The sequence below is a fragment of the Panthera tigris genome, chromosome F3, assembly GCF_018350195.1.
Source record: "Panthera tigris isolate Pti1 chromosome F3, P.tigris_Pti1_mat1.1, whole genome shotgun sequence".
NCBI classification, from domain to species: Eukaryota; Metazoa; Chordata; class Mammalia; order Carnivora; family Felidae; genus Panthera; species Panthera tigris.
The window spans coordinates 65841200-65976984 of NC_056678.1; the positions used below are offsets into that span (position 1 = coordinate 65841200).

At 44.3% G+C, this 135785-nt stretch overlaps 6 protein-coding genes across 6 annotated transcripts; 5 read left to right on the forward strand and 1 right to left on the reverse strand.

Moving 5' to 3' along the window:
* The first annotated feature begins 12740 nt into the window (after positions 1–12740).
* LOC102959585 (olfactory receptor 6K3-like) lies at positions 12741–13691 on the forward strand. The gene has a single exon (XM_007084293.2). It carries the CDS (start codon positions 12741–12743, stop codon positions 13689–13691), a length of 951 nt encoding a protein of 316 aa, XP_007084355.2.
* Positions 13692–17663: 3972 nt separating this feature from the next.
* Positions 17664–21400, forward strand: LOC102959300 (olfactory receptor 6K3-like). The gene is made up of 2 exons (XM_042975725.1): positions 17664–18642; positions 21381–21400. The coding sequence occupies exons 1-2, from the start codon at positions 17709–17711 to the stop codon at positions 21398–21400; spliced, it is 954 nt and encodes a 317-aa protein (XP_042831659.1). The 5' UTR covers positions 17664–17708.
* Positions 21401–25031: 3631 nt separating this feature from the next.
* Positions 25032–25979, forward strand: LOC102959028 (olfactory receptor 6K3-like). The gene has a single exon (XM_007084291.2). The coding sequence runs from the start codon at positions 25032–25034 to the stop codon at positions 25977–25979; it is 948 nt and encodes a 315-aa protein (XP_007084353.2).
* A 10259-nt stretch (positions 25980–36238) lies between these two features.
* On the forward strand, positions 36239–37201 carry LOC102951090 (olfactory receptor 6K2-like). The gene has a single exon (XM_015538461.2). The coding sequence runs from the start codon at positions 36239–36241 to the stop codon at positions 37199–37201; it is 963 nt and encodes a 320-aa protein (XP_015393947.2).
* A 10682-nt stretch (positions 37202–47883) lies between these two features.
* SPTA1 (spectrin alpha, erythrocytic 1) lies at positions 47884–118508 on the forward strand. Its single transcript, XM_042976326.1, has 52 exons — positions 47884–48061; positions 49048–49287; positions 50843–50968; positions 52876–53016; positions 53744–53890; positions 55942–56075; positions 56631–56775; positions 58928–59082; positions 60048–60183; positions 60284–60385; positions 61835–61972; positions 62565–62675; positions 64161–64238; positions 64386–64541; positions 66181–66385; positions 67841–68022; positions 69644–69887; positions 71380–71502; positions 74351–74568; positions 75345–75437; positions 77568–77705; positions 78474–78625; positions 78743–78929; positions 80499–80600; positions 81576–81667; positions 82449–82593; positions 83355–83536; positions 85470–85569; positions 85684–85881; positions 86676–86819; positions 93632–93735; positions 94343–94505; positions 94767–94898; positions 95399–95536; positions 95703–95807; positions 97091–97299; positions 98660–98780; positions 99285–99406; positions 100171–100303; positions 103449–103547; positions 104489–104651; positions 105300–105376; positions 108548–108757; positions 111218–111514; positions 112560–112672; positions 113841–113858; positions 114347–114398; positions 115376–115563; positions 116477–116530; positions 116915–117061; positions 117674–117818; positions 118338–118508. Exons 2-52 carry the CDS (start codon positions 49051–49053, stop codon positions 118461–118463), a joined length of 7227 nt encoding a protein of 2408 aa, XP_042832260.1. The 5' UTR covers positions 47884–48061; positions 49048–49050; the 3' UTR covers positions 118464–118508.
* Positions 118509–123917: 5409 nt separating this feature from the next.
* On the reverse strand, positions 123918–124859 carry LOC102958742 (olfactory receptor 10Z1). The gene has a single exon (XM_007084290.1). The coding sequence runs from the start codon at positions 124857–124859 to the stop codon at positions 123918–123920; it is 942 nt and encodes a 313-aa protein (XP_007084352.1).
* Between the last annotated feature and the right edge of the window lie 10926 nt (positions 124860–135785).

A 135785-nucleotide genomic window follows, 5' to 3' on the forward strand; every position in this document is an offset into this window, starting at 1 on the left:
AGAGCCTGGAGCCTGCTTCAGATCTGTGTCTCCCTTTCACTCTGCACTCCCCCCCCCCACTTGCTCTCTGTCTCTCTCTCTCAAAAATAAACATTAAAAAACATTTTTAAAAATCTTAGCATTCTATTTATAAATCTAATAGATTTTATCCCTCACTATTAAAGATGTTTGACACCTATTTCATCTGATTGATAAGCTTGGCGATTAAATCCTTTTAAACATTTCAAAGATATACATTATTTTGTTTTTAAGAACCTCAATATTCTAACTTAAATAACAAAGCCTCTACAGTTTCTAAAAATAACCTTTATAATAAAGAAATAAAAAATATGGCTACTGTGATATCCTTTTTTAAAAATGTTTATTTACTTTCGAGAGAGACACAGAGAGAAAGAGCATGAAGGGGGGATGGGGGGGATAGAGAAAGAGGAAGACACAGAATCCTAAGCAGACTCCAGGCTCTGAGCTGTCAGCACAGAGCCGGACGCGGGGCTCAAACCTGTGAACCAGGAGCTTAACCGACTGAACCACCCAGGCACCCCTAATCCTAAATTCTTTTGAGTGTTTCCATCCTGTGATCATCATGGTGAGATCCCAATTTTAAATAACAAGCGTAATATTTTGAATTTTATTAAGTATAAATTTTACCTCAATAGAGTTGATTTTTAAAAAGTATAAATTACTGGCTCTATTACAAATTTAAAATTCGAATTAGAAGTTCGATTTGGTATTCTAATAGGTCAAACTGTTAAATAATTAAATTATTAAATTAAATTAAATTAAATTATAAATTAAATTAAATAATGCAAATACACAAAATACTAAATGCATAGACTTTTCTTAGGGCAAAAGAGAAATGATAGGTTTTGATTCTATTACCTGTTTCTACAGTTGGCTCTAAAATCTTTCTGGGCTTAAAAGATGCTAACCCACTACAGAAATTATTATATGACCCATTTCTTTATTCCTGCAACAATTATTTACTGAGGCTACTATGCCAAGAACTGTTTCAGGTGCTTGGGATACAGTTGAGAACAATTTCCTGCCTTTACATAGCTAACACTGTGGTGAGGGGAGATGTTTTTTAAAATACATATTAAAGGGGCGCCTGGGTGGCGCAGTCGGTTAAGCGTCCGACTTCAGCCAGGTCACGATCTCGCGGTCCGTGAGTTCGAGCCCCGCGTCAGGCTCTGGGCTGATGGCTCGGAGCCTGGAGCCTGTTTCCGATTCTGTGTCTCCCTCTCTCTCTGCCCCTCCCCCGTTCATGCTCTGTCTCTCTCTCTCTGTCCCAAAAATAAATAAAAAACGTTGAAAAAAAAATTTAAAATACATATTAATAGTAAACCAGAAAATTGGCAAATTATATGAAACTATGTCCTGTAGGAAAAAGAAAAGAAAATGTTGCAGGACAAGAGGGTCTGGTATGGGTAAGGAGATCATAATTTTAAGCAGAGTGGTCACGTTGGACCTCATTTAGTAGGTCACATTTGGACAAGGATTTGGACAAGAAGTTAGTCGTATGGTTACGTGGAGGGAGAATAATCCAGGCAGCAGGTAAACCTGGTGAGAGAGCCCCAAGGTGGGCAAGCACTGGCCTGTTCAAGGATTCAAGGAGACCACTGTGGTTGGAATGGAGTAGAGGTGGAGGGAGACCACTGCAGGACGAGTGCAGGGAAATAAAAAAGATGGAACCTCGAGGGCCTCAAAGGCTATTGTATGTATTTATAGTTTCCTAATTTATTCTGAGAATGGGGGCCAGTGAGAGTTTGGAACACAGGAGAGTTATCCTGATTTAGAATTAAAAAAACAAAAACAAAAAACAAAAAACAAACATGGCTGCTTCCCGTTGAGAAGACAATGAAGGGAGACACGGAGAAAGCTGGAGTCCTGGGGAGGATACTGCTACAATCCTGTGAGAGATGATGGTGGCCTAGGTCAAGATGGCAGCAATGGAGGTGAAGAAATGTGGCTGAATTCTAGATATAATTTGACAACAGAGCTAACAGGTTTTCTGATGGATTGAAAATGAAGTGGGAAAGGGAAGAGTCAAGGATGACCAACTGGGATAGCAGAGATGCCATTAACTGAAACCAGAAGGGGATGTTGGGAGGAGAGAAATCATAAGTTTAGTTTAAGCATAAGTGGACTTTTGAAAATCTACTAAAAACACTGGATAGGTGGGCCTTCACACTTGGGAGTGAAGGCCAGGATGAAGACATATGTGGCAATCATTAGTGTATATCATGTATCTAACGCCGTGAGACTGAAGGAAACCACCCAGGGTATGAGTTTGGGGGCACTCCACTGTTACAGATTTGGGGGAATAGGGAGAATCAGAAAATGTGACTCAGAAAGAGTGCCCAATAGGAAGAAAAAAACAAGTGTTCCCAAAGCCAAATGAACAAAATAAAGGAGGAAGAAGTGATTGACTTTGCCAAATCCTGCAATAGTCAAGTAAAATGAAGACTGAAAATTGGCCATGGACGTAGTCACCTGGAGGCCACTCTTGAACTCAATGAGAGAAGCGTGCATGAAATGTTGCAGGGAAAAACCCGAATTGAGTAATGCCATAGAAAAGAATCAAAAACAAATTGGAAACTTCAAGTACAGATAATTCTTTCATGGAGTTTAACTGCTGATGAAAGCAGAGAAGTAAGGTATTAAGGAACAAGTGGGATCACTGAAATATTTTAACTGTGATTCACAATAAAGAACATATTTTAAATCACAATATAAGATCCACATACATACATATTCATTTCCATATTTGTAACAAAAACACTTTATAAAACAGTACTTACACTTACTCCATTCAGTGTTTCTTGTCTTTTGTATTCTTTTTTTTTCTCCTTATTCTATTCCATTAACATTGGAACTGATTTCACCACCTATTAACGGGTCGCAACCCTTAGTATGAAAACAAGAAGAACTTTAACGTAAGGAGTCTTTAACTCTAATTACACTTGTTTATGTGTGTGTTTCTGTTTATTTGTTTTAATTTTATTTGGTTAACATAGAGTGCAATACTGGTTTCAGGAGTAGAATTGAATGATTCATCACTTACATACAACACTCAGTGCTCATCACAAGTGCCCTCCTTCATGCCCACCACCCATCTAGCCCATCCCCCCTCTTTCCTCTATCAACCCTTCGTTTGTTCCCTATCGTTAAGAGTCTCTTGTGGTATGCTTCCTTCTCTCCTCTTCCCCCCCTTTCCCATATGTTCATCTGTTTTGTTTCTTAAATTCCATATATTGATGAAATCATATGGTATTTGTCTTTCTCTGATTTACTTATTTCACTTAGCATAATACATTCTAGCTCCATCCACATCATTGCAAATGGCAAGATTTCATTATTTTTGATGGTTTAGTAATATTCCTTTGTGTATACACCACATCTTTACTCATTCACCAGTGGATGGATATTTGGACTCTCTCCATAATTTGGCTACTGTTGATAATGCTGCTATACACACTGGGGTGCACCTGCCCCTTCAAATCTGTATTTTTGTATCCTTTGGGTAAATACCTAATAGTGCAATTGCTGGGTCGTAGGGTAGTTCTCTTTTTAGTTTTTTGAGGAACCTGCATACTGTTCTCCGGAGTGGCTGCACCAGTTTGCATTCCCACCAACAGTGCAAGAGGGTTCCCCTTTCTCTGCATTTTCATCAACACCTGCAAAGCACATTTAATCTACACAGGTAATGCAATCCCTATCAAAATACCACTGGCATTTCACAGAGCTAGAACGAACAATCCTAAAATTGATATAGAGCCACAAAAGACCCTGAATAGCCAAAATAATGTTGAAAAGGAAAACCAAATCTGGAGAGATCACAATCCCAGACTTTAACCTGTATTACAAAGCTGTAGTCATCAAAAAAGTATGGCATTGGCACAAAAACAGACACATAGATCAATGGAACAGAATAGAAAACCCAGCAATGGACCCACAACTATATGGTCAACTGATCTTTGAAAAATCAGGGAAGAGTATCTAATGGGAAAAAAAGATAGTCTTTTCAGCAAATGGTATTGGGCAAACTGGACAGCAACATGCAGAAGAATGGAATTGGACCACTTTCTTTCACCATAAACAAAAGTAAATTCAAAATGGATGAAAGACTAAATGTGAGACAGGAAACCATCAAAATCTGAGAGGAGAACTCAGGCAACTCTAATTACCTTTGTATACATATTTCACAGGTTGTTTCTATGTTCACTTTTGTATTTAATTATAGTTTCTAATCTATTTATAAGAGAGTATTGCATGTTATTAAAAGCCACGTTTTACCTTAAAAAATGATAGTTTAAATGTGATGAAGAAAATATACACTCTCCAACAGTACTGATGAGATGTCAAAATGGCACAATCTTTTCTAGAGTGATTTAACAAAATGTGTCGAAAGAATTAATAAACATCGACATCTATTCGGAAGTAATGCCAGAGAAGGCTTCTTTGATGAAGTACCATGTAAGTTGACACTTGAAGACTGAGAAGGAATCAGCCAGGAAAGTGCGTAAGGGAAATCATTTGTGCAAATGCCCTGAGGTGATTAAACAGCTGAGTGCACTATAGGAACCAAATGCAGATGTGCAGATGGGACAGAGGAAGAGTCACGAAGTGAAGGCTAGAGGCAAAATATGCAGAACCTTGGAGGTCATGTTGTAAGATACTGGAATGTATCTCAATTGCCAAGTGAGGACCCTGGAAGGATTTAAGTAAGCAATTACATTCTTAGAATCACATTTCTATTGTATCGATAGTCGATCAGAGTGGAGCCGAGGTACAGGTGGAAAGGTTGGTTTAAGAAACCGTATCCATTGTCTTTCACTACAGAAAGGAAACGTCCCCAAAATTAGTGACTTAAGACAGAAACTATTTGTCTGTTAATTTATGGGTTGACAATTTGGCCTGGAATCAAATAGGTGGTTCTTCTTGTCCTGGTTCACTCATGTAATCCAGGGTCAGCGGCTGGCCAGGAACCCTGGGCTGAACAGGCTGGCATTAGCTAAGACAGTTGTACTCTTTTCCCTGTGTTCTTTCACCTTCCACAGGCTAGTGTGTGTTGTTCACGCAGCGGCTGGTAAAAAACTTCTTATGACATTGCCTATCACATAGTCAACAATGCTATTGCCATGGAAATTGTGTGCTGGGGAAACGCAACAGACCTTGGAAAATGCTACTACTCTTTCAGAGAGTAAAGAGGGGGAAAAAATCCCCAATCCAGTTGAAAGCAATTCTTCATTAAAATGTGGCTTCAGGAGTGACATCACCAAGATGATGACAGAGGTTGTCCCTGACTTCACTCCTCTACACAAGAACAAATAACAACTATTCAAAAATAGGACACCCCTGAGAGAACCCTAGAGTTCAGGGGTGGGTCTGAAGCAGCCCTTCACCACAAAGACCGTGACAGACTGCGGTCGAAGGGGAAGAGAAGTGTCTATAAATTGACCCATCACCCTTCCTTGCAGGCCAGCACATGGAGCTGTTTCCCTGAGCCTTAGGTTCCTCTAGTGGGAAAGGAGAACCAGAAGGGGGTGGCACACAACCATCAAAAGAAGCCATCAACAAAGTGAAAAGACAACCTATAGAATGAGAAAAAAACATTCGCAAACCATGTATCTGTTAAGGTGTTAATATCCAAAATCTATAAAGAATTCATTCAACTAAAAAGCAAAAACCCAACCCAATTAAAAAATGGATAAAGGACCAAATAGATATTTCTCCAAAGAAGATAAATGGAAGGGCAACAGGTACATGAAAAGGGGCTCAACATCACTAGTCATTGGGAAAATGCAAACTAAAACCAATGAGATATCACCTCACACCTGGTAGAATGATCATCTCCAGAAAGACCAGAGATACCAAGTGCGGGTGAAGATGTGGAGAAGAGGGAACCCCCCGCACTGTTGAACCGTTGGTGGGAACGCAAACTGGTGCAGCCACCCTGGAAAACAATATGGAGGGTCCTCAAAAAATTAAAAATGCAACTACCATATGTTCCAGCAACTCCATTTCTGAGAATATACCCAAAGGAAATGAAAACACCAACTCGAAAAGATATTCGCACTCTCATGATCATGGAAGCATTGTTTACAGTAACCAAGACATGGAAACAACTTAAGTATTCATCAATGGATGAGTGGATAAAGAAAATGTGATATATATATATGTATATCACAACCTATGTCATATATATATATCACATTTATAATATATATACACACATATATATAAATATATATATAAGAAATGTGATATATATATGCACATATATAGTGGATTATTACTTAGTCATGAAAAAGAGGAAATCCTATCATTTGCCACACATGGATGTAACTTAAGGACATTATGCTAAATGATATAAGCCAAACCTAGAAAGACAAGTACCATATGATCTCACTTATATGTGGAATCTTAAAAAAAAAAAAAAAATCTCAGAAAAGAGATCAGACTCTGGTAGAGGGGGAGGGGAGGGGAGAGGTAACTGGAGGAAAGTGGTGAAAAGGTACAAACTTCCAGTTATGACATAGATAAGTCCTAGGCATATAATGTACAGAGTGATGACTAGAGCTAACACTGCTCTATGGTATATAGAAAAGTTCTTAAGAGAGGAAATTCTAAGACCTCTCATCACAAGGAGAAAATTTTCTTCCTTTTTTTCTTCTTTTCTTTGCATTGTATCTACATGGGAAGATGGATGTTAGCTGCACATTTCACAGCAGATGTAAATCAAACTGTCATGCTGTGCCTGAAACTTATACAGCAATGGATGTCAATTTTTCTCAATAAAACTGGAAAAAAATATGTATTTATATAATCTATTAATTCTGAGCAAATATATCAAAGAAGGCTCATATTTTAAAAAGACTCTTGGAGTTCCTCTTACTCAGGAGAACTGATGAGAAAAGATCAGAGGAGGAGGTCTCACTAATTAATCTGTGGAGAAATGGGGTGGATGTTTTTTCTCTGGTTATCGGGGGAAATCTCCGGTAGAGAAATCTTCCCAAGAGTATTTTAGAAACAGGTTACAACAGTCCACCTGATGAACTGAAGGGACTTCAGCCGCATAAACCCAGGAAAGGACCTCCTTCGTCTCTGCCAGGGGGTAAGAGAAAAAGGCATGCGGGTCCAAGGTGCGGGTTTGTCCTGAGTCAAGGAGAAAGTGAATTGCCTAGTGGGTAGAAGAAAAGGACACTTAGCCTGTGCTCCTTATGTTGACTTCACTAGCAAAATCTGGGGACATATCTGAGATTGCATGAATGGCAGAAAGCAATTGGGCTCAGGCAGGAGGAGATATATTTATAGGATTTAAAATTGGTGGTGATGGGGGTGCCAGGGTGTTTCAGTCAGTTAAACTTTGGACGTTGGATTCCACTCAGGTCATGATCTCATGATTTTTGAGTTTGAGCCCCACATCGGGCTCTGCACTTACAGTGTGGATCCTGATTGGGATTCTCTCGCTCTCCCTCTCTCTCTTCCCCTTCCCCCTCTCTGCCCCTCCCCTGCTCATATTTGCTCTCTCTCTTGCTCTCTGTCCCTCAAAAAAGAAAAAAATAGTGATGATGTCATACGTCTGGGGCATGATGGCTGAATAAGACTTTTCCCCTAATAATGATATTGTTCCTCTCTTAGCACACCCTCAGATTTTTTCAAAATTAATTCTGATCCAGGAGGACACCATTTTACATACTGGTCTCTGTTCCCAGTCAGAGGACTATAAACCAAATAAGGTCATGAATAAAGAGTGCAGACATACCTGAGTTTCAGATTCCTGAAAATCTTGTATCAGGGAAGTGAGTCAGACTGAACACAGTCTGGACCCCCCCACCCCCTGACTAATGTTTTCTACCCACCTTCCTTTCGCCTGGTAGGATTAGGTGAGCTCATTTTGTCTCCTTCCAGTCTCCAACAGATAAACTTTGAATTGGCACATTGATTTCTGTAGAGTAGAACATTGCTTTTGCCAAAACATAAGGACCCAGATTCTATTAAAGAGTGATCATCACTCACTTCGGAGAAATAAATTGAGATGCCAGAAACACAGTGAGACAATAACTGTGTCTGCTTGGGAGGGTCCAAGATGTCTCGGTTCGAAGACGGTGGTCGTGGTCACCTTTGTACTGATTTGCCAATGGAGAGAAGTATGAACCTTCTTTGCCTCTTCCCGGACAATCTACATGTGTGCCAGGGGTTCAGCTGAGCTAAGAGAGAGCAGCAGATTGAAACAACATTGAGGCCGGATGAAAGTAACCGCCAAGCTCTTGATCCCTTACCGTGTTAGTCACTTACTATGATAGCATGAGCAGAAGGCTGAAGACAAAGAAAGCACTTTCCTGCAGCCCATTTCTTATCCCCTGTGAAACTGAGCACTGATCAGGGGTCAGGAGCAGTGGCTCAAGCCCGAGGGTCATTTCAGTGTTGTGGGAGCCCCGAACAAAAGGATCCAGCAGTTTTAGGGACCCTGAGATGGAGAAGATACAGCGTGGACTAAGTCAGCTAAGTCCACTCCTCTCCCTTGTCCCCTGCAGAGGCATCAGTAGAGGTGCCTGAAGAGGACCTTGGTCCAAGGCTACAGATACAGACGTAAGAGTACGCTTGCTGGGCTGACTGGAAACACACAAAGGGCATGACCGGCCAGAGGAGCCACAGTCCTCGCTGCCATCCCCTTAGAGTCTGTGGTGCACAGGCCAGGACCAAGTCTGGTGTCAATGGGGCGGCTTGCCCTGGGCGTCCTGCCTGGGAAAGCCTTTGCAATCGCCTGCAGTTAGGGCTGGAAATCATACAGGTTTTCTGCCAGGGGCCAGACTCCTCAGTGCATATGTAATTTTGAGGCGGAGACGAGAGTGGGAGAGATCTGTTTCCTTATTCTTATCCCTATGCCTTGGACTTTTAAGCCCTTTATTTGAAACGTTTGCATAACTTAAATCTTTTCCCTTTCTCAGGCAAAGCTGATTCTATCCGCTTGGGTCTTGGGCCAGCCTAACCTTTCTGGGACTTTCAGTTCAGCCCTGTTCTTCCAACCTTTCTGGGTTTCTCCAAGCCCCTCCACTTACCTCTTTTAAGCTTCTCAGAGTCCAGAGGACCGAGAAGGGCAAGTCTGTTCCAATGGACTTCCCCAGGCTCATACCATTCTTCTTCTCTATTTGGCCTTGGCTTTATCAAGAGTGACGAGTCAAAGTTACTGCTGATGATTTCCCTACAGATGTGGGTCACTGCAACGGTCCATCCCCCCAGAACTGAGATTTTCTTAGGCAAAAAATACTTTCTTGTAAACTCTTCTGGCCTCTGCCTGTTGGCCAGCTCCCAGGCTAGTTCCATATTTTCAGGTATTCATTAGAGGACCATCCCTATTTCTCAGTATCAGTTTCTGTCTTAGTTCATCCAGCCTGCTGTGACAGACGTGTCACAGACTGGAAGGCTTAAACAACACACCTCTGCAGCCTGGAAGACTGAGGCCCAGGTCAGGAAGATCTGGGGTCTGGTTTGTAGATGACTGCTCCTCTCTGAATCTTCACATGGCAGCTGACAGAGAGAAGCTATTTTTCTCGAGACTCTTAGAAGGGTACTAATGCCTCTCGTGCTCATGACCTCATCTAATCCTTATTACGTCCCCAAAGTCCCTCTCCTAACACCATCACATTGGGAGGTAGTTCCAACGTGTGAATCTGAGCGGCCGAGAGCAAAAACATTCGTCCCACAATCGTCCTAGCAATGGAATCATACAACGTGTAGCCTTTGACCTCTTTCCTTTAACACAGTGCATTTGAGATGAATCCACATTGTGTGTCTGTCATTTATTTTCATGGCTGAATAGTATTATACGGGTGTACCAAGTTCGTTTATCCCTTTGCCAGTTGGAGATCATTTGGGTTGTTTACAGTTTTATAAATAAAACCACTATAAATATTTGTTTACAGGTTTTGGTGTGGCCATAGACTTTCTTTGGGTTAAATACTTAGGAGTGGGGATGCTAGGTGATAGACATCCGTGTCTGATTTTACAAGATACTGCTAAACTCTCTTCCACAGTGGCTGCAGCATTCTGTGTTCCCAGCAGCACCTGCAGGAAAGATAATTACTCCACACCCTCCCAGCACTTGGCATCACCAGCTGTTTTGTTAAAACAAAAAATAGGTTAATTGTTCTTATAAATGTGTGACGGTGATGTATCTCGTTGCGGTTTTAAGAGTTTTGAGTTTTCCTGTTTTCTGGAAATGTCTTTAGGCAGGTGCATGCCTCACAAATACTTTCTCCCAGGGTGGCTTTTTTTTTTTTTCATTCCTGAGGGCCATCAATTTTGATGAGGTTCAGTTTGTCAGTTTCTTCTTTTACATATTGAGCTTTTGATGTTAGAGCATCCACACTTTTGTTGTGCCAAAGGTCATAAGGATGTTCTCTTCCGTTTTCTGGGAGACACTTTATGGTTTTGGTTTTACATTTAGATCTGTGACCCATGTTGTGTTCATTCTTGGGTGTGATGCAAGATTTATTTTAGCACACGTATGCCCAGTTTTCCCAGTGCCATTTGCCAAAAATACCTTCTTTCCTCTGTTGAATTCTTGACCATATATGTGAGTGTCTATTTTTGTACTCTCCTTGGCTCCATTGATCTGGGTGTCTGTTCTCCTGACAATATTACAATTACATTGTCTTGATTTCTTTAGCATTACAGTGAGTCTGGAAATGTATATCAGCAGTTCTGGGTCCTCCAAATTTGTTCTCTTCTATCAAGATGTTTTGCTTTGTCCCTCGATTTTTCATTTATAGTTTAGAATCGGCTTCTTGATATCTATTTTAAAAACCCACCTGAGTTTTAACGGAGGTTACATTGAATGAATGTATACATTATATTACATATACAATCATTGTATGTGTGTATACATTCTATATGCATATTCATATGCCAGATGTCCTATAATGGCATATGTTCTATAAATGGCAGAAAAATGAATGGCAATTAATATCTTTAGAATATTTATAATCCTTATTTTATGAAAATGTGAGGGATTTGCATGTATAAGAATAATAAACATTTCTTAATTCTCTGTGGGCACTTGATTTTCCAGAAGTTGCCGAAGTGATATTTGTCAGATTTAGTCTATATAAATAACGCAGTTCTTAAAAGAACATTTTCAAGATATATACTTAGTTTTGTAATGAGATCTCTGAAAAATCTCAGAATGAGCCAAATATTTTCCATTGGCTCCATCTATGTTTCAAATGCTTCATTTTAATTTGGAATTTCAAATGGTATTTTTTAATAAAGTTGTAAGCTTTACATTGATTCTGCTTATAAGTAATTTTTCAAGTAGTGTTAATTCAGGGGAAATATCCCTGCCTTCCTAGGGAATATTGGCATACAGCATAATCAAGTGTCCTAATTTCATTGTATGAGGAGTTTGTTTGTTTAATTTATTATTTTTGTGTGAGAGAGAGCAGAGGAGAAGGGTAGGGGGAGAAAGAGATAGAATCTTAAAGACTCTCTATGCTCAGCACAGAGGCTGGATCGGGGTTTGATCTCAAAAGCCTGGGATAATGACCCAAGTTGAAATCAAGAGTCAGACGCTCAACTGACTGAGCCACTCAGGCACCCCGTGAGGAGTTCATTTTTAAAAGGTTCTACACGATCTCAAAAGAGAACTTATCTTCCAAATTCCTTTGTGTTCTCAATATTTCTCTTTGGCTCATTTTCGATTCAGGTTTCTGAATAGCTGGGGAATAGTACCCAGTACACTTGATGAGATTCCTTGAACTGCTTTTAGAGATCTCTTCATACTTCATGCAATTTCAAGGGACCCAAATTGTGCTGGAATGTCACATTTTGGCTCTCACCTTCTAATTCCTTGATGGTCTTTGTCAGACTATAAACAATCCATGCAGGGAGACTTAGCTAGCTCAGAAACACTCTCTGCTTCTTTTTAATATCTCTGGTGGACTGACATTTAGAAGTGTGATGGAAAGATTTCAAGAACAGGTTTCTCAAGAGAGAACTCCCTGTTCACAGACTGGGCCCTCTTTGTTCTTCCAGAACCCTCTAAAGCTCAGTTTCTGGAATTTCTCTTCCCTCTGTGCTGGCCAGTTTCCACTAGCTTTATCTCTTCTGCGGCTGGGAATAGGTTCCTACCATAGCTTCACCTTGAAATATTTCCCTAAAAACCTCACCCTTTCTCTAACTACACTCAGAATTCCTCTGTGGTCTGATAAAGGAACTGAATACCGAAAACTGGGGATTTTCCAGAAAATGCAGAATACAACTTGACAATAACTGTGTAGACAGGAAAATAACTAAAAGTCTTGATCGTCTAATCTATAGCCAAGAAACATTAGAGAATGTATCCGGTATGTGATTCAAAATGATTTTGGGAATTCGTATAAAAAGTGATTATTAGTAGTCCCCCTAATATCTTACTTTGCTTTAGTTAGCATAGCTTATAAAGATGACCTTATACAATCTTACTTATTTTTATTTGTCTCCTTCATTGGAATATAAGCTCCATGAAAATGGAGTGTTTTCTTCACTACTGAATTCAACAAGCCTACAGTTGTGTTTGGCACATAGTAGATACTAAATGGACATGTTTCATTAACCCAAGAATGATAGGGATAAATCATCTAACTAAAGCATTTCTTCCTTTGAATCTTATTTGAACCAAGAGATCTAACTCTTTATATTTCATCTAGGGAGTGAGCTGTGTCTTTCTACCCAAAACACTTAAGGCTGTTGAGCCCATGGTAAGAAATAACCGAACTTCTACAGTGACGGAGTTTCTCTTCTCTGGATTCCCCCGGTTTGAAGATGGCAGCCTCCTCTTCTTCATTCCTTTGTTCATCATCTACATCTTCATTGTGATTGGAAATCTCATTGTATTTTTTGCAGTCAGGATGGACACCCGTCTCCACAACCCCATGTACAATTTCATCAGCATCTTCTCCTTCCTGGAGATCTGGTACACGACAGCCACCATCCCCAAGATGCTCTCCAACCTCATCTGCGAGAAGAAGACCATCTCCATTACTGGCTGCCTCCTGCAGATGTACTTCTTCCATTCACTGGGAAATTCCGAGGGGCTTTTGTTGACCACCATGGCCATTGACAGGTACATTGCCATCTGCAACCCTCTCCGCTACCCGACAATTATGACCCCCCAGCTGTGTGCTCAGCTCTCTGCAGGCTCCTGCATCTTTGGCTTTCTTGTGTTGCTCCCAGAGATTGTTTGGATTTCCACACTGCCTTTCTGCGGGCCCAACCAAATCCATCAGATATTTTGTGACTTTGAACCTGTACTGCGCTTGGCTTGTACAGACACGTCCATGATCCTGCTTGAGGATGCGATCCATGCTGCGGCCATCATCTTCTCTGTCCTGGTTATCGCTGTCTCTTATGTCAGAATCATCACTGTGACCCTGAGGATCCCGTCTGCCGAAGGCCGCTGGAAGGCCTTCTCTACCTGCGCGTCTCATCTTGGTGTCTTTTTGATGTTCTATGGCAGCGTGTCCCTCATGTACCTGCGCTTCTCCACCACTTTCCCACCAACTTTGGACACAGTCATTGCACTGATGTTTGCCGTTCTTGCTCCCTTTTTCAACCCTATCATCTATAGCTTGAGAAACAAGGACATGAAGATTGCGATTAAGAAGCTTCTCCGCCTTCAGAAGGTGTTTAATGCACCTGCAAGTTGATGTTACCCCATAGGCACCTCTCACTTTGGATGTTACTCTAAGATACTAAACCACAAAACGAGCATATAGCTCATTCGTTGTCACACTGATAGTTTCTACTTATTCCATTTCTTCCCATGTTTGTTCTATTTATACATGTCTAATGTATCACAGACTACCTCTTCAGACATGCGTAGGTGGATAGATAATAGGGAGGAAATATGACGTTTAAGCCATTAAAATATATGCTGTAAACATTAATTTTATTTCTATTACGTAAGTATTATTCTTATTATTCCATAAACATTAGTAACAACTGCAGATTATAAGATACAGTGGTTAAGAGCATAAGATCTATAGAAGAGAGGCTCATATTTTACTGGACTACATACAAGCTTTGTGACCTTAAACATGAAGTAGGTCTGAGAGGTGTTGGATACATCTGTTGCCTTGACTGTGGTGCTTATATGTGGTATTTGCATACGTTCACACTCATCTATTGCACATGTTAAATATTTTCTTTGTATACAAAGTATACCTCAATAAAGTTGTTAAAAATAAAATAGACCATTTCATGCCACGGTAAACCATTAGAAAGGACATTTTTTCCCATTAACATTTTTTCCAGATCTTCTCATGTGATTTTTTTCTTTAGTTTGGGTATAGTTGACCCATAATGCTAATTAGTCCCAGGTATACAACATAGTGATTCAACACCTCTATACTGTACGTCATGCTCCCCACGACTGTAGTCACCATCTGTCATCATGCAGTGCTATGTTCCCTATGCTGGACCTTTTATTCCAATGGCTTGCTATTATTTTGGAATTTCAAGAAAAAATATTATAAGACGTTAGACAAGGAAACTACGTCCCTATGTCACAGGAAGAAATGTTAGACAAAACTCAAGAGAGAAAGAAAGCACATCTTCCCATCCAAAATTTGACACATAATTCCAAAGGGGATTACATGATAAAAGCAACTAGATTTGAAGAAGAAGAAGAAGAAGAAGAAGAAGAAGAAGAAGAAGAAGAAGAAGAAGAAGGGGCGCCTGGGTGGCTCAGTCGGTTGGGCACCCGACTTCAGCTCAGGTCACGATCTCGCGGTCCGTGAGTTCGAGCCCCGTGTCGGGCTCTGGGCTGACGGCTCAGAGCCTGGAGCCTGTTTCTGATTCTGTGTCTCCCTCTCTCTCTGTCCCTCCTCCGTTCATGCTCTGTCTCTCTCTGTCTCAAAAATAAATAAACGTTAAAAAAAATTAAATAAAAAAAAGAAGAAGAAGAAGAAGGAGGAGGAGGAAGAGGAGGAGAAGGGGAAGGAGGAGAAGGAGAAGGAGAAGGAGAAGGAAGAGAAGGAGAAGGAGAAGGAAGAGAAGGAGAAGGAGAGGAGGAGGAGGAAGAGGAAAATAACAACAACAACTCTGAGTTTTCAACAGAGCAGTGGATTGAGCACTTGGAATACAGAATAATCCTGTGAAAAGTGGTGAGACACTGACTGTCACTAGAGAGGTCAGCAGGACCCACGTGGATTGTTTAGGGGAAGAGAGGTTCACATGCATTTGTGGCATGAGAAAAAAAAAATAACATGGCCCCCTCACTTCACTATTGGCACAAAATCCCAATGACATGTCTGTTGGGAAATGGTCTTATTTTCTATTAACTATTTTTCAAGTTTTTCTTTCAAGTATGTTTCCTTCAAGACTTTCCACACATGTGTGTTCATGTAAGAAGAGGAGGACCAACACAAAGCGCTCTTTGCAGGGCACCGGGTAGACTTACGAACACCCGGGGCGATAACCACAGTGGTGGGGAAAGTAGTTTGCCATGTCCAGAGATATGAGTTCAATCAGGAAAAAATACTTCATGACGACTTTGATCCCGAAATCTAATGAGACGAGCGTACAATGGGGACCTTTCTGCTAGTTAACCCTGTGAGGGAAAGCGATGTTCTGCGCTGGGGGGCAGGGAGGGAATCCCCAATGGAGCCCGCTTACCCTTCTTGCTATTCCCTGGGATGCCTGTGAAAATAACTGTGAGATGCCTTTTGGAGGGGCCGGAGGAGTGTCAAGGATGCAGAGATCCACACAGACAGGGGAGCCCCCTGCAGTCTTGGGTAGAGGTGAGTGCAGGAGGCTAAGGCTTGAGAAAGAATTCACTCACCATGCACAAGAAAGTCATAGGGGTTCCTGGGTGGATCAGTGGGTTAGTGTCTAACTCTTGATTTCCTCTCAGATCATGATCTCATGGTTCGTGTGTCCAAGCCCCGTATCGGGCTCTTTGTTAACAGAGCGGAGCCTTCTTGGGATTCTCTCTCCCTCTCTCTCTAAATAAATAAATAAATAAACAAACATTAAAAAAAAAGCCTGAGGATTCAGAAACTTCAAATGTTGGTAGTGCATAAAGGCAAGTATAGCGGGAAACTTACTGGGCACAGGCATAAATAAAACAGGATACTCCATTATGATGCCATCCTTTGAGAGGCCAGTTTTTCCAGACTTGCTTAGGACTCTCATTAAAAGTGAATTGTCGGGGAAAAAAAAGTTAGAGGGGGAAGGAGCCAAACCATAAGAGAGTCTTAAAAACTGAGAACAAACTGAGGTTGATGGGGGGTGGGAGGGAGGGGAGGGTGGGTGATGGGCATTGAGGAGGGCACCTGTTGGGATGAGCATTGGGTGTTGTATGGAAACCAATTTGACAATAAACTTCATATATATATACATATATATATATACATATATATATATACACATGTGTGTGTGAATTGTCATACTTCCCTTTCCAAACAGTCTCCAATTTTCTTTTCTCACTTGTCCATGGCTGTCTTGTGGGTTTAATTCTAATTGCATCAAGAGTATGGCTTCCAAGTTAATTTATTTGACACCAACCATTTTTTTTTTACAGGCCAATCCTGTTCTAGGCTACTGCCCTGAAGGAAGAGCCCAGTCTAAAGAAGGAAAAACAGGGGCACCTGAGTGGCTCAGTTGGTTAAGAGTCCAACCCTTGGTTTGGGCTCAGGTCATGATCTCAAGGTCATGAGATTGAGCCCTGAGTTGGGCTCGGCGTTGACAGTGTGAACCCTGTTCAGGATTCTCTTTCTCTCTCTCTCTGTCTCTCTGTCTCTCTCTCTGACTCCCTCCCCACTCACTCTTGCTCTCTCTCTCCCAAAATAAACGAATAAACATTTAAAAAAATAAGGAAGGAAAAGCTAGTAGTGGATGATGAAACATGATAAATATAATCCAGAAACCCCAGTGTAACAGTGCCCAATATTCTGGAGTGTTGACTATCTTCCTGACGCTGCTCTAAGCCCTGAAAGTGTGTTTACACATACGGGCAGGGGCAGTGGGTTCGAGCGCGTCCTTAGAGATACAGTGCACGGATTTACATTCTGACTTCAGGCGAGAATCCCTCGGAAAAGGGTTTCACCTGTCTGTGTCTAAGTGTTCTCCTCTGTAAAAAGAGGATGATCTTGCCTCCCTAGAGCATCTGGAGCATTAGGGAAAAAAATACAGCCTGTGCTTGGGGCGGTGCTTGCCACAGTGACTGACTCCATACCCAGCACACTATGCAATGCGGTTCTTGCTATTGTAAAGTGTTTGGCCATTCTCAAAGCCTTCCATGCTAGTATTAATATTTCCTCCCGTCCACCTTCGGCTCGGGTCATGATCTCACTCACGGTTTCATGGGTCTGAGCCCATCGGGCTCTTCCCTGACAGCGCGGAGCCTGCTTGAGATTCTCCCTTTCTCTCTGCCCCGCCCCTGCTCCCACTCTCTCCGTCTTTCTCAAAAATAAATAATAAAGAAAACACTTAAAAACATTTGGGGACCGCTGTTTCTGTGATCATACCTCTGAAGGAGCGGGGAGAAAAAGTCAAATACTAGTCAATGTGCACAAGAGTGTGAAATTAGGAAAGAAGAAAACTTGCAAGTTATTTCCTGTTATTCATCCAAGTTACTTAGCTGTTCACCACCCGTTCTTCTCCGCCTCCTTGTGAGCTGGTGTGTGCCCTCTCCTTCATTCGCAGGGAGCTCTGCTGTGCATATGGAGAGGGGAAACCTGTCAGCGGTGACTGAATTCATCTTCACTGGCTTCCCGCAGCTCCAAGATGGCGGCCTCCTGTACTTCTTCCCCCTACTTTTCGTCTACACCTTTATTGTCATCGGGAACCTGATGGTCTTCTTTGCTGTCCAGCTGGACACCCATCCTCACAACCCCATGTACAATTTCATCAACATCTTCCCCTTCCTGGGGATCCGGTACATGACAGCCACCATCCCCAAGATGCTCTCCAACCTCATCTGCGAGAAGAAGACCATCTCCATTACTGGCTGCCTCCTGCAGATGTACTTCTTGCATTCACTGGGAAATCCCGAGGGGATGCTGTCGACCACCATGGCCATCGACAGGTCCGTGGCCATCTGCGACCCTCTCCACTGCCAGATGATCATGACCCCCCGGCTGTGTGCTCGGTTCTCTGCAGGCTCCTGCATCTTGGGTCTCCTCATCCTGCTTCCTGAGATTGTGATGATTTCCACACTGCCTCTCTGTGGGCCCGACCAAATCTGTCAAATCTTCTGTGACTCGGTCCTCGTGCTGAGCCTGGCCTGTACAGACACGTCCACGACTCTGGTTGGAGATGTGATCCATGCTGTGGCCATCACCGCTACCATCCTAATCATTGCCCTGTTCTCTATCAGGATGGTCACTGTGGTCCTGAGGATGCCCTCTGCTGAGGCTCGGCAAAAGGCCTTTTCTACCTGTGCAGGCCATCTCGCTGTGTCCCTGATTTTCTTCGGCCACGTGTCCCTCATGTACTCACGATTCAGTGCCACCTACCTCCCAGTCCTGGACACCACAACTGCACTGATGTTTACTATCCTTGCCCCCTTCTTCAATCCCGTCACCTATAGTCTGAGAAACAAGGACATGAAGAACGCGATTAGAACACTGTTCACCTTCGGAAAACGTTCGACACGTTTGGAGGTTAATTCTGAGCCACAAATCTCCTCCCCCCGTCTTACTGTTTTCTGTAACAGATTAAAAAAAAAAAATGAAACCACTCTATACATAGTTCTTTATCACACTGAACTTTCTGTCTGTTCTCCTCATTATTTTCCCTGATATCTAGGAAAACACATTTATACTCTAGGTCATAGCTATTAACAATGATGTACATACGGTCAAGAACCTTATTATGGGGTTGATTTGCTTGCTTTCTTCTGAACGGTTGTAATTAAAGGAAAGCTCGCTCATCACTCCAGAAGCTGGCCGTGTGCTTCAGGCAATAGATCTCGGGAAAGTTCTCTATTTCATTATGGATCATGGATTACCTGATTAGGTTTGTTGGGAGTAGCTATCTTGTTTTTTTTTAAGTTTTTGAAATTAATTTATGTATTTTGAGAGAGAAAGAGAGCACAAGCAGGGGGGAGGCACAGAGAGAGAGAGAGACTATATCCCAAGCACTCCCTGCACTGTTAGCACAGAGCTTGATATGGAGCTCAAACTCACGAATGGCGAGATCATGACCTGAGCCAAAACCAAGAGTCAGATGCTTAACTGAGTGAACCATCCGGGAGCCCCGGGAAGCAGATATCTTAAAATAATAATAATAATAATAATAATAATGATAATACTTAAGGAAGTCAAGTATACTTTCCTTTTTAGTAGTGTAATTAGCTCTTCATTAGAATAATAAGCGTATACATTTAATAAGACTAAATGATTCCTGTTGCCAAACATGTTCATAAGAAACCTACCGTGTAGGATACTGTTGACACATATACACTTCAGTACACACAGATACACACAGAGAGGAACGTTAGTTATTGCTGGTCTTCCCGGGGCTAAGCATCTTCATTTTCTTCAACACAAAAGTCTTCTTTGCATCTATGGAATGGCCGCTTCAAATAACATGATTCATTTGACTTTCTAACCGAACAGCTCTAAAGAAACTTTCCTCTCCTTGCCATATCCAGTGCTGTTGCCTGAAGTTTCCATCATAATTCATGCACAGCTCTTATAATTATCTTCACAAAACACACGTACAATAATTTTGGTATAAAAATAGCAATTTTATCCTGTGTACTGAAATTTCCTTCCCCGACAGTCCAATAAAACAGCCCAAACCACGTGGATATTAATTTCTTTAGAGACCCAAAAGGCGCACAAAACACGAAGCAACCCCACCTAGCTTACATCACAAGCATCCTTCCAGAGGGGGGGAAAGAAAAAAACCTCTGTAAGTCCTGAAAAACAAAGAAAGGTGAAGTCAATAGACAAAATGTAAATAATCTCTTAAAGTCATAGTATATACGACACAAAATTTAAGGGAATTCAGTACAGGCAAGAGAAGGTCCTATCTGGGAAATATTTTGCAGGAATCTTTTTTGATAAAAGTGTTGGAAATTCCAGGGGCGCCTGGGTGGCTCAGTTGGCTAAGCATCCAGCTTCAGCTCAGGTCACGATCTCGTGGTTTGTGAGTTCAAGCCCCGCGTCAGGCTCTGTGCTGACAGCTCAGGAACCTGGAGCCTGCTTCGGAATCTGTGTCTCCCTCTCTCTCTGCCCCTCCCCTGCTCACGTTCTGTCTCTCTCTGTCTCTCAAAAAATAAACATTAAAAAAATTTTTTTCAAGTGTTGAAAATTCCAAACAGAAGTTGGATTTTGATAGATAATGCATTGGGATGGGGGCTCATGAATGAGTATCTGGCATATTTCTGTTTATCAAGTGGGGACTTTACCTCTTCAACTCCTGGGTTTCCTTTGGTGGATGGCACATGAAGTGAAGTTGGGACATCTTTGCCTCAAAAGTCTGAGTTTAGGATTCCACAACCAACAGAGAAGAGGCACATTAGTGGCTGTGTGTCATCCACTTGGTTTGAGTCCCAGCAAGGAAACCATTTAAATTAAAGGGCCGCTGACAAAAGCAGCTGGAAATGGAGAGGAGGCCTGGGATGTAGTCACATACAAACTTCAGTCCTACTCAGCCTCCGAAGCCAAACCCCGTGATTTTGAACTTGGGCCACGCTAATCGTAAATAACGAACGCAAACAAAAGCAGATAAGGAAACAAGAAATTATCCAACAACACCTGTTCTCGACTTAGGATTGCACTTCACGGCTTCACCGTAGCCTCGCCAGAAAATTTGCATTCCTGTTCCGTGGGCAGCCAGAATTCAAACGGTCACATTCGCATTCCTGAGTTTGCAGGAACAGGCATTGGAAAGACAAATGCACCACGAGGGCAGGAGGACCCACAGAAGTGGAGGACGTGTGACGCATCCCAGCGGCACTCCCACATACAAAAGCTTGCTATTGTCAATTAAGTATCGGATAACTTTCCATCCTGAGGGAAAATAAATATAAAGGTTTAAAAATGCCTCTGCCAATCTAAAAGTGAACTTATTCCTCTAAGTGTCACAAAGGGCTTCATATACCCAACTGTTTATATTTTTCATGTGGTACATTTGAAAAAGAGCAGGGAGAAGAATTTTATTTATTTATTTATTTATTCAGAAAGCAACAAATCAGAGAATCAGAGAATAAAGAGACTGTGCAAGTGTGTTTCTGCACGTTGCTACCATCGGTGCCCGTTTGCCAACTAGACGTTCACTTGGGTTGCAGTGGGGCAACTCTTGACAATTCAAGTCCACGGTGAAGGCTGGTCTGTTAGGTTAAAAAGGGGGCACTATGGTCATTCAACTATTTCCATTTCCAGATTTCCTAACACCTGGATAAGGGCAAATACAGACAAATTAAACATTTCTTTTCTATTTATTTAGAAGTTTTATTTATTTATTCTGAGAGAGAGAGAGAGAGAGAGACAGAGAAAGAGAGATGGAGAGCATAAGAGGAGATAGGGAGAGAGAGAGAGAATCCCAAGCAGGCTCTGTGCTATCAGCACAGAGACCAACGCGGGGCTCAAACTCACAAACTGTGAGATCATGACCTGAGCTGAAACCGAGAGTAAGACTCTTAACCAATTGAGCCACCCAGGCATCCCAACATTTCTTTTTCTTAAAGTAAAGTGAGTCACTTTCCGTTCTTGTTAATTTATGCATTTTCTCATAGAAATAATTTTATTTCTAGAAACAGATGAACCACAGATTATATCTGTAAAGCAAACTTGCCAAATGTTGCTGATACTAAAAATCAGGTTAGTTTTCATGGGCGTGGGGGGGGGATAGACAATCTAGATAAAATTGCATATTCAAGGGAGCATATAAATATTTCTTAGCGATAAGGTTTTGGTATTACACTCGAGAGAAACATGAAGGGAAAAAAATCTTCCCTGATAATTTTCAGTGGTTAAAAATAAACATAGCTTACACAGTCGTCGTTAATATGAATTTATTTTTATAAAGTATTCTTTTTTTTTTTTAATTTTTTTCAACATTTTTTATTTATTTTTGGGACAGAGAGAGACAGAGCATGAACGGGGGAGGGGCAGAGAGAGAGGGAGACACAGAATCGGAAATAGGCTCCAGGCTCCGAGCCATCAGCCCAGAGCCTGACGCGGGGCTCGAACTCACAGACCGCGAGATCGTGACCTGGCTGAAGTCGGACGCTTAACCGACTGCGCCACCCAGGCGCCCCTTTATAAAGTATTCTAAGTCACCAAATTCCATGATTAGAGATGAGAAGTCCTTCTTCCTAACATTGTGTATTCTTGAGCCAGGCTCCGTAACCACATTCACACGAAAGACGTGACCCCATCGCTTTGCTACCATATCAGGAAACTTCTAAGATATTTTCCGTAAGAATGGTGAATAGAAAACGAATTAATATATGTGTCGTTGCATTTGGCGATGTTTGCAACACACTGTGAACGAAGTGGTATACAAGACCAATCTTTCATATATTTGTGGGGAAAAATAGAAAATTTAAGGAATTCATCAGACTCCATAGGAATAATTTGAAGGAGAGCCCCGTATATGTTGCTGGAAGGAAAAAGGTGGGGGGGTTTCCATCGTCTTCTTTAGTACTGGCTCACTTTTCCAAACGACATGTTTTCCCAGAAATTGTTTTCTTTTTTCTTCACTACTTTATCCATGATACTTAACATGCCAGTAAATCACCTTCAATGCTGTTCCTTTTTTAATTTTTTAAAAATGTTTTTATTTATTTTTGAGAGGGAGCGAGATGGAGCATGAGCAGGGAGGAGCAGAGAGAGAGGAAGACACAGAATCCAAAGCAGGCTCCAGGCTCTGAGCTGTCAGCACAGAGCCCGATGTGGGGCTCGAACTCGTGACCCACAAGATCATGACGTGAGCCAAATTTGGATGCTTAACTGACTGAGCCACCGAGGCACTCTAACACTGTTCTATTTCTTGTGTGTTTTGTGAGGGTAGAGTCCTATCAAAGCTGTTCTTTGTATGGAACCCTCTCAATTCCATACCGAGATGGGAAGTGACTGGTTAAATCGTAACCAGTAACAAGAAAATGGTGGTAACAATGGTCACCAGGATCTGTGAGTCTTCCTTGGGACACTGATTCTCCTCTGACCTGAAGATCTAATGAGAAGACAGGGCAGGGGTGTCTGATAATTGACCCCATGAGGGAATAGATTGCTTTCTACTTATTACCGAGGGATAAAACCTCAGTGGAGTTCATTTTCCCTTTGGTGTCTTTTGTAGGATGGCTATAACAACACTTCCAGAGACAGTGAAAGAACATTCGGCAATGCAGAGACCCAGGGAAAAGGAAGAGCCCTCTGGTATTTTGCAGAGGTGAGTTTAGGGTCACTGAGGGCTGGGGAGAAATTATCCATTTTCTTTGCTAAGGATGAAACACATTCTAAAGACTTAGTGAAGATCTGGGGAGGCTTGAATTTGGGCATTGGACTAGGGCTTCTGAGGAAGTTCCATCTTTGGAATTCTGGGCTCTGCATATTTTCAATCAGAAATTATATCCAGTTATTCAGACCATGTGATGGTCCAAGACATGAATGCTCATCCTCTCTTCTCTACCTGCCTTGCTTCTGGATTTTTCTGGCTTTAATGATGTTTGCAAGTCAGATCCAAACCTAGTCATTACAAAAGAAGCTACTTTCAAGTGCTTAATATATACTAGGGGTCGTGAAAGACAAAGGCTCATCCTGCCCAAATGGAAGCTCACAGTCTAGTGAAGTTAAACAGAGAACAAGAATTGCAGTGAAACTTAATCAAGTTAATGGTAGAGGCCCTGCTGAAGACACAGAGATGAGAATAAGGCGTATGTGTACGTGTGTGTGTGTGTATGTGAATGTGGGGAAGGACATGAGCGCACTTCTGACAGGAGGCAGAGGCTGAGCTGAAACCCAAAGGGAGCCAGAAGCATCCTGGTGAAGAAAAGCGAGTCTGAATGCCTTCCCAAAAGAGTGTTGGCCTTCACAAGGCAATGATCTCGGGGAATTGGAGGTAGACCCTGAAATCTGCCATCGCGCAGGAGGAGGGAGTGGCGGGTGGGGATATGCTGGGTGTGCGGATCTGAAGTCTGGAAACACACCTGTGCTGGAGACAGAGGCTTGATGCCTATGTATTGTTCATCCACAGACAGTGAGGAAAGACAGGACTTCAGGGGCCACAGCAGAAACATGCCATACACAGCCATGTACCGAGTGGGTAAAGAAGATGGGTCCATAACACATAGAAGGGAAATAATGATATAGCGAACACACGAGAAGAAGCCTCCATATAGGAACAGGGAGAACCTGGAGTGGGGTTGCATGAGAGCCAAGGGAGAAAAATCTTCAAGTAGTGGTAATCAGGAGTTTCTGGCGCAAAAGGGTAGTCATAATATAACTGAAACATTTATGTTGCTTTGCGGTTATCATGTCACTGACACATAGGACAAAATGTCTTCTGTAAGTGGCAGTAAAGAAAGAATTCACACAGCAAATGGTGGAGGAGTGAACAAGATCTGAATGAGATACTGTTAATATTACTGTTTCAGAAAGCCGATCTCGGAAAGAAATGAGAACAGATATTGATCATGAATGTCAGGGGCGTTGATACATTAACTCATGTAATACAACTCCGATTGGACAAATAGGTTTTCACCTACAGAAGAAGATGCTGAATCTCAGAGAGATTGTGGGACTTGCCCATTATCGCCCAACTAATAGGCAGCAGGATGAGAATTCAGGCTCAGTATGTTCGATATGTTCGATTTGAACCCTGGCTGTACTAATCATTAGCTATACTGTCTCCCAAATAAAGATTCCAGATACAGGCAAGCCACTGGTCATTTTGAACTGAGGAAGTGTCAAAACACACGCAAAAAAACGCCACGTAACCAAAATACTGTTTATGTTTACACTGCGTCAATTTCCTTCTCTGTTACTTGGGTATAACCTCTCCCTTATTCACAGGAAGCTCTTCTGGGGATAATGGAGAGTGAAAATCTATCAGCCGTGACTGAATTCATCTTCACTGGCTTCCCGCAGCTCCAAGATGGCGGCCTCCTGTACTTCTTCCCCCTACTTTTCGTCTACACCTTTATTGTCGTCGGGAACCTGATGGTCTTCTTTGCTGTCCGGCTGGACACCCGTCTCCACAACCCCATGTACAATTTCATCAGTATCTTCTCATTTCTGGAGATCTGGTACACCACGGCCACCATCCCCAAGATGCTCTCCAATCTGATCAGCAGCCAAAAGACCATCTCCTTTACTGGCTGCCTCTTGCAGATGTACTTCTTCCATTCACTCGGAAACACTGAAGGAGCCTTGCTGACCATCATGGCCATCGACAGGTACGTTGCCATCTGCAACCCTCTTCACTACCTGACCATCATGACCCCCCGACTATGCGCTCAGCTTTCTGCAGGCTCTTGTGTCTTTGGTTTCCTCATCCTTCTACCTGAGGTTGTGTGGATTTCTAACCTACCTTTCTGTGGCCCCAACCAAATCCATCAGATCTTCTGTGATTTCGGTCCATTATTAAATTTAGCCTGTACGGATGCCTCTGTGATCCTAGTGCAAGACGTGATTCATGCTTCGGCCATTCTGATAACGAGTCTGATTATTTCCCTTTCGTACATCAGAATTGTGGTTGTTATCCTGGGCATCCCTTCAGCGGAGGGTCGTAAAAAGGCCTTCTCCACCTGCGTCGCCCACATTGCCGTCTTCCTGATGTTTTTTGGCAGCGTGGCCCTGATGTACCTCAGATTCTCTGCCATGTATACGCCGTTCTGGGACACAGCCATTGCTCTAACATTCTCTGTCCTTTCTCCCCTTTTCAATCCCATGATATACAGCCTGAGAAATAATGATATGAAAGATGCTATTAAGAAGCTCCTTTGCCCTCAAAAGGTGTTTCATGTACGTGGTAGGTAACTTAGGAAGCAGCCTTCTATACGGATGGAACTTCTTCGCAAAATACCGACCCCACAGACACGAGAACTGAAAAGAATTATGCAATTAGCCCAAATTTCTTCTCCATGAGTTGGTGAGAAGACTGACAGAGAAAGTCCTATGAGGACTTACAGAGACGGCAAAAACACCGTTTTCTTTTCTGTATCTCTCATTTTGTGCATTTGATTTTAATTTGCTCTTTTACTTCAAGGCGGTTAATTGTATAAATATTAATAATACTCATAGGTATTACCTTTCTTTGGTATCGAATCTCTTTACAAAGCTCCCAGTGACCTGATGGAGCCCATGGAGCCCACTCCCCATGACACTAAGGTGACGGGTCCAAGTTCTTTCTGGAAGCTACTGGACATTAAGCAGAAGCAAGAACTTCTGGCACCCAGACCACAGACTGGATCCCCCATCTTTGCTTCCTTTCCAGTCAGCCTTGCTGGTATTTTTAAGATCTACATACTGGGGTGCTCTGTATGTGACGCTGTCGTGAACAGGGGCGTCACGGATGATGTGCAGTTATGTTAACCCCGTAACTGTGAAAAGCAACTGAGTAGATCAGATCCCTCCCCGTGGGAACTTAGCATCTCACGTAGGATCAGTGTGAGAAAATGTTGACATAATAAATGCATATGTTTACATCTATAGGCAATGAAATTTATTGATGATTTAATCCACCCCTCTAAGAAATTGTCTCTTTTCCGATATCAGTGCTAAAATATATATTTCGTGTAGCAGTTTTCCTCTAATACCTATGTGACTTGGTAATACAAAATGTTTAATTCAAAATTATATACTAAAACTTATTCATGTTTCTACAAAGTACTTAGGGCCATCAGTTTAATTATGGCAAAAATTGGATTGGATATGCAAATTATTTCTCTCTTTTGAACCTTTATATTGTTTCCTGGCTATCACCATTCTTTTTTTTTTTTAATATTTATTTTACTTTTTAAGAGAGAGAGAGAGAGACAGAATGCGAGCAGGGGAGGGGCAGAGAGAGAGAGGGAGACACAGAATCCGAAGCAGGCTCGAGGCTCCCAGCTGTCAGCACCGAGCCTGACGTGGGGCTCGAACCCACGCACCCTGAGATCATGACCTGAGCCAAAGTCGGATGCTCAACCGACTGAGCCACCCAGGTGCCCCTGGCTATCACCATTCTTATAAATATGGCAATTATCTTTTTTTTTTTTTTTTGCATAAAGTTCTTTCCATTTGCAAAAACTTCTGTCTCAAGATAAATTTCAAGAAGCTGACTCACTAAAGTAACATACGCTGATATGTTTATAGCTGTTGGTAAAAATATTGTTTTTGCAAATGGTTGCACTAGTGCGTCGGTGGGCCACTTTCGGTACAACTTTGATTACATGGATTAAGTAAGAAGTCGAGCTGCTCTGCGAAGCTGCCAATTCTATCACGGACAAGGCGAAATTGTAGCACAACTGTCATAAAGGGTAGTGATAAGTTGCAGTGATAAACTGAGTTATCGGTCCCGATTCTTCACATCCCCATAACGGAATTACAAGTTCACAAATCTTCAGGGTGGGTGGTGTATACTTTTCTGCCCCATAACTTTGGATTGGCTTTTTTCTTTTTCTTTTCTTTCTTTCTTTCTTTCTTTCTTTCTTTCTTTTTTTTTTCTTTCTTTTTCTTTTCTTTTCTTTTTTTTTTTTTTCTTTCTTTTTTTTTTTTTTGACTATTGGGATGTCAGTGGACATTACAGGGGTTGAATCCATGCCTTTGTGGTTGGGTTCGTTCTGGTGGCTGCTTTTCGGGCAGGATTGGACTCATGAGGCTGTGTGCCTGGGAGCCCCTGGTTCAGAGAATTAGAGACATCGGGGGGCTGATCTGCCCAAAGCCTGGTGCCTGGAGTCCAGAACCAGAACCCAAAGCCAGGAGTCCAGCCTAAGTCACCTTCTTGCAGCTGACGAGCAGACTCATCAGTAGGAGGCTAAATGATTATTGTTTTAATATCCACGTGTGAAACACTTCATAAGTTACTGCGTTCTGCTGTGCGTGGGCTTTGTCTGGCACCGTACCAGCCCGGAATTGTCGAAATTTAATAACTAGTCCTTACTGTCTGAATCTTAAGATTGTCTTTTGGGTTGTAAGTATTTTAGAATCATATTGTTAATTATTTCTTAATAATTCTATAATTTTCAGAAACATTATCTGCATCATATGTGTAATTATTTAACCATGCCACCTGGTTGTGTGTGTGCATATGTGTGTGTGTGTGTGTGTGTGTGTGTGTGTGCATGTGTGGGAAAGATATTTTACACATTAAATGGATTTTTGCGGGGGACGCCTGGGTGGCTCAGTCGGTTAAGCGCCAGACTTCAGCTCAGGTCATGGTCTCACGGTGCGTGGGTTCAAGCCCCACATCAGACTCTGTGCTGACAGCTCAGAGCCTGGAGCCTGCTTCGGATTCTGTCTCTCTCTCTCTCTCTCTCTCTCTCTCTCTCTGTCCCTCCCCTGCTTGCACTCTGTCTCTCTCTTTCTCTCTCAAAAATAAATAAACATTAAAAAAATTAATAGATTTTTTTTTTATCATTTAGAGACAGAGAAGGTGCTGGAGGCCTGCAGTGGGGTTTGGGGGGGTGGGGATATGCAGGTGGGCCATTCTTTGGAAAGACCATTCTTTTTTCTCTACCATTTTCCTCACCGTTTTTGTGGCTTTTAGTCATCTTGCACTTGATAAGTATTTGGAAATAATGTTACAGCATTAAAGATTTTTTAAGGTGGAATAATAGTTAAATACAAAAGCTTTTAAAACAATGTGAAAATAAAAAAAAACATATGCACGACATATTGAAGAATTGTACAGATTCTACTTTTGTATTCTTTTTTAAAAAAATATTTTAAACTTTATTTTTGAGGGATAGAGCATGAGCAGGAGAGGGGCAGAGAGAGAGAGGGAGACACAGAATCGGAAGCAGGCTGGAGGCTCCGAGCTGTCAGCACAGAGCCCGATGTGGGGCTTGAACTCATGAACCATGAGATCACGACCTGGGTTTCAGTTGGACGCTTAACCGACTGAGCCACCCAGGCACCCCCTACTTTTGTATTCTTACCACTTGTTAAACGTACATAAGCAAAATGTTTTGTGTTTGTCCAAACATAGCATAAAGTTCGTATGAATTCTCTATAGTAGTCTCTAATTAGAAACTGCTGTGTTAGGTAAATTGGTGAGCGTGTCTTTTTCTGAAACCATAATACCATTTCTTGTTGCATATTTGTTTAGTTTATTTGGGGTGAGAAAAAAATCATTTTCCTTAAAGTAAAAGATTTCTTTAAAAGAAGAACAAAGAAAAGAAACTTGGAAGAAAATCAGCAACAAATATAGACAAGTAATTTAAAATAAGATAAATGCAAGAGGCTCATAATCACATAAAGAGATGCTTAAACTCTGGGGCACCTGAAGCTCAGTCAGTTAAGTGCCCTAGTCTTTGATTTGGCTCGAGTCATTATGTCACAGTTCATGGGTTTGAGCCCCGCATCCGGCTCCATGCTGTCAGTGTGGATTCTCTCCCTCTTTCTGCCCCTCCCCTGCTCATGTGCGCGCTCTCTCTCTCTCTCTTTATCTCTCTCTCTCAAAAAAAAAAAAAAAGAAAGAAAGAAAGAAGAAAGAAAGAGAAAGAAAGAAAGAAGAGAAAGAAAGGAAGAATAGAAAGAAAGAAAGAAAGAAAGAAAGAAAGAAAGAAAGAAAGAGAAAGAAAGAAAGAAAGAAAGAAAGAAAGAAAGAAAGAAAGAAAGAAAAAGACATGCTTAAACTCTTTATTAAGGCTCAGTGTTGGAGGGGATGTAGAGACAAAGAAACACACATACCCAGCAGGTAATATAAACTAGTGTAGCCATTCTGGAGAAAATTCTGGTAGAACTTAAACTCGAGTGTATCCTCTCTCCTAGTAATCTTGCTCCTAGGAATGTGTCCCAAACATATTTTCACACGTGTTAATAAATCAACATGCGTGAAGATGTTAGTTGGGTGTGGGGAAGTTGGAAGCAATCTGTGACCTATGATGGGGAAGAGTTGCTTTAACTAAGATCAGTGAATATTTCAGGGGATCATATAGGTGCTAGATGGTGTGAACTCAATGAACACAAAGAAACCTAAATAACTAAAAAATAATGCTGAGTGAAAAAAAATCAACAATGCAACAAAATCAATCTGATACAATTGATGTGAACAAAAAGCACATGTACACAAAACACAAATGCTTGTTTCGCAAGGAAACATACCTGCGGAAGATATCTTATGATTACAGTTAAGTAATTTAAATAGCTGTCTATGGAGAAAATAGGAGGAAGTATGAAAATTAAGGAAAATAAATAAAAACATTTCCGTATAAATTTCTCTGTCTCTCTCTCTCTCTCTCTCTCTCTCTTTTTTTTTTTTTTTACAAAAGCAAATCATTGACGCACCTGGTTGGCTCAGTTCGTTAAGTGTCCGACTCTTGATTGTGGCTCAAGCCATGATCTCACAGTTCGTGAGATCAAGCCTTGCATCAGGCTCTGCGCTGATGGCACGGAGCCCACTTGGAATTTTCTCTCCCCTGTCTCTCCGCCCCTCCCCCACACTGTTTCACTCTCTAAATAAATAAATAAATAAACTCTAAAAACAAAAGCAGATCGATCGCATGCCATCAGAGTTAACAACACATTTGTTTATGTCTTTCCAAGTCACAGCACAGAGGTCTAGTATTTCCATATCAAACAATTGCAGCATAATATGTTGTATTACGGTTGTACCCCTTATCCCTATGGCTGCAGATTGAAGTTTATTTCAATCACATCTAAGCATAAACATGTCACAGTGAAATCATGTCACAGTGAAAAACGGCATGTACGTGTGTAGACTGCGATCTTGTCGCAAGATTAATTCCTAGAAATACAGCTGCAATATTCAATAATATTCAGGATTTAAAAATGAAATAGTGCCAAATCACGATTCCCAATATCCTAAAAATGTGTATAGTCAGCAACATTGAGAGTTTACATTTCAACCCATTACCTCGTGTAGCATGTATCCCTTGGCATATTCTTCGTCAATCTGAGACAAAACAAAAGGAATGCAAACACGTTTATTTGAGAATCACTGGTATAATATCGCATATATTTAATAACCAGTGCAGATCTTTTCTGTTTTCCCTTTTAACTCTTAATTGTTATGTGTTGACAATTTTTCTTTTTCTTCTTTTTAAATATGCTTTTTTTTTTTTAAGTTTGGTGATTTATTTTGATGGGGCGCCTAGGTGGCTCAGTCACTTAAGCATCCGACTTCACTCAGGTCATGATCTCACAGTTCATGAGTTTGAGTCCTATGTGAGGCTCTGTGCTGACAGCTCAGAGTCTGGAGGCTGCTTCGGATTCTGCGTCTCCCTCTCTTATCTGTTCCTCACCCACCCACCTGCGTTCACTCTCTCTCTCTCAAAATAAATAAGCATCTTAATTTAATTTTAAAGTTTATTTATTGGGGCGCCCGGGTGGCTCGGTCGGTTAAGCGTCCGACTTCAGCTCAGGTCACGATCTCGTGGTCCGTGAGTTCAAGCCCCGCATCAGGCTCTGGGCTGATGGCTCAGAGCCTGGAGCCTACTTCTGATTCTGTGTCTCCCTCTCTCTCTCTGTCCCTCCCCCGTTCATGCTCTGTCCCTCTGTCTCAAAAATAAATACACGTTAAAAAAAATAAATAAAGTTTATTTATATTTTTGAAAGAGAGAGAGAGGGACAGAGAGGGAGAGAGAGAGAGAGAGAGAGAGAGAATCCCAAGCAGGCTCTACACTGTCAGTGCAGAGTCTGACACAGGCCTCAAACTCATGAACCGTGAGACTATGACCTGAGTCATGATACAAAAGTCGGAAACCAAGGGTCGGTTACTTAACTGACTGAGCCCCCCAGATGCCTCTACATGTTGACGACTTTAATACTGAGTCTTTTGTTTCATAAAATTTCATTCATTGAATAAATGGATATGTATTTCATTGTTTTTATCATGCTTCAAAACGTTAAAAATAATTTATACTTTCATATTGTAATTTAATGTCATTTATGAAAATAGTGGATTGTTCCAATAAGTCTAAAATGGCTGCAACTATATAAATTTCTTAGACATGACTTCATGTACTACTTGAAGGGAACCATTGCCTGAGTTTGGAATCGATGATACAGAATTAAATGTCATCACGGGTTGTCAGGTAAATTTGTTTCCATGTAAATAACCAATACCTTTTATAGAGTCTCCTAAAGCAAACACGATGCTTAAAATTATACAGAATTTTAAAATTTGATTTAATTTCCAAATTAGTATTTTAAGGTGAACAGGGATATAGCAGATCCTGTTGGCTCGGTTGTCTAATCCAGGACCCATACCTAAACCTATTTTGCCCATGTCTCTGAAGGGGTTCCGAGTATGGAGATGTTGGCAACAATTTGCTAGGATTTCTGGGAGAGCTATTGCTGGTGGGGTCCCAGCTGCACAACTTTTTTGCCGTGAGTGTGGAAACGATGCCTGGCACTTAGAGATCTATTTTGCAACCTTAAGGAAAAGTCCAAGAGAGTGACTCATCTATTCGGGATCAAATAAGCAAGGAGCATTCCTAACTGATACAAGTATAAGGAGTAGTTTAATTATAGGGTAAGAATTAATAAGCAGTCATTTTTTGAAGTACCATGTTAGCATCCAGTTGAACTTGTCAATGAGAACACAAAATTTTGAGGAGAATGTGTTACTGACTGTCAATTCCCATGTCAAATATACTAAAAGAAAAATGTCATTTCCTAAAATTCAGATTTGGGTTCCTAACAGCTGTTTTTAATAACGGAACCAGAACTTTTTACAGAGGAGTTTAGCCCATAACACAGAGAAGGAGAAATTCAAAGAGAGAATGGAATGTCTTATAGCTTAAAAGCAAATTTGCTTTTTCCTAAATTTGGCTTCATGGCTGGAAATAAGTAATCAGGATGGAAGTCTGGATCTCGCTTTTCATTGTTCCACCAATCCGCTCCTCTCTGCTGAATCAACTTCCTTCAAATCCAAGTGTTGGATTTTCAGTAGTTTGATTCATTTAAAAGCCAAGCCAACCAAAAGTACCACAGAAAAGGAAGTTTTTAAAAATACATTCATTCTGGGGCTCCTGCGTGGCTCAGTTGGTTGGGTGTCCAACTCTTGATATCGGCACGGGCTGTTACCTCAGGGTTGTGGGATCGAGCCCCAGGTCAGGTTCTGCGCTGAGTGTGGAACCTACTTGGGATTCTCCCTCACCCTCTCTCTCTCCCTTCCCTATTCTCTCTCTAGAACAAACAAACAAACAAACAGACAGACAGACAAACTTAGAAAAGTACATTTATTCCAATGCTTCAGGCTTCCAGACTATCTCATTTGTCCTGGACTGGAGTTCTCTGGGAGTTCCCTGTGACTGGGTTCTCCTAATTACCAGGCTGAACTGTTTTTCTTAATTGGAGCTATTATAGGAATGATTGTTTTCTTAGTTATCTTCATTAGCCTATGTAAAATCCCCAGGAGAGTCTGTCTTCCCATGCTGGTTATGCTCAGAAAAAGATACACACATACATACATATGGGGCTGGGGCAGAGAGAGAGAGTTCTACAGGAAGCATCAGATCTATAAATCCCTACCTGGTGAAGGAAACGAAGGTCAGTTGGAAGACTCAGGGTAGAAACACAGCAGAAGGGCAAAGGCAGTTGATCTTAGTGACTCTATATGGCTGGCAACATCAGGGTAGAGAAAGATTGAGTCTTCTCAATGTTTGTCCAACTTTGGAGTCCAACAGCAGGAAGGTCAGTGACTTAACTAATTTGGGGGAATTGGAGCTACCTAGGAAAAGAATAACCCACCTGCATAAGAATAGATAACCTTAGAGTGCACGCAGATACTGTGAATATCTGTGAGATTATTTGGAGCAAGGAGAAATTAGGAGAAAACATTATAAGGCAAGTTCGTACAAAGCATAAAAGTTTCCCAGGATTAAATATCAAAATATTAAAATTTCCCAGGAAACGTGTGGGATGTAAATGGGGCCAAAGCTTACGTGATTTTTGCTTTAAAACAAGTGAGCATAGTGATTGATTTCTGAAATGTTTCAGGTATCAATGCTTCAGGAATCAAATGAGATTTCCAGTTAGCTGTTTGGCGTTACCATCATTAACATTTGCACTAGACTTAGGATTACTAACTTTTGGATGAAGATAGATGTGGGTTCAGTGGCTTCAACATCAGGAATTTATTTTCTTACAATTCTGAGAACTAGAAGTCTGAGATCCAGGTTTGGGCAGAGTTGCTTCCTCATGAGGTCTTTGTGGTTTGTAGATGGCTGTCTTCCCCCTGAGTCTTCCTGTGGTCCTCCCACTGAAACTGTCTGTGTCCACATCTACTCTTCTTGGATGTTCATCAGTCATATTGGATTAGGACCCACCCGAGTGACCTCATTTTGATTTAATTATCTCCTTAAAGACCCTTTCTCCAAATAGAGTCACATTCTGAGGTCCCAGGGGTTAGAACGTCAACATGTGAACTTTGGGATGACGGAATTCAACTTGTAACAGGTGGAGAGAGCAGGTTTGTGTCCAGGTGAGACCTCTAAGTGGGAGGGTTCTGAAGAAAATGTGGATCACTGGAGAGAGACCCACAAATAAGGAATTCTGGAGCCACTGTAGTGAATGAGAGTAGAAGGCCAAAAGAAGTTGATAAGCAATCTTGAATAAATAAAGTCTCTGTGTGAGAAAAAATATGGAGTAAGAAATAATAAACAAAGATAGAAAAAATAAACAAAGATAGAAATCTGGGAGGTGGAAGACAGAATAGCCAATGAGGGAAATCAGGATAGCATGATGTCAAAAAGGCAAAAAAGGAAAGACTTTCAACGATCAGGTGATTCACCTTTGGACGTTAGTGGCAATGAGGAGATGGGGGGGGCCACTGAATTTTTAATAGAAAGCCACTGATACACTTTAAGAAAAGAGATGTGGAGCATTGAGAGCAGATCATTGATTCAGAGGGTTTCAGGAGCGAATGAAGTCGATAAATACATATTGATGTATTAGGGAAAAATGATGTTGATACAAAGGAAATAAATAGTCTTTGTAGAGATAGCACTTTTTCCCAGGATAAGATTTGTGCCCATTTGATAGCCGAAAAGAGAGAATCAATGAAGAAAATAAAACAAATGTTTCCCAAAAGGGAATAAATTAATAGGACCATATCCTGCAATGCCTTGAGTTTAAATTGCATTTCACAGAGCCTCCAGCCCCCCTGTCCACCTCCGCTCCCCATACAATCCCCCTGGAGCAGCTCTGCATTTATGGCTTCAATTAGCCACTTTCCATGAACTACCTCATTTGACCAAAGCCTTATGTCACAAAACACACTTGAGATCCATTTTTCTAGAAGAGGGGGAAGGGAAGGAATGGGAGATTGTAGAATGACCCATCGTTTCTTAAAAAAAAAGATGAATGGTGGTTTTTCTTTTCTGAATATTCTCTGAATAGTTGTTAAATACATATTATGTATATTATGCATATATACATGGAGGGATGAAGGGAGAGAGAGAGAAAGAGAGAGACAGAGGATGTCTTATTTAGAGGCAGAAAGGGAAGGAAGAGGGTGAAATTCACCAGTGATGGTTTGTCTTTGGCATTAGAATATTCAATGAAATCATATGCCAAGAATTAGATGAGGAATTGGGAGTTTGAGGAAAGAATTTTGAAACCATTTTGGGGAGATCGTTGGGGAACCAGTAAGACTTGAATACAGAAGAAACATCACCTAGCTGTTCCCTCACTGCCTTGTCTAATTCTTTCTTTGTCTAAACACACCTGACCAGTAGGATTAGCATCACCTAGAAATGTTAGGCATGCAAATTCTTTGGCCTTATCCCATATCGATTGAGTTAGTAACCTTCAGGATATGGACCAGCAATCTGTGTTTTAACAAGCCCTCCATATGGCTCTGATGCATGCTAAAATTTGAGAATCACTGGTCTAAAATGTTGACTCTGCTTTCTGCCTGGATATTTTTCCATACTACAACCTTAGTTGTAAGCATATGGAATATGGACTATTTCTTTCTTCCTTTGTCTTCCTCTGCATCCCCAGTACAGGGATCTACACAGTGCTGGCATTCGGTAGGCATGTTTACTTCCTGGCCAATAATAGTAGGCACCTCCTACAAGGCTTGAGTGAACTGGGAGTTGGAAGTCCTTGTTTTCAACTAGAAAATGGAGAGCCCCAATCAAAGTGCCGCTCAGGAGTTCATCTTCTCTGCTTTCCCTTATTCCTGGGGAAGTTCTGTCACCTGTTTTATTCCACTGCTCTTCATTTACACCTTCATTGTCATTGGAAACCTTGTCATCATCACAGTGGTCCAGCTGAATGCTCCCCTCCACACACCCATGTACTTCTTCATCGGCACCCTTTCCTTTCTGGAGATCTGGTACACCACAGCGACCATTCCAAAGATGCTTGCCAGCCTGCTCGGTGAGAAGACCATTTCCTTAAATGGTTGCCTCCTGCAGATGTATTTCTTCCATTCCACTGGCATCAGCGAGGTTTGTCTCTTGACAGCCATGGCCTTTGACCGCTACCTGGCCATCTGCAGCCCTCTTCATTATCCCACTATCATGACCCCCAGGCTGTGTGCCCAACTGACTTTAGGTTGCTGTGTTTGTGGCTTTATCACACCCCTCCCTGAGATTGCCTGGATCTCGACACTGCCATTTTGTGGCTCTAATCGCCTGGAGCATATCTTCTGTGACTTCCTCCCCGTGCTACGCCTGGCCTGCACAGACACACAAGCCATCGTCATGATTTGGGTGGTGGATACTGTCCACGCAGTGGAGATTATCACAGCCGTAATGCTCATTTTCATGTCCTATGTTGGCATTGTGGCTGTAATTCTACGTATTCGGTCAGCTGAAGGCCGCCGCAAGGCCTTTTCCACGTGCGTCTCCCACATCACTGTCTTTTTGCTTTTCTTTGGCAGTGTGGCCCTCATGTACCTACGCTTCTCGGCCACCTACTCCTTATTCTGGGACACAGCCATTGCTCTGGCCTTTGCAGTCTTGTCCCCCTTCTTCAACCCCATAATCTACAGTCTGAGGAACAAAGAGATGAAGGAAGCTATAAAAAAACACTTGGGTCAAGCTAAAATCTTTTTTCATAAGACCGAGGACCTCAAGTAAGATCTAATTATTGGACGTCTATATGGCCACTGGTGCCTTTTCACTCTCAGCTCTGTGATCTGTCCTTTCCCATCAGCTGTTTACCGAGACTGGTCTTACAGAGGTCACCAAGAAACAGAATTCCCTAATAACTGAATTCAATAGTTTCTTTTGCTCTGTACCCAACTTGGCACATTTTTTTAGAGTACATAATTTATTTATTTAAATTAAAGTTAGGTAGCACACAGTGTAGTATTGGTCTCAGGGATAGAACCCAGCGATTCATCTCTTACATACAACACCAATCTCATCTCGACAAGTGCCCTCCTTAGTCAGATAAAAACAAATATGTCAAGTGCATTAAGGAGGGCGCCTGACATATCTTTGGATCTGACTATGGTAATTAAGCTTTCTGCCACTCACTTTAGTCAAGATAAGTTGATTTTCTGGAAATGATCTGGGTAAACATTTAATTTTAGCATTGTCAAAGTATTTGTTTGTAAGATATGGTAATGGAAAAATTATCTTCATTAGACTAAGTTCTCTCCATGGTACTACCAATGGATATAGTTGAAAAATAACCCTAATTCCTAACTTGAATATTTATTATTGATAAATAGCCATATAGACATACTTCAGCAGGTCCTATTATGACTCCCCTGCTCCTTTTGTACCTTAACAATGTTGTGCAAGGTGAGTTCCATTCTGGGTCAATAATGAGTCAAGGCCATCTTCGTGTGCTTGCGGCCAACTGTAATGTGTGAAGCTAGTGGAGGCCATTGTAGTCAACAGTAAATCAACTTCAGGTACATTGGTGACCATGAGAAACTAGGAGAATGGGTAGGCCTCTGTAGAATTGACAGGGGATGAGACCCAAAAAAGTAGTTGGCTGCAGTTGTGTGGTGGTTCAAGACGATGACAAAGAATCTTAGAGCAAGAAGATCACTAAATAATACTTTAAAAGCAAAAACAAAACGAAACAACACAAACAAACAAAACTTGGCCTTCAAAAAAGTGAACAAATATAACTAATCTATTCATTAATGAATCAGTATTTTTTTCATAGTAAATTGAAAAACTTAATCTTTGTTTTCAATGTCATAAAGGGTATTGTATTAATTAAGCAACAACATCGATAAATACTTATTGAATGGATAAACCAGTATGGCCATGCTGAATGATCCAGCCCACCGATCACTGGTATTGAGAAACTCTTCCCTTTTCAATCTCTTTTCCCCTGGCTTTGAGGATGGTGGGCTCTTCTTGTCCTCCTTTGTTTGAGGGCTCTGTCTTTCTGACTTTTCTTACACGTTTCATAAAGGGTGATTTTCTCCAAGGCTCACCCCTCAGTTAGAATGTGATGAAGTGCTGCTTGGGTGGCCCAGTTGGTTAAGCGTCTAACTCTTGGTTTCAGCTCAAGTCATGACCTCGCGGTTCATGAGTTCGAGCCTTGTGTCGGGCTCTATGGACAGGAGAAAGGGGAAAGGGCTTCTGAGAAAAGGCTAATACTATCTCATAAAGAGCTCAGACGGAGAAGAAAAGGTAAATGAGAGAAAAGCAAAAGCCATAGGTTGTGGGTGGAGATGTCTTGACAAGGGAAGTCTTCAGGGAATATTTGGCATAAAAAAAATGAGGGAAAAGAGAAAAAGGGAGATCATTAGCGTTGCTGGGTTCACGTAATGTATCTATGTCTCACATTCTTCCAGAGAAATCAGGAATGGAATTACTTCACTGACTGACTGACTACTTATTTTAACTGAATTTTCCCAAGTACAATATTGTTTGTTAGAGAATCGATCCACATAAATCTCCAACATGGGAAAGGTTTACACGATTTTCTTATCTGTTTTTTCCACTTTTCAATTTTACATTATATAAACCTTTCCTAGATATTATCAATGTCCCTAAATATTAATATAGCTTAAAACTCTCTCACTTACATCTATACTTTTCCACCCACAAGCTGCTCTCCAAAGTGAGGCTAAGTTATTTCTTAGAACTTAGATCTGACCACTTCATTACTTTGTTTGAAATCCTATGATTAGACCCACCCTACTCCAGATTGTGAGTGGAATTTTAGTAAGTAATGTCTGTGTGTGTGTGTGTGTGTGTGTGTGTGTGTGTGTGTGTGTTGAATAAAGAAAATTCCAAGAGGAGGGAAAAATAAAAGCAAAAGAAACAGGAAAAGAAGGCTCATGGGGTGTGTTGATATTCATGTGTTACTTTGTAACACTGCTCTTAGTAAATCTTGGGGTCAAGTGGCTTCTGACTTGGTCAGCACAGGAACAGCCAGCTCATTCTTGTTAATTTTAAATATATTTCTTTTCCCAACAAGTGTGCTGCATTTATTAACCTTACTTTCACTTCTAATAATAAAATAACATTTTATATCTTCACGGCTGTAATTATATCAATAATAACAATATTATATTAATAATAACAATAATACAATTTTCTACTTATTGGGCGTGCATTATATACAAGACATTGTAATAAATGTCTCCTGTATATATGTTACTTGATAACAATCCTAAGCGATGGGTATTAATTACTATCATTCTTAGTATATAAGTGAGAAAACTGTGGCTCATAGGGTTTAAGTGATTTGTCTAAGGACACACATTTAGTAAGAGGCCGGACTGTGATTTGCACCCCATTCTATTATTTCAAAAGCCTTGCTCTAGGGGTGCCTGGGTGGCTCAGTTGGTTAAGCCTCTGACTTCGGCTCAGGTCATGATCTCCCAGTTCATGAGTTCGAGCCCCGCATCAGGCTCTGTGCTGACAGCTCGGAGCCCGGAACCTGCTTCAGATTCTGTGTCTCCCTCTCTCTCTGTCCCTCACCCGCTCACACTCTGTCTCTCTCTGTCTCTCAAACATAAATAAACTTTAAAAAAAAATTTTTAAAGCCTTGCTCTTAACCACCATGTTATATTCCTAATATTGCGTCGATGTTCCTGAGAAAACAGTGACATGCAGAGGACTCGCTTCTCAGAAGCTACTCAGCAGAGACCATCCCTGAGGTTCCCGTAGGTGCTATTGAAATACTTCACCTATTTCTTCAAGAAACGTCTAAAAATTGTCTACCATATGCAGGGGAGAGTGATGTGTGTTGGAATAATGCCGGGACGAGGCACATTCTCTGATGTCTGGAAGCTCACGGTCCGGGATCCGAGTTGAACAAATGCAAGGAGCTGAAATATTTACTTTGCTTTTCCTCATCCAGTAAGCAACCATTAAACTTCGTCCACATTAAAAAAAAATCAGCATGCATAGGGTTAGCAAGGGTCTTCCGTAAGTGGTGGGATAGAATAAGTTACTGTTATTAATTTACTGTTATTAATTATTACTGTAATTAATAAATTACTGTTATTAAAATATGGAGCTGGCTTCACATTTGTTCTCATCGTTTGCATGGTGGAGTTCAGCTGTGGGACTACTCCTTAATCACAAAACAAGGTAAGAATAGAAACCCGTTTGTATTCAGGAGGATATTATTAAGGTGCCGGAGAATAGAACACAGGATGCTAATTCTCAGTAATTTTGGACTATTAGTCGCTACTGCAAATCTAACGACTTGCATCGTTTTGATACTTAACTTCTGCCTGCTCAGCCCGTGCACCTTTGACCCGGTGCTGTGTCACTCTTGGAAAGCTGCTACAAGAAATCAGAGCTGTTGTCCACACTGAAGCACAACAGAAACTGCTACAACCGGTGATGAAAAAGAACCACAGAGAGTTAGGGAAGCTCATCAAGAGGACGGGACCCATGAGCTGGATCCCGGGGATGGGAGGTCCAAACCCCCTCCCCTGTCCTTGGGATGTGGGTTCCGTTGGCCCTTCCCCCTCTTGGAGGCCGGCCAAGGACCCAGATGCTCACAGCTGCTGCCCAGTATATGCAGCTGAACCCTGTTAATGTCTCACTATAAACTCTTAAGACCCTGGCGAGTGGGTACAGGAACCTGTGGCCGCCCAAGACAAGCCCGGTATGTAAGTTCCCTTTGCTTATTATACCTGCCACCTACCGACCTGGAGTGGCCCACCTCTTTCTGGGTCTCTCCTTGTCCTCCACATATGGGGACTGGTCTCAGATTACACCTGCAGAACTCCCTGCGGTGGGGTGGGGGCTTGCAAACCAACACAGAGATGCTGTCGACTTTATCCTGAAAAGGTACTTGTCCTCCAACACTTGGAATCTCGGAAGAGGCTGCACTGAGCGCGAAGGCCACCTGTCACCTCCCCCATCCTGGGCTGCCCCCAAAGTTTCAAACCGCGGCTGCTACTTCTGGGAATTGATCATACATAATTGCTAACCAGCCTACCACCTTGTGGCCCGAGTTGAATGTTGGGATCGAATCCAAAGTATCTCCTGGGGCTTTGCTCCCATCTCGAGTCAGTGCTGGGGGCAAAGGGGAGGGTTACTTAGAGGGGACCTCCGTGCCTCCCTGCAGTGACCCTGCATCCACATTGCGAGGGTGAGCCACGAGCCCTCCTCCTGCTTCCCACCTCATCAGTGTGCTTATTAGAGTTTACTATGTTTATTATATATAAATACATACTGAAAAACCCTCATAAGTAATTCAGCATGTAATTTGAAGGTCATTATGTTCACTGTTAATGTTGTCCCGCATTTGTTTTTAATTAAAAAAATTTTTTAGGGGCGCCTGGGTGGCGCAGTCGGTTAAGCGTCCGACTTCAGCCAGGTCACGATCTCGCGGTCTGTGAGTTCGAGCCCCGCGTCAGGCTCTGGGCTGATGGCTCGGAGCCTGGAGCCTGTTTCGGATTCTGTGTCTCCCTCTCTCTCTGCCCCTCCCCCGTTCATGCTCTGTCTCTCTCTGTCCCAAAAATAAATAAAAAACGTTGAAAAAAAAATTTAAAAAAAAAAAAATTTTTTTAATGTTTATTTATTGAGACACAGACAGAGACAGAGCGTGGGCAGGGGAGGGGCAGAGAGAGAGGGAGACATAGAATCCGAAGCAGGCTCCAGGCTCTGAGCTGTCAGCACAGAGCCTGATGCGGGGCTTGAACTCACAAACCGTGAGATCATGACCTGAGCTGAAGTCGGACGCTCAACCGACTGAGCCACCCAGGAGCCCCCCTCATTTTTTTTTTAAATCTCAGACATCTCATCTGCATGGATTTACTGAACAATTCATTACTGACCAGTTCTTACACATGAGGCATTGATAGTTTCTGAACAAAAGAGTTTCCACTGAAGCCCTGGAGAGAGGCCTGTAAAGGCACAATAAAAAGAAGTAATAACAAAATTCATAGAATCATAGCAGAAGTAGTGACTAGGCGGGGTGCCTGGGTGGCTCAGTCGATTGAGCATCTGACTTTGACTCAGGTCATGACCGCACAGTCCATGAGTTCGAGTCCCGCTTCGGGCTCTGTGCTGACAGCTCAGAGCCTGGAGCCTGCTTCCGATTTTGTGTCTCCCTCTTTCTCTCTCTGCACCTCCCCAGCTCGTGCTTTGTCTCCCTCTGTCTCTCAAAAATAATAAACGAAAACGTTAAAAAAAAGGAAATAGAAACTATGCTTGCAAAATCAAGAAAAACTTCAAAGAGAAATCCTATTTCTTCTGAGACGTGCAGAACCTTTACTGTTTCTTTATGTTTGTTTATTTACCTTTAGATCTCCATCCGCATTTAATTTAGGAAAAGTTCTTGACGCAAACCAAGGACAGACAAGGGACTGCTTTTAGGGTATACCTTGCTCTATTTCATCCCCAATAATGGTGGCATAGAACTTTCTCTGGGAGGAATGGAAGCTGCTTTCTAGGCAGTGTCCTCTCTTATTCCAAGTAAAACCAAGAGCTGACACACCCCGAATGTATTTGGGGTAAATGTGTTTTAAACATTGGTTCCGATTGAACTTTTGACACTTAGATAAAGTTATCTTTACTTATTCATTCATTCATTCATTCATTCATTCTTTTAGAAAAAATTTATCAAGTGTCTATTGTCTTTTAAACAAGGATTGTTTCTTGCACCTCGAAGGTAGATATTTATCGCATGTCTTACCAGGGTGTTGTCCTCTTGGTGGGAACACATGGCAGTTCAAGAAATCAGAGACCGCTTCCTTTTCTTTTGGAGTCTCTGGCTATCATCACCTTTCTCTGAATGCCCCAGGTGGCTTACTCTCGCCTCCGTTCACATGACATTGGCAATGAGGAGGCTCATCTCTGGACCAGATTTTCGAAAGACCATAAAGCGGTACTAAGTTTTCTCCAAAGTCACCTCAAAAGTAGCTCTGACATTCTTTTCACTGAAATTCCTCTGAACCCTTCGACACCAACTGATCAGAGTGCCACGTTATCTTTTAATTTGTTTCAGAAACGGGGAAGAGAGGCCATAATGGAAAACTTTGGCGTAGACATGAAAACTTCCCTTTCAGTGACCGATTTACAAACGTCCCCGTTCAAGTGGCTTATATTTGCAATTACGAACTATGCTTACGTCTTTTTGTAGAAAATCCAGTGTTACTGACATCACTTTGCTGTAGCACATGTATTTTGCACGCAGACAGCTCTCAGTGCAGGACCATTAGCATAATCTTACACATGCAGTGTGAAAGTGCAGCCTCTGGTTTGTAAACTCCTCGAGAGCAGGCATCTTGCTTCGGTCACCTCTATGTTCCCTCTGCCTGTTAGAACTCGGTGTCCATGAAAAGGCTCAATAATAGTTTGCTGAAAGTGTAAAGGTTTTTTTTTTTATTTCTTTAAATGTTTATTCATTTTTGAGGGGAGGGGGCAGAGAGACAGAGGGAGACACTGAATCTAAAGCAGATTCCAAGCTCTGAGCTGTCAGCACAGAGCCCGACACGGGGCTCGAACCCATGAACTGTGAGATCGTGACCTGAGCCGGTCAGATGCTTAACCGACTGGGCCACCCAGGCACCCCTGAAAGTGTAAAGTTTTAGAAGAGAGATAGTCTATGCTTCTTGACAAATTAGACGTTATAAAAAAGTTAAGGTATAGAAAAAACTCAGACGGTTCCCACACTCTCCAGGGTACGGCAGGGGAGGGCAAGTAATGGGTGAAGGCAAGGTATGTGATATATACACATACAGCAGTTTTTAAAGAATGAAATGAAGCCATATCACAGATAGTCCACTAAAATTTCTATGACTGGCATATATTTAAATGCTAAATAGAACTTTCACTGATATCATGGGGGCTCTAGTCCGTTAAATATTAAGAACTAAACTTCATAGTTTAATCAGGGCTGTGAAGGAAATAATATGTTCAGTCTTGGCACTTGGCTCCTACTTCCCTTTATTTTAATGAGAAATAATATTTTTTAGTTGAGCTCTTCTTTGCCCCGAGTGGGGCCATGGCACTGATCCTGCTATCTTTACAAGGTTTATGAGGACTTAGGTTTATACAGTTTCCTTTAGTGCTGCTGTACTCAAAGAAAATTATTAGTGGCTGGGAACATCAACCAGTTTTATGTAAGACTTTTAAATGATGCATCGCAAATCATCCTTGAAAAGATAAGCCCTTAGCTTTATGGGGGATTATCCCACAGCCCATCCCTGCCCTTTATATTCTGATTTTCAGAATTAATGATTCAGAATAAAATGTATGACCTGTAACTGAAACATAAAGTGAGTCATATAACAACACCCTGAAATAGGTAGATTAGTCATGACTGTCCCCATTATATACTTAACAAAATTTAAGCGAATTTCCTATGCTCATCAGGTTATTAAGTGGAAGGATCAAGCTTTCAAGTTAGATGTTTCGGTTTGAGATCCAGGGGTCTTGCCATTATCCCCAAAGTTTCCTTCCTGCCTCAATCACATGGTTCATTGCAGAAAGCGCATGTCATGGGTTTTGTTTTTCCTTATTCCATGCAGGGATACCAAGTAAAACATAATAATAATAAAATACATAAGGGAGAGCGAGAGAAGACTGTAGTAGGGGGGAAAGAATTATTTTTCTTTTATTGTAGGATTGCAAACTTGAATAATATATATCCCAAATAACTTTAGAGGATAGGCAGTGATAACAATTAGCATGGGGACAGTTAACTGCAAAGAGATCGTTTTATGTTTTTGAATTATACTATCTCATATTCTAACCCCTAGAAGAGACAAAAAAAAAAAAAAGTAGAGATGTTTTAAAATGAGAACTAATTCTGGAGAAACAAAAAAATAATAATAAAAATGTTTAAAAAATAAACTAATAATGACCTTTATCCCATGGAAGAAAAGATTAGTCTGACACTAAAAGTAACATAGTTTTCCTTGTTGGCAGATGAGCTGAGAAAGTGGGACTCCAGAAAATCCACAGTCAACACGGTAGGGGTGTTTGTGCTGCGGCTTGGGGCTGCTTCAGACTTTGGGGTGTGGAGCACCTCTGGGAGTTCAGGGCCCAGGAAAAGATCTGATAGCCAAAAGGGGCCCCGGGGAAGCTGGGCAGGGCTGATTAACCGCCGTGTGGAGTACAGATCTGCCCAGAGCCGATACCCACGACCCATGCAAGGGCCCTGCCAATCACCCTGCCCTTGTACCACTGAACTTGAGACTCGTCTCTGATGAAGCTGTCGGGGACGCCCTCCACCTTCGTCTGCAGCCGCTCAGCCCTCGCTCACATACAGAGCAACACGCAATTTTAAAGACAGTACACGATTCTAAACCTCCACCCTATTCGCGTTCTTTACCTGAGTGTCTGGAATCAGAGTCTGTCTATCATCAGAGCCGATGAGCATTCTTGGAAAACTATGAAAGTGGCAAGAGGGCTCAGGGCTCCAAGGGTGAAGCCACCAGGATCTGAGATTTTCTTGTCATGACTCTCCATCCATCCCAAGGGCACCCAACAAGGGTGGCGCTCTGGGACAACAGTGGCTCCGTCAACCTGGAGGGCCTGAGAAGATGGGCTGGGGAGGGACGTAGCTGGTAGCTGCCACACGGGCAGCCAGACTGCTGACAGAGAAGCTTGCACTAGGAGCCCTCCTGGCTGCCATGGTGGAAAAGTCACGCAACGCTGGGTTTTGATGCATGAAACCTCTTTCCTGACTCTTGTGCGTTTGCACATCTCTACCTGCTCTCAAGGCTATTGTTCTCACCCACTTTTATTTCATTATTTCATGGTGACCAGTCGTGCTGATGGGGCCCTGTTGTTTCCTTGGTCCCAAGGTTATCACATGGTTGTCGCCGGGAAGATTCTGGAATGGGACAACCAGCAATGTTGATGGATTAAGAGGTGCTTGGCTACAACAGATGGAGGGCAGGGTGGCATAACGGTGTTCCTCATGGGGACTTGACTCTTTGTTTACATGCACCCAAACTGAAAGCCACGGGATGGGATCCCTCTCAGACACCACCTCTGTTCTCATATAAAAATGGGGATGATAATCCCTGCTTCCCAGAATCCTCTAAAGATTGGAAATCAATGTGAATTGATCATGCCAACATATAAATTATATGTACCTGAAGATAGGATAATTGATGGTGGTCCTTACATCTTAGATAAAAGTTTTTAAATGTCCTGTCCACCTCAACTCCAGTCACAGGTTCCTTGGTGCATGTGATATAACACATCCACTAAGATTTGTGTTGCTGCGTTGAGTACCCTCTTTGATTTGAATAGAATAAAACTGTACGGAAAAGTAAAGTAAGACTAGACGTTCAAGAAGAGAATTTGAAGCTCTCTCAGTTGTTTTGGGTGAAGAAGAGGGAAGAGGGAAATCAGAGGTATAGAACCTTGTTCTACCTTAATAGACTATGAACGCTTGGTTATTCAAGGTGGATCCAACCTGGAATGAAGTGTGGGTCACATACTTGGCTTGGGCAGTCCCCTGCTTTGTAGGAGGATCTGAAACCATCCCGGTATTTTCTCTTTGTTTGTTTCATTTTTGTAACGTGGCCAAAAAGAACTATGCCTTTGGAGAACTGTTTCTGCTTCCTTTACACTCCATTAAAAACAATTCATAAAACACGATGACTTTTATCCCACATTTTAGAACTCTGTCCCATTCTCAGATATTTTATTCGTTTGTCAAATGAGGTATGCTCATTTTTCCTTCATGAAATACGAATAAACACACACATGTCTTCCTTCCTCCATCCCTTCCCTTTAAATGGTTAAGGGAACGGCTGAATGAGATTTTTAAAAACCCAGCCTGGAAGACCAGGAATACAATTTTCTTCCTATTTTCACAAAGGCTCTACGGCAAGAATTAGCATATCTTACTGATTTCAGGGCTGTTAAAAATCTGCTTCTGTGTTTTCATGAAGTGGTTGAGTTGTATTTCCTAGAGATGGGTTGGAACAAGAACCTATGTGTGCCTTGTAATTCTGCAGAGTCTTGTAATTCTGCAGTTCTTGTAATTCTGCAGAGTCCAGAGAGCGGATGACCCAGAATTCCTTCATGATTTGCCATTCGCAGACATAGCATCTAAGACGAGTCAAAGATGAGTCAAAGAAACAACACAGAATTATAACACGGCTTCTTTATCTTACGTCTATCTGTAATGGTTTTTGCTTTCTAATTTTTCATTTAAAGAAAAAACCCTCCTTTTATTTCCTATGAAGTCCTCCTGGGAAACTTTTAGAGCTACATACAGTCTCTGAACCGCTGAGTCACCCAGCAACTGCACAAGTTAACAGCTGCCTCTGCTGAACGTGTCTCCTGCCTTCTGAAGATAACAGAGACTCTAGCTGGCGGGAGTCTGGGCCCAGGGCTTTTCTTTTCTTTCTTTTTTTTTTCTTTTTGACTCTTCCACATGTGTACCATTTCTTTCATCTTTATGGGAGGAAGCCTAAACAATTCCGTGTGAATTCTCCCTCTCTTTCTCTCTATTCCTCCCTCTTCTGGAAACATTTTGTCTTGCCAGGTTCTTGACCTTTATGAAAAGTGAAACGCTTTCCGCAGGAAACCGTGAGTATGGAATTCTTTATGGTACAGTTTGTCATTGATATAATGAGGAAAGCAGTCTCGTTTGACCTTTCTGTACCGTCTTGGACAGAATCCGTAAGCGTTGTTTCTTGGCTTTTGAGAAGTAGAGAAGATTGATTTTGACTCTCTTCTTGTGAGTATCCCCTTTTAAACCACGACCTTAAGCTTGGGGCTTTATAGCATGAAAATCTAGCGATGACCCATTTACACGGGTCCGTATATGGAACAAGCAGAGAACTTGCAGCAAAATAGTACACAAGAAAGATCTGGGTCTGTAGACGATGAGTTGATTCTGTAGCCCAAGTAGTAAAAGCGATATACAGAGTAGCAATTATATTTCAGAGGAAGATTAAAATGCGAACTTGATAGTCAGTGTCCTGGCGGAGGTAAGCTAGGGGAAACTGTGCCCACATCCAGATGAATGAAGGTAATCCTATGGAGATTTTTCAAGTTATTGCCCTAAACAGGTTGGTCCCACTTATGGTGTTTAACAGTATAATGTTTTATGTTGCGGAAGCCAATTACTGAGATGCTAATAAGTTGAAATGTATGATAATTGGATACAAGATGTGCTGAACTTTTTGTTTGTAGTGTTTGTAAATATAAAGCAAATAAAAAAGTAGAGAAGATTAATTTTGACTTAATTTATCTACAGAATGTATATATTACATATCTTAATTAATTTATATATGTATTTGTGTTTATATGTATCTTAACTAACTTATAGAATGTAATAGATGTTGGCCCACATTTATGTGAAAAGTTGGAAGAATGTTCTGAGTGCTAAAGAATTATTAGCCAAAAGGGTAGCTAGATAAGGTTGAAATTATGTAGATACACTGGACCCCTAATAACAACAGGCTTCAAGACATCTGAATCTAAGTCCCACATGAGTAAAGGCCTTAGGACATACAAAAGGGACATCATAGAGATTTGAGCACCAGTAAGAGAAGATTTTTAACTTTCAGGCTATGGAGACTAGTGGCCCAAAGGTGCTGGAAACTGCGGAGGCGATCCAGGAGAGACGTCGGGAGGTGCTGACTCGGTACCAGAGGTTCAAGGAGCTGGTTGCGGAGAGGGGTCAGAAGCTCGAAGAGTCCTATCATTACCAGGTTTTCAGACGGGATGCAGATGACCTAGAGAAGTGGGTCTTGGAGAAACTCAAGATTGCAGATGATAAGAGCTACGAAGATCTAACTAACATACAGGTACTCAGTCGATTGACTTCCCCAGAGCAGACCCTGAGATCTCCAGGGAGGGTAACATTCTTGTAATGTAAGTGCCTAGTTAGTTAACTGTCAGGCGATAATGTCACAGAAAGATCAGACTACCCATTAGGGACCATAATTCTGTTTCTAAATGGCCCGTGTCTTTAACTTCTCAAGCCTCAGTGCCTTATTTACAAGCGAAACTCGCTCTATGAATGTATTCTTTTTTTTTAAGTTCGTTTATTTATTTTTGAGAGAGAGACAGAGAGAGAGAGAATGGGAGGGTCAGAGACAGAGGGAGAGAGAGAGAATCCCAAGCGGGCTCTGCCCTGTCAGCTCAGAGCCCAATGTAGGGCTCGAACTCACAAACCACGAGATCATGACCTGAGCTGAAACCAGGAGTTGGGCACTTAACTGATGAGCCACCCAGGCGCCCCTCTATGAATGTATTCTGAATCTGAAATTAAGCCATGAGCGAAACAGTGACTGAGAGTTCAAAGAATTTATGACACACTCTGTGATTTTAATATTTTGGGGTGAAGAAACGTCAGTGCCTCAGAATCAGTTGCCCTCCACCCTGCTCAGAAGGATAGGAATAAAGTGGAATTTTTCCTGGGTTTCTCCCAAGGGGCTATCCATGCCCTTCATAAGTCCCCTTGACAGGTGTCAGGAGGAGAGCTTTGGTGGAACCTCCTCTCCTCCTTGTCCTACAGCATGTGACAGAGTCACGACCAGGAGAAAAGGTAACCTGCCTAAAAAGGGTACTTGATGTTGGAGAGGAAGCACTGGGTCAAGAACAAAGTGATATGGATTAAGTGCATCCATTTATATAGGCCAATAACAGCATAATCTGAGAAGCGAAAACATCTCAATCACAAAAAAGCCATTATTGTAATAATCACTTTCCTCATTGCGTTCAACTTTCCATAGCACTTACTTCCTCTTTTCTGAAGAGGAACAAATGTGGGGCATCTTCTCATTCCCACCGATGGCGATGGAGGGTATTTACTGGAAACTCCCCAAAGACGATGGGAACAGGACAAAACATTTCTCTGTGGCCCTTGACTTTGAGCCTGGGGGGGCCAGGAGTGACCATTTCTTGTAGGATGTGACTCCTCCAGCCCTGAGCACGGGTTACCACTTAATCTAGGTTGTGAAGCAAGTAGTTCCGCCCGAAAGTAAAAAAAGGAACAGAAGAACATTTTTAGGACCCAGGGACGCTAGGCTTCATTAGCCATGTCCTCTGATTTCTTTTTTTTTTTTAAGTATATCCATACTTTATTTGTTTTATTTTTACTTTTAGAGTTTTAATTCACTTTTTATTTTTCACACGTTTTTATTTTATTTATTTCTTTAAATATGAAATTTACCATCCAATTGGTTTCCAGACAACACCCAGTGCTCATCCCCACAGGTGCCCTCCTCCATGCCCCTCACCCACTTTCCCCTCCCCCCACCCCCCATCAACCTCCAGTTTATTCTCAGGTTTTAAGAGTCTCTTACAGTTTGCCTCCTTCTGTCTCTGTAACTTTGTCCTCTGATTTCGAAACTTCAGGGCAAGTATCGGAAGCATGAATCCTTGGAAGCAGAAGTGCAAGCAAAGTCCAGGGTCATTCCTGAACTGGAAGAGATCAGGGAAACCCGGTTTGCCGAGGGGCATTTTGCCCATGAGGACACCAAGGTAACTATACCACCTGACTCTGGAAGAGATGAGTCCAACTTTTTATTACGTTATCAGAGTTTTCATTGATTATGCCAGGTATGCAGCTAGATGCAGCTGGCTTGGAACCGGGGTTCCTGCCTCTGATCTTCTACTGGGCTGGGGCAGGAAAAATGACGGGACGTCCTCCTGTTCCTGGGGTGGGAAAAGAGGTATGACACAAAAGCTATCCTGGGGTAGCATCACACTCCTCCTTGACCACCGCAGGATAACTTCGCTGAAGATCAAGTCCTTTTCAACCTAGTTCCACGTGTCCCAGATGAATTGGCTTTCCCAAATGTCATTTCATTTTTAAAAAAATTTTTTTTTTAATTTTTCTTTTTTTACAGAGACAGGGTGTGAGTGGGGGAGGGACAAAGGGAGAGAGAATCCCAAGCAGGCTCCATGCTCATTGTGGAGCCCGACGCGGGGCTTGATCCCATGACCCTGGGGTCATGACCTGAGCCAAAATCAAGAGTCAGACGTTCAACCAACTGAGCCACCCGGGGGCCCCTCCCAAATGTCATTTCTGATTATTTCTTCTGACCTCAGGGTCCATGTTCCTTAGACTCTTCAAACAAGGGATGCTCTGCCATTTGAATCTTCTCTGAAATACCTGTCTGTCTGTGATGCCTCCCTCTCTTCACAGCCCATATGCTGTGACTACTATCGTAGTTCTGTACATCTACTCCCCAAATCCCGTCTTCAGAAAGTCCCCCCTGAACACTGAGGACTGAAGACCATCACCCCTTTGGAATCCATTACTAACGGATCAACTCTTTTCTGACTTCATTCACACACACTTCCAACATGTTTGTGTTGATAAAGTCACTTCAGGATCTCTTCTGCATGAGTGAAATCTATCTTTCTTTCTTTCTTTCTTTCTTTCTTTCTTTCTTTCTTTTTTCTTTTTTTCACTGAGTTCTTTTGTTTTGTTTTGGAAGCGTCAGCCCAGATTTACGTTACATATTTAAAAATTGGGTCTAGTCTTTCCACATTTGGCATACAAATTCTGGTCCATTTTACTGTCAACAAAATATGGTCAGAGAACACAGACTTTAACCAGAAGAGAACCTTATTGGAAAGAAGAGTCTGTAACAAGAAAAATCTCAAAACGTACCTATTGGTGCACAATTGAAATAGTTTTTGTGTTATTCCCAGCTTTGTGTGCCACTGATCCCCTACATCAATTACAATATTTGAGCCACGTTCGAAACCTTTTCACAACTATCAGACTGCACCGCTATAGGATTCGGAGAGAAGTGTGGTCTGTGTGCTACCTTATGCAGTGGACCAGTTGGAAAATAGAAGATTCTTGTGGACATAACACAGACGATGCCTTCAGTTTTTCAAGTTATGTAATACATGATCTTCTAAGCTAACCTGGCGTCAAAGCCTTGACTGCATAGTCCAAAAATTCTCTTATGGTTTTGGTGCCACTAATTTCCACTACAAGTTAGCAAAACTGTAACTCTCACTCCTTCTGGCAAACAGTTCGTGCTAAGTTTCTTCTACGCCTTGGCCAGTACTTAGAACGCCCTCTGCCTATCATGGACCTTTCCAAATCCTATCTGTTCCTCAAGGTTCAGTTCACATGAGCACTCTTCCAGGAATCTCTGTGGCCTCCTGTCTTGTGGTCGGCAATCGTTTCACCCTGTAAAACCTCAAAGCACGTTGACATTTTTTTCTCTCGTGGCAGATCACATCCGGCCTGGTTTAGCAGCTACTCCCGTGCATGTCGATTCCCTCCTGTAAATGCTTGTGGAGCCGTCAATGCACGAGCGGATGACATTTTTATCCAGCCCCCCTGCCCCCCGGGGGAGTGTGCACCTGCCCCAGCTGCCCTAGGCAGGTGCGGTGTCTGAGCGGTTTCGCCTCTCTTCCCAAAGGCCCATCTGGAGCAGCTGCGCACGCTGTGGGACCTGCTTCTGGAGCTGACCCGGGAGAGGGGCGCCCTGTTGCTGCGGGCCCTGCGTCTACAGCAGTACCTGCAGGAGTGCGCCGACACCTTGGAGTGGGTCGGAGACAAGGTGGGGACCGCGCAGGACACAGAGGACTTCCCGTTCGCATCCCAGGCACCCCGCGGCAGCTGAACGCAGGCAATTCGGAGACCGGTCTGGGTGCCTGTTCCTGGACTCTGTTCCCGGAAAGTAGGAATTTTGGCAGAGATGTGGGGGTATCCTGGAGACCACTGACATTGCAATGTGGGGGGAAAGAGCTCCCGGCCTGTCCCCGGCTACTTTCCGTGCCCCTCAGCTCCTTCTCCTGAATTTTTGCTCTGACTCTGGGTCCAGGCTGGCGGTGTTGCCTGCTCCTTCCCTAAGGGCTGCCTCTCAGTACCTGTAACTATTTTTCTAGACACTGAAAGAATGATCCCGTAGTTAGGGCTGAAGATAACAAGTAAGCAAGTAAGTGCGTAGCACAGCCCTTTTGCGGATACTCAGTGTGTTGACCTGAGTAGAACCAGGATGAATTTATTTCTCATGTTCCAAAGTACAAAGGGTGCTTCCGGGAGCCTTGGCCAACCATGTCCCTGGTCTTTCTGGAAGATTACCTCAAAGAGTGCCATGCCCTGGGCCAGAGTGCTCCCTCCGGACACCCGCTCCTGCTTCTGGCTCTTTCCTCAAGGTCTCTCCCAGGCCCCACCAGCCCCTCCTTCTGAGATTTCCGGGGAGTGTGGGCAATGGTTTGGGGCATTTGAACTGCAGGAATTCTGAAGCGTTTGCCGGTGGCTCAACAGACTTTCCTGGTCCACAGGAGGCTATAGTGACGTCAGCAGAGCTGGGTGAGGACTGGGAACGCACAGAGGTCCTGCATAAGAAGTTTGAGGAGTTCCAGGCGGACCTGGAAACTCAGAAAAGAAAACTGGATGGAATGAACCAGTATGCCAACCAGTGTGCCGAGGTGAGGTGGGGAGCAGAGGGTCAATGCAGGGAAGGGCTCCCGATAGCCAAAGCCTTCCGCCATCAGCAGGTGGGACGTGAGGGACACGGGCATCGGGAGAAAACAAGGCTGCGTGTCCTTGTCGTGACAGGTCCGGGGCAACCTGCTCTCCTGTCCGGGTCCATCCCTTGCCAGTCTGTGCAAATAGAGGCGTGACTGGGAGGGAGAGCGTATGTGTTCACACCTGTGGGTGTGCCTGTGCACATGTGCGGAGGAATGAGACCCGCAACCGGGTAACTCCTGTGCAGAACACCAATCGGTCAACCACTCAGTTTTATGCAGCACCCTTTTCGTGAAGAAGCACCCGAATAAAGCAGCAAAGAGTGTAAAATAATGGTGGGCTATTGTAATATGGACGATGTCATTATACATGATGTTTGTGGGTGGGGGAAGGAGAAGGGAGGCAGATTTACCTTCCTTTACTTAAGAAAATGTTTAAATAAGCTTTCAATATCTGTAGCAGACAAACAATTCAGTGTGGGGCTACGTAACTGTAGGATGTGGCAAGAAAACCGGGAAGCCGGCCTGGTTTTATTTGTATATAAAGGAAATTTTATGTGGATATAAAGGAAATTTTATGTGGCTATAAAGGAATTCGAAACTCCAAGCGTTGGCTATTGTGCTTTGCCATGTGGTCTCATCCTCACTGCATCTCCAGAACGGCAACGATCTTTCTGTACTAACAGAACCGAGATCTCAGGACGAATGGGTACCTGAGGGGGGAAAGTAACTGACTCTCAGTTTTTTTCCAGGCCACGTTTCCAACAGTCTCTAAATTTTTTCTCTCCGCCAGCTTTGTCTTGTTGTGGAAGTTGTTTAGTTATTCGGTGCTATCTCACAAACCGTCACAAAACTGAAAACAACAAACGTTTTACTTCTTCCGGATTCAGTGGTTCAGCTATTCCGCTAGACGATGCTCCTGGTCCCACCTGGGTTTCTTAAGTGGCTGCAGTTATTTGGTGGCTCAGTTGGGGCGGAGGGTCTAAAACGGCCTTGCCCCCACGTCTGCGGCCTTGGCGAGGATAATGAGGGGTTTCTCCACACGGTCTTTCATGTTTGCTTATGTGTCAGCGTTCCAAAGGTTAGAACAGAAGCTGAAAGTACAGGAGCTCGTATCATTTCTGGCACATTCTATGGTAAGCGAGCCATAGGCCAACCCAGATCCAAAGCGTGAGGAAACGGACTTCACGTCTCGAAAGGAAGGCTTCCTGGTAAAATAGCAGGGCCATTTATCTAACCTACCACGGGAAGGATCAACACAGCTTAGAGCGCGTCCTCTGCTCTTTGGGACTGGGACCCACACAGCGCCAAACAGAAAGGACCGTCTATCCAGGAAGGAGAGTCTCAAAAATCCCGTCTGGAGCAGCTTCAGAATTGGGAATGGAAATGTGAAGAGACAGGGACGGGAGGAGCAGAAAGACAGACACGTGGGAACTACTCAAAAGTGCCAAGTGTCAACATAGGCTTATGCTGTTAAATTAACCTAGTATTCATTAATCTCAGTGCTTCAGATGCTTTGCAACAATCCATGAAGTTTTTCTCCAAAGTTAAATGTGGATACATGTGTGTATAATTCTGTATAATCTCTCAGTAGATTCTCGAAGGCGTCAGGACCCCAGAGGCGTTAAGAACCACAGTGGCAGAGTTTTGGAAAATAAAGTCATATTTCACAGACGGGGCTTTTTCTTCCTTGGTTTTCAGGATTTTCAGGGGATTAGCAGGCACCAACAAGGTGGAATTCTGAAAATAACACCATGGCTGAGCAATGTGTGTTAATAGGGTGCCCCAGGGCTGCGAGTGAAAGAGACCGTATCTGGGTGCTTGGCCTCTAGATTTTGGCAATGTGGATCGGGTTAAAGCTAGGGCGCAGGGCTAAGGCGAAGACTGGGATCTGGCCAAAAGGTCGTTCTCCATGCCTGGCAAAGTACAAACTAGCGTGAAATGAGAAATGTCAAATGATTTTTGGAATAATCTCACCTTTGCCTCACTCCCGCACTGGTCCCCTCCCACAGGAGAAACATCCTGACCTGCCCTTGATTAAGCTAAAGCAGGATGAGGTGAACACCGCCTGGAAGCGTCTCCTCAGCCTGGCTGGGCGGCGACAGGAAACACTGGCCAATGCTGCAGACCTCCAGCGATTCAAAAGGTACGAATCTGGCCCACACGTTATGGGAAAGTCTACGACAGCGCCCCATCTAATTGTGCCAGCCTCTGTCTGCTGCTGGCAATTACTGGCCAATCCCTCAAACCAAAGGAAATCATGTGCTTGCATTTAAGGCAGCAAGGGAGAGCGTAGTTATGACAACTGTGACCCACCCCGTGGCCAAGCGTGTGATGACTGGAGACTAAAGCTGTAAAAGTAGCACAGGTGAATTAGTGATAGAAAGGCTGCAGAGGCAAGGAAAGCATATTACGAACTGGATGGGAGTGGAAGGTTGAGTTGGGTAGAAGAAAGACTCATTAAGAGCTGACCCAGATATGGGACATATATGCAGAGGCCCAATGACCAGGGAGATGCCCAGGCCCCTACATGTCAATGGAAGCCATTAAAAGCAAGAACTCTTTGCATTACTCTTCGATAGTGAGTGGGAATTCCAGGTAATTGCTAGCCGAGTGGACCAGGGCGGTCTTTGCCGTGTGTATTGTTTGCCCTGTAATTCCTGACATCTTCTTTGTTGGAGCTCATGTGGCTGTCTGGCAGGGATGTGACGGAGGCCGTCCAGTGGATCAAAGAGAAGGAGCCTCAACTCACCTCTGAGGACTACGGCAAAGATCTCATTAGCTCTGAGGCGCTGTTCCACAGTCACAAAGGTCTTGAGAGGAACCTCGCAGTCATGCAGGACAAGGTAAGCCACTGCTGGAAGAACGGCCAGCGTCCTGGGCTAGAAGAGGTATTTGCTGGCCATCTTGCCTCCAGAGGACGCAGTGAGTTCATTATTCCAATGAGGGAGAAATTCCTCGGCCCTGAATATTCTTCTTGTTCTAGTTCATAACTTATACATGGCCATTGGATATCCTTTAGTTTTCTTTAAAGATACACAGATTTTTATATAGTCCTGTGTTTTTTTGCAATGAATTTCATGATTTAAAAACAGAAAAAAAGCTACCTCCCAGAATGGCCTCCTAATCTCACTCTGTACCTGCAGCCAGGGAATCTTTTCTTTGGTCAAAACGCACTCGTCAGTTCCAGCTCAATCTTGCTTGGTTTTTTTCCTGCACTCGGTAGATAAAGGAAGACATTTCTTCTTGCTCTTCTATAAGAAACTCAGAGACACCTAGGGCACGTTACTAGGTCCACCTTTGGGTTTTCTTCTCTTTTTTAAAAAATTTTATTTATTTAAATTTAAGTTAGTTAACATACAGTATAGTCTTGGTTTTAGGGGTAGAATCCACTGATTCATCACTTACATAGAACACCCAGTGCTCTTCCCAACAGGTGCCTTCGTCAATGCCCATCCCCCATTTAGCCCATCCCCCCACCCACCTCCCCTCCAGCAACCCTCAAGTTGTTCTCTGTATCGAAGGGTCTCTTATGGTTTGCCTCCCTCCCTGTTTTTCTTATTTTTCCTTCTTTTCCTCCACGTTCATCTGTTTTGTTTCTTAAATTCCATATATGAGTGAAATCATATGATATTTGTCTTTCTCTGGCGGACTTGTTTTGTTTAGCATAGTATACTAGTCCCATCCACATTGCAAATGGCAAGCTTTCCTTCTTTTTGATTGCCAAGTAATACTCCATTGTTTATATATACCACATCTTCTTTATCCACTCGTCAGTCGATGTTTGGGAGCTTTCCATACTTCGGCTGTTGTCAATAGCACGGCTGTAAACCTTGGGATGCATGTACCCCTTCAAATCAGCACCCCTGTATCCTTTGGATAAGTACCTAGTAGTGCAATTGCTGGGTTGCAAGGTAGTTCTACTCTTAACTTTTTGAGGAACCTCCATACCGTTTTCCAGAGTAGCTTCACCAGGTCGCATTCTCACCAACAGTGCAAAAGTGTCCCTCTTTCTCCACATCCTCTCCAACATCTATTGTTCCCCGCATTGTTAATGTTAGTCATTCTGACAGGTAGGAGGTGGTATCTCATTGGGGTTTCGATTTGTGCCTCCCTGATGATGAGTGATGTGGAGCATTTTTTCGTGTGGCGGTTGGCCATCTGGATGTCTTCTTTGGAGAAGTGTCCATTCGTGTCTTCTGCCCCTTTCTTCGCTGGATTCTTTGTTTTTTGATAAGTTCTTTATAGATTTTGGGTACTAACCCTTTACCTGAAAGCTGGAAGACACGGGTCCCTATCCCTAGAGGAGTAGACACAGGCATGACGGAACTTAGTAGAAGCCCCGACTCCAGACTGCCTTCCTTCTTTGCTTCCTCCCCCTCACAACATCACCCGTAAGTTCAACCAACTCATGGAGTATGCACAGCAGTCAGCCCACTGAAGGGCCCCATGTGCTGTGCCCTGACCGTAGCTCTGTCCCTGGAGCAGTTTTGCATTTTGTCTTACTGTTTTCTCCGGATAAAAAACCTCAAATCCTAGACGACACCTGATGATAGTTGAATATAATGATTCCCACAACAATATTTATGGAGACAGTGTAGAGGGTGGTGAGCGACAGCCTGAGGTCTAAACCTTGCTCCTGGCACTTAGTCGCTAAATGCCCTTGCACTAATAAATACCATCCCAGCTTTCGCATAAAAGGGGAATAAGAATAGTTTCTACCTCTGAGTACTATTTTCAAAAGACTGGAAAACAAGCAAACACGTGTGAAGTGCTAAGCACCGTAAGAAACAAACACGGTCAGTAAATTATTAATGCTGAGATAGCACGGCCGCATATTAACATAAAAGCCTCAGTGTGCGTGTATTAAGTTATTAGTATTCATACGGCTGCTTTCTCGGATCTCCCCCGCCCAACTTTGTCAGGGAGAATCAGAGTGCTTGGAATTCCCACCGCGTTTCTTTCTCATCCCCTTTCTCTCCTTCTCTTTACCCAAAGGTAAAGGAGTTGAGTGCCAAAGCAGACAGGCTGATGCTTTCCCACCCTTCAGATGCATCTCAGATCCAGCAAATGAAGGGAGAGCTGGTGTCCAGCTGGGAGCACATCCGCGCCTTGGCGGCCAGCAGATATGAGAAGCTGCAGGCTTCTTACTGGTGGGAACCCCCTCCTCCCTCTTGCTCTCTCCCTACAGGGTTCGGGTAAAACGTCAAAAGCAGAAATTAAGAGTGAAAGCGAAGGCGTGAGGAGGGACCCAGCCCTCCCGCCTCCTCAATGGTCGAGGCAAAAAGAAGCTTCATTTGTTAAGGGGAGCCCTCCGCAGGTTGATGTGCCGGTCAGAAGGGCACCTCCACTCACTGCACCCCGTCCGTCTTCTTCCACTTGCATAGTTGTAGGATGCCAGGAAGCTGCCCGGGGACCCGGAAAAGCAGCTAAAGAAACGCCAAAATCCTGGCCCCAGTTTAGGCACCGAAATAAACTTCCAGGCTGAAGGGCGTAAAAATAAATCTGGAATTATTTCCTGAATGCCGTGTGGGCTGGCTTGCCAAAAAGCCGGGTACCATTTCAGTAGTTAATGTTTATGGTTAATCGTTAAAACCCCAGAAGACAGTGTTGATCCTACTTTTACGATCCCAAAGTAACTGGTGAGCATTTAAATGTTTGACTAAGTAACCGTTTTCGTGGTTTTGTTTTTATGAATAGGGTCAAGGGTGAGCTAAGGTGCATGAGGGCTCCTAACCCCAGCTCTGGTCCCCTTTCCTACCAGCTGCTTCCCGTTATTTACGTGTCAGGGCTTATACTTTGGCCTCGTTGGCCAAAGTGCTTTACTCCAGTTCGAGTGCTTCTGGGGAAGGGATGACCTTGTGATGTTGGAGAAGCAGGGCCCCTGCGCCTCATCACACGTTGACGCACCCGTCCGGGGAGTCTGCGGCCCGGAGTGAGGGACAGCCCGCACCATTAAAGGAACAGGCAGTGCATCAGGGCAGTGGGAGGGGGGCGGGGATAAGGGTGAGGAGCACGTTGGACGTCTCAGCTCAACCCAACCCTAACTCCAGGCTCCCAAGTCCGCTCACACCTACCTGGTTTCTCCTTCCGGCCCTTTACCTTAACTTCCCTGCAGGTATCAGCGCTTCTTATCTGACTACGAGGAGCTCTCAGGGTGGATGAAAGAGAAGTCTGCTCTGATCAATGCTGATGAGCTGCCCACAGATGTGGCTGGTGGGGAGGCCCTGCTGGACAGGCATAGGCAGCACAAGGTAGAGAAGAAGAGCCTCCCCAGGAGGAGGAAGAGGGTGGCGCCAAGCCCCCCAGAAGGTTTCTTGCTGAATTTTAAGACATTCCGTCTTGTGACCCTAGCACGAGATTGACTCTTATGATGATCGATTCCAATCTGCTGAGGAGACTGGTCGGGATCTGCTGGGCGTCGGTCACGAAGCCTCTGATGAAGTTCTGGAAAAGGTAATCCAGTTTAACAGTGTGCGAAATTATGATACACATTTAGCCCCACTGAATCTCATGATAACATGATCATCTCCGAACAGGACGAGGGTAGAAGTCGTATCGACCTCTCAATATGGAGATGCTCCCTTCACATATTGCTTCAGCTGAACTGAGTCATCTGAAATTCTCAGGACGTGAGGCGTGCTTCCTCACCTCCGAGCCTTTATTTCCTGAACCCACCAAGTTTCATCGACCCACCTTCTACCTAATTGAAAACCTCCATACCATTTGCCTTGTCATACCTGTGCTGTTTTATCGCTTTTCCATACTTGCCTTAACCTGTAAGTTCTTTGAGGACACTACCTATGCATCTTTGGATTCCCTAAGGTGCCTGGCCCACGGCTGGCTTTCTTCTCCCCTCTCGACAACCTCAAATCGCACTGATTTTTCTATACCTGTGTTTCTCAAATCTACATTAAATAACAGGAAAGCTTTACACAGTCTGAATCCCACCCGCTGAATAATCAGGTTGGCCATGATCGTCTCCTCCTGAATCGCAAGGACTCACCTCATCCCCCTGACCCCTGAGAGATTTCGCTTCAGACGCAGAGTCACCGAAACTCCTTGGGATGATAAATAAAATAAGATTTGCAGCCTCTTTGCCTTTCATCCGATTCCAATCACAGCCTCCAGTGCTGGGGGTGGGTGAGGTTGAGATGGCCATAGTTTGAATTCACCCCGAACTCTCTGGGAAAAATAAAAAATAGGGATTGTCGTTTTTTTAACAATTTTCTGCCAAAGGAAACCGAGATCCTTGCAAATGCACCTATTATCCTGGGAGCCTGAGAAATCTGTGCTGCCTTTTTGCTGGACTTAGCACGGCAGCATTGCCGATAGACTGGGATTCCTTGGGCAGACGTGTGAGCAGGAGAAAAAGGCTCATATGGGTTTGAGAATGTCACCTTTCTCTTTCCTTGGGGGTTCTTATTGGCTGTCAGAAGGGAATACAAACTTCTCAGAACGATCATTTACGTGCTGTATAAACGTCACCTTCCTCCAGCGTCCATCTTTTTTAGACACTGCACTTTGCTCTGGGACACTTGTATTATCTAACAATCACTTGGAGTGATGATGCTGTCATGGTGTGCCCTCCTATGATCCCGGTCCCCATCCCCGTGCCCTCCTATGATCCCGGTCCCCATCCCCACCCTTTAAATCCCTGTTCGGTGCAACACCTGCCACACTCTCCTCCCCGCTTCTTTCCATCGGAATTCATCTCTTCTCCGTCATTTCTACGTATTAAGCGTATCGTTGTGCCTCTGTTGTGGCATTTACCCTCATTTCCCTGCCACGTTGTTCACCTAGACATTGACGTCTGCAGAGAAAAGCCCGCTTCTTGTTCATTTGCGTGTCCTTCCAAAGGCCTGGCATTGACTGGACGCTCACGTTGTCTCCTCCTTTCCAAAGATGACCACACTCGCCAGTGACTGGGCTGCCCTGCGAGGGCTGTGGGACCAGCGGAATCATCAGTACGAACAGTGCTTGTATTTACACCTCTTCTATCGTGACAGTGAGCAGGTGGACAGCTGGATGAGCCGACAGGAGGTAACGGGAGGGGACCCTTTACCATGGGACTGCCATCGGTACCCTCACAACTGCTGCTGAGGGCTGGGGCTTGTCCCAGGTCCTGGAGGGTGATCCGTGGGGAGAAGAAGAGAGCAGCCCTTTCCATGAGGCTCTTAGAATTCCCTCATGAACAGAAGCCTAGAAAAATACCCAAATACACAGCAGAGAGGCTTTAACTGCAAGCCAACAGGAGGCCAAATGTGTATCAAAGTGCTAAGGGATCAGGGATAGAAAGTGGTGATGAGTCAGGGTTAAGCAGAGATGTCCTGAAGGAGGTGAGGGGTCCTCTTGAGGCAGCGCTGGGGGCTCAGAATGGTGCCTGGATTGGCCGGGCGGATTCTATGTGGACAGACCCAGAGACAGAGGTGGTAAAGTGTGCGGGAGGATTAGGAAGGCATCTGAAGTTCCTGCTGTTTGAGGTTGGTCCCCACACACCACCCCGCCATGTGCTAATCCCACCTTGTTCTCCCACCACCTCCCTTCCATCCTTAGTCCCTGTGTCAGAGGTGTTCCAAAAGCAATGATTCTCACCAGTGAGGAGAACGGAGATGTGTCTCTCTGTCTCCTACAGGCCTTCCTGGAAGATGAGGACCTGGGGAACTCCCTGGGCAGCGTGGAAGCCCTTCTGCAGAAGCATGATGACTTTGAGGAGGCCTTCAATGCCCAGGAGGAGAAGATCACAGTAAGAAGCGCCCCCAGTGTGGGCGCCGCCTCCCTGTTTGTTTGCGTCATGAGACAACTCCCGTCCTCAGAGAGGACCACGTGTCACTGCCAGACGTAACATGAGGATTATTTTTAAAAGAGGAAACATCCAGAAAAGTATTCATACCCATCTTGCCGTCACATTTCTTGTTCCACAAAGCGTTATTTCGCAAGTTTTTAAAGATTTTGGCCATTCGCATTTTCCGATGAATTGCAGGACTGCCTTATTTTTTCTACAGTGTGGATGGTTGTTATTGGATCCACATCTGATAGAGAACCATTACTTAGAAGTTTGAAAGGTATTTTACTTATAACGTATTACTTATTTAGCTTTATCTTCTCCAGGAATGTCTCCATTTAGTTTTCTCTGGTATAATCTAGATGCCTAAGTAACATCTGTGCATTCCTGTATATCCTCAGCTTTGTGTCTCCCATCTAATGCAACCACGGTCTTCCTGTGAAGCCTACGTTACCATGTCCCAGAAACTGGTCAACGTATAAGCAGGGCTCAGACAAGTGCAGGAAGATTTTATTGGTCCAGTAGACTCTATGTCTTTGGCTGTCTCTTAGGCTGGTGCTGGCTTTTAACTCACACACGTCTGCATATAGGACCACAACCAGCAGCAACAACCCTAACAATAAAATTCTAAGCCCTGTCTGTCAATCTTCAGTCAACATGGAGATTACTATGGTCTCTTATCAGTCCATGTGATCACTCTGTTGATTGTCACGGGTGAAAGCTAAAATAATTTATTCTTTTAAAAATGATATCATTTATAAACGTTTATTGATTTATTTTTGGGTGAGAGAGAGAGAATCCCAAGCAGGCTCTGAGCTGCCAGTGCAGAGCCTGACACAGGGCTTGAACCCACACACCGTGAGATCACGATCGGAGCTGAAGTTGGACACTTAACCGAGGGAGCCACTCAGCTGCCCCCATGCTTCATTTATTTTAAGATTACTTTCCTATTCCTGATCCCTTAACCCATTCTGAGCTCTAAAAATCTGAGGAGTTGATGAATGAATATGAGTAAACGTTTTGGATACTTGTTCCCATGCAGCTAGAGATACAGATGTATAACAGATAGGGGGAGAGAGGAGAGAGAGAGAGAGAGAGAGAGAGAGAGAAGGTGCTGGCTACTGGACATGACTATATCCACAGTGCATCCTCCTGAAAACTTCAGAATAGATCAACTATTCACCTTCAAGTGACACCAAAATTCATATACTATAAACTAGATTTTAAAAATATTATGGAATAAATGGGTAATTAATTTGTCAGGTATACATTTTTGAAACAGAAGTTGTGACAGAGGTCGGAACTAGTACCCAGATCTCCGATCCCAAAACTTGTACCCTTCTCACATTTCCAGGCTTCCTGTCTACAGTTGGCCAAATGCTGGCCACTGACTCAGGGGCCCCCAGTAGAAAAACCACTCCAGTTTTTATCGCTTCTGTTTTTCAGACCTTAGACAATAATGCCACCAAGCTGATCGATAACGACCATTATGACTCCGAGAAGATCGCTGCTCTCCGGGATAGCGTACGTCCGAGGCCACAGACGCACGTCTGCCTGCTTGTGCCGAGGGGCCAGGGGAGGCGCTGGGGGCATGGGCACTGAGGTGGGCAGTGAATCTCAGGTGTCCATATTTGGCTGTGCTGACCATGAGTGTGGTCACGGCTTTTGCAGCTCTTGTCCCGGCGGGATGCCCTACGTGCCCGGGCTGCCATGCGGCGCAGACTGCTGAAGGATTCGTGGCTTCTGCAGAAACTGTATGAGGACTCAGATGACCTAAAGAACTGGGTCAACAAGAAGAAAAAGTTGGCCGATGATGAAGACTACAAGGTAAGCGGGGTTTTCAGATCCTGGGCACACTCAGCAGGACTGAGTTTCGGGGGCCGAAAGTCTTAGCGTGGAAAGGACGGTAGTGTTCAGCAGGCGAGCCTCCTTTACAGAGGAGCGTCATGAATCCCTCAAGACGCAATATCAAGCTGAAAGCCAAGAGTCTGGCTTCTGGATTTCCCGTGCCCTGCTGCCTCTCACCTCTTCCCTGGCACAACTTCTAATGTCCTGTAATGTAACGGGGAAAGGGAGGGACTGTTTTTTATTAGGCTGCTTCTTGTCCCTTGGCCCCCTCTGCTGCTCTCCTGGGCACCTTTAGAATAGGAACACTCTGTGTCCGATCCTGGTGGATGTTCACGTTTACCGAAAGCTACTAGGAACCTAAATGTAACCTCAAGGTTTGACGTAATACAGAGTTACACAGTTTCCTATCTAGAAGGGAATGGCTCCTTATTTTTACTGATGAGAAACCAATAAAATTTGAATTGGAAAGGGAATTTGGATTTGAATTGGAAAGGGAATTTGGATTTGAATTGGAAAGGGAATTTGGATTTGAATTGGAAAGCGAATTGCCCAAAGTTACACAGTTATTTAAAAGGCAGTTTAGGGGCACCTGGGTGGCGCAGTCGGTTAAGCCTCCGACTTCAGCCAGGTCACGATCTCGCGGTCCGTGAGTTCGAGCCCCGCATCGGGCTCTGGGCTGATGGCTCAGAGCCTGGAGCCTGTTTCCGATTCTGTGTCTCCCTCTCTCTCTGCCCCTCCCCCTTTCATGCTCTGTCTCTCTCTGTCCCAAAAATAAATAAAAAACATTGAAAAAAAAATAAATAAAATAAAAGGCAGTTTAACAGAAGCGTTTGAAGCATGAATTCTGGAGAAGGTGAACCTGGGCTTGAATTCTCTCCCTGTTCTGTCTCAGGTTATGCGACTTAGGCAAATTCTTGAGTTACCTCTGACCCATAGATTTCTCTACCTTGGGGTTGTGTAACATGCGTATTTTTCACTCATTGGTGTTATGTAATATAAACTATTACATACACGTATACATACTCATAAACTTCCACATTTACAGTCAAGGCTGGAATTAGTCTCTTAATTTCTAGGCCAATATCTATTCACAATATTTACTTTTCTTGACTTCATTCGGTCTTCAGTGTATACCTTGATCCTGAGCATCTTATCTGTACCTTTCATTTTGTAAAACTCCATAACCTGTGTTTGCATTCTTCAGAGGAGCTGTGCCTCCAGGGAATGGAGGGTAAACAGATCTTCTCCAGATGGGGCAAAGGGGTGAATGGTTCAAGTATCAGGACAGGAATGAGGAAAACTTGTCACCTTTCATGACGGTTCTCTGATTGTTTATACTTGCATGGCGTGCCTTATTCAAAATTAATCTTCAGGAGTTATCTAGGCTCTGTAGAAATACGTGTAAGAATCGATTAGCCACATGTGTTGTGTGGATAGATGGAGGGGATGGCCACGTGAGTTTGCTAACCTTCTCTGGCTCAGTACTCGGACCACGACTGTTGCCTTGTTTCCTTTCCTTAATGCCGTTGTGTTTACAGGGACAAGTGACCCCTATCCTCAAAATTCCTGCTCCCCATTCTTTAGATTAATAGTTTCCTTGTCTTCGGTCTTGTCTCAGGATACTCAGAACTTGAAGAGCCGGGTTAAAAAGCAAGAAGACTTCAGAAAGGAGTTGCAAGATAATCAACGCCTGCTCAACACGCTGGAGAAAACTGGCCAGGAAATGATTGAGGCTAATCACTACGCCTCGGACAAGGTGATGGCTCGTGTGGCTGAGGTTGTCAGTCTCTGGAAGGAGCTGCTGGCAGCCATGGAGCAGAAAGGTGAGGAGCAAGGGTTTTGGTCAAAGGCTACTTCCTAAATTCTGGAACCTACCCTTTTCACCTTTGCTACCTTGAATGACCACCGTGAGAAGGAACGCCGTTCGTCTCTTCCTGTAATGATCAAGGGGTTTTTACAATCCAACCCGAATTTATCACAGCATTAGATATGGACAGTTTTATGTTCTCTTCACGTATGTAGGTTTAAGCAAAATTACTTTTGTTTTCTTCACTTTGCTCCCACTTTTTTTTTCTTTCTCCCGAATAAACATTCTGGAGCCACGAATCCAACATTGGCTACGCACCTAGAACTAGACTCCTTAACTCAAGTTTCACATATTTGGGTTCTATAGATGAGATATTATGACCCGGGTTATTAACTTAGACATTAAGGCTGTCAGCACCACATGTGATGCTCCTGCTAAATTTATTCTTATAAATAGGGCTTGACGACTTGCTTTTTTTGCCTCCTTGAGAGTGTTCAGGCTCTGCCGTAAGCTCTTAAAAACAAATCGCCGTATGTCTACTTGAATAATCTCTAGGCACCTTTAACTTCCTTTCTCTAGAAAATCAGTTGTGAGCACTAGGTGTTGTATGGAAACCAATTTGACAATAAGCTTCATATATTGGAAAAAAAAAAAGAAAATCAGTTGTAGTAAATTGACACAAACAAGGAGGTTTTCCCATCAATAATCTCCTTGTTAGATGCAGACTCCATCTATAGACATGACTCTGCCCTAGTTATAGGAGAGATGTACCAGGCTCATTCTGTTGGATAGCATTCTAATTTTGGGTTTAGGGGAAAATCTAACCGGACAGTAACAGTAAGACGTCACTGCTACTCCCCCCCATCAGGGGACACATAAATTGCCTCACAGATATAATGCAAATAATTGCTGTAAGGTCAAAGAATGAAGAGTTTAGTTGAGAACAGTGTGGATAATCAAGGCATTTTCTGGAAGAGATAATCATGAGGCGTGGCTCATGATGGGGACTAAGAAGGACTGGCAATGTTCTGAGAAAGACATTTATAAAAAAGACACCTCGAAATTTCAAATGGAGCCAATCCCGATTTTATCCTTCCCTGGAGAAATGCGGTACTTGGGTTTGGATTCCTTTGAAAAGGAGGCCTCATTAGAGAGTAATAAACGTCGTAGGAAAATACCCAGGATGGTTAAAATCTAATACAGGGGGACTGTAAGTCACCAGGGAATAAACTGATTGTGTACCTTTGTTTTGAGAATGGACGCTACCCTATTTAAAAACAAATGCCATCCGAGTTCTACAAATTCAAGGTGATATTTTTTTTTTTTGTATAACCACGTCCGGGATGGGTATCTATATTTTTTTCTCATCAGAACATCAATATACTGTATTCCTCCTTACGTGGATGGAAGGTGTGCCATTGTGTAACGAGAAAGCGATGGCCCCTGTCTCAATCCGAACGCCTTCTTCCAGGGACGCAGTTGCATGACGCTAACCAGGAACTACAGTTCAAGAACAATGCGGAGGACCTAGAACACTGGCTGGAAAAGGCAGAAGAGGAGGCTGCCTCCGAGGACTATGGGAAAGGCCTGGCAGACATCCAAAGCCTGCTCCGGAAACACGGCCTCCTGGAGTCCGCTGTGGCCACCCGCCAGGTGGGTCGCCAGCCCTTTGGCCGCGGTAGGCCGGGGCACCCCTACGTGCTCCGAGCACCCTCGTGATAAGTAACTCTCGAAAGAAAAAGAGAGCGAGGCACCAAAGGTAAAACCGCCCGAGTTTTAGCTGGTCAGCTGCCCCTTCCTCAGATCTTCTCTAACGTGGCCATGGCGCTGGGTGCCCGTGGCCTCTGTCAGAACCCCGTGGCTCGTGGGGCTTTGTGGGCTCTCCTACCTTTGGCATCACACCCTCCCTGCCAGAAACTTGGGCTTCGTATTCCGGCTCGTCACTCACTAGTTAGGTCACCTCCGGTGTGTGTTTTCACCCGATTCTCACCTGTACGAGAAGGTTTGGACAACATTGCCTCCTCCTGTTCCGGCACCCCGGGATGCAAAGCTTGGAAATATCTCGAATCCCACTTCTTTTATGTTTTAGTTAAGAACACTGAAGCCCACAGCGGTGACGCGACTTCCACGAGGTCACGGAGAACGTTGCCAGCAGGGCGAGGACTATGATGCAGATACGTTAGGCTCTTAGTTTAGGGGTTATCCCCCTGACATCCCACCAGACTGTGACTTAAGCTCATCCACGGAGTGGTTAGAGTGTAGACACTGTGTGTGATGTTCCGGAGAGCCCGCTTCTAGCTGACTCACTTTCTCATCCCCCGGGGTCCTAGCTTGTATTTAAAAATGACTGTTGTTCCCTAGAAAGTCCTACTGATCTGTCTTATTAAAATACACTTTTATGATGTCCGCTCTTTGGGTTAACTGGGACAGACAGAGTAATCTACAGGAAAAGAAAACTTGAAACAAACCCAGACTCTTCGGTTGCCCCCCATGGTGGCAGGTGTGGGGGGCGGGGGGCGGTTGATGGAGGTTGAAATGAGGTAACAAAAACAGCGACATTCCTTTTGGAAGCCTCACATTTCATCCCCTGGACATTGTTCCTGCTACACAACCAAGTTCAGCCTGGGAAGTTCCCGTGTTAGTTACAGCTGCAGCTCAGGTTAAGGGAAGAAAAGGAGCAGAAGGGGAGCCGAGAGAGAAAGGCTCCCTCCATTTTGCTCAGGGCCACGATTTATTAACACTCCCCGACAGTTAAGGCTCTGATTATTGTGGTTTCCCTGATTCCCTTGGCACGCTCTATACATATTCAGTCTTTCTGCAAAGTGGCTTAAGAATTACTTTCCTATAAATAGCTCTTAGGTGAAGAAGGGGTCCTCAATCTAGCAACCCCTGCCACACTGTCTCACGGATGTGATTAGAAGTCATCACACGGTACCAACGGGAGTTGATTCTCCCCACGACCTCCCCATGCCATCCCCCCACACCCCTTTCTACTAAATGATGGGATTTCCTGGGGCGCCTGGGTGGCTCAGTCAGTTGAGCGTCCGACTTTGGCTCAAGTCATGATCTCACAGTTCGTGGGTTCAAGCCCCACGTCGGGCTCTGTGCTGGCAGCTCAGAGCCTGGAGCCTGCTTTGGATTCTGTTGTCTCCCTCTCTCTGCCCCTCCCCTGCTTGTGCTCTGTCTCTCTCTGTCTCTCAGAAATAAATAAATCTAAAACAAAAAAACATTCAAATGATGGGATTTCCTGACACCTATTCCATCTCTCCCTCAGGATCAGGTGGACAGCCTCACAGACCTGGCAGCATATTTTGAAGGAATAGGCCATCCCAATGCTGGTGACATACAAGCAAGGCGGGAGTCCCTGGTGTCCCGGTTTGAAGCCCTGAAGGAGCCACTGGCCACCCGGAAAAAGAAGCTCATTGACTTTCTGCACCTGCTGCAGCTGTTCAGGGACACAGAGGATGAGGAAGCCTGGATAGAAGAGACAGAGCCTTCCGTGGCTTCCACCTACCTTGGTGAGTCCTTGACCATGAGTGGGCAGAGCCACGGGGGAGGTCCAGGTGTGCAGACCTTTTGAGAGAGCTGGGACGCAATGGTGGGGGTGCTTTCAGGGTTTACTCTCAGCTTTCTCCCTGCACACTCGGGAAAATATTTTCCAGTCTTCCATAGGAGGTTTTTAAAAAAAATTCATACTGAAAACTTTACCTCCTAGAATAAGTCACAAACAGTGTCGTGAATGGAAGACCTCTGGGAAGAGCTGGAGTGCTCAGCTTTTCGCTACTTACTCTAACGTACTGCCAAGGTCATTGGCTGAGCAGCCATGGTTAGTGTTTAAGGTACCAAGTGATTTTGTCCGTAGCGTCAGTGCCTCCCTTTCGTAATGATCTGCGCTTCTTTTTTTTTTTTTTTTTTTTTTTTAATTTTTTTTTTCAACGTTTTTTATTTATTTTTGGCACAGAGAGAGACAGAGCATGAACGGGGGAGGGGCACAGAGAGAGGGAGACACAGAATCGGAAACAGGCTCCAGGCTCTGAGCCATCAGCCCAGAGCCTGACGCGGGGCTCGAACTCACGAACCGCGAGATCGTGACCTGGCTGAAGTCGGACGCTTAGCCGACTGCGCCACCCAGGCGCCCCTGATCTGCGCTTCTGAAAGGGTAAAAGGGGGCAGAACAGCAGAGAAAGTACAGACTTCCTGTATTTAAGGAGCTGTCAGTTCATCAGTGGGAGGCCACAGGTGGAAGGAGAACTCAGTGGCCACGTCTATGAGAAGCCGATGATGACGACAGTCTGGGAAAACTTCTAGAAGAGAAAAGACCTCTTTGAAGGGTCCATAGGCACATTTTCTGGAAAGTCATTTAGTGGGAAGTATAAGGAAGGGAATGTTGAAGGAAGAGGGAGGAACCCGTGGACAGGAGACAGGGGAGGGTAAAGTTAACACCTGGAACTCGGGAGCCAAGAAGGTGGAGGAAAATTAAGCATGCATACCACTTAGGAGGTGCTTGTGAATGTTAACAGCAAGGGAGGCATTTATATGTCATTTCTAATCTTAACAAAGAAAACTTCAAGACAGATAACACACCATTTTCTTGGTGAAACAACCTAAGTTGGAAGATTTAATAACTTTCTGACACCCATGGGTATTAGTCAGTGCAAGAGCCTACCTTTTAGAAAGTAATCTGATGAAAGACCATTGGTTGCAAGATATTGGAAGTTTTAGCTGAGGAGTTACTCGCCTCTCTACCTATCTTCGGAAGAGAACAGTGATTTATTTATCGTCTTTTGTAAAATGAGGAATTGAAACTTCTCAGCACAAAGAGGCAAGGGGAAGAACAACGCTGAGCAGAGTTAATTCAGACAAATAATATAAATTTCGGGAAGTGCACTCAGAGATCACAACCTCAAAAGAAGAACTTGTAGGTCGAAGAGTTACAAAGAAATAGACTTAGCCTCTTCTTATTCTCTACACTAGAACCACACCAGGCCCTGAAATTATTTTTCTTTGTAGGCAAGGACCTGATTGCCTCCAAGAAACTTCTGAACAGACACCAGGTCATCCAGGATGACATCGCCAATCATGAGCCACACGTCCGAACGATAACGGAGAGGGGAAACAAAATGGTAGAGGAAGGTACGATCGGTTCTGGTTGAACTGGCCAATCATCACTATGTTAAACTTAAGGGAAGAAGTTTGTTCCATTTTAGGGCTTCATGGGAATTGAAAGATACAAATGATCCACCTTCCCCCTCAATGCAGAAATTCCCCTTGGGCATTTCTGACAGGTGCAATGATGACACAATGTTGCTTATATATTCCAATAATAGGAACCCTCCTACCTCACAAACCAGTCATTTCTATTTTCCAATTAAGCCAATAAAGAAAAGATTTTATGCCAATAACCGATATATTCTCTAGGAGTTGCAGAATTTAGAATTGAAGTTCTAAAGCCCCATAAAACAGATCACACCCTTTCCCCACTTGGGAGCTTCCAGATCTGTGAAGACTTGCCTTAGGTTCCCAATGTCTTATAGTCTTGATGGTAAATAGCACCATTTATTTAAATCCCTTACTTTATATAGTCTTGATATGTCTCTTCCCTCCTGGCCTCCCGTCTTCAGAAACCCCTACTGCTTAAATATGATGCTCAAAACCAAGCATCAAATTCCAAGCAACAGTAGATTACACTGGGATTGTTTCTCCCTTGATTCAAGAATAAATTGGGGCCAGAAAAAGAATAAATCGTTGCCAGCCAGGATCCAGTTATCGAAAGTATAGTTTAAAATTCACATGGCTCTGCAAAAATTCAGATCTCAACAGTGATTCATTTGTGGTTGCTATGTTATTATAGTGATTCACCTTATTTTTTTTCCTTGAAATCTCCAATTGTAATTGTGGATTTTGTCTATTTCTTTCAGTTCTATCAGTTTCCGTTTCATGTATTTTGAAGCTATGTTAATTGTGTGCGGATATATTTAGGCTTGTTGTGCCTTCTGGATGAATTTAAATCCTTAACATTATGGTATAGCTCTCCGTATCCCTGGTCATACCCTGAAGCCTACTTAGCACGACTCTAATACAGTCACACCAGCTGTCTTTGATTCATCTTTGCACAATATATATTTCTCTATCTCTGCTCGTACTCTGTTTCTTTACGTTTAAAGCAGATTTCTTGTAGACAGCATGCAGTTAAGCTTTGAATTTATGTTACACAATCTGATAATCTCTCCCTTTTATTGGGATTGTTTAGACCATTTGCAGTTAATGCAATTATCAATATGGTTACAATTAAATCTAGCATCTTGTTATTTACTTCTTCTTACCAGTTTCCACGGTCTTTGGGTTAATCATGTATTTTTTTGTGATTCCATTTTTCTCTCCATATGTGTTTAGTAGCGATAGTTCTGTGGGGTATGTGTCTAGGGGAGTTGTGTGTATGTGTGTTTAGTTTAGAGTAGTGATTCTCCACTTGTGGTTTTGTGGGTTTCATAATAATGCTAACACATTACTTGCCTTTTTCATAGGCTTTCTTTCATAAATGCACAGTGAGGTTCCCTGCATGATGTGTGATAATGCCCTTTTGTTCTAACGGTGAATAGAATACACACTTGTCTATTCTTTTGTTTTAAAATTTTCCGTTTCAGTATCTGAAAGGGTGACCGTTAAATAATGTTTTAAGTTTATTTATTTATTTTGAGACAGAGAGAGAGAGAGAGAGCAGGAGAGGGGCAGAGAGAGAGAGAGAATCCCATGCAGGCTCTGCACGGTCAGAGCAAAGCCCACGTGGGGCTCAAACTCACGAAACTTGAGATCGTGACCTGAGCCAAAACCAAGAGTCAGACGCTTAACCAGACTGAGCCGCCCAGGCACCCCTTGCCTTCTTTTTGAAACCCATTTTCAGGAGACATAAAATTCTTGAGAGACAGCATCTGTCTTTCCGTACGTTAAAGACACTGCTGAATTGTCTTCTGACTTTGCGGGGTTTCTGATGTAAAGTCCGCTCTCGCCACAATCTCTGCTCCCCCGTGTGGAATGTGTCTCTTTTCTCTCTTACCCTTTTATGCTTTTCATCGCTGATTTTCAGAAATTTGATTACAGTATAACCTGGTGAGCTGTTCTTCGTTTGTTGGGTATGGCAATCACTGAGCCTCTCGGAACCCCCAAGGAAGACTGCATCCTGGAGCTGGTTTAGAGACGGGGCCACTACTGGGGTGCAATTCTGCCAGAACTCAGCTCATGTGTTGTAATCCCAGTGCATTTTGCTGGGCGCTGACTTTATCTGCAGCCCTGTGTGGGCCCCAGGGAAGTGGGGCCTCCTGCTTTGCAGCCACCTTGTCCTCACCTGGAGGGGTCTTCTTACACACGTGTGCAAGGGGGCACCAGTCTCACCTGCGAGGGGACCTCGGCACACACCTCCGAAGCCCCATCTCTGTGCAGCACCCTTCTTCGGCCCTCTGCTCCGTGGGCTCCGGCTGTCCCACCTGCCCCAGCTCTGGTCCGCCTGCCGAGCTCAGTGTGATAGCCGGCTTCACCCTCCGGCACAGCCTAGAGACTGCCCCGTGCATGGGGGGCACATGTCATTTCTGCCCCTTCTCTCATGAGTCACGATCCTCTGCCTGTTGCCTGAACATCATCAGATCTTGCGATCTGCCCAGTTTTCTAGTTGTTCCTATGTACTAAGCACCTTCCGGGCAGCAGCAACGATCGGTTGGATTTTCTGTTTATTCTAGACAGTATATGTTTTTGGAACTCTGAGCAGGACCCACACCTGGGTATTCTGTTTCAGGTCCGCGTGTTACAGACCACACCACCCCACTCACCGCCACGCACATCTACCCATCCTCTATCATCACCACACGGACTGCCCACGGTAGCGTCCTCCTACCTCCCTCTCTGTCTCTCCCAGGTCACCAAAAGGAGTGAGGTATGGTGATGTTAAGGAAGGGAGTACTCACCCTTCTTTTAACTAACTACTCCACAGGGCACTTTGCTGCAGAAGATGTGGCCTCCAAGGTCAAGGCTTTGAATGACAACATGGAGTCTCTCCAGGCTCGAGCAGCTAGACGGCAGAACGATCTTGAGGCCAATGTCCAGTTCCAGCAGTACCTGGCTGACCTGCATGAAGCCGAAGCGTGGATCCAAGAGAAGGCGCCTATTGTAGACAACACTAACTATGGGGCCGATGAAGAAGCAGCTGGGGTAAGGGGGGCATGGGGGTGGACATCGTCTAGTACGTACCAAATGGCACGAGACTGCGGGACAGCCGCACGCTCTGTTAGATTCTTTGGGGCTTCCAGAGTAAACACATTTGGCCTTCACCAGCAGGGATAACCTTGCAGTGGACACAGGTCCTAAGAGGTACACTACATTTTCCAGATCCCACAGAGATCTGTAGATTCCTTAAAGATTATCTAAACCCGAAAAGGCATGACCAGAGAGCCATCCCTGTCTTGGTCCCATCCTAACCTTCTAAGGCTAGCCTTGGAATTTCGCAAACCAACCATGGTTCTAACATATATGCGCTGTAATTACTTTATTGAAATAAAACCGGGCAGACATGTACCCTAAGGGTCATAATTATCTTCTAGGTCTTGCTCATTGCCTTATGGTAAGCCAGTATCGTATTTAGCAAACCTTCAGCGCTGGGGATAATTGCAGTGGGCATCTAAAGTATGCTAATGTTGAATCCTACACAGTAACGTCACTAGCTGTGATGTGTGTTGATAAAACACTCGTGCTATTTTGAGTTCATTTTGATTAAGCAAATATATCGAAATTGTTGACCTTCGAACTCCTGTTTTCCTACTCCTTGTCAATTTATAGTTAACAAAAGACCTCTTTATTATAGATGGAAAGTGTCTCTTACCGAGAATGAGGACAACTGATATAACCCAAGACTATAGCCCCACCACCCCCAGGAATGCATAGCGTTCTTCCTGTATTCGATTCTAACGATCCCTCCTCAACAAATCCAGGCTCTTCTGAAGAAGCACGAGGCCTTCCTGGTGGACCTGAGTGCCTTTGGGAACAGTATGCAAGCCCTGAGGGACCAGGCGGAGGCCTGCCAGGTGAGAATTCTGGCTTTGGGATGCCAGAAGCCACAATCCCCACCAGAGGACACAGGACTCTCTTTATGACTGGCTTTTACTTCCAATAACTGGGAAACAATTGCAAAGAAAATGCTAAATTCTAGGGTCCTTATCAGCAGAAATTGTAGCCTCTTCATAGCATTTGTAGAGATTTAATCCGGAAGGGGTTCTCCTCGTAAGAGCGATCACGTTCTCATTGATGTACTCTTGTTTTCTGTTTTCCTTCCTTTTATATTCCCACTCCTATCCTTTATTTATATCTCATTCTTACAGTCTTTCCTGATTCCTTGTCTTCCTTCTTAGTTGTTTTTATACATTTATTAGATGTCTACCCGATGCAAACCGGAATAAAAAATGATCCCGACAGCAGGACAGTTCCAGTCTATTAGGAGATCAGAGATTTCAGCAAATAAGTGCATATGATAGATACATGAACAGGAGAAAGGGTCTCAAAGAAAAGAGTGTTCCCCTCTCCTGAAATAAGAGTGTTGGAGGCTAGGAAGATCCTCACAGCTGAGGCAAACCGCTTTATCTGAGTTATTTTTTTAAGGTGGTTCACTGTGCAGACGAGGACAGGAAGGGCTTCTCTAGGCAAGAAGCACCAGGGCACAGAATGGCCAGGTGCATTTGGGATATGGCGCACGTGAATGGTGGAGAATGTGAGGCTGGCCCGGAGCCAGAGCCAGCAGTGGAGGCTTCTTCCGAAGAGGATGGGGGTGCCTCTTTGGGGTAGTGGAAGGAACAACAGAAACACCAGGAACAGCCTTTCTAAGGAGAGGGCGTGGACTCACATGCCAGGAGTAGACAACAGACAGGTGGTGTATGCCCAGTAACCATGTGTGCACAGAGCCTGCGTGCCCGCCGTCCTCGGCTGGCGCGGTGGAGCCTAAACGAGCAGACGGGTGTGCGTCTGTGTGTGTGGAGGACACGCGGTACTCGAGGGATAGAAAACCAGAGGGGCCTGTGAGGGGAGGTGTACACCCTCCGCTCTGATCTGAAGAAGGGGTGAGCCATTGCTTACAAAGGTGGGATCGTAATTTGTTCCTTCTCTCAGAGATGTGATGTTGGCAGAAAGTATATCGGTAGGAAATAAAATACCTTGGAGAGCAGGTTACTTGCTAAAGAGAGATACAAGGTCTTTGATCTCAGTTTATGGTCTCAATTTATGAAATTCTGTGGCCTTTCCTGTGCTGTAGGTCACCCATCTCTAAAAGCAAAGGCCAGGGGACATCTGGGTGGCTCAGTCGGTTGAGTGTCTGACTTTGGCTCAGGTCATGATCTTGCGGTCCGTGGGTTCAAGCCCCGTGTCGGGCTCTGTGCTGACAGCTCGGAGCCTGGAGCCTGTTTCGGATTCTGTGTCTCCCTCTCTCTCTTTGCCCCTCCCCTGCTCATGCTCTGTCTCTCTTGCTCTCAAAAATAAATAAAACATAAAAACAAAGGCCCACATTTTCTTGACATGATAATTTAAGGGTTAAGAGGTTGGAAGGATTGGGGCACCTGGATGGCTCAGTCGGTTAAGCATCCGACTTTGGCTCAAGTCATGATCTCACGGTCCGTGAGTTTGAGCCCCACATCAGGCTCTGTGCTGACAGCTCGGAGCCTGCAACCTGCTTCGGATTCTGTGTCTCCCTCTCTCTCTGCCACTCCCCCACTCATGCTCTGTCTCTCTCTCTCTCGCTCTCAAAAATAAATAAATGTTAAAAAAATTTTTTTTTTAAAGAGGTTGGAAGGATTGTCAGTGGAGGCCCAGGAAATGGAGAAGGTGATGAGAGATAGTGGGTCTTTCATTTTCTCAAACAATCTTCTGAAATGTTGGTGCATTTAATCCCTTATTACCTGCTTTACGAACTGGTGGCTTAGAACATTTGCCATGTTTCTGACAAACTACAAACTCACTTGCTCACTCTGTGTTCATATTCCCCAGCCGGCCTGTCCCCTCTTGCATCAGGGTGGAGAATATCTCTGGGAGCGACATGTTGCAATCTGTCTCTTATGGCAGCCATGCAGGAGGTTCCAGCCCGAGGCTCTCCCTTCCGTTCAGCCCAGGGCAACCCACCACCCTTGGGTCCAACACGTGCCTGACATGATCTGCTTCCTGCTTTTGTCCAGCAACAACAGGCTGCACCAGTGGAGGGAGCTGCCCGAGAACAGAGGGTGGTGGCTTTGTATGACTTCGAGGCCCGTAGCAATCGAGAAGTCACCATGAAGAAAGATGACGTCTTAACTCTGCTCAGTTCCATCAACAAGGTGAGTCTCTCTTCTGACCTTCTTCCCGTCGGCAAGACGGCCCTTCCACGGTCAACTCGCCCAACCTTGCCAGATACCCATGTTTTGGCCTCCAACACCTTTCTACTGCGGTCTCTCTTAAATCGCCATAATCTATTAAGTCGTAACTTTCTTCCAGATATCTTGTAAGATCCTGTAGTTATATTTTGGGGTTACAACACCAATTACAGTGAACCAAATGAAGACCCAAAAAGCTTCAGTAATTAGCCCAAAGACATATAAGCTATGAATGGCAGGTCTGCGATACTAAACTGTCCCTTTCTTCTCGTCTCCTTGCTTGTCTCCCTTCTGTGCCAATGGCCCTAGTGATGGGACGCCAATGGTCGGGGCTAGGGGGACCCTGAAAAAAGAGAAGTCTTTTGTCCACTCGGTTTTCTTCAATGTGGCAGAGACGGGTCTGTGAGAAAAGTAACCAAATATTGGCTCTTTTCAAAAGAGCTCAAACAACTTTTTTGAAAAAGAAGGTTTTTGAAAACCCCCACCATAGTTAAAGGTCTAATGTCACACGTCAAGATCCTTGATTTCAGAGGCTGACTTGTACAATCCCTGCAAGTCCTTATTTACCTCCTCCAACATCTGTGAAAATCACACGCCAGTCGTAAGCAGTGGTTTGCTTCTCTTGCCCTCAGCCTGTGCCTGTGCCTACAGGCTTCGTTATGAGAGTTGAAGCCTATCCTACCTGTGTTTTTCCGAGACCTAAGGAAGGAGTGGGGATCTCTCTCTCCTCAGGACTGGTGGAAGGTGGAAGCTGGTGACCACCAAGGCTTTGTGCCCGCTGTCTACGTCAGGAAACTGGCTCACGATGAGTTTCCCACGCTCCCGCAGCGGCGACGAGAAGAACCAGGCAGCATCACTGAGCGCCAGGAACAGATTGAAAAGCAGTAAGTTCTGGAGGCTGCCAACCCAGACAGTACTTGGCTAATCATTTCTTATTGGCAAAGACGCGTCTCATGTTTCGTGTTTCACGACACCTTCCCCTTCTCCCTGGTTCCGCGCAGGTACCGCTCCCTCCTCGATAGGGCCGAGGAACGCAGATGTCGCCTGCTGCAACGCTACAACGAGTTCTTGCTGGCCTATGAGGCGGGCGACATGCTGGAGTGGATCCAAGAGAAAAAGGCAGAGAACACCGGGGTGGAACTGGATGATGTCTGGGAGCTGCAGAAGAAGTTTGACGAGTTCCAAACGGTGAGAACGAGCGACTTTCTCCTCTAGACGGCTTTCTGGAAGTGACTACTGTTTCCATTTATTCCACGCCTGCCCCTAAGCGGTTGTTCAACTTCACATTTGCTAAATATCCGTCCCAGAGCTGCTGAGGGTCCCACATTTCAAATCCCTGCCTGGGTATTGGAGCTAGAAGGAAAACACAGAGGAGACTAGTCCCTGACTCAGCAGCCTGTGGTCCTTGCTGCTCCTAGACCCTTCTGGGACTGCTGGTGTCCCTGAGTTCTTCAGCACTTGCCCCACACTGCGCTGTGTTCTGGGAGCTCAGGTTGAGGGGGGAAGCTGGGGTGGGAAGGTGGGAAAACAACCTGACTTTACACTTAAGCAGTTTCTTTTTTTTTTTTTTAAGTTTTTACTTATTTATTTTGAGAGAGAGAGAGAGAGAGAGAGAGAGATGGAGAGACAATCCCAAACAGTCTCCAGAGCTCTCATCCCAGAGCCTGACATGGGGCTCAATCCCACAAACCATGAGATCATGACCTGAGCCAAAATCAAGAGTTGGACATTTAACTGACTGAGCCACCCAGGTGCCCCTACAGCTAGACAGTTTCTAAGTTTCTGCCTGCCTAAAACCCTCTGTCCTCTGTTCTCACAGATTTATTCCATACATTATCTAGTGGCAAATATAAACCTCTCCTTTCCTTTCTTTTTCTTATGATGCCTTCTACATAGAATTCAAGGTGACATATAGATAGATGATAGATAGATAGAGGACAGATAGATGACAGATAGGTAGAAATCTGGGTAGATAGATGGATAGATACACAGGCATATGGATGGATAGATAGATAGATGATAGATATAGATATCGATAGATAGATAGATAGATAGATAGATAGATGATAGATAGGTAGACATGGGTAGATAGATGATAGATAAATAGAGAGATGATGGATGGATAGATAGATAATAAGGATTATATGGATTATATATACACATACATGGAATACATAAGGAAAGAGAAAAGAGGATAGTGAAAGGAAGGGAGGCAAGGACAAAATTATAAAAGAACACCAAGAATGACACTCCCACGAGGAAGCTCATGGCCTCCCACGAGGAGGCCTTTGTACAATGTAATGGACAATATCGTCCCCATAGGTGTGGTGCTGAGCTCCTCAGAGAAGTTTCTTACAACATGACCTAAAGCAAGCAGGTCGCAGCTTAGTCTGTGAAATTCTATAGAAGGCAAAGGAATTTGTATGGGTTGGAAGCCACAGTATGCGGCTCAGGGAGAGACTCCTTTGATGGCGTCACTTAATCCAGGAGAGAATTTTAAGGAATCTAGGAAACTGGATGTGCTCTACACTCCAGAAAAATAGAAGCTCTCTTGCCAAGTTCTTGATAGCCACAGAGGGTCAGGGAGTTTAAAGGTAACTCTTCTTAGCAGCAGATCGGAGGGCATCTTCTTGTGCTTCGCAGGCGAGGTTAGCAGTATATTTAATATCTAGTCAAGTTGGGGCAGAGGTGAGCCGGAAGGTATGAAGATTCCTGAGAAGGGGATTTATACCGCTTTGGACAAATGTTCCCACCCAGGATCTGAAGGCCAATGAGCCTCGGCTGAGGGATATCAACCAGGTGGCAGATGATCTTCTGTTTGAAGAGCTTCTAACGCCAGAAGGAGCTCAGCTACGTCAGGTAAGTGAAGCTTCTTCCATTTCTCCTCACCGCCAGGCTGAGGTCTGGGGGTCTATGTCTCACTTAAATACATTCAGCGTCATATTCCACAGATCAGCTAGAACGGGCAGAAGGTCTAAAGCTGGCTTCAGATAAGGTCAAAGACAATAGTTCAAACGGTCTAACCACGTATATATTTAAACTGATCTGAAATCTATAGATCGCAGCACATACCTCCATCTTTTCTTACAAACACGGAAAATTCATGCCCAAACCCATGAATACAAAGAAAATGCAGTTAAGAAGCTCTGACAGTGGAAAAGGGTTAGTCAGGAAAGCTTAGTGGAAGGGACAAGCGCTGATGAGATCGGATGAAGGAAGGAGAAAACTATAGGTCAGTAGAGATGGGAGGTGGGGGCATTCTAGACCTGATTTAGATCGGGACCTAAAATCATAAAGATTTTATAAAAGATCTGATGAACGTGAGTGGGAGGTCCGCTCCAGCTCTCTGGGTTGTCATAAACCAGGGAAGATGTGTCCTCTGTCTCTTTTATGGCAGTCGACATGGGGTGAGAGGGAGAAGGCGTGTGCATAGGAATAACTTGTTTCCTCTTTATAAAGAAGTACAGCTCTAAGTGGTTGTTTAGCTTGGTCAATCTAGGATGCAGAAATATGGTAAAAACTTCTAACTACCAAGGCAACGTATTCCATTCACCTCTTGGAGACTGTAATTAGTCTCTGCAGCAGCAAACATCGGTTGCTGATCTAGGGTTGATGGTTCCACCCTGGAACGTCATTTGGGGAAGGAAAATGATCCCTTGCTTAACAGCATGAATGAGGGCCAAGCTCAAACTATCCAGGAAAGAAAGAAACCTGTGCAGTTTCGGAAGAGATCACGTGGAAACAGCCATGATGCAAGCCTCGTCTGGTCTTTGGACAGCGCTGAGCGACCTGCGTTAGCTTTCCAGCGGACTCCTGTGTGTCTGCTTCTTTCAGGAGTTGAATAATCGCTGGGACTCCTTGCAGAGGCTTGCAGAAGAGCAGCGACAGCTGCTGGGCAGCGCCCATGCTGTCCAGATGTTTCACAGGTGAGGAGGTACCCCAGAAAGGCCCCCAAGGCTGACGACTGCAGGGGACGCACAGAGGTCAGCACAGCACCCCTGAGACAGAGATAAGAAGGGGTTGGGCGTCTCAGTAGTGGATTCCTTTCTTGGCACGCGGGGTCCTCCCAGACAAGGAACTCTAATTTTCTAGTTCGTGGATCCTGGTGCATAATTCGCAGGTTGCATGATAGCTAATGCAACGGGGAGTAGACACAAGAGGTTTAAGTCATTATATTTCTGAACTAGCCGTAGGCAACAGGTTATCACATTGGCTCTGACTATCGATTTGACCATTTTTTTACATCTGATTCCAAATCTTTGTCCACACATCCATAGACGAGTAAGCAAACAAACAAACAAAAAATGGTGACCGAATGCCTTGACCGTGTATACGTGTATTTTTGAGCATGCAGAGGAGAGAAAGGAAAATGCAGACGGGTCTGGCTGCTTAGAAGGACTGAAGGTGGAAAGCCAGGAAGCAGTCAAGGGTGCACTCTGCAGCCAGGCCAGCTGGTGCAGACAGGCTCCACCAGGTGGCGGTGGAATAACCTTGCGAAAATGGCCCCCGTGGGGTTCAGTCTTGCCTATAGAGAATGGGAATGGTAATTGTACCTATGCCTCAGGTATTGGCGGGACAATTCAATGAGCCTACATTCTAGCACATCGGAAAGGGTGACGGGGATGATGGTAGAAATGACTTCCATGGAGCCAGCTGGTCTGCCTGTGGAATCCACTGTCACTCTAGTCTTTTCCTCTTGTGAACCAGAGAAGCAGATGACACGAAGGAGCAGATTGAGAAGAAGCTCCAGGCCCTCAGGGCTGCTGATCCCGGCTCAGACCTGTTCAGCGTTCAGGCCCTTCAGCGGCAGCATGAGGTCTTTGAGAGAGACCTTATGCCTCTGGAAGAGAAGGTGAGGTGTGCGCTCCCAAGGTGTCCCAACATCCCCCCCTCTCATTTACACCTGTCCGTGCCCTCGTTATTGCTTTCATTCCCCAGTCCCACACTCTTATACTTCTCCTTATCTTACTCCATACTTGCTTTTAGATCTGTCCCTACAGCAGGTGCACCAAAAGGACATGCCCAGGACCATGAACACAGAGGGAAAAGCATATTGCAATGACCTGTACTGTCCAAGTACCTCTGTAGTGGGTTCCAGGTGCCTAGACCATACAGAAGGCCCACAGCCTCAGACAGAGGGGGAACTGGCCACACCCAGGATAGCCTGGGCCAATCATATTCCCGTTCCCTTGTGAGGAACTGATAGCACGTAATCCCCCTCCACTATAAAAAAAGGCCTGGAACTTGCCAGATGCACACTGGAATAACACAGGGCATCATGTGGCTTGGTATTATCGTGCAGAGCAAAAAGAGCACAGAAAATGTCCATGTTAAAAAGACCTTCACATTAAAAGTCAGGACCCTTGGGGGCTCCTAACTGATGTTGCCACTGACCAGCAGAGTCACTTAACTGACACCTTCTTATCTTAAAAAGAAGGGTGATAATGTCGAGTTTGACTGCTTCTGGGAGTTATTGTGTGTACCCAAAGGGTTGGCATTATTTTATGAAGTAGTAAGATGTTCTTGTACCTCACTGACATCTATTTGAGGAGTGGACATGGCCAGGGCTCAGAAGTGTTATTTTGCTGAGATTCAGTCCTTGCACCTCCTCAGGTGACCATGTTGAGGGAGACGGCAGAGCGGCTCAGTGAGTCCCACCCAGATGCCGCTGGTGATCTGCAGAACCAGGGAATGGAGCTGAAGGAGACGTGGGATGACCTTCTAGGGTGCACGGAGGACCGTAAGCATGACTTAAATGAGGCCCGGCAATTCTACACGTTCCTCAACAAAGCCAGGTAAAGCTCCAGAGGCAGACTATGCCAAGTGGGGTGGGCGGTTTCCATGTTTGGTCTCTACATAGACCTTCTAGGAGCAGTCTGAGTATAGGTGTTCTTCACGGCTGGTTTGGAGGGTATGTCCACATCCAGATCACACCTCTGGCAAGACAAAAAGCTCCAGCTTGGTAGTTCAAGCCATAGGATACCAAAGTTGGAAGGAATGTGACACCATCTAGGTAAATCAAGTAAGCCTAGAGCATGGACGGTATACAGGGAGCTATGTCAGCAGCTGTAGAATATGGATGTTTTATTTCTACTAGAAAGGACAGAGGAGCACAGATAACCATGGTAGAACACAACACAGCCCAAACACGCATCCTAACAAATGCGTGGAACTAGCAAACAAAGGCACAAGGATAGGAAAGGTGTACCATGTTCATGAAGCAGGGGCAGCTGGCGCAGCGGTTCGCATGTCAGAGGGGTCAAGACAAGTATCAAGACATAAGCTTAGACATGTTGAGATAGAATCTTAGAGAATTTCCATCGCCTTGCTAGAGAGTCTAGACGTTATCATAATTGAGCAAATATACACTCTATCTGTGAAACAGTTTCCACATTCTGCCCCATCTCATCAGTCTCCTGGGAGGAGTGTTGGGAATTGAGGATCCAGAAAGTCGTAGACACAATGTAATACTTTTGGAAAAAAAAAAAGGAGGCAAGTTTTGGTAAATAGTTGCAATTGCACTTGGCAGTCCCCTCTCCAATTCAGGTTCTCTGGAAAGCTATCATTTTTCATACAATATAAATAAATAGCATCCATAGATGCCCCCCACAATCACATATGTACTCATAGCTCTGTGTATATACAGATTCTGCTCTGACTTCAGATTCCAAGTCAAATGCTGCCTCCTTCTCTTTACGAAATCTTACTCTTCAATATGCAGAAATAATATCCCCCCTGTCCAAACAACTCTGACCTGATTCTACTTCTTTATGACCCTTTTGCTTTTCAGGCTGTTTTTGAAGAAATAGGTATTAGCCTCTGTGTTTTGTTTGTTTGTTTGTTTGTTTTCTTTCAGTCTACAGTGTGAGCTCCTTGGAGACACAAATATGTCTCTTCTGCAATGTTTGGTACTTAATGAGCACCCAGTGAACCCTAGTTGTTTGACTAAGTGAATACATGAGTTTACAAGAGAAAAGACCCTTCTGCCTCAGAGTGGATATTTGCTGTTTCTCCCACAAGAGGAAGGACGCCCTCTATGTGATGCTTAATTTGGGCATCACGCAGTGTTGCTAGTCAGGACGTTATTACTTGACATTACTCTCTGGGGTGATGGACTTTAGCTCTCCTTGTCATACCTCTTGACTGCTATTGGAGTAAGAAATGGGCCCGGGTCTCATCGACAGCATGGAGTGTGTGTGTGCGTGTGCATGCTGGCAGAGCACGTACTAGATTCTTTTAGGAATAAAGTAAAAGCGAAGACATGCCTTCCTTGAGATTCCATAAAAGATTGATCTTTAAACTGAAGAATCCACTTTTTAGGGACAAGAATCATTACGGGTAATGGAATATGTGTCGGTCCAGGATTCGAGTGTCTGGGTTCCAGTCCAGATGTCTGTTTCGCTCATACTGCATGAGAACATCACTTACATTCTCTAGGCTGGCCTCCTCATCTCCAAACTGACAACAAAACAGTTCCCAGAATCCTGTACAGGATTATTGCAAGACCTGAAAGAGATAATACATGCAGAGACGTTTTCAAACATGGGGGATTGCCATTATTAAGTCAAACAGTGAAAGGGCTGTTTGCAGAGGGCCTACAAAGCAGAGAAAGACAGATGGAAAGTGTTCCTCTAGAAATGTTTTCTAGAGAGGAAAAACCCAAGGACAGGTAGCCCTGTAACAAGCTGCGGGGTCGTCCTATCAATCCCAATATGTCTGTTTCTCTAGGGACCTAGAGAACTGGATGAGTGGCATTGGTGGCATGGTATCATCAGAGGAGCTGGCTGAGGATTTAACTGGCACAGAGATCCTGCTGGAGCGACACTCGGTAGGGGCTACAAAAGCCATAGCCGCCGACCACATGACCTCCCGACCTTCCCTCATCTTACGACTCTGATGAGATGTCACTGGCATCACCAGTCTCTTCCGTTTTCCAACACAGGGGCATTATGCTGACATGGAGGCTGAGGCTCCCACCTTCCAGGCCTTAGAGGAATTTGGCGGAGAACTTGTAAGAAGTGGGCACCATGACAGCCCTGAAATTCAAGAAAAGCTCGAAGCGGTCAGGCAAGAGAAAGGTGACTTGGAGAAAGCTTGGGATCAACGCAAGAAGATGCTGCATCAATGTCTGGAGTTGCAGGTAAAGCAAACTTCACACCGTTTAGCAGGATAGCCTCAGACCATTCCTTCTATGCTAGTGTGCATGGTTACTCCAGATGCTCATTTCACCGGACTTACCATCCCATAAGCACAAGGACGTTCCTTGACTATCTGCCCCTGTATTCTCATCATTGTGGTGTTCTCTGCTCTGATCCCTGTTAGAAGAGCCAAACAAAATGGGGGTCAGCTCTTGGCATGGGATGGGGTGATTATTATTATAATGTATTCATTGATTGAGAGTTTGGTTGATGATTCTTATTCTTACGCTACTGTGTGCGAAACCCCGGAAACAGAAAGATTAGTAAGATAACGTCCCTTTTCTTAAATAGTGAAATTAGACATGTAGACAGCTGATTCTAGCACAGTAAGATGATTCTTAATAAAACAAAATGTATGAATATTTTGAGGCTGAAGAAGAGGGAGTGATTATAGCCAGTGAGGGAATGTACGAGAGGGTCATTGACGACCGTGAGGGTAGTGTTTATGACAGTCTGAAAGAAATAACCAGCCAGCATCCACCAGGCACAGCATATGGGAAACCTCACCCTGAGAATGGAGCCTATATAAATATACACTATAGCTTATTTGAAAACATAAGATGTGGTTTCAGGGAAGAGTGAAAGGTCCAGTATAGGTAAGATTCATGGTATGAATGTTTCTTGGGAGAATATAAGCACCCCTTACGGCATCTCTTATATCAGTGTTGTAGGAGAGGGATAGATTCTGTCCTTGGCGCCCTGGATTGAATATAACCTCTACTTTAATTCCCCGTAGTTGTTCCATGGGAGCTGTGATCAGGCCGAGAGCTGGATGATGGCACGAGAGAATTTCCTGAGGTCAGAGGGAGCAGGCCCCTTAGACAGTCTGGAGGCCTTGATGAAGAAACGGGATGATTTGGAGAAAGCAATCAATGCCCAGGTAATAACAACCAATCTAAGAGTTCCAATAATAAATGTTAGTAATAATAACAGAAATACCAATACATACATGTCGTTTCATGCTTTGGAAATATTTTTTTATGAAATTTATTGTCCAATTGGTTTCCATACAACAGCCAGTACTCCTCCCAGCAGATACCTTCCTCAATGCCCATCCCCCACCCTCCCCTCCCTCCCACCCTTCCCCCATCAACCCTCAGTTTATTCAGTTTTTAAGAGTCTCTTATGATTTGACTCCCTCCCTCTCTAACTTTTTTTTTTCCTTCCCCTCCCCCATGGTCTTCTGTTAAGTTTCTCGGGATCCACATAAGAGTGAAACGTATGGTATCTGTCTCTCTCTGTATGACTTATTTCTTTAGAAATATTTTAATTCCCATTTGCTTCTTACAGAAACCTATGAGGTAGATAGGGCAACTTGATACCGTGGCTTAGTCTTACCCAGGTCACACACGACATCGGAACATCTTACTGCCAGCCCGGCCTTTTAAAACCTAACTTTTAGCATTGGAAGTGACTTTAAGTACTGTTTACCCCAACATCTCAGCCAATGCAGGACTCATCCTCTACGATGGCCATGGGAGGAGTCTGTTCTTTAAGGGAGCTCAGTACTAAAGAGCCCATCTTAGTGTCATTCATAATGTTTGTCTTCCTGTTGAGTTTTTTTTTTTCTCATTTTTTTTTATTTTTTTATTTTTTTATTTTTTAATATATGAAATTTACTGTCAAATTGGTTTCCATACAACACCCAGTGCTCATCCCAAAAGGTGCCCTCCTCAATACCCATCACCCACCCTCCCCTCCCACCCACCCCCCATCAACCCTCAGTTTGTTCTCAGTTTTTAACAGTCTCTTATGCTTTGGCTCTCTCCCACTCTAACCTCTTTTTTTTTTTTTTTCCTTCCCCTCCCCCATGGGTTTCTGTTAAGTTTCTCAGGATCCACATAAGAGTGAAACCATATGGTATCTGTCTTTCTCTGTATGGCTTATTTCACTTAGCATCACACTCTCCAGTTCCATCCATGTTGCTACAAAAGGCCATATTTCATTTTTTCTCATTGCCACGTAGTATTCCATTGTGTATATAAACCACAATTTCTTTATCCATTCATCAGTTGATGGACATTTAGGCTCTTTCCATAATTTGGCGATTGTTGAGAGTGCCGCTATAAACATTGGGGTACAGGTGCCCCTATGCATCAGTACTCCTGTATCCCTTGGATAAATTCCTAGCAGTGCTATTGCTGGGTCATAGGGTAGGTCTATTTTTAATTTTCTGAGGAACCTCCACACTGCTTTCCAGAGCGGCTGCACCAATTTGCATTCCCACCAACAGTGCAAGAGGGTTCCTGTTTCTCCACATCCTCTCCAGCATCTATAGTCTCCTGATTTCTTCATTTTGGCCACTCTGACTGGCGTGAGGTGGTATCTGAGTGTGGTTTTGATTTGTATTTCCCTGATAAGGAGCGACGTTGAACATCTTTTCATGTGCCTGTTGGCCATCCGGATGTCTTCTTGAGAGAAGTGTCTATTCATGTTTTCTGCCCATTTCTTCACTGGGTTATTTGTTTTTCGGGTGTGGAGTTTGATGAGCTCTTTATAGATTTTGGATACTAGCCCTTTGTCTGATGTGTCATTTGCAAATATCTTTTCCCATTCCGTTGGTTGCCTTTTAGTTTTGTTGGTTGTTTCCTTTGCTGTGCAGAAGCTTTTTATCTTCATAAGGTCCCAGTAATTCACTTTTGCTTTTAATTCCCTTGCCTTTGGGGATGTGCCGAGTAAGAGATTGCTACGGCTGAGGTCAGAGAGGTCTTTTCCTGCTTTCTCCTCTAAGGTTTTGATGGTTTCCTGTCTCACATTCAGGTCCTTTATCCATTTTGAGTTTATTTTTGTGCATGGTGTGAGAAAGTGGTCTAGTTTCAACCTTCTGCATGTTGCTGTCCAGTTCTCCCAGCACCATTTGTTAAAGAGACTGTCTTTTTTCCATTGGATGTTCTTTCCTGCTTTGTCAAAGATGAGTTGGCCATACGTTTGTGGGTCTAGTTCTGGGGTTTCTATTCTATTCCATTGGTCTATGTGTCTGTTTTTGTGCCAATACCATGCTGTCTTGATGATGACAGCTTTGTAGTAGAGGCTAAAGTCTGGGATTGTGATGCCTCCTGCTTTGGTCTTCTTCTTCAAAATTACTTTGGCTATTCGGGGCCTTTTGTGGTTCCATATGAATTTTAGGATTGCTTCTTCTAGTTTCGAGAAGAATGCTGGTGCAATTTTGATTGGGATTGCATTGAATGTGTAGATAGCTTTGGGTAGTATTGACATTTTGACAATATTTATTCTTCCAATCCATGAGCAGGGAATGTCTTTCCATTTCTTTATATCTTCTTCAATTACCTGCATAAGCTTTCTATAGTTTTCAGCATACAGATCTTTTACATCTTTGGTTAGATTTATTCCTAGGTATTTTATCCTTCTTGGTGCAATTGTGAATGGGATCAGTTTCTTCATTTGTCTTTCTGTTGCTTCATTGTTAGTGTATAAGAATGCAACTGATTTCTGCACATTGATTTTGTATCCTGCAACTTTGCTGAATTCATGTATCAGTTCTAGCAGACTTTTGGTGGAGTCTATCGGATTTTCCATGTATAATATCATGTCACCTGCAAAAAGCGAAAGCTTGACTTCATCTTTGCCAATTTTGATGCCTTTGATTTCCTTTTGTTGTCTGATTGCTGATGCTAGAACTTCCAGCACTATATTAAACAACAGCGGTGAGAGTGGGCATCCCTGTCGTGTTCCTGATCTCAGGGAAAAAGCTCTCAGTTTTTCCCCGTTGAGGATGATGTTAGCTGTGGGCTTTTCATAAATGGCCTTTATGATCTTTAAGTATGTTCCTTCTATCCCGACTTTCTCAAGGGTTTTTATTAAGAAAGGGTGCTGGATTTTGTCAAAGGCCTTTTCTGCATCGATTGACAGGATCATATGGTTCTTCTCTTTTTTTTTGTTAATGTGATGTATCACGTTGATCGATTTGCGAATGTTGAACCAGCCCTGCATCCCAGGAATGAATCCCACTTGATCATGGTGAATAATTCTTTTTATATGCTGTTGAATTCGATTTGCTAGTATCTTATTGAGAATTTTTGCATCCATATTCATCAGAGATATTGGTCTGTAGTTCTCTTTTTTTACTGGGTCTCTGTCTGGTTTAGGAATTAAAGTAATACTGGCTTCATAGAATGAGTCTGGAAGTTTTCCTTCCCTTTCTATTTCTTGGAATAGCTTGAGAAGGATAGGTATTATCTCTGCTTTAAACGTCTGGTAGAACTCCCCTGGGAAGCCATCTGGTCCTGGACTCTTATTTGTTGGGAGATTTTTGATAACCGATTCAATTTCTTCGCTGGTTATGGGTCTGTTCAAGCTTTCTATTTCCTCCTGATTGAGTTTTGGAAGAGTGTGGGTGTTTAGGAATTTGTCCATTTCTTCCAGGTTGTCCAATTTGTTGGCATATAATTTTTCATAGTATTCCCTGATAATTGTTTGTATCTCTGAGGGATTGGTTGTAATCATTCCATTTTCATTCATGATTTTATCTATTTGGGTCATCTCCCTTTTCTTTTTGAGAAGCCTGGCTAGAGGTTTGTCAATTTTGTTTATTTTTTCAAAAAACCAACTCTTGGTTTCGTTGATCTGCTCTACAGTTTTTTTAGATTCTATATTGTTTATTTCTGCTCTGATCTTTATGATTTCTCTTCTTCTGCTGGGTTTAGGCTGCCTTTGCTGTTCTGCTTCTATTTCCTTTAGGTGTGCTGTTAGATTTTGTATTTGGGATTTTTCTTGTTTCTTGAGATAGGCCTGGATTGCAATGTATTTTCCTCTCAGGACTGCCTTCACTGCGTCCCAAAGCGTTTGGATTGTTGTATTTTCATTTTCGTTTGTTTCCATATATTTTTTAATTTCTTCTCTAATTGCCTGGTTGACCCACTCATTCGTTAGTAGGGTGCTCTTTAACCTCCATGCTTTTGGAGGTTTTCCAGACTTTTTCCTGTGGTTGATTTCAAGCTTCATAGCATTGTGGTCTGAAAGTATGCATGGTATAATTTCAATTCTTGTAAACTTATGAAGGGCTGTTTTGTGACCCAGTATATGATCTATCTTGGAGAATGTTCCATGTGCATTCGAGAAGAAAGTATATTCTGTTGCTTTGGGATGCAGAGTTCTAAATATATCTGTCAAGTCCATCTGATCCAATGTATCATTCAGGGCCCTTGTTTCTTTATTGACTGTGTGTCTAGATGATCTATCCATTTCTGTAAGTGGGGTGTTAAAGTCCCCTGCAATGACCACATTCTTATCAATAAGGTTGCTTATGTTTATGAGTAATTGTTTTATATATCTGGGGGCTCCGGTATTTGGCGCATAGACATGTATAATAGTTAGCTCTTCCTGATGGATAGACCCTGTGATTATTATATAATGCCCTTCTTCATCTCTTGTTACAGCCTTTAATTTAAAGTCTAGTTTGTCTGATATAAGTATGGCTACTCCAGCTTTCTTTTGGCTTCCAGTAGCATGATAAATAGTTCTCCATCCCCTCACTCTCAATCTAAAGGTGTCCTCAGAGCTAAAATGAGTCTCTTGTAGACAGCAAATAGATGGGTCTTGTTTTTTTATCCATTCTGATACCCTATGTCTTTTGGTTGGTGCATTTAATCCATTTACATTCAGTGTTATTATAGAAAGATACGGGTTTAGAGTCATTGTGATGTCTGTATGTTTTATGCTTGTAGTGATGTCTCTGGTACTTTGTCTCACAGGATCCCCCTTAGGATCTCTTGTAGGGCTGGTTTCGTGGTGACAAATTCCTTCAGTTTTTGTTTGTTTGGGAAGACCTTTATCTCTCCTTCTATTCTAAATGACAGACTTGCTGGATAAAGGATTCTCGGCTGCATATTTTTTCTGTTTAGCACACTGTAGATATCGTGCCAAGCCTTTCTGGCCTGCGAAGTTTCAAAGGAGAGATCAGTCACGAGTCTTATAGGTCTCCCTTTATATGTGAGGGCACATTTATCCCTTGCTGCCTTCAGAATTTTCTCTTTATCCTTGTATTTTGCCAGTTTCACTATGATATGTCGTGCAGAAGATCGATTCAAGTTACGTCTGAAGGGAGTTCTCTGTGCCTCTTGGATTTCAATGCCTTTTTCCTTCCCCAGTTCAGGGAAGTTCTCAGCTATAATTTGTTCAAGTACCCCTTCAGCACCTTTCCCTCTCTCTTCCTCCTCTGGGATACCAATTATGCGTATATTATTTCTTTTTAGTGTATCACTTAGTTCTCTAATTTTCCCCTCATACTCCTGGATTTTTTTATCTCTCTTTCTTTCAGCTTCCTCTTTCTCCATAACTTTATCTTCTAGTTCACCTATTCTCTCTTCTGCCTCTTCAAGCCGAGCCGTCGTGGTTTCCATTTTGTTTTGCATTTCGTTTAAAGCGTTTTTCAGCTCCTCGTGACTGTTCCTTAGTCCCTCGATCTCTGTGGCAAGAGATTCTCTGCTGTCCTGTATACTGTTTTCAAGCCCAGCGATTAATTTTATGACTATTATTCTAAATTCACTTTCTGTTATATTATTTAAATCCTTTTTGATCAGTTCATTAGCTGTTGTTATTTCCTGGAGATTCTTCTGAGGGGAATTCTTCCGTTTGGTCATTTTGGAGAGTCCCTGGAGTGGTGAGGACCTGCAGGGCACTTCCCCCGTGCTGTGGTGTATAACTGGAGTTGGTGGGCGGGGCCGCAGTCAGACCCGATGTCTGCCCCCAGCCCACCGCTGGGGACACAGTCAGACTGGCGTGTGCCTTCTCTTCCCCTCTCCTAGGGGCGGGATTCACTGTGGGGTGGCGTGGCCCGTCTGGGCTACTTGCACCCTGCCAGGCTTGTGGTGCTGGGGATCTGGCGTATTAGCTGGGGTGGGTAGGCAAGGTGCACGGGGGCAGGAGGGGCAGGCTTAGCTCGCTTCTCCTTAGGTGATCCACTTCAGGAGGGGCCCCGTGGCAGCGGGAGGGAGTCAGATCCGCTGCCGGAGGTTTGGCTCCGCAGAAGCACAGAGTTGGGTGTTTGCGCGGAGCGAGCAAGTTCCCGGCAGGAACCGGTTCCCTTTGGGATTTTGGCTGGGGGATGGGCGGGGGAGATGGCGCTGGCGCCTTTGTTCCCCGCCAAGCTGAGCTCTGCCGTCCGGGGGCTCAGCAGCTCTCCCTCCCTCTGTCCTCCAGCCTTCCCGCTTTCCGCGCAGAGCTGTTAACTTCTGACCTCCCAGACGCTATGTCGCGCTTGCTGTCGGAACACAGTCCGTCCGGCCCCTCCGCTTTCGCCAGCCAGACTCGGGGGCTCCGCTTGGCCGGGGAGCCGCCCCTCCGCCCCGGCTCCCTCCCGCCGGTCCGTGGAGCGCGCCCCGCCTCGCCGCCCTTCCTCCCCTCTTCCGTGGGCCTCTCGTCGGCGCCTGGCTCCGGAGACTCCGTTCTGCTCATCCTCTGGCGGTTTTCTGGGTTCTTTAGGCCGGTGTAGGTGGAATCTAAGTGATCGGCAGGACGCGCGGTGAGCCCCGCGTCCTCCCACGCCGCCATCTTCCGGCTCTTCCTGTTGAGTTTAAATCCACCTTCGTGGCAGTCATGTACCCTCTGGCTCTGGTTCCCCCCCACCGTGTGAAGCCACAGAGGGTGTCTCTGTTCTTTTCTAGGAAGGAGTCTGGGATTGCCCCGGAGGTCTAATCTCTAGGCATCTGGGCTTTTTTCTTCTCCTCTGTCCAGGACAAGAAGACCACGGAGCTAGGTAATGTTGCAGAGCGGCTCATTGCTGATGACCACTATGCCAAGGAAGAGATTGCTGCTCGGTTACAACGGGTGCTGGACAGGTCAGGCCTGAGCAAGTGTTTTGTGAGCTAAGGAAAATGGAACGAAGGGACCTCTTGGCTAGCATGGAGGATGGGGGTCACACTCTGAGTCCTTCTCATTTCTAAATGCCTGAAACTGTCTTGACACTTGGAAGCCTTTCTGATCGAGAGTCACAGAATTAAAGTCATGGAAGGTAACTTAAAACAAAAAAAAATTACCTGATTTAACCACTGTATCTCATATTTGAAAATAATGAGATTCTGTGACAACTAAGCCTATCAATGTAATAAAACGGGTAATATATAATAATATATGACCTTTGAAAATGAGGTCAATGGCCGAGCCGAGCAGGTGGAGGGAGTCCTCAACTTGGGGAACTCTTCTGATGGAGTGGCAGGCATGTGATGGCAGTGAAGAAACCATGAAGGTAAGGGTTCTGCTCAGGATGGTGGGGGCCAAAAGGCACCTGAGGAGAAGTCTCTTCCTCCTTCAGTCTATAAATAATGAAAGGAGAAGGCACAGTTTGGCAAATGGCAAGATCAGTGGGTATGGCATCAAAGCTCGATATCACTTGGGCATCTGCCCTCGAGGGTCGAGGGCAGAGAGCGACCTAGCCTCCTCCTCCAGATGGAAGGCTCTCAAAGAACTACTGGTTGCTGAGCAGACAAAACTTGGTGACTATGCTGACCTCAAACAATTCTACCGCGACCTCGAGGATCTGGAGGAATGGATCGGTGAGATGCTGCCCACGGCCTGTGATGAATCCTACAAAGATCCCACCAACATTCAGGCAAGTTCGAAATGGGAATCTTGGAAAACTCTGGCATCCCCAGATTTCTGGATGCAGGGTATCTCCCTAACACTCAACTCTTCCTAATGGTTGAGATCCCTGCCCTGCCCTCAGGGGCATCTGAGTCTAACGTGAAGGGGTGAGTCCTTCAGAAGTCACCACCTTAGTTATGACGGCGCATTCACTCTTTTCTTTTACCCAGAATGTATCTATCTCACTTCCCTAGATTCCAGGGTGATTTAGTTTCTGATTTCCTTTCAGAGGAAATACCTGAAGCACAAGGCCTTTGAAAATGAGGTCAACGGCCGAACTGAGCAGGTGAAGGGAGTCCTCACCTTGGGGAACTCTCTGATTGAGCGGCAGGCATGTGATGGCAATGAAGAAACCGTGAGGGTAAGGGTTCTGCTCAGGATGGTTTGGGCTAAAAGGCACATGAGGAGAAGCCTCTTCCCGCTTCAGAGTTTCTGTGGGTAGGAATGTGGAGCGTGTTCTGTGGTTACCGGTCTTCCCTCCGCTGCCACACAAAAGAAGTGAGAAAACCGTGAGGCTCAGACCTTACCACTTTCATCAAACCCAGGACCTAGGGCTCCGAGAAAGCCTCAGACTTAATGCCCAAGTGATATCGTGCTGGCTTAGCGTCTTCTATCCTTCCTGCCGAGGGTTTTGCCACTTAGGCATCAGTCTGTGGGAGCAACCCAGGGCCCTTTCTTCAGACTTCCTCCCAGCACCTGCTGTTCTTTACCCAGATTGAGCACGACTGGCTTAAAATGGCCCTCCAGTGCCGGCCGACTTTGGCTAAGCCCTAACTCCTAGCCCCCTACCGAAGCCTTCCACATTGTCACAGGACTCAGGATCCTAAAGACCATAGTAACCCCCAGATTTCTTTGGGTCAGAAACAACTTCAGGAAGTGCAGAGACAGTGGGACTACCTGCTTGAGAAAACAGCTGACAAAGGACAGAAGCTCGATGAGGCGAGTCGCCAACAGAGGTTCAACACAAGCATCCAGGACTTTAAGTTCTGGCTCTCAGAGGTAATTGCACCTGGAAGGGCGGGGGCACGGGAGCTTAGTAAATGTTGCCAGTTAAATGGATTTAACTTGACTCTCTTGGGGAAAGTTGGGGGACATGGTTGCTAATGTTGTTCTCCCTAAGGACAGGCTTCATCTGGAAGCTCGCTGCATATCCCTTTATTTCCAGGCAGAGACACTGCTGGCCATGAAAGATCAGGCCAGGGATTTGGCTTCGGCCGGAAACTTGCTCAAGAAACATCAGCTGTTGGAAACGGAGATGTCGGCCCGAGAGGTAGGTGGTGTTGGAATCTCAGTCCTGTTGGCTGAATGCAAATGCTTCTGGCTTTCTTCCCTCGTCTCAGGAGGCCGTTGGGGAACGCTTTCTTGGCAAACCTGACCAAAACTGACTAGTGTCCTCAGCCAGCAGTCGTTACCGTCAGGTCAAATTCATGAGCTGCAGAGCTGTGGCAATGATCACTACTAACCAATTATCATGAAACTGTAGATTCTAAGGCTCCAGAAAGAGGGGCCTAAAGTTATCGTGTCTACCTTTGAACGATGCACGCGTATAAACTCACTATCTTCCAAAGCTCATATTCGATCTGTCTTGGAAAGAAACTGCAAGTTTATTTTACATAATTACAGAGGGCAAAAAGATGAGAAGGGGACATCAGGTGCAACGAAGTTGAATTAAATATGCACTCTGGAATTTCCATGGAGAATTCCAGTGCATTCCAGTATCAAGCAGATATGTGTCTTGGGAGCAACGATAAACAGGTTGGCAGGTATTAATTTCATACTGAAGAATTTAAAAAAAATTTTGTTAATGTTTATTTATTTTTGAAGGAGAGAGAGACAGGGCGTGGAGGGGGAGGGGCAGAGAGAGAGAGAGACTGAATCCAAAAAGGGCTTCAGGCTCTGAGTTGTCAGCACAGACCCCAACGTGGGGCTCAAACCCACGGACTGTGAGATCAGGACCTGAGCCGATGTCGGAAGCTTGGCCGACTGAGCCACCAGGACACTGCTCATACTGAAGAATTTTATATTATCGATTTTATTTCGCGGCAGAGATATGCACAGGAAGGGCAAGAAGTCAAATGCTTTCTAAGTTCAGATCTTTAGGACTCGATGATATTCCCCCACGACATCGACATCGCTAGAAGGGCAGAAAAACAGGCAGAACAGGCTGGGTGTGTTCCCAATGTGGCCAGCCTAGGGACTTTATGGTCATGTAGCTGTTCTTGAATACTCCTATGGATCCATCTGCCAAATCCAGGACTACCGTGAAGAGGACAGTCCTCTTTGGAGACACACTTACTCACACTCATTTGCCAGTTGGGGAGAGGAGGAAAATGCAAAGCAGAACACCAGCAGGCAAAACGTACGGTTTAAGGAACATAGTCTTGTTACTGTCTTTACCCTTATCCCATCTGAGTTAAAAGGGCGTATCATCAAATTATCTTCGAAAGCAATCTGTTCCACCCAGTCCTCGAACACGAACCAGTGGTAGTTGAAATCCAGAATGTACTCAAAGCCTGTGGGGTTCCGTTCACTGAGCACCCCTGCACTTTCTAGGATGCTCTCAAGGACCTGAATGAATCAGCAACTCATCTGCTCTCCAGTGGGACTTTCAATGTTGACCAGATTGTGGAGCAAAGGGATAATGTCAATGAACGCTTCCTGAATGTCCGGAACTTAGCGGCTGCACACCACGAGACGCTGAAAGAGGCCTATGCCTTGTTCCAGTTCTTCCAGGATCTAGACGATGAGGAATCGTGGATAGAGTATGTACTACCAACTCACACTGTGTGAATGATCCAGGAGAATAGATGATCTGTTAAACAGGTTCCCATTTGCTGCTGAAATGAAACGCGTCATTGTTTCTCAAAGTTGATAGTACTTCTTAATCATGTCTGCCTTAGCCTAAATTTAACACTGGTTTTCTTTTTCTCAAATTCCCTCACTGGATGCAGGCAGAAGGAGGCAGGCTTGGAGAAGTAGGGAGCAATTCACGTACACTCTGGGAACAAAATTAAGAAACCTTGTGTGTTTGTTCTAGAGGGTTCACAGTGTGTGCGATGTCAGAATGAGACAGCTGGGCCTTTACAGCTTACTCAGCTGGCGACATCCTTGTCCTTATTCCCCGTTTATCCTGTGACTCGAAGGTGCCACTGAACTGGACACAGGACCTGCCATGGGTTTGTTACTAATTCTGCTTTCGTTGTAAAAAGTACACTTGGGGAAATCTTAGTAAATCAAATTATTTTCCCGACTTCCCATTTAACCTGCCTCCTCGTGCTCCTCTCGTACAAACCTGCTGATTCTCTCTGGTAATCAATGACTTAGAGGGAAGTGTTGTATATAGGGCAGCATGGAGGACATCTTAGAAAGCTTTAGAAGCAATGAGATAATATGATCTTGTCTACGTAGCCCTGTCTTGTGCTTTGTGGCGATGTTCAAACATTGTACACTTGGAAGCAACCCGACTGCCATGACTCCTATGGTATCAACTTTTTACACCCATTCTACCTAAGTTCACTATTGATATTAGTAGACAAAAATAATAAAGCCATGAAAGTCATGTATGTGCATGGCTTCATTGATATGTGTGTATTAATGTTTTTGAAAACCAATCATTAGCGTATGTTCTTGAGCAAAGAAGAAAAGGTGTGCCAGTAGGCAGGCAAGGGAATGAAAGGGAAGGCTCTTACAGCTGTGGGTATGGTGGGGATCAGTATGTTATTTTTTTAATGTTTATTTACTTGTTTTGAGAGACAGCACACAAGCGGGGAGGGGAGAGAGAGAGAGAGAGAGAGAGAGAGAGGATCCCAAGCAGACTCTGCCCTGTCAGCACAGAGTCAGATGCTTGATCTCACGAACCATGAGATCATGACCTGAGCCGAAATCAAGAGAGTCAGACACTTAACCAACCGAGCCCCCCAGGTGCCCCCAGTATGTTACTTTCCTTGGTGTTTGGATTAAGTCGGGAGCTTGGCAGAAAGCCTCCGGCACCAAATACCTTTGTGGTTACCGGAATTTACCACCTCCTCACCCCCCAGCCACACACCCACTCTTAGAAAACCCTCGCTCTCGGATGGCCTCACACGTCTAAACTGCATTTGGGGTTTCCTTCCTTGGTCCCAGGGAGAAGCTGTTACGAGTGAGCTCCCAGGACTATGGCAGGGACCTGCAGGGCGTTCAGAACCTGCTGAGGAAGCACAAGCGCCTGGCAGGGGAGCTGCAGGCACACGAACCCACCATCCAGGTAGGAAGAGTGGAGGCGATCTCAAGCCCTCCCTCGTGCCGCAGACAAGCGGGGTGAGGCTGCCTCACACGGAGGTGGCCTGCAGGCACACAGAGAGCTGGGCATGGAGTTCACAGGTGTTCTTCCCTCCTCTGCCTGTTGCCCCCTAGGGACAGAAGGGGTCTGTGCGGAGACCCATGTTTTCCCCTGGAAGGGGCACTTTCAACACCCCAGGCACTGTTGCTGGTGTTAGGATGCAGGCTGGGACCTCTGGGAAAACTGTACTTGAGCCGAGCCATAAGGGAAGGAGACAAGTCTGTGTCTGGCTCGGCAGCAGGGTCACCCTGCGACCGTGAATAATCCAGAAAGCGGGTCATGGAGTGTAGCCTGGTGCGAGCACTGGAGATTGTAAATGATGTGGAGGGTCGGAAGGGCTGGGTACCTTGTTGGGGGGAACGATGACTAAATGGAGACAGAGGGAGAGAGAGACCGTGGAGTAGTGTGACATGGGGGTGTGTCCTTCAGAATATTCTGGATGCGGCAGAGAGGCTGGGAGACAAGGCTGCTGTGGGGCGAGAGGAGATCCAGGAGCGCCTGACTCATCTTTTTCAACAATGGGAGAAGCTCAAAGAGTTGGCCAGCACTCGGTGAGTTGGGGATCGGACGGAGGCTGTTGTCTTCCTGGATTGTTGGTATTGGGCTTAGCATTGGCTGCTCTCCCCAGCCCCCTGTCTCTATTGATCTTCAAAGTCCCTGTCCAGATGTCAGTGTTCCACTCAGCTTGCCCCCTTTTGCCCCGGGGAAGGGGCCAGTTGGCTGCCACCGCCACGGCCTCGCCACCCACCGGCTCCTGTGCTCACGGCTATCGTGGTTGTCCCCACATGCCAGCCATCCTTCTCACCGGGCCGTGGCCCCCGGGTCTGTTTTACTTTGTATGACCCACCCCGCTCCCAGGCTTGGCGCTTTGTGCAGCCCCTAGGAAGCAAAGAACGAGGGGTAGATTTCCTCCCTTGTAGCCAGATGGCCAAAGCAAATAATTTCTGCCTATAATTCCATACCTGTTGGCGGTAAGAAGATGTGTCTTGCTGGGGAGTAGAAGGAAACATCTAGCTTTTTGAGGTGTCTTCACTATATAAGAGGCAGCACACAGAATAGAAAGAGACCTTAGCTCACTGGCGCTGTTCTCCAGCTGGGCACTCGTGTTTGGACGAAGCTCCCTCCCAGCAGCAAAGACTCCCAGGGAGCAGGAGATGCCACAGAACAGGACCTCTGGGGTCAGGGCCTCCCCCTGTTCACAGGAGCTCAGATCAGATTGTCCTGTGCGTCTGCCTCGTGCGGCTGTGCTGCTCAGTATAGTCCCCCGCGTGCTGACTTCTCCCCATCCTCACTGGGGTTCACTGCCCTGTTGCAGAGGGCTCCGACTGGAAGAATCCCTAGAATACCTGAAGTTCATGGAGAATGCTGAGGAGGAAGAAGCTTGGATCAGTGAAAAGGAAGCTATGGTTGCCCGAGGGGGTTCTGGGGACACACTGGCCACTACTCAGGTGAGTAGTGGAAACATTCTCATGCCTGGCCACTGGTTGCAGTTTCCAGAAAATCAAATTTTAGAAGGCGACCTGGCAGGTAGACTAGTTCTATAATTTAGAGACACCCTTGTGAATACAGTATTGAGTTTTCCAATCAAGAAATGACCAAGTGGTCCATGTGATCTTGAGTTAAGATAGAGTTTTAGAGCTTTTGAGAAGGTGATCATAAGATAATGATATTCTTGGGACCTTGAGGTCTCCGCCTAGTAGCCTTAAAACTTAGGGATTTACCGAGAAGTCTCTGTGGAGATTCATTCACTCTTACGTGATGACATAAGGGAAGGCTCACACTGGCGATGGAAAACTTAAAACCTGCACGTGGCATGAAATCCCCACCACTAACTCCTCTCGTTTGAAACGTCTTCTGGGACATGTGCACACACTGCACATGTATGAGTGGTTTAAGCTTTCGTATCAAACATTCCCAAGGCTTTGCTTTTTAAAATCAAACCTTACGTTTGGGGAACTGTAGGTACCCGTGCAGTTGTAAGAAGTAATACAGAGAGGTCCTATGGGCACTTTACTCAGTTTCCTCCCGTGGTAACACCTGCCGGCACTTCGACACTGACAGAGTCAAGAGGCAGCACGTCACCGTCACCATCTTGCAGAACACCCTCCTCCCTCTGCCCCCCCTTAACCCCAGGCAACCCCTAATCTACTCTACGCCTCTGTAATTTTGGACGTATGAAGAATGTTGCATAGATGAACTCATACAGTCCATAACTTTGGGCAGTTGGCCTCTCGCACAGCGTCGTTCCCTGGTGACTCGCTCAGCTTGTGTGTGACAACAGTTCATTCAGTGCTATTGCCGGGTGGCATGTCATGGCGTGGATGTCACCTGTTGAAGGGTGTCTGGGTCGTTTCCACTTTGGAGCTGTTACGAGTAAAGCTGCTATCGATATCCATGCAGAGGCTTCCATGTAAACGTGAGTCTTCCTTCCTTGGGCATAAATGTCCAGGAATCGAATTGCTGTAGGATCACTGCATATTTGGTTCTGTAAAAAAAAGTATATATGCATAAAACTATAAAAGTGTTCAACTGTTTCCAGAGCGGCCGTACCGTCTTACCCACTCGCTGGCAGCGCATGAGTGATGGCGCCTTCCAGCACATTCTTGCCAAGATTTGGTACCGTCACCATTTTTATTTTACACAATCTGATAGGAGTGTGGTGTATCTCCTTGTGGTTTCAATATTCATTTCCCTGATGGCTAGTTTTTTGTGTCCTTATTTGCTGCCTTATTTTCTTCAGCGTAATGTTTGTTTGCTTTAACTGTTGACCTTCTGTGCTTCTGTGTCAAAAATGCAAACGTTTGGCCTCGCCCAAGATCATGAAAAGCCGCTATGTCTTTTTCTAGAACTTTAGAGATTTACGTGTTCATTTTAGGTCCATTAGCTGTTTTGAGTTCACTGTCGTCTGAGATGAGGCATTGGGCGCGGTTCATCTTTGTGCCTGTGACTGTCCAGTGGCTCTTTGTTCCGCAGGTGTCCCTCCCGGCCAGCCTGTCACTTTCACGCCCACTCATGCTATTCTATTTGAAGTGCGGCTTTTGTAGACCACATATAGCTGGGTCACATTTTTAAAGCCATTCAGCCAATCTTGATCTTTCGATAGGTACACTTAGACCATCACATTCAAAGACTCGTTTTAATGAAAAGTCTTTGCAGTAACATACAAATTCCAGGAATAGATTTTTATGCAGATTTATTGCTAATAATCTTCACCATTACCTTAAGATGCCTATCCACCTAGCCTTTCTGTGTCATCTTTTATCAAGAAAACAATTGGTCCTCTGAGTTTGGGGGTTCTTGGACCCGTATAGATTGGCAAATATAAGAAAAGAGAGTTGCCTACCTGTCGTTGGATTTAGATTTCCTGCCCCCAATCTCATATTCTCTCTTTGTTTAACATGTGAGGAGAAGAGAAGATATTTCTGATCAACTTCTTACAACTACAAGAACCATAAAAGATATATTTAAAGTTAAGTTTTAAGCTTTGGCCTTATCAACTTTTAACACAACATTGAGGAGGCTACTTAGGACTTAGGAATATATTTGAAGGAGGGACACCTAGACTTTATTTAAAGGAAGCATGAATTAGATGTGAGGCACCTGAGCTGTCCAGAGTGTCCAAGGGGAAACACAGAAAAGAGATTGGAAACAGAAGGAGATGGGGTTAAAGAGACTTTATTTCATATATTGTGTGTACATAAAACACGGCTAAATCAGTCTATCTTATATTGTGGATCCGTATCTGATCTCCATGTACAGTTTCTGCATAAAGATGAAATATACAGTCATCCAGTATCATGCAGTGCATCTTGTATTTAAAGAAATAACCATGCCTAAGAACACCTTATATCCTGAAATTCTTTTGTTTGCAAAATGTGGCAGTTAAAAAGCGTGTTGGTCACACAAAATCCATTTCTTCCTGTTGGCCCAGCCTAGTATGTGGTATAGAAGGAAAAGTGGGCAGGTGCTTTGGGGACAGGACCAGGAGGAGGCAGCCGAGCCAGCCCAGGCCCTCGTGGATGGAGGGTGGTGGTGGGCAGGGCTGCCTTGTCTGGAAAACACTCGGGAGAATACAAAGAAGGAGGAGACTCACTGCTTCTGGGCTTTGTCCACACTCCTTTCCCCATCCTACCAGCAGCAGTTAGACCCAGAGAAGTTCAAGACTGAGATTCAAAACAGCTCAGGGCCTTCTTTACCTGCCTTTATGTCCACTCTTAGTATAGGATGATACTTATTCTTTTTCTGTGAGATACAACATTTCATGGAATTATGTACATTTCAAAATGGAGGAATCCGTGTGTATTACCTTGACCAACACTCTCATTCCAAAGTCCAGAAAAACCTACGTTCACCCTAGTAAGTTAGAAACAGTGTCACTGTCTTCTTTTACTTCTTTCTTTTCTGGTAGGATTGCCGTTTTTGGCAAGTGGAGAGCTTTAGGGGAGGCATTTAGTGGCACTGTGTAGGAAAAAGTGGATGCCCCCCTAGCGTAGCCAAATCGTTCCTGTGAGTTGCATCAACGGGAGTCAGAATATGGGTGGGTTAGACTGTCCAGGCTTGGATTTGTCGATTCTCACGGACTCATTTCCACAGAGCTTGCTAAAGAAGCACGAAGCATTGGAAAATGACTTTGCTGTCCATGAGACCCGACTGCAAGATGTGTGTGCTCAAGGAGAAGATATTTTAAATAAGGTGAGTACTTCAGGGATTCCAGGCCAAGATCATTTTCCAAAAGGGATTGGTCCAAATACAGAATCACGAGCAGTGCTAAAACCATACACTGAATTTTATTTTATTTTATTTTATTTTTTTAATATTTTTACGTTTATTTATTTTTGATAGAGAGAGACAGAGCACAAGTGGGGGAGGGACAGAGAGAGAGGGAGACACAGAATCCAAAGCAGGCTCCAGGCTCCGAGCTGTCAGCACAGAGCCCGATGTGGGGCTCAAACTCCCAAACGATGAGATCATGACCTGAGCCCAAGTCGGACGCCCAACCGACTGAGCCACCCAGGCACCCCCACACATTGAATTTTAATAATCTCTTCCTAGCTATCTTATTTTTGTTCTGAGCACATAATTATCTGTTCAGTCACTGTTTTTTGGAAATTCTTTTTTTCTAGTTTATACAGGCATATCTCTCAGATTTCCTTAAATCCTCTGTTGACCCTCTTACTCACTGTAAGACATTTATAAACATCTTATCGTGTGCTTTGGTTATAGAGTATTGTAAAAACGTAAAGAAGTTCTTTGTGCGCCTTTAGGGAAGAGGACCACACTGAAAGCCCTTTGTAATTTGAGAATCATTCTTTGGTACAAATGCTTGTTTTTATAAACTCTCACTGATCTAAGTACTATACAAAGATCCTTAAAAAGAGGGGACTCCGGCTAAGAAAGTCACACTCATGTGGCCCCACACGAGAAGATCTCCTAAATGCTAGAGTGGAAGTAACCATCCCGGCACGGATGAAAAATACAATAACACGATAACTGCAGTCGACCCAGAGGAGAATAGTTACGTATTTGTAATGAGAGAGATGCCACCTTTTTATCAGACTGAAGAATTCAACTTCTAGCCATGGACACCCACCAACGTGTATCTGTTCCTTCTCTTCTCCATCTTGGTGTCTCAGGAGAAAAGTCAGCGCACGGAGAAGGTAGCCACCAAGATACAGACTCTGACCGAAAAGATCCCTTCTCTGGCTAAGGCGATGGCTGCTTGGAAGTTGCAGTTGGAAGCTGATTATGACTTTCAGCAGTTCAGCTGGAAGGCTGATGTGGTGGAGGCCTGGATAGGTATGGCATGTGAAGGCCAAGGTCCTTGGGTGTGAGAAATGCTGGTAAATTCCATCGGTAGAAAGATTCTGCGGTTTTCTCGCTTCCGGTGAGAAAAGAGATGCTCCCTCATCACTCACTCCTACCCTTTCTGGACATAGTTACACTCACATGTGCATACACACACACACACACACACACACACACACACACACACATTCATCCCCCCGCCACACACACACACACACACACACACACACACACACAAACATGCTGAGGGGTGACTGAGGACCAGAATTCCATAAAACACATTTTTGGGGAATTGGTGATTTCGCATGTGCTATTCAGAAGGGCAGAGCTATAGCAGAACATTCTAAAAAAAAAATAGCGTGTTTGATTGTTTTTAACTCATGCCTGATCTGCAATTTTCCTTTGTTTTCCAAACCACCCAGAAGTGTTGGTCCCAGCTCAGCTTCAGTCAGGGCTGCACTGCGTAAGTCCAGAGAGACCAGCCATCAGCCCCCCACTGCTCCCATATTCCAATAAATGACTCACTCCGGGAGTCAGGAGGTCGTCTAATGGCTTGTAGGGAATATTCCTTTTCTCCTTACCAAAGCGGATTCAGGAGCAACCGTGTTTCCCCTCTAATTAATCGTCTTTGCTCTCTAGCTGACAAGGAAGCAAGTCTGAAGACCAATGGCAATGATACAGACCTCACTGCATCCCTTGCTCTCCTGGCAAAGCAGGTAAGGGCAGGGCTGCTCGTGGGCAGGTGCCCGTGGTGACCACAGCCCACGTGCACGGAAGCTGAACACTAGGATTATTCCATTCCCAAATTCTGTGGTTTTACTGTCTGTAGGACCTGCAATATTGTTCCTCTTTTTCCTCCCCATATGCATAACTTGCTAGTTTTTTTCTCTCTCTCCCTCGCCTCAGTCTTGCTGCTGCTGGGTGTGCATCATTTTTATCAGAGAACCAGCTTTAGGGTTTTTTTTTTATTGTTCTCTGTTATATCTTTGGATATTACCCCACTCATACCTTTTTATATCTTTCTCATTTTCTTTTTCTTTCCTTGGGATTAACTTCTTTCTTAAAAAAATTCTCAAGGTGGATATTTATTTAGATTACCAAATATTTAGCCACTCCTTTTCTAATATTTTGATATAAGGATATGAATTTCCCTGTAAGTAAAGTTTTAGCAGCACCTCACAATTTCATATGTTACTTTTGTTATTTTCACTCAGTTAAAATGCTTCTGTCTAATTTCTTATTTGACCCATTGGTTATCCCCTATTGTATTTAGCTGAATTTCCCAACACTTGGAAATGTTCTTACTATCTTTTTTGACATTTATATCTTGTCTAATTCTACTTTGTTTTAAAAACACACCCTCTATTATTTTAGAAACTTGGTTTACATCCGGAAAATAGTCTGTTTTGGTGAATAGTCTATGTCCAGTTGAAAAGCATGTGTACTTTCCAGTGTTTTTTGTTACCTGTCAGGTTTTGGTTGTTAATCATGTTGCTTAAATGCTCCATTATTTCTATACATTCTGAAGCTAAGTTAAAGGTTGTGTTGACATTTAGAATTATGAGTCATCTTGATGAACTGAATCCTTTTTATTATGAAATGTTCTTTCTAATAACATTTCTTGCTTTAAAGTCTACTTTTTCACAATCTAGAGTACCAGTGTTTTTGTTTGTTTGTTTGTTTGTTTAGTGTTTGCCATCCATATTTCTATCCTTTGGTTGTTTTCTTTTTTACATTTATGTCTTTATATTTATAATTTTTGTTGTTTATTTGATACATGTATAGAATGCAAAATGATTACCCTTGTAGCTGACACCTGCCTCCCATCACATAATTGCCTCTTCTGAGAACATTTCAGATCTACTCTCTTAACAAGTTTTAGGTGTATAACACAGGAGTATTAGCTGTAATCATCGTGTTCTACGTGAGATGCCCAGAACTAGTCAATCATTTAGTTGGAAGTTTGTATCCTATGACCAGTATCTCCCATCTTCCCCACCCTCCAGCCCATGGCAACTACCAGTCTGCTCTGTTTCTCTAAGTCCAGCTCTTCTGTATCCCACTTGTGAGTGATATCAAGTGGCGTTTGCCTTTCTCTGTCTAGCTTATTTCACTTAACGTACGCTCTCAAGTTTCATCCAAATTGTCACAAGTGGCGGGATTCCCTTCCATCTGGCGGCTGAATAATATTCCATTTTATACACACATCACATCACATCACATCACATCACATCACATCACATCACATCTTCTTTGTCTGTTTATTTGTTGATGGACATTCAGGTTGTTTCTATATCTTGGCGAATGCAAACAATTTCGCAATAAACATGAAAGTGCAGAGTATCTTTGTATTTTAGATGTGTCTGCTATAAATTTCACAGTGAGGATTGCTTTATTTATCTAATTTGATCATTTTATTGGAAGGGGTGAGTCTATTTACACTTGAAATTTTTGTCATGTTTATTTATTTTTGAGAAAGAGACAGAGACCGAGCGTGAGCGAGGGAGGGGAAGAGAGAGAGAGGGAGACACAGGATCCGAAGCAGGCTCCGGGCGCCGAGCTGTCAGCACAGGGCCTGATGCGGGGCTCGAGTCCACGAGCCATGAGATCATGACCTGAGCCGAAATCAGACGCCCAACCGACTGAGCCGCCCAGGCACCCCGAGTCTATATACATTTAAAGTAATGTAACTGATGAATATTTACTTATGTTTATGATTTAACACTTCCATCCCCCATCCAACCCCTACTTTTTGGTCAGGGACTGAAATGATATGAGACATAATTTCATTTTTTGGGGTGGGGACTTGCCTTTTTTTCATTGGCTCTTACTCAGGCCTTTCAAGGGTTTAAGTAAACGCCTTTCAGGGGGGCTTCCCCTCTTTGTGTTTTCAACTCAGCGCTGTGAGATTAGCAAGGAGCCTACTTAGCATCTTTGACTTTTTGCTACTGTTTCTGCTGGGCTTCTAGGACTCCTGGCCTGTGCAGTTTAGGAATCTGTAGACGCCTGGAGGAGAAAACAGACAGAATATCGAACCTATTTTTCTGCAGTTCATTTTCCACCCTGGCTGCCCAATTCCCCAGAAACTGTCTCTTTAGCCTCCTGAGATTATCAAGAGCTCGGAGCAGCTGCGTTGCCCTCAACCTCTTGGCCTGTGAGGGCTGCACGTCATAGGGAAAGGTGACAGAGAATATTACTCTGACCTTAATACTGTTTCCTCTTCTCTAGAATTTTGATCCTTTGAGGTGTCGTTACCTGCGTTGCATTCTGCTCTCTTTCAAACAGCTGATGTTTTGTGCTTTTATCCAGCAGTTATAGTTATTCTCAAAGGGAGAATTAATCATATGCAAGCCACCCTATTAAATCTGGAAGTTCAGTATCCAGAACTTTGTGATGTTGATTTCAACACCGCACGCACACACACACACACCATGAATCGTGATCTAACTGAGCCCCGCAAGAGGTCTGTTGTCGGTGTGTATACCTCCAAGATCTCTGATAGTGAGCTGTCTGCTACCAATCAGAGCACAAAACCTAACAGAGGATGCAAAAGAGTCTTAGAAAGGATGCGAGCTGGAGGAAGCATTTAGTTTTGACTCAAAAAATGCGGAAGATCGTCCCATGCTCCCGTATTCCCTTAATATTAATATTACACCTACCCTAAGGTCTGGTTATAAAACACACATCCACTCAAACTCAGCCATACTTCCAACCACAGACATTCACTTAAGTCTCGAAGTTACGTCTCCTTCTGCTTGGTCATCACTCTAATCCTTTCCTAGACCTTGTCTTGTCCATGATAAAAGATCTGGTAGAACCCAGGTGTGACTGGCCCCGGGAATCTGGGTTGTATCTCCGCTCACAGCTTCTGTCTGGGTCTTTCCCAGGACACGCTGGACGCCAGCCTACAGAGCTTCCAGCAAGACAGGCTGTCGGAGATAACTGACCTCAAGGACCAGCTGGTGGCCGCTCAGCACAGCCAGACCAAAGCCATTGAGGAGCGCCATGCTGCCCTGCTGAGGCGCTGGGGGGAGCTGCTGGAAGCCTCTGCAGCCCACAGACAGAACTTGCTGGAAAAGCAGCTTCCCCTAAAGAAGGTAAAAAAAAAAAAAAAAGAGAGAGAGAGAGAGATGAGCCATAATCAGTCGTCCACTATCTGTATATTCTATTAGCCATGGAATCCAGAAATAGATACTGGAAACCCTGTTTGGGTAATCTAGAGACATTGGAGTGAGTGCGTGGAAAGGATCAGGAAGGCATTCTTATTTTTTTAATTTTTTGTTAGTTTTTTTAATGTTTATTTAAGAGACGGAGAGACAGAGTATGAGCAGGGAAGGGACAGAGAGAGAGAGAGAGAGAGAGAGGGAGATACAGAATCCAAAGCAGGCTCCAGGCTCCGAGCCATCAGCACAGAGCCCGATGCAGGGCTCGAACCCACCAGCCATGAGATCATGACCTGAGCTGAAGTCGGACACTTAACCGACTGAGCCACCTGGGCGCCCTGGCATTCTTACTGAATAAGAAGTTACTGGGGTTTTTTTTAGATTGATAGGTTGTGTTTTTTGTTTGTTTGTTTCTTTTAAGACTGACTTGTCAGTTGTCCAGCTGACTTGAGAGAGAAGCCAGGCACATGTAGTAGAAGAAGTAGGTGGGTCAAAGGGTGAAAGGTCCTAGTGTTTGAAAGAACTAAACTGACAGGCGGGAGGTAAGGCTGTCCTTGGGCTTTTCTCTAGCCCAGACACAAGGAGCACTCAACCAGTAAAACCTGAGTTCCCACCTTGTGTTGATCTTTCTTGGCTGGGAGACCTTGTATATGTCCCTTAACATCTCTGAGCCTTGATCCCGCCATTTATGAAATTGGATCATATTACGACTGTTTCCTGCTGGTCTGTTATGACTATTAAGAGATAATGGATCTGAAAATGCAGCGCAAACCACTAAGTTCTATGTAGGTATAAGTGATGAAAATGTTCTTTCTAGTGGTGGCCGCTAGGGTATTGGATGTTGATCATAAAAAATACCAATAATAAAAGGAAGTCAGGATGGTCAGTGACATTACTGAGCACTCCTAGGCCATAAGTATTATACTGGGCAGCAAGTTAAGGCAGGCAGGGGAATTAGGAAACAGACGCACGGACAAAAATCAGTCAGTCTGGATGCTTAGCTAACTACTCTGTTGGTATGGAACCTACAGAAATAAATCTTAAGTGAAAAATTAAATCAATTTGGGGGCAACTTTACACACATATATGCATTCTAGATAGAAAGATGCTTTACCTTCTGATTCTATTTAGCTTAATTTTTGAACTGCAAAGAGATTTGCTATTTTATTTTCTGATTATAAAATCTTTGTAAAATACTCAGGTGATCCAGAATATTACAAAAATAATACGAAATACTTTATAGGTTGTTTTTTTTTTTTATTTCCTGTATAGGAGCCAAGTCAATTTCTCTGTACTGGTCTATTTTTAGCATATACATTGCCCAAATGAGTACAGGGTAAGATGTAATGGTGTAATGGTTCGTAATCTCCCTTCCATTTAGGCCAATGTTTTCCTCTTTAACCTCCATATTTGGGGATGAAAACTCATTTTCATATTTGCTTAAAATAAATCTCTTGGGAAGTATAAACTTCTGAGTACGTATGTATGTATGTGGGTATTTTAGAGGGAAGGAGAGAGAGAGAGAGCATGCGGGAGGGGCAGAGGGAGTGAGAGAAAATCCCAAGCAGGCTCCACTCTGTCAGCACAGAGCCGGACATGGGGCTTGATCCCACAATGTGAGATCATGATCTGAGCCGAAATCAAGGGTCGGATGGCCAACTGAATGAGCCACCCAGGTGCCCCAAATCTATGATACATTTTAAATTCAAAACTAGTTTTGATCACCCAGTGTTTGGAACAATCCATACTATTTCTGTTGTTCAGAAATTCAGAGAATTCAGAGTCATCAAGAGCATATGGAGAACGCCAGACAGTAACGTAGGAGTAAGGGTACAGACCAGAGGGTGGGAGCTGGGTTTAAGCAGGGGCTTCAAGCACGAGCTGAGCCCTGAACAAGTTCTAGAAGGAAGGCAGGAAAAGAACTCAGTACAGACAAAGAGACATCAGAGAGGGGTGGATAGACTGGCCTAGCCCATGAACGATTTGCTTATTCAAACGTTCATCCATGCATTCATGTAACACTGATGTTTGCACGTTCCCTGTGTGACAGGTAGAACGGGAGCACAGACTTCAGAATAACAAATTGTGAAATCGTATGGCTGAAAATGGCCCTCGCTTCTTTTGGACTCTCGGAGTTAAAACAATGCTAAGAGTCCTTCCGCCTCCTTACGTGCAGATGGTGGAGGCCTCGGCTACTCTCAACCAGGCGCCAGGCCTCGAACTCGCCTGCCCGCCTGCTGAGCACATGGTGCTCGGTGGTTTCCGTTCTGCCCTCCCACAGTTGCTGACCCGCCTAATATTTGAAGATGGGCATTCTTCTTTTTTACATCCTCAGTCTTCTCTTTTGCTGAGGGGTTTTATCGGGCAAGATGGAGGTGACTTTTTCTTCTGCAGGCTGAGGAGCTGTTCATGGAATTTGCACACAAGGCTTCCGCTTTCAACCACTGGTGTGAGAACGCCAAGGAGGACCTGTCAGAGCCTGTGCACTGCGTTTCCCTGAACGAGATACGGAAACTGCAGAAGGACCAGGAGGCCTTCCTGGCCTCCTTGGTGGGGGCCCAGTCGGACTTCAACTATTTGCTGGAGCTGGACCAGCAGATTAAGGCCTTAGACGTGCCTTCCAGCCCTTATACCTGGTTGACGATGGGGGTGCTGGAGAAGGTCTGGAAGCACCTACATGACATCACCAAGGTAACGGCACACGGCAGAGACATTCTTTCGCTGTGGCGAGCGTGACCACTTAATTTAGTATACAAGTTGGGGGGCCTTTTGAGAAGGAAAGGACTCTATTAATAACCACGTTGGGACAGCAACGGAATCTATCTAAGAAAAAGTTGGAAATATGTCCACAGTAAGGTATAGCCCTACGCCCCAGAGCTCAGACACTCTCATGCCTCCGGGTGGTGAGCAGTGATTCAGGGAGGCGAACACAAGTTCCAGGAGGTGGTTATAAAAATGGGCCATGGAGGGGCGCCTGGGTGGCGCTGTCGGTTAAGCGTCTGACTTCAGCTCAGGGCACGATCTCACGGTCCGTGAGTTCAAGCCCCGCATCGGACTCTGTGCTGACCGCTCAGAGCCTGGAGCCTGCTTCGGATTCTGTGTCTCCCTCTCTCTCTGCCCCTCCCTTGCTCATGTTCTGTCTCTCTCTGTCTCAAAAATAAATAAAAACGTTTAAAAAAAATGGGCTATGGAAAGTTCACGAGGTTCGTATATATGTCCACAGTCTCTAGAATTCCCCCATCCAAGGCACGCATTTTATACATACCTCCAAAGTGCCTTTTTTTATGTGTTTGTGTTTGTCGATAATGACATTTATCATAGAAACTGGAGAAAATATTAAAAAGCTTAGCAGAAAAATTTCATGAAAATATCACCAATTTTAGATGGCAACTCTCATTACTACCTTTCCCTAAAGGAAGGCTGCTTTCCCTTAAAAGGCTCCTTTTATGTTCATTTAAATGAAATTTCACCCAGAAAAAAAATGAGAAGAAAGATGATTTGCCTTTATTACTAGCTTATTTGTCACTGGGCTTGGTCTTACAGATGCGTGATGGGAGCTTCCTTCTCCTTCGGGGGCGAGGAGAGGGCGGGATGACATAGGATCATGTACTACATGCTTCCGGAAGACAGGTTAGATCAGGGGAAGATGTGCAGCTGAGAATAGCTACAAAGCAGCTATTTTACTACAAAGAAAGGTCTTCAGCGTTCACTCTTCTCTCTGTGATTCGGGGTTTAGGAACGGGAGCAGGAGCTACAAAATGAGGAGGAGAGACAAGTCAAGAACTTTGAGATGTGCCAGGAGTTTGAGCAGAACGCCAGTGCCTTCCTTCAGTGGATCTTGGAGACCAGGTGCGTGGTGCTGTCCCCAAACCCATGATCCCTGTGTCACCACGGGGGTGAAATGCGTGTCTGAGGAGAGTGGGGGGGGGGGGTCCTACAGGATTTATGGTGTTCTAAAATCACCAGATCCTGTCTGTGTTTTTCATCTGGAATTGATGGTTTTCTAAGTCAGTCTGTGCAAAAGCAAGAAACGAGAATCTCGTGCCACTGCCCGTCGTGTTGCCTTCCATATTCTCTCCTTGATGCTCTCATTTTCCCCCGTTGTCTGTGATTAAAGTCTAAAAACCATAGCAGTCCCTTATGTTGGCACTTTACAAAGTGCTTCTATACCCGTCACCTCCCTTCACTCTCAGAGAGACCTTGAAATGTGCACAGAGCCGATTCGATTACCTCTGTCCCCAAGTGTGGGAAGAAGATCAGTAGACGAGTTGACTTGCTCCAGGTCACGTGTGTATTTATGGGCACGACCAAAGGCGGAGCCTACTGTGAACACCTGCTATGAAGCTATCAGGCTGCCCCATCGCTAAAAAGAAGCTGTGGTGAAAATCAGTGAGATAATAGGTGCGGGCTGCTTTTATTAAATGCAGAATGTCCTATACATGACGATAACATTTGTCACATCTTCCGGGGCAAATGATCTGGAAAAGAAGAGACTCGGAAGGTGTAATACATTAGCATAAATGTCAAGGTTTGTAGGCCGTCTCCAGCAGGTGGGTCAGAAATGTGGTCAGAGTGGTGGTTTTGACAGTCTGTGATATATACCGACTGCTCCCACAAACCCAGCAAGGAAAAACCAGACAATGAGCAGAAAGCAATCCTGTGTCATGGCCGAAACTCATGTGACAGAGGGCAGAGAAAGCAAAGTGCATCATCCTCTGCCTCTGGTGTGGTCCCTCCCACCCACCCCCACCCCCACCCCCAGCAGTGTGTGCCCAACACCTCGCATGGTCACCTGACACCTGAGCTCTTCTCCATCCCAGGACAGGAGGAGCCGCACAGAGGCTCCTCTGAGGGGGCGAGACTCTGGGGACAGTGCAAAACAGGTTCCTCTTCTCTGGTTACAGAAGATTTAGAATATTTCTTAGATCTGAGGAAAGAAGATCATTGAAGTCATCCATGTTAACACGTGGTTTCTCTTTTCTCTCTTCTGATCGCTGCTCCCGACCTCCACGCCCAGGGCTTATTTTCTGGATGGGTCAGTATTTTGTGTTACCGTGTTTGTTTTGTCACAGATGTGTCTGTTATATTCTGGAGCCAAACGGAGGACTCAGCATGGGGCATCTTTGCCATTGTCACCATCAGATTGAGATGGCACCTAAGTGGAAGCATGGGGTGGAAAGAGAAGTACAGGGTATATCATCCTGCCCTGTACCCCCCGAGGGGGAGACTTGCCCTTGTTAGGTTAAGGGTATGTCCCAGAGTAAGAATCAGGGGGACTATGGCAGCCTTCTCACAGGCACAGAAGAATGAGGACAGACCTTCCTTCCCTTCTCATCTGCCCAGCAACTTGCTAGCTGACAGAAGGGTTTGGTTTCATGGAAATCTGGTGTGAAAATTCATTCTGAAGAGGCCATTATAATAAGATACAGAGGTGGAGAAACGTAGGCTGTCAGAATCAGTCCGTCTGGGTGAAATCTTGACCTCTGATTTTATGAGTAACATTTTCGTCTGCTTCTTAACTAGGTCTTTGCTCAAAGAGACGGGAACCCTGGAATCCCAGTTGGAAGCAAATAAAGTAAGTAATGCTTGAGCATCAGCTGAGGATGTTGCCACAATTACAAGGAGTGCCAGGAAAACTGGGAGAGCTTTTACGTGAACCCAAAGGCAACCCTGGTAGTACTTTTAGGTAAATTTCCGGGCCTGAAGGTCAAGAGCTTAAGGTTCTAGTCCCAACCCTGCCCGCCATTTGCATTCTAACCATTGACTGACACTTCACGGACAAGGACATCGGTTCACTTCAATGTCTGAACCTGAGTTTTTGTATCTGTACAATGGAGCTCATAATGCCTACATCATTATGATTAAGATGATGATTAAGAATGAGAGCCGGGGTGCCCGGATGGCTCAGTCAGTTAAGCGTGTGACTTCAGCTCAGGTCATGATCTCAAGGTTCAGGGTTCGTGGGTCTGAGCCCTGTGTGGGGCTGTCTGCTCTCGGCATGGAGCCCGTCTCGGATCCTCTGTCCCCATCAGATCTTTCAGATCCTCTCTGCTCCTCCCCGGTGCCTGTGCACATGCATGTTCTTTGTCTTTCTCTTTATTTTTGAGAGAGATATAAACTTAAAATAAACTTAAAAAAAAATGAGAACAAATACAGAAGCTCCGGGCCTACGATCTGGAGCATTCCCCAATTTCTGTTGTCATTTGACGTGGGAAAATAATACGATTGAATGTAGAGGATCTCTCGAGGCGTCCTGGAGGTGCTACTCCTCTCTCCTGCAGCACGTAACTGCTAACTCTTAGACTTCTATATGGCAGATGTCCAGAATGACACACGTCCCATCACTTAACCTTCCCACCATCGCATAAATGAGGAATACAGAAGTGGACCTCTTGAGCAGTTCATTTTTCACAGAGGACAGGAAGATGCCTGAAAATAATTCAGGAGCAGGCAGGGGAAACCCAAACCCATCAGCTTCTTAATCTTCTCCACCATCACCTGGTTCGGAGCTACCCTGTGTGACCGCTCTTTCCTTTTGTCGGTCTTCTCTAGCGGAAACAGAAGGAAATTCAGGCCATGAAGCGCCAGCTGACCAAGACTGAGGATCTGGGAGACAACTTAGAAGAGGCTCTGGTCCTGGACATCAAGTACAGCACCATCGGGCTGGCCCAGCAGTGGGACCAGCTCCACCAGCTGGGAACACGGATGCAGCACAACCTGGAACAACAGATCCAAGCCAAGTACTGTGGACCCGTGACCAGGGCTGGGCAGGGCGTGGGTACTGGGTGTCAGGAACTTAGTGAGCCCCAAGGGCTAGAGTTTGGGGTACTGTTTATAAAAGAGCTGCTTCGGAGGTAGTACGCACACCATCTCCAGACTAATCAATATTCTCTTTCTCTCCCTCTCTCTGCGCTGCCCCACAGAATGACGATTTCTTTTTATATGGGAATCTATTTTGAGACAGGAGACAGCGCCCCATCCCCCTGAAGCTATTCGTCATTCAGTTCTCAGAGTCCCTTGATCTTATGCGATCTCTTCAGGAAGCAGTCCCTTTTGTAAAAGCCTGTCTCAGATGTCTAGAATGCAAGAAATAGTCAAGGTGGAGAGCCAGAAGAGCAAAATTCGCTTGTTTTTCCAAATAAATTAATTACGTCAAAGCAGCTTGAGGTGTCGATAACAATGACAGCATTATTATCTAGACAAGGGATTGGCAAACTTTCCCTGTAAACAGACCAATCGTAAATGCGTCAGCCTTGGAGAGCCATGTCGTTTCTGTTTGCAACTACTCACTCTGCTGTTGTAGAGACAAAGGGCTATTAATAACCCACAAATTCATGAGCGTGTATGTGTTTCAATAAGATTCTATTTATGGACACTGAAACTTGAATTTCGTGCAACTTTAATGTTGAATGAAACACTTCTTCTTTTAATTATTTCCAACCACGTAAAGAGGCAAAAACCCTCCATAGCCCATTAAACTGTGCAAAAGCAAGTGGCAGGCTAGATTTGGCCCACGGGTCATAGTTTGCCAAGCCCTGAACTAGATGATCTGAATAGCATATTATCCACCGACATCCCTCTCTCTCCCACGTGGCAAGTCTTCTGATGTTTTTCTGTTTCATTTCATGGGCCAATTCATGCTTTTCCTTTCAGAGACACCATAGGTGTGAGTGAGGAGACATTGAAGGAGTTCAGCACAACCTATAAGTGAGTAGATCTTCATAGTTGACCCGTTCTTTGCTTTCCAACACATTCAGAATGAATCTCCAAATAACTAAATTTGTCCCCTCAGTGTGGCTTGGTAAGATCTTAAATGAAGATCTAGACGTGTTAATGAGCCTCAAGTCACGGCTTTGAATGTGTCTATGAGAATTCCTGGACTTGAGAAAATGCATTTCTCTCATGCTCCCCATTTGACTGTCTTTACTCCATCCACCGGGTTAAAAATAGTGCAGAAACACAGGCAAGCTCTCTACTCAGCCCTCTGATGACCTGTGGCATGTTAAAGCCTCAGCCAGTCCCACAGGAACTGTTCATTTCTGTTCTTATCTAGTTCTCCATGGAACTTGATAAAATGGTTTTGTTCTTCAGACATTTTGATGAGAATCTGACAGGGCGCCTGAGTCACAAAGATTTCCGGTCCTGCCTCAGAGGACTCAACTACTACCTGCCCATGGTGGAGGACGATGAACCTGAGCCCAAGTTTGAGAAGTTCCTGGATGTCGTCGATCCAGGGAGGTAGGAAGGAGACTGAGGGAATGGGGCTTGGAGACCAGCGCAGAGAGTGAAATGATCCATAAAACATGACTCTGTTAACTCATCTCGGGAATAGGAAGACACAGACTGTATAGACATGAGTTGGGCAGCCTTTTCTGCCTCGGTAGGATCGGCTCCGAAGTGCATGCCACTGATTCTAGCTCAGGCACAGCCCCAGCAATTTGCTCGATTCCTGCTTCTCACTTTTGATCTATGAATTTCAACTGGTTCTTGAGAGAAGCATCTTTCCCTGTAAGGTCCTAAGATACCCAACTGGCGGGGGTGGGGTTGTGTGCATGGGGGGTGGGGGTGGGGTGGAGACAGTCATGAAGGTGCTAGCTCTTTCCAATGCTAAGGATGCCACAAGACCAAAAATTGAGACCTTCGATTCAATTTGTAAAGCTTGAAGTGCCTGGGGACTGGGGCTGGTGGAGACTTGCAGACTGTGAGGGGCATCCGGCCAGAGGGCTCCCCCGGGAGCAGAGGCTGGGGCCGCGGAAGCTGCATTGGCTTAGCTGCAAGGGTGTGGGAAGCAGGGCCAAAACAGAGATCGCAGCCCATGTTCTCAGAGAGCTGAGCCCATTTATCCCCCAGGAAGGGCTACATCACTCTGGAGGACTACACCTCATTCCTGATCGACAAGGAGTCAGAGAATATCAAGTCCAGCGATGAAATAGAGAATGGCTTCCAGGCCCTGGCAGAGGGCAAGGCCTATATTACCAAAGACGACATGAAGCAGGTCAGATTCCAGTTGCGTCCATGGTCGCCGTGCTCCCATCGTATTCCAGAGCTTGCTTACTTGGGGCCGGGGCAGCCTCCCATTCGCAGCTACCCTCCTCCCCCACCCACCTTTTGTCCTCTTGGCTCAGACACTCTACTGCACAACTTGTCATTTGCTTTACTCACCTTTCATTTTGTCCTGTCCCGGCCTAAAAATGTAGAGTCATCCTCTAATGACTGTAGCAGTCCATTCCAAACCTGAAACTCAATTTGGAAAACTGTTTCCTATCCCAAAGTTTATGGAATGGGGTAAAGTGTGTGTGGTCAAAGTGAGAGGGGAGCCTCTGGGTCGGGGCTGGTTGAAAAGATGGGCTGGTCTTACTCCTGGGACATTACAGATTTCGGAGAAGGTGTGCGGTGGGAACAGGGCCGGCTGCTGCTTCTAAGTCTCTGTGGTCCCTAAGGTCCAAGGCCTATCGCCAGCCCCAAGGAGTCAGCTGTTTTTCATCCCTGGGACTGTATCTCTGTTTTGTTTCAGGCCCTAACCCCAGAACAAGTGCAGTTCTGTGCATCGCATATGCAAGAATACGTGGACCCGCGAGGCCAAAGACACCTTGCTGGTTATGACTACGTGGGCTTCACCAGTTCCTACTTTGGCAACTGATAAACAGCTTTCCCGGGGTCGTAGAAAATCTTGGTGTGGTGGGAAGTACTGGGGGGGGGAAGGAGACAGGCAAGTATGGGGGGAGGGAGATAGTCGTGTGTGTGTGTGTGTGTGTGTTACACTTATTAGAGGACCTGGAAAAATCTCAAGCTGGAGGATATAAGGCATTAACAGAGTTGGAGGAGAGGAAGCATCACGGGCTTATTTCTTATGCAACCGGTGACTACTCAGGGGTCAAGTTCTTTATTTTTTCTTGTTGGAGTCTACACATTCTTTGTTACTTTGTTTTGTTCTGATTACAGAATAAAATATTTACTTTTGTAAAAAAAAAAACCCTCATATTTAAGTATTTCTTTTTAATAGGGCAATATGAAGTAACGTGTTACACACGTGAGCTTCTGTATTTCTGAGAATCACACAGCCATCTAAACATGGGCAGGTAATTACACTGCGAACAAGGGCCAGGGTGGAACGGATAAAGTCCAAGACGAGTTACAAAGAGCTTCTCTTGAGTTTTGGAACATGTCTAAATTCTTTCCTTTGAGGGGTGCCCGGGTGGCTCCGTCCGTTAAGCGTCCGACTCTTGGTTTCGGCTCAGGTCACGATCTCGCGGTTTCGTGAGTTCGAGCCTGGAGTCGGGCTGTGCAGTGACAGCACGGAGCCTGCTTGGGATTCTCTCTGCCCCTCCCCCGCTCACTCTGTCTCTGTCTTTCTCAAAATAAATAAATAAATAAAACTCCTACATTTGGAAATGAAGATATTTGACATCCTGGAGAACCCCAATACTTGTGTCTATAGAAGAAGAAAAATACCAGCACCTGTTTTCCTCTTGATCCGTCCCTTTTCCATACTTCTCCATGAGAGAGGATGTCATTAGTCTCAGAATGGTGAGATTCTGGCCAAACAGGGCTTCCTTTTGTACTCTGTTTGCCCTTACATTTTAATGTGATGACGAGATTATTGGTTTTGATTTCCTTCTGCCTCCCATTAGAGAATTCTAATTCTCTAAGAAGAGAATTAATAAGAAGTAGTAGAACTGTTTCCAAAATGAAGAATTAAGGAAGAAAAACAAGAAGAGGGGGGTGCTGTCTCCAAAAGGTGTTCAGGCCAAAGCTGACGTTCTGTCCAGACTTGTGAAAGCCGACGGTGTCGTTCGCTGGAGAGAATTCTTAGGTCAGTCGGCCTTGTACCTTGTGCTAGCATCCTGCACTGTGTCCGCGGCCAGCCCCTGGATATTGCTACCTGATTATCGCCTTGTCCCAACTCATCCTTCACACCAAAGTCAGTCCTTCCTCAGCCAGGGACAAATTCTGTCCCTGGAGCCACTTAAGCGAACCTTTGGTTAAGACCAAAAAGCTATCTTTGCTGCTAATAATGTATAAAGCTTTTTACTAAGTTTTGCTTAAACATTTGGAGACTACTGAACATGAAAATCAAAAAGGATTTGAAGAAAAAAACCACTTGATTATGAGTTACCAAGAATGGTTGCCATTGACAAGAAGCTAGCCCAATGGACCATCACAAATAGTATCATTAATATCACACTTACCAAGAAGTAGGGAGACTCTAACAAACACGTGCTTGTAACGAACAAAGACAAAGGTAAGTATGGTTCCATTCTCGGCCCGAGCCTCCCCCTCTCCCAAGTATCTGCAAGGCCTAAATCAGATTATTAGGCACGATGGGTCAAGAAATGCTCTTTAAGGCAAAGGACTATTAGCATTTCATGAAAGATATTGGGTCATATTGAGGCCAGAGGAGATAATATTTATCTGATGAATCAACAAAAGACCACAAGAAGATGATGATGTCAGAGTCACGTACAGCTCCCTCTGAAGTCAGATTCTGACCACCTAGGCACACAAGTAAAAATGGAAATGCAGGGAGCAGCATACATAATTTTGTTGGGTCTGTAAGTATTCAACTTTTAACAATTAGAACTCACATCAAATGTCTCTCGTGATTTGGGTTTAAGTTTCACCTAACTGATACTCTACTTTTTTTTTCAATTTTTTTAACATTTTATTTATTTGGGGGAGGGAGAGAGAGAGACAGAGCTGTCAGCACAGAGCCCGATGCGGGCCTCGACCTCACAAACTGCAAGATCATGACCTGAGCCGAAGTCGGATGCTTAACCAACCGAGCCACCCAGGCACCCCAATAGTCATCTTTTCTTAGCTTTCTGTTCACTTACTTTAAACTGGAGCCCTTGACTTAGTCCTATTAATTCTTTTCTTTACAACATATAGAATGAAGCCTGTTTCCGAGCCCCAGCCCTACAGCTACATCCGTGGGTGTTTTCATGATCCCTACTGCTCAGTTGTGTCTCTATAACTCTTCCACTCCTAAAAGAATGCTCCCCTTTACTTTTAATGCACCTCTCTGACACCAGGCATTTGCCTGGAAGCTGTCAGATTTCTGTTTCCTGTATCCAGGCCGGTTTCCCAATCTGCAATCCTCTCAAGGCCCAGGGTCCGGATTCCTGCTTTCTCCAGTCAGATGCTGTGCCAGGCAACAGCCCTGTACTCCTGCTTGTCCAGTTAAATCATGGAATGCAAGATGCAGGGCACTGCTGGTCCCAGCTTCCACCAACATGAACAGGCGGCCTCAAGTGATGCTGTCTGGAAGCTCCAAACAATAACAGATGGCTGTAAGGAGTGCTCTGTGCGTGGCAGGCTCTGTTCTGAAAACTTTATAACAATCTTCTCCAAAAGAGCCCTAGAAATCAGATGCCACTAGGGGTGCTGGGTGGCTCCGTGGGTGAAGCAGTCGATTTCGGTCCATGTCATGGTCTCATGGTTTGTGAGTTTGAGCCCCGTGTCGGGCTCTGTGCTGACAGCTCGGAGCCTGGAGCCTGTTTCAGATTCTGTGTCTCCTTCTCTCTCTGCCCCTCCCCTGCGCTCTCTCTCTCTCTCTCTGTCAAAAATAAATAAACATTTAAGAAAAAGAAAGCAGATCCTACTATCATCCCATTCTATGGCTGGGAAACGGAGACACAGAAAGGCGAAGAAGCTTGCCCGAGGTCACGTGTGCAAAATGTGGCAGATCAGGGCTTTAACCTCAGGAAGTCAGATTCCAGACCCTCGTGGCTTAATGGGCTCCTTAAGGACCATGAGTTGGGCACATGTGGTCGTGTTCACATCGGAGGGGCCTCTGTTTTGCTGTGTGTGTGTGTGTGTGTGTGGGCGTGGATGTGCCTGGAAGGATGATTTATTCTTTGTAAGAAGCACATGGTCACTTATTTAACCAAAGGAGGGAATTTGAATCACCTAGAGTGATTTCATAAACTCTTTCTGGCTGGCCCCACCCCAGGTCAGTTGTAGGCTCTGTCTGTAGGGATGGCTCCCAGGAACACCTATTCTGAACAATCGTTCCACCCCCCATGTGATTTTTACGTCCTTCCAAACTTAAGACTACTACATTTGGAAGTCAGTAGGACCTTTGAGTATTACTTACTAATTCTTGGAACGTCTTTACCCACCACTGCTTGGTGTGCATTTAGGGAATGCTGTGCTAGATGGACTGAATCGATTTGGGAAATGAATTTGCTCAGGCAGCCTCAGTGCAATGGGGAGATTACTCCCAGCCCGGAGTGAAAAGGATGCGAGAGTACCCAACTTCTCTCCAATGACCCAGGCCCTTTCTGCCATCTGACTAACTCTCCTACCTCTCCCCAACCTGTTCTCTTCTCTGGGATCTGGCTCCCTTCTTCCCAAATTTAATTTCCACAAAGTTTTAACTGGCGTCTGTGTTTCTTCCCTGAGAACATAGACAAGTATGAATTCTCATTTGAAAAAAAATCCCCCCAATATGAGTTTCTCTCAACTCTTGCCCCCCACTGCTCATTCATTGCTGAATTATGTGAATTCGGCATTTTCAAAACCTCTTATGTTTCATAATTTTCTTCAGCTTCCAGCCCCACTATCCATGTTCTGGTCTCCATGCCTTTCTTTATGATGATAATGATGGATTTCTTACTGATCTCTTTGCCTCTTTTTTCTCTCTGCTGAGATCTGTCAGCCTCTCTGCTGCTGGATTAATCTTCCTGAATCAGTTTCCAGACGCCACTCAGCTCTCTGCTCAGAGGTTTTACGGTGTCCTCTCTCCCACTGCCGAAGGCATCAAGCCTGAAGCAAGGTATTGAAGCTGCTCTCCGCGAAAAAATGCCTTCACCCAAACCAACTTCTCAGCCCCACTGGTGACGCAATTTCAGCGTCTCGGGACAATTCGCCAAACTCTGACACAGGCCTAGATTGCCTTGCCGTTGAGACTTTAGTTACCCTATTTTCCCTTTTAGCAGATTCTTCCTTCCCACTGACTGCATTAAAACTTACCTACCTGTGAAGAACAAGTAAGTTCAAGTATCACCTTAGACACAAAACCTCTGAAATCCACTGATGTTAACCTTGAAGTCTCTGATTCTCCACAGAAATTAACCTCTCCCCAAACTAAAAGCTGATATTACTTTGTTTAGCTTGTTATCAATAATAGCAACCGACATTTATGGGAAGATGACTATGATCCAAGTACTGTGCTAAATTCTTTACATGCATGGTTCCGTTTAGTAAGCCATGCAAAACCACCAAGTTACAACCATTTTACAGATGAGGACGTTGAGGCTGAGAAAGGTAATGTAACTTACCCAGCATCACACAGTTAGTTACAGGGCCTGCATTCAAACTCCTACCTGACAACCGTGTGAATTCATGATACCTTTACTTACCCCTAAGAATGTCTGTGCATGAGATATTACAGGTGGAAAGTGTAATACACAGGACAGTGTATCCTCCACAGTTTCTACAGGACAGTGTCTGTGCTAGGGAGTGAGCCAAGCAAGGAGGTCCTTAACACCAGAGATCATGAGGCCAACACAGGGCACAAAGAAACAATGAGCCAGAGATAGATGGGACAATAATATTAAAAAAGATGAAAGGCACCCTCTGGGGGAGAGAAAAAAAAACCTACCTTTTCATTTAACAGAGCATTCAAACGAATCTGTCAAATAGATTCTCAATGAATTTCGATCTTGGAAGAGCATTATAGGTAGGATAGTCTAATTATGCAGTGATTTTATGAATATCTACTGTATCCCTGATAGGGCCCCAGCCAGCCCTGCTTTGAACTTGAAGTGCCAAGCTGCTCTCTGTTCAGCCGAGCTGGAAAATTCTTAACGAATGGGGTTTCCGTGGTGGCATCTCTTAGGCCGAAAGTGGAAATTCAGATTCTGAGCTCAGTGGGAGTTAAGCACCATGGACAGAGCAGGAAGCCCTGCTCCGCTCCCCCAGCAGCCCTCCCCCCCCCCCCCCCCCGGGACTGTAGGCTGCAGGATTGGGCTCTCCCAGAGGGTTGGGGATGGGACAGCTTTGACCTGAGACGCAGAGTATGTGGCCGGTCGGCCTGGGTTCCTGTTCTCAGTCCAGCCTACGCAAAGGAGGCTGAGCCACGGGAGAGCCTTCATCCTGCGCCCAACAACCTCCCTCGGAAGGCACTTCTCAGGGCTGTTTGCACAGCCCGATTCCTTAGACTATAAACAATAGGGTTGAGGAGAGGGGTCACCACAGTATAGGTGACCGCAATCAGCTGATCCCGCTCAAGAGAGTAACTGGCTTTGGGCCTCAAGTACATGAAGGAGGCACAGCCATAGTGGATGGTGACCACTGTGAGATGTGAGGCACAGGTGGAGAAGGCCTTCTTCCGCCCCTCAGCGGAGGGGATCCTCAGGATAGCTGCCAGAATGTAGGCATAGGAGATGGTGATGAAGGAGAAAGAGACCAGGAGGACCAGCAGGCTAAGGATGAGGATGCCCAGCTCACTGGGGCCTGTGTCCCCACAGACCAGGCTCAGCACTGGCGGCGTGTCACAGAAAAAGTGCTGGATCTCGTGGGAGCCGCAGAATGGGAGGTGGAAAATGACCAGTGTCATTCCCAGACCAAAGAGGTACCCACTCAGGAAGGAGGTGCCAACCAGCCGGGCGCAGAAAGGAGGATCCATGCGGCTGGCATAGTGCAATGGGGCACAGATGGCCACATACCTGTCAAAGCCCATGGCGGCCAGGAGGAAGCAGTTGGTACAGGCCCACGAGGCAGAGAAGAACATCTGGGCAGCACAGCCCTCATAGGAGATGGCCTGGCGCCCCATGACCAGGCTGGAGAGCATCTTAGGGATGATGCCCAAGGTGTAGCAGGTCTCAGAGAAAGACAGGAAGGAAAGGAGGAGGTACATGGGGGTGTGCAGATGGCTGTCCAGCCTGATGACCACAATAATGAAGACATTGCTGGTCAGGGTGACCAGATACAGAGAGAAGAAGAGAGCAAAGAGCAGGAGCTGAAGCTCCCCGAAGCCGGAGAAGCCCAGGAAGACAAAGCCCCTCCAGGTGGTTGCATTGGTCTGCCCCATCCTCGGTGGTACCCTCATAGATGTGTGGATCCCTTCCCCCTTGTCTGTAGATGCCCCGCTTCTTTACAAGGCAGGATGAGGTGGGTTCTCATTCCTTTGTGTCTGTTGGAACTCAAAAAGATGGCCGTAATTTAGACAGCCATCAAACCTCAGAAACGTATTTATCCCATTAGAGGCACAGATATGTGGATCCATTTCACATGCATGTATGTACATGCACAGGCGTGCACAAAGGCACACAGTGTGCACACATGTGCACACACAAAGACACACACGTGTACATGCACACCAGGTGCAAAGCCCTCACACATAATCATGCATATCTCCTCAGTACACCGCACGTTCGCCATTAATGACCATATCCACAAATCACAAATACGTCAGGCATGCTATAAATGCACACCTATTGAGATAGCACATAAATAAGCAGATGTGTGCACCACACATATATTCATACCGACATCATATATACACCCGCATAAGAATATTCACGTGGACACATACGCGTCGCCTGTTAGAACGCGATGGGGGGTGGCTTAATGGACATTGTTTTATGAGTCAGGCAGCAGAACCGAGACTCGAGGAAAAGTGCGTCCTAATCTAACATTCCTTCCCCTAGTGACGACTCTTCTCAGACACCGTGGGACATGCACTCCCATGAACACGGAGCTCAGCAAGAATCCCTTGTCTGTGTCGCTCTCCCAAAGTCTTTTCCATGTGAGTCCACGCCTAGCACTGGAGGAAGCATCAGAACTCAGGGAAGGGGCGGGTCCCCAGCACACCGATCAGCTGCCAGGGGCTGCCGCTGGGAGACTGGGCAGGGGGAGCTCTCTACTCACCCTCACCCGAAGAGGCTCATGGGGAAGCAAGCCCTCCTTCTCAGCGACCGTGCTCTACGCGCCACCCCGCCACCCTGCCTGCAGGAGAAGAGACCTGAGATCCATCTCAGAAACTCCTGCTGTGGGCAAAAGGCGATGTTCCCAGGTTATACCAGGACAGCTTCCACACCTGTGGACCCAGGAGGTGAGTCATCTCTGCTTCCACGGAAACAGCTTCTCTCTCTGAGGGTCCCCTGTCCCCATGGGTGTAGTGTCAGGAAGCACCTCTAGTGGCGTTTGCCATTAGCTGTGAGTATTCTTTTGGGGAAACCATAAGAGGAACCGTGAACAAACAGATGCTAGCATCATTATTCAAACAACAACTCGATATGTGCTAAATATTATATTTATTATTTTCACCTGTCAAATCTCTTTTAAAGCTTCAAATGCCCTGGTGAAAGACAGTTGACAGTCGCATTTCATGGAAGAGGAAACCAAGCCCAATAGAGTCTAAGTGACCCATCCAAGATCGCAGAACTCAGATTCAACCTCTTAGAGTCTCCCTGTAAGATGTATACTAAGAACACAGGAATTCACCTTCCCCTGCTGTTGTCTCACGAGCTGGAGATGACTGTTTCTCACCTGTGTCCAGTTTCACGGGTGCACACACACTCATGCTCACATGCTGAGAGCACCGTCATTTCCCAGGTTTACCCCCTTCACCTACCCTCATCTGTCCACTCCACTTTTTCACACGCATCTTTTTAAAGCTTATCTATCTTTTGAGAGAGAGACAGAGAGCAGAGGATGGGCAAAGAGAGAGGGAGAGAGAGGATCCCAGGTGGGCTCCACACTCTGAGTGCAGAGCCCGACGCGGGGCTCCATCCCACGAAACGTGAGATCACGACCTAGGCTGAAATCAAGAGTCAGGTGCTTAACCAACTGAGCCACCCAGGTGCCACCAGACACATTTTTCAAAAGGAACCTTACTTTATTTCCATCTTTCTCCAATACTGCAATAACTGTACCCAGATTTTTAATCCATCCGTCAGACCATCCTGAAACCTGAAAATATCCAGAAATTCCAGGCTTCGTCATCTTATCTAACTCTTCGCTCAATGCGCGTTGTTCTCGAGTACACCAGCAGTGTGAATCCACCCCTCCCATACACATTTTTGCCCATTGGCTGGCTCAGGAGAAATGGTAATGATGATTGTTAAAATGCATTCAGTGCCAGACATTTTGCTGACTTCATTAGATGAATTGAACACTCAAAATATTTAAAGATTATTCTGATTACCCTCCCTTTTTGGATAAGAAGACTGAAGCATAGAGAACGTAAATAACTTACTGAAGAGAAGGTGACAAGGGCCAACACGACAACAAGTGGCCTCAGGAACGCTTCTCTTCACTACCGTGTCATTTATGGTAACCTGCATCAGTCAGAAGGGTCCAAGGGGCACCTGAGTGGATCAGTCGGTTAAGCATCCAACTCTTGATCTCAGGTCCTGATTTCAGGGTTCTGAAGTTCAAGCCCCGCATCGGGCTCCTCACTGGCAGCACGGAACCTGCTTGGGATTCTCTCTCTCCCTCTCTCTCTCTGCCTCTCCCTGCTCTCTCTCAAAATAAATAAACTTAAAAACAGGAGTTAAGGGTCCAAAAGATGAGCAAGACATGGACATTAGTAGAAAGTACAACTATTGGCTTTCTAGCAATTTCCCTAGCACTTTCATCTGTCGACCTAGAGACTGTAGCGTGCATTTTTAATTTAACACATTCTACGTAAACTTAATATTGGATGATTTCTAGCAAAATATGGAAGAGTTGCAACGACATGACTCCATTTACTTAAATCCACCAACACATTCCTATAATTTTTAAACAGCCATGTGCCTTTTTAAAGAAACTAAGATAGTACTTAACACGTGCGTATATAAACTTTTATATTTAACCTCACATTCAATTTCAGGGTTCTTTGTTCTCCCCTTTGTATCCAGGTTACCGTGGGCTTCATTTTCCTTCAGCCTTCTCTTAGTATATCTTACACTGCATGCTGGCTAGCAACTCTCCTCATTTTTGTTTATCTGAGGATTTTTTTCATTTTGCCTTCATTCGTGAAATATAGTTTTGCTGGATAAAAAATTCCTAGTCCATGGAGTACCTTTCTTCGTCTTCCCCTATGTCATTTTCAGTGTCTCTGTCCTCCCTAATTTCTAATGCACACACTGCCCTTAATGACATTGTCATTTTATTCTATGCAAATTCTCCTGTTGTTTCAACATTTTCTCTTTAACTTTGGCTTTCATCTATTTGTGTATGGTGTGTTTACATATGCTTTTGTGTTTTTCTTACTTGTGATTTATTGAACATCATGACTTTCTACCTCATTGTGTTCTACCAAATTTGGGCAGTTTTCAGCTATTATTTCTTGAAATATTCTCATCCCCTGTATCTTTTCATTTCCTTGTGATCTTCCCATTACACAAATGTTGGACTACTCGATATCGTCTCAAAAAATCTGACAGAATGGATTCATTTTAACCCTTTTTTTCCTTCTTCAGATCAACTTATTTGTATTGTTTTATTTTTCAGTTCATCAGTCCTTTCTTCTCTCATCTCCAAAATTGAGCCTATTTAATGAAAAATAATGTATTCCATCAGTATGTAAAAAGAATAACGTTTCATGACAAAAGGGGATTTATTCCAAGGATGCAGGACCGATTTACTATTTGAAAATATGTTGAAACCATTCACTAAATTAGTCAAATTAATGGAAAAAAGATAAGCTACTCATCTCAATATTTGTACAAAGATTATTTGGAAAAATAAATATCTATTATTATATGTAAAAAAAACAACAACTCTGTTCCTACTCCTTCCACATTGTAAAATATTGAATTCTTTTCCCTTGGATAAGCAATCTGACCACTCTACACAACATCGTGCCGGAAGACCAGACCAGTGTAATAATATCAGTAAAAGATAGAAAAGATGTAATAATTTGAAAGGGATGATAAAACCCTTCATTTGCAGATAACGTGACTGAGTACTTAAAAAATCTTATTAAATCCATAGAAGGAGTACAAATACAATAAGTACACTTAGAAAGTTCTCAAATCAATTGCTTTTCTTCATATTAGTCACCAAAAATAAGAAATTCCCTTTTTTTAAAGAGAGAGTGTGTGCAAGGAGGAGAGAGGGGCAAAGAAAGAGATAGGCAATCTTAAGCAAGCTCCAAGCTCACTGCGGACCCACAGCTAATATTATCCTCAACAAGACTGGGATGTCCATTCTCACCATGACTATTTAACATAGTACTGGAAACCTCAGCAATCAGACGACAAAAAGAAAGGGCATATAAATCAGCGAGGAAGATGTCAAATTTTCACTATTTGCCGATTACATAACACTCCTTGTGGAAAACCTGCAAGACTCCACCAAATAATTGCTAGAACTGATACATAAATTGAGCAAAGTCACAGGATATAAAATGAACATACAGAACTCTTTGCCTTTCTGTACACCAATAATGAAGCAACAGAAAGAGAATTCAAGAAATCTAGCCCATTTATGATTAATCAAAAACCATAAGATACCTAGGAATAAACCTAACCAAAGAGATAAAAAGATCTATATGCTGAAAACTAAAGAAAGCTTATGAAAGAAATTGAAGAAGACACCAAGAGATGGAAAAACATCGATGCTCATGGATTAGAAGAACAAACATTGTGGAAATGTCCATACTACCCAAAGAAATCTAAACATTCAATAAAATCCCCATCGCAATAATACCAGCATTCTTCACCAAGCTAAAACAAACAAGTCTAACATTTGTATGGAACCAGAAAAGATTCCAAGCAGCCAAAGCAAACTTGAAAAAGAAAATCAAAGCTCAATTCATCACAATATGGACTTCAAGCTATATTATGAAGCTGTCGTCATCAAGACAGAATGGTACTGGCACAAAAACAGACACATAGATCAATGGAACAGAAGAGAAAACCCAGTGATTGACGCACAAACGTATGGCCAACTAATCTTTAACAAAACAAGAAATGCCAATTTCTACAAAGCTATAGTCAGAGCGAGTAAGCATATTGTCACACAGAGACTTGTATAATTATGTTTTAGCTGCTTAATTCATACATATTGAAAACGTAAAGCAGTGCAAATGACCATGAGCATGTGAATGCCTAAACAAGTTCTAGAATATTCCTGCAATGAAATAATACCTGGAAATGAAAAATAAAGAAATGTGAAACAACATGGAAAAATCTCAGAAGCATTAGGTTGAGTAAAAAAAATCCACAAGCAACACCATTCACACCCTCCGTGTCCGTTTCTGAATCCAAAAAACAAGAAAGTTTTATAACGGTTGTTGACATCACCTCCCTGATGGTCCCTGTGGCTATGCTTGGAAAACAGCATTAAGGAACTTGCTGAAATGATAGAAAAGTCCCAGGTCTTGAACTCAGGTTTGATTAGTTATGAAAATGCAAATTAAACAACACACTTCTGAATTACCAGTGGGTCAGAGGACAACTCAAAAGAGAAACACAAATATATATATATCTTGCCACAGACGACAATCCCAAACTTACAAGATGCATCAAAAGCATCTGTTACAGGAAAGTTTGTATTGATAAATAACCCTCATTGAGAAGAAAGAAAGATCCCGAATACAGAGCCTATCTTGACACCTGACAGAACTAGAAAAAGAACGCACTAAACCCAGACAGCAGAAGGAAGGAAATAACAAAGACGGGCACGGAAATAAATAAAGACTAGAAAGACAGTAGAGAAGATGGATGGAATTAGCAGCAGGGGTGTTTATTTGTTGGTTGGTGAGTCTTGCAGGGGGTCTGATTACTGTCTCCAGGTTGTGGACTCCAGCAGCTCTAAGACTGAGGGACTTAGGCAACAAGACCCAGGGAACTTGTCACTATGTTGTGCTTTTGACCCCAAAGCCCCGAGCTGCTCTTACCCTTTCCAGCATTCAGGTGTGTCTTCTTCGGTAATGGCCAGAGTTTTCAATTGTACTAAGTTGGAAGAACGGGGAAGGTCCTTCTACTCTGGGGTCTGACAACTATTGTTCTCAGCTCTGTGTTATCAGAACATTTCCTAAATCTACCGAGTGAAACCTATATCTTGGACCTTTTCACAGCGAGGCAAATAGAGGGATAAGCAGATAGACAGCTACAGCGTGCTGCAGGCTCAGAGGCTTTTAGTAAAAATCTACTGGCCGAGGTGATTGAAATCAACAGTGTTTTTATTTTCCCCAAACTTCTGAATACATCAAGTTAGGCAATATGTTTGCAATTAATAGATAAGCAATCATAACTGATAATCATTTTGTAACAACTGGCAAACCCAATTATGATAAACTTTTCAGAAACTGAAAAAAATGAATGTTAACGATCAACAGTGAATATGTTTTCAAGTCAAATAGAATCCATATCATTGTTTTGGAGAAAGTAGAAAAAGGAACTGACAAAATTATACTCCAATAAATTATTAAAAATAACTTTTGATGATAGACCATTCGGGTATTAATGAAATATAACTTAGAAGGAATTCAAAGAATTGAGTAGCACTGCTTTTCTAGAAAAAAAATTTTTTTTAGAATAAAATTGATCCTGAACTGTCTCATTTATGCAAAAAAAATGTTACTCATTGATATATAAGGTAATTTTTAAAGCACCACTTCCATTCAGAGATAATTTTACATTGAAAAAATTATTTTTTTAGTGTTTTATTTATTTTTGAGAGAGACAGAAACAGAGTGTGAGTTGGGTAGGGGCAGAGAGAGAAGGAGACACAGAATCTGAAGCAGGCTCCAGGCTCTGAGCTGTCAGCATAGAGCCCGATGTGGGGCTTGAATGCACAAACTGTGAATTCATGACCTGAGCCGAAGTCCAATGCTTGACCCACTGAGCCACCCAGGAACCCCTGAATATTTCTTTTTTAAATGAGTTATAAAGAATGGAGTGAACATATCAATATATGCTATATGGAACTTGATATATGCGGTGATTTTAATTTTAATGAAGAAAAAAAATATATATATATATATACACATATATTTACCTACTCACACAAAGGAATATAGGGACAGCTCTCAATGTAAAGGGCATTGCCCAGGCCAACTGCAGTGACCGTGGACAGAGGAAGGAGACGGGCCGGTCATGTCTGTGATGGCTAGGGAGTGAATGCAGGGCGAGCTTCCCCACGCAGAACTGTGTGGTTTCAACCCCTGCAGGCACCCGAGGGCAGAGCCCCTGGTTTCTTATCAGCTTGCCCAGCTGTGTGGCAGAAGGGAAGGGGGCTGGGGGGTAAAGTATAAAAGCTTTCAGAAAACCACAAAGTGGAGTCAGACTGGAATGCATTCTGCCAATATCTCGCGATCTTGATGAATGTAGGCATGAGGTAGGTTTTAATATTGGACGCAATGATTTCCATTTGATTCTTCTTTAAGATTGTTATATATCTTCAAGAACTTGTTAGTTTCATGTAAATTAGAATATGTTTGTTGTTCTCTATAAAAAAAAATTGGGAGGAGGTTTTAAAAGGATTGCAATGAGCCCATACATCAAATTGGGGATCAATTTTGTTATTTTTTTCTAGTTTCTTGAGATAGGAATTTAAGTCATTTCATAGAGACCTCTCTTCTCTAATGTGCTATAAATACCCTTTCAGGATGCTCTAGCTGCAACCCACACATTTGGATATGTTGTCATTTCATTTTGCATCAGTTTATTAATTATTTCATTTCTATTGAGATCTCCCTTACAACCATGGATAGCTTCATATCGTTTAATCTCCATGTGTTTAAGATTTTCCTACCGTCTTTCTGTTCTTGATTTCCAATTTGAATCCAACATGGTTAGAGAACCAGATGTCCTCTCTATAATTTCCCTTTATATTTCTGGCAAATAGATAGATTAAGGAGTGCACCTGTTGTGATGAGCACGTGGTGATGTGTGGATATGTTGAATCCTATATTGTACACCTCAAACTAACATGACACTATATGTTAATGAACTAGAATTAAAAAAAACTTAAAAATGTTCATTTGTGTAGAGGCCCAGGGTATGATTTTTCTTGTGTGATTTTTAGGATAGGTTACCTATGCCCCTAGGCCCAGCTGGTGATGCTGTTGTGGGCGGATGAGGCCTGACTGCCTGGGGTGAGGTGGGGGCTGATGCGGCATGTACAGCCCATAGGGTCCCCGCTGCCTTCGGCTGTGGGTCTCCCCTACTAAGTCCCTGCTGCACTTCCCCTTTCTTGGTCCCTTGCCAGAAAGAACATCTGTGCTTTTATTTATTTATTTTTTCCTTTGCCTTTGCCTGTGAACATTTTCCGATTGCAGGGTGCAGAGCTCTCCACACCCCAGCTGGACTACCTGAGGGACAAAAAGAAATCCTTGGAAACCCCCTGTGGTGGTGATCTTCAAGCACGGAGAACCCTGGCCAATCCATCTTCCGTGATGCCTCTTCCAGAGTCACATGAGGACTGTTGGATTATTTCCATTTTTTCTAGTTGTATTTAGAGGGCACTGCAAAGAAATGTGAATATAGACCACTTTCACTGAACTTGAATGGACTGAAGATGCTAAGAAATTGACAAAATACTTGACTAACTTTTAAAGCATTTTATAATTTTTACATTCCCAACAATGGTCTATGAGTTCCCCTACTTCCAATCCTAACCAACGCTAGGATGGCAAGGTTTTTTTTTAACACATTTTAAAAGTCATGTAGTAGAATCAAATTGGTTTCATTTTCTTTCATCCACCAAGGTACAATTTCCCTGTAAGAAGACGCCATTATAATTCGCTGAGTTCCTTCAGAGTACGGTCTTCAAACATTGTAGGCCCTAAATACCCAGGGGTGGAACTGGTGATGAGAGGGCCAGAGTGGGAGGGAGGGGGAGAGCATTAGGGATGCAGCTCACTCCCCTCCCTGCCAAACAAAACTGAGGAATTAGCATGGACTAGATAGGACTCTGCAAGCTTTAAATCCCCAGAGATTCCAGGCAGAGTTTTCCTGGTCACATGTTACAAAACAGCCCTGGAACTAATGAGAGAAAATTACAAAGTTGAGTCAGAAAGTTCTCCTGCTCCCTCTGATGCAAGAAGAGAGGAATCCCTTTGGGTCTCCTAACCAGAGCCAAACCTCTAGAGCTGAGGACCCACAAGTGCTAATGATAATCAGACAATATCTCCAAACCGGCAGAAGAAAAGGTTCTTAACCGCTGTGATTCGGGGAGTGGTAGAATCAGATCATGGCACGTGTGGAAAACTCTAGGGCCACAGAAAGCTAAGGCTGGCACCAAATCACTTCCCAGCTGGGGAAACTTAGATCCAGAAGGCACAAGGACTTTGCTAAGGTCACTCAACTAGCAGCGATAAAGTTAAAACCACAGGCTCTTAGACAATGGCTTTTATACTAAATGGATCTCTGTGTCTTCTGAGCGAAGAGCAAAGCAGGCTTCCCACAATGTGAAGACCATTGTGGAAAATAGAACCCTAACACTGAATTGGCTTTGGTGCGCTGATAACATACACAAGGTAGGAAACTCTTGTAGTGAATGGACTCTGCACTTTCTCCAAAGTACCATTTCTCTGGGACTCTGGAAAGGGTGTGTATTTCTTTCGTCAGTGGATCCAGGTTGCAAATTAAATTTGATACAACTTGATTTGGGGACAACTTCTGACATCGTTGAGCATAGGGTGGGGTATAATACTCACACACATTCAGAATATGCCAGAACTACGGGAAGATTCTGAAATTCACACTCTTCTAGTGATGATTCACCAAGTAGGCATTTAACTCACAAGTAAAGTAAGATTAAGTAAGGAAGGCTGTGTTGGAATATGTATTACTGATTCTTTGCATTTTCAAAATGTTTCTGAATGAAATGATGGATTAGAACACAACCCCCCTGGCTGTTTAGGAGGGGATATGGCGTATGGTGTGGAATCAGACCGTCCCGCAATTCGTACGTGTCAAAGAGCTTCAATTTTACCCCATGGGTCCCAAGTACTAAAAACAATCACTTTGCCAATATTCTCTCCTCTCACCCACTTTGGGGTACTTAGGCAATCTTTTGGTTCCACTGTCCGTCTAATTGCTCTACTGACAGGGTTCCCGTGGAGAGTCTAGAGAATTTGGAAACGTGAGTGTGTACAGTGTTCTATTGAGGCAGGAAATCTTCACAATCGCTCATGATAATGGAAGGGTGTATGGCACCTAGCATTTCTGAGAGGGGAGACGGTCTTCTGAGATAATCTAGAGTTTTCACAAGGCTCTTTCAGGGCAAAGTGGAACAACAATCTGCAAGAGTGGGTGGGGATCCCAAGGAGTTTCATGCTCCATTTGGATGCTGAGGACCTTTGCCTTAACGGCCTCAGAAGGAAACCCAAGGATCATTTAGACACAGCCCCTCAGAATACAGCCTTAGGCAGGAAGGCAAAATAATGCTCTCATCTTCTTTGGGGAATATAATTACTCACTTATGGAAGGTGGGGTGTGGACACAGGGAGGGAAAGCATGCAAAAGGAAAGGAGAAAGGATGGAGGGAAGGATTAGTCACATGTCAGGGGGGCCTGAGGAAAAAGGAAGTCATGTCAGGTCAAAGAGGACTAAAGAATCAAGAGATCCCAAAGCGAGAGTCCACATGGCTGCATATTTCATTGGGAAATGTTATAATTTTACCATTATGTTTATTTTTATATTTATGCATATTGATTTACATGTTAAAACTATTGACTTATAGTTCAGAACTTCTTCAAAAATAATAATAAAGATTCAGCCCATTTTCCCACTGCTTCTTCTGTCTGTTGGTGACCAGCTTGACTCTGCTGACGGAATGCTTAATCTTAGCCTCCACCATATCTACTTAAGACTGGAAAGATTTGTTATCTCCAGGCTCAACATTCTGCCGGATGCCGAATAACAAGGTAAAACAGAAACTGTTTTAGATTCAGCCTCTTTGCGATCACTAACCTATCCGTGTACGTGTATTGGGAATCATTACCTTCTTCAAATGCTCCATATTAGCGCTCGGAGACACACAGAGATGTGTGACCGTAGACTCCTTACGGGAG

Excerpts from the sequence above, each read along its gene's own strand:
- LOC102959300 (XM_042975725.1), top strand. The coding sequence starts at position 17,709 with ATGGAGAGGGGAAACCTGTCAGCGGTGACTGAATTCATCTTCACTGGC. Across the intron at positions 18,643-21,380 it reads CTTCGGAAAACGTTCGACAC|ATTTCCTAACACCTGGATAA; the intron begins GTTTGGAGGTTA and ends TTCCATTTCCAG.
- SPTA1 (XM_042976326.1), top strand. The coding sequence starts at position 49,051 with ATGGAGACTAGTGGCCCAAAGGTGCTGGAAACTGCGGAGGCGATCCAG. Across the intron at positions 50,969-52,875 it reads TTGCCCATGAGGACACCAAG|GCCCATCTGGAGCAGCTGCG; the intron begins GTAACTATACCA and ends CTCTTCCCAAAG. Across the intron at positions 71,503-74,350 it reads AAACAAAATGGTAGAGGAAG|GGCACTTTGCTGCAGAAGAT; the intron begins GTACGATCGGTT and ends ACTACTCCACAG.
- LOC102958742 (XM_007084290.1), bottom strand. The coding sequence starts at position 124,859 with ATGGGGCAGACCAATGCAACCACCTGGAGGGGCTTTGTCTTCCTGGGC.
- LOC102959028 (XM_007084291.2), top strand. The coding sequence starts at position 25,032 with ATGGAGAGTGAAAATCTATCAGCCGTGACTGAATTCATCTTCACTGGC.
- LOC102951090 (XM_015538461.2), top strand. The coding sequence starts at position 36,239 with ATGGAGAGCCCCAATCAAAGTGCCGCTCAGGAGTTCATCTTCTCTGCT.
- LOC102959585 (XM_007084293.2), top strand. The coding sequence starts at position 12,741 with ATGGTAAGAAATAACCGAACTTCTACAGTGACGGAGTTTCTCTTCTCT.